Source organism: Lygodium microphyllum, chromosome 26 (assembly GCF_053477565.2).
Source record: "Lygodium microphyllum isolate KBCC chromosome 26, Lygodium_microphyllum_v1.1.10, whole genome shotgun sequence".
In the NCBI taxonomy this organism is placed as follows: domain Eukaryota; kingdom Viridiplantae; phylum Streptophyta; class Polypodiopsida; order Schizaeales; family Lygodiaceae; genus Lygodium; species Lygodium microphyllum.
Genome location: NC_141160.1, coordinates 88,545,922 through 88,685,848, shown reverse-complemented (window position 1 = coordinate 88,685,848; position 139,927 = coordinate 88,545,922). Strand labels below are relative to the sequence as shown.

Genomic DNA, 139,927 nt, shown 5'->3' with positions numbered 1-139,927 from the left:
AGCAAGAGGTGGATTTCTTGCAACAGCCCCTGATCCATGATTCTCATTGCACCTTTGATTTCTTCTAACTATGGCTTCATTGTGCTACAAATTTAATACATTTTCATCTATGGCATAATTATGGCCAATTGATTCAATAGTTATTTCTTGATTTTCATGTATCTCACAATCATTTCATGAGAGTGCCCTATGAGTGGTTGGATTGCTAAATACCTTGGTGTAATCGTGTTTTCTAGCATACTTCATCTGGCGTGATTCACTATGGGAACCTACCCATGTCCCATGATAATGTCAACCTCTACCCCAAAGGTTGAGTATCTCCTCCATTTTGGCCTATAATGCATCATTACTTTATTCTTCCAAGTTCCTCTATGCAATACCTAGAATGAAGCCTTGAAGACACTTTCCCTTATGCATCATAACTTTTTTCTTCCAAGTTCAATGATTAACTTGGATAAAAGAATCATCCATTTGACTTGAACAAGATAAGTGGTAGGATATGGTGAAAGGGATGGAAGCTAGGTTGTGCCCTTGGCACCTACAACACATGTTTGATTGCACTAATTCTCCCTAATTGTCTACATGGATAGTTTAACCAGCTCTTTATATCTTATTATGTACCATGTTCTTTCAATGGATCTTGTTAATGAGTCTTGGTATCAGAAGGTGCCTACTCCATGGACTCATCTTGTGTACTCAATTTAATGTGCTACATAATGCAATGGGATCAAACAAGGACGTTCCCCTTTCAATTTGTTATTTCTTGTGTTCTATTGATATATATTTCTTAATGATGTTGGTTCATTGTAACACACACACATGCATATATGCACGTAGACACACAAGTACATAACTACATCATTTAGCATACTTTTCCAAGTATCAAGGATGGAATTCCTATGCATTGGAGAGAGATGCTATTTTGAGATTGTGGAATCATGTTGTGGCCTGTGACTTGAGCCTTCCAAGGGAGAGCCATTCTAGAGAGACCCTTCAACCTAGAAATTGTACTATGAGGGCACACAAAGAAGTGTTAAAAACTTGATTTCTTTCCTTCTTCTAGATTAGACGAATACATCTAATCCTTCAAGACAAGTACATCTAGTACTTGACTTTGCAAGACAAGTACATCTAGTCTTTGCATTAAGATGTTGGTCCAAATCTTATGTGAATGGCATGAGTAGGATAGCATACTTAAAACTACAACGACATGAGTAGGATAACACACTAAAGTAGTCCATGATATGCACTATGAACTTGGCAGTCTAACACCTTTTGAGTGAACCATCATCAAGGTCATAATTACATTTGCTTATATCATTTTTATCATGTATTCTTCATTATGAGATTACTTTTACAAATGTATCTTACTGTATTTAAGTTAGTTGTGCCGACATATGTTGTATTCATGTAAGCTTTAGGTACGAAAGGGTGTTTCATTCTATCGTTGAAAACCGCGTAATTTTTTAAAGACTTTATGCTCCTTATGTAATCTAACACACTAGTTATAAGCTTTTTCTCATACATTGAAAATTTTCTAAAGGGTGGGAATTGGCCGGTTCCTCCCCACCTTATGGATGCTCCTAATACGGCACATGTTTACATTAACTTGCTATCAATTTGAGATTATTCTTATCTTTGGAACTAGCCCTCAACATGGCTTAGACTGCCCTCATCTCTAAAGAAGTGATAAAGACAAAATTTTGGACATCTAGATAGCTTGCATTTAGATATTGGCATGACTTACCCTTAGGTCTAACAAAGTAGTCCATCTTAGGGAAGATCAAGTTGATTATTTAATACTTTTTTCATGGACCTATTATGATTTATGACAAATATTATCCTTTCTATGTGTATCTATTACTTCAACCATTCTCATGTTGTAATTTAATGTATTATCAATTTATTGTTTTCTAAGTCAAAATTGAAGTTGTCAAATATGTTAATGTGATTGTTATGCATTTTGGGTTGTATCATAAAACATGCACACACACATTTTGCTAAGTTTCATGCTACTATACATGCATATATCATCATAAGTATCATGTCAATGTCACACATGGTTCTTTTATAGGCTCGAATTGCTTCAAATGCAATTGAAATCCACTTAATGAGAACTCAATTAATTACTAGTGGGCATAGAAACTTGTATCACATAAAGGGGCTCATGTATCCCATGATTACCACGTTCACATATGACCAAGAGACAAACTCTAGTTGATAATAGATTGCTTCAGCATTTTGTTCCACACAAATGATAGCTTTCACATGTCACACATAGATGCACCCCAAAAGGCTTTATACCTCTCTTCCTATAGCAAAATGAGGCTTGCAGCCACTAAGTGTGCACGATTTTGAAACATGCAAATGTCCTTTGCACATTTGGAAAGTTTTGGAGATATCAATTGTCAATATATTAATTTGTAGCAATGCAACATGTGACATATAAAATCATTTGAAAAAGTAGTTCCTAAAAATAAATGTACCATCACTCTCACCGTTAACCCACTTAGAATATATCAATTTTAAAACAAGATTCAAGTCATATACATTGGAAGTAATTAATATGAAAAATATAAAAATAGTGAGTTGTTTTAGCTTAATTAATATCAATCTCTTTTCACTATTAATTTTGTGGAAAAAGGACAAACATATAGTATTGCATCACGCTTAACACCAATGATTTGTATGGATTTACTAGCCATGCTAGTTAGTTAACTTTGTGGAGAAAGGAAGTGAAATTTTACATTACTGACTTTGGAATTATAATCTCTAGCCTTAAAAATAGCTAGAAATTTGACACTTAAAAGTATGATTAAGTGACCTTGCTTCCTTGATCAATTGCATTATACTATGACTAATGAAATTAATCATTAGTCTCATTAAAACTAAGTCTAGTGCATCAATTATGGGAAGGAAAGAAGAGCATAATTGACTTAGAAGGATGGTAAAATCACTTTAATGCTTTCACATTAAAAATGTGGGTATGTGCTAAGTCGCATGCATTAATCACTTTCACATCAACATAAAAGATTTGTCTTAGTACTCATTTGCATAGATTGTTTTCTTTTGACAATAACTTTCCTAATGGGCAAACGAGACTTGTTTTTCTAGATTTTTGAGATAATGTTTTACTTTTTTACCCCATAGATCACATTGTTGATAAGATCTAGATTATGGAGATAATGTGCAAATAAAGTGGAGCTTATAATTGATGGTTGGTATACTTTTTCAATGTTGCAACATGTAAATGCCATTACAAAAAAAGGTACAATGTCAAAGACTTTATGTAAGTATATTTGATCTCATGTGAGATTTAAAGCATCACACTAAAGGGGTATCTAATGCTGAAATAGTATTCTAATGTTGGGCACATGAGTATTGAAAACATTTGTATTCCTTGTTTATTAATTTCAAAGTGCATCAAAAAATCTTCACATTTTATTGTTAAGGCTCTCATTTTGAGGATCAGTTGTAGATGACGTTTGAGATTTTACCTAATGTCACTCCTCCTCTTCCTTCTAACATCTCTCTCCTTGTTACACAACACCATACGTAGCCCCTATCAAAGTTGCTACCTTCAATAGGTATGATCTCTCTCATGCCTTGTTGATGCTATTGAACTACTACTACTACTACCACCACCACTACTACTACTTTGCTTCTACTTCTATGCATGCCTTCTTTGTTGCTATTGAACTAGTATTACTATTATTGCAACAGTAGTGGTTGTGGTGGCTACTATTGGTGCTACTAGTGTTGGTTGTAATGAATGAGACTGAGAGAAGAGGAAAAATGAGGAGAAGAGAGAGAAATATAGGAAGAAGAAGAGAGAGAAAGAGTAGGAGAGTAGACAGAAAGACAAAAAAAGAAGAAGAGAGAGGAAAGAAGCCGTGGAAGCTAAAGGAGAAGGTGAAGAGTATGTTCTTGATTATATGTGGATGCGCTAAACTAGGTCTCTTACACCTTTTATACCCCAATCAATGCGACTAGGTATCTAACCCCTAATTCTTGTGCACCTCGCTTATAACACTCTATCCCAACCCCAAAATCCTAAAAAACAAAAGCCATATGTAGGGACTTGTCAGAGTGGCTAGTGAGTAGGGCTACAATAAGAAGATTTGATGGGGAAGGGGTACGTATCCAATGAGAATTGGGACATAAGGCAAGTTATAGCTGACATGCATGCTTTGGGCATGGTCACAAGGAAACAATGCCACCAATTCATTTTAACTAAGGGCATGAAGACTAGGAATAGCATGCTATCTAGCACAAGCCTATTGAGGTAAAGCTAACATAACTTTTGATGGGCTATTCCAAATGGGGCATGCCACATGTCAAAATGGAGCTTATGAGAACACTTTTAGTGCATGTATAAAGTGTATAGCTATAATTAGTGTAGGTACAAAAGTGTTTTAAAACAATCTACATTTTGCAAGCAATGTGGGGTCAAAAGGGGGCATATCCAACTAGTCTTTAGCTCGTTGGGCCTCTCAGAGGTAAGGAAACTCTTCCACGATAGTGGTTGGACACCAAGAGGCTTCTTCCAAGGGTAGGCCTTGCCATTTGATGAGGTATTGCTTGATGGATCAAGATCTCAAGTATTCATCTCACTACCCAATGATTACCTCAAGGATATATTGAATGATGCCTTCTTCATCTATGGAGGTAGCTTTTCCACATAGTCCACTGAGGTGCCAATGAAGAGCTTCAATTGACTAACATGAAACAAACATGCAACACATTGTGAATCTTGGTAGTGGGGGAAAGCTCTAATTATTAAGCCAAGTCACCAAATCTCTTTAAGATCCGATAAGGGCCATAGAAACTATGGCCGAGTTTGCTCTACTGGTACCCTCTTTGAAAGTGGAGTAATGGGACTTAGGCACTTTCAATAGAACCAACTCTCTCTCTTGGGATTCCAAATGCCTTCTTCTCTCATTAGCATAGAGCTTCATGTGATCTTGTGCCTTTTGGAGATTCACTTTGCATAGTTGAAGCAGGGCTGCATGCACTCTAAGTCCTCTTTACTCTAGGGATTGATCTTGTCATTGAATAGGACTATAGGGAGGAAAACCTTATACCTATATAGTGCCTCAAAGAGAGAAACCCCAATGGAGTGAGTGGAGTTGTATGCAAATTCAACCAAGTGGAGCATCATATCCCAACTGTGTTATACATCATGGAAAAAGTGCCTTAGGTAGATCTCAAACCATTCATTTACCCTTTTAGTCTAACCATCAATCTATGGGTGGTTTGCAATGATGGAGCAAGCTTAGTGCCCATAGATGTGAAGACTACTTGCCAAAAGTTGCTCATAAACTTGGCACCCCTATCATGCACACTGACTTGCAGTAACCCATGCAACTTATACACATGCTCCATAAATTGAGTGGCCACTTGAGATGCGATGTGGTTAACTACCACATATATATTGTTCCATCATTTCTTGGTGACAAGCAAGCCAGTAATGAAATCCATAGTTATATGTATCCATTTCCCTTCAAGAATAGACAAGGGGTGCAAGAGATTAGCTAGTCTAATGCGTGTTGTCCATTTTCTGTTGGTATGGGACACAACTAGCCACAAAATCCTTGATATCTCTCCATAGGCCCTTCTAGTGAAAGCTCTTGGCAATCCTATCATATGTTTTGAAAACACCCAAATGACTAATAGTGGGGCAAGAATGCATCTCCTCCATGATCTTCCATGAAGGGAGAAGTGTGGGGGACGAGAATCTTGCCATGGGACCATATGAGGCCATTTTCAAGTTGATATTGGGAGTTTTCGTCCATTACTCCATGCTATAATTTTTAAAATATGTGGCTAAAGTCCTCATTCAACAAGTAGGTCTCTTGAAGCTCCTCAATCCAATCACTATGTAACTCTAAATTGAAAGACACTCTACATGCCCACATCCGTGTTAGTGATTCAGCCACTATATTGTCTTTGCCCCTAGTGTGAGAGATGTTAAAATCATAATTTTGCAAAGTTTCCACCCATCTCCTTTGCTTAGGAGTTAAAGTAGACTAAGTTAGGAAGTACTGGAGAACTAGATGGTCGCTCTTCACTCTAAACCAGCTACCATGTAGGTAATGGTGCCATTTCTTAAAAGCATGAGAGATGGCTAATATCTCTTGGTCATGAACATTCATTTGTATCCCCTTTTCATCAAGCTTACAACTCTCAAAGGCAATCACACCATGCTCTTGCAACAAGATAGCATATTATGAGGATGGGGACTAAGGTAAGTGTTTCCTTCAACTAGTTAAAGCTACAATCAACAATAGCATCCCAGAAAACTGATTCATTCTTTAGGCGATCTATCAAAGGTGTTGCAATGGTGGCATAATGCTTGATGAAAAGTCTATAAAATGAAGAGAGACCAAGGAAACCACATAATGAGGTAGTGTTGGATGATGTGGGCCAGTCCTTAACACATTGTACCTTTTTGGGGTCAATCTATATGCTATTTTCACTAACAATGTACCGTAAGTACTCCACTGATGTTTACATGAAGATGCACTTACTTTCCTTAGCAAATAGCCTATGCTCTCTCAAGGTATCAAACACTCATCTAATAGTGCTCCTCTTGTTATTTGATGTGTAATATTTTATTCACGAGACTTCAAAATGTGGTGGGAGCATTAGTGAATCCAAAAGGAATCACTAAAAAATGACAAATCCCACAATCAGTTCTAAAAGCCATTTTGACCTCATCACTGTCCTGCATACATATCTAATGATAGCCAGAGTACAGAATAATCTTAATGAAATACTGTGCCCCTTTTAACTCATCCAACAAGTCATAAATATGTGGGATAGGATAGTGGTTCTTGACTATGATCTTATTCAAGTCCCTATAGTCAATGCATATGGAAAAGAGCCATCTTTCTTCTTGACTAGCAAGGCGAGGGATGCATGAGGTGAGGAACTCAGTTCAATAAACCCCATCTCGAGTAACTCCTTGACTTGCTTTGCAACTTCTTCACATTCACACTTGGAGAGTCAATAAGGTAACTTGTTCACTAGCTAAGAATGGCTCAAGATTGAGTGGGTGGTCCACTTGCCTCTTAAGAGGAAGGGTTGTGGGCATCTGAAATCAATCATCATACTTCTCTAGTAAGGCTTTCAAAGTTGAATTCTTAGATACTTTGGAAGGCTGATCTAAACTTTTCTTATTCAAGTGCAAGACAAAGATCTGTGATCATTTCTTAAACTTCCTTTTGAGTTCCTTTGTTGTAATTAGCCAAAAATCGGTATTATGATGAACTCCCTCTAAGTGGATGAGTTGTCCATGCATCATAAACTCTATGTAGAGCTAAGAGAAGTCCATAGCAATTTTACCCAAGTGTTTTAGCCAATCACAATCTAAGAGAACATCAATGGGGCCCATGTCTAATGCAATTAGATCAACTAATGCCACATAGTTTTCAACCAAGCATAGGGAGACTTTGGACCATACATGTATGCTTTTTTTTTTCCATCATTTGCTACTTAAACTTTTAGGGAGTGTTGTAATTCCATATTTCAATCGATCATCAATGGCGGATCTATTAACAAAATTGTGTGTGCTACCATTATCCACTAAGATAAATACATACTTTCCATTAATGCTTCCTTGAATGCATAGAGTGTTGGGGCTCCTAGAGCTAGTCCACATGTCCATGGAGATGGAGCAAAGGAAAGTGGTAGCTAAGGGGGGTGTAGTAGGGGTGATCAAACCAAGATCGTGAGATGGGCAACTACTTGGATCAAAGGGAAACCCATCCTCCTAATCATAGAATTGCTCCTAGTCCAAATCCTCTACATACTCTGCATTTTCCACATGTGTAAAGTTATTTGTAGCATGTAAATCATATAATTTCTCCTCCATCAATGTGCCAATCTTCCATTACATACATGCTATGAACTTTGGCCTTTGCTATCTTGTAGAGGCATTTGAGGCATGGCATGTCGTGTACTTATCACCATACTTAAAACATAAGCCTTTTTCTTTCCGTTCCTTCACAACATCTAGGGAAATGAATTTTTAAGCACTTGGACCACATGAGACTGATGTAGTTCGAGGTCTATTTTCAGCATATTTACTCTCACCACCATTAGAGCCAAGTGCTATCCTAAAAGTACCCTATTTTCTTTTGGCATGGAAGGGGTGGTAAGTAGATATTTTGGAACTATTACTAGGCATGGGGTTTCCTTTTAAAACACCCCCATAGGGGATTTGCCTTAGTGGGGTGCGAGGCTTTCCAAAACCTTGTTGAAAATTCTCACTTTTATGGAACTTCCTTGCATATCTTTCAACCAATTCAATTGCATCAAATAAGATAGAAGGCTTTTGAGCCATCACATCAGTAGATAAGCTAGGCTCTAACCGATAAATGTATAGTCAAGTTTATAAATTGATTTGTATACTCCCTCACTGTGAGATTATGTTAGTCAAGCTAATATTATCATCTTGCTAACCACTCTTTTTCCATTGGGGATACAAAGACTTGGACCATATGCATCTTAAAGTCTTTCTAGTTGATAAATTGATGATTCTCATTGTTGATGTAGTGCCACCATTTCTGGGCAAATCCCTCTAGATGGAGAGAGGTGAATAGAATTTTCTGATCATCAGTGATTTTCCATTACACTTGGAATGATCTTGTCATGGAGCTCATTAGGGCCTTGTTTCCCATGATAGCCTTGCTATCCATGTATACCATGTTGTCCATACATATCATGCTATCCATACATGCCATGTTGTTTATTGAACCCATGCTACCCTTGGTAACCATATTGTCCATTATGGTGTTGAGCTAGATAAGTGTCATTGGGGCTCCCAAGGAGGGTGAGGGGCTCCCAAGGAGGGTGAGGGGCTCCCAAGGAGAGTGGGCTACATGGAGGACGGGAGAGCTCAAGAGAGACTTGTCATGACTATGAGAGGGCTCGCCAATCTCAAATGTAGCTCTGAGGATACCATGTGGACCATGAAGCAGGTCCAATGTTGGAGGTTGTTGTGATTCATGCTTGGACTCATTTACCTTATCTTGTGCCAATGTTGTGGCTAACTGGGCTACAAGGCTGGTGAGATGTTCTAAGGTATGTTGAGTCCAAGAGTTGGATAGGACCATTTTCTCGATCAAAAATTTAATTTTTGAGAGCATTTGACAACGATTGGCAGCCATGTCAATGTGCCTTTCCATGTGACAAAGCTCATCCTAACAAAGGGTGTGATTGAGCATACTATAAGGATCTATATCAGTGGGCACCTCCTCTTGTATGTCACCATTATAATATTGTGCCAAGATGAGTTCCTCATTCATTAAGGCCTTGAAGTCTCTAATCTCCCACTGCCTCATCATGGGCCTTGCTTTTGCCTTTCTGTTGTGCCATAGGAGTGCAAACCATAGGATCCACTGTCAATAAATTGATTCAAATCAAAGGGGACAAAGATCTCTTTGAGATGATCTATTAAGCTTTGTGATAAAAATTTATCAGAGAATTCTACAATTGAATCTATGTGCCTATCTTGGAGTGATGTCCACAATGACCTCAACGCACAAAAATGGCCATATCTTTTAGACCGTAGCTCCGATTGGGGAGATTTTTGATTCAAATCAAAGGGAATTTTTCTCTCTTCAAGATGAGTTATAGTATCCTAGATGCAATACAAAATTTACTGCATCAAGATTTCTATGATTATCCTTGAATTCTTCCAACTAAAGTACTGCCAATCTCGGTCCAAATTCACACACTATGAGTGGCTCAAGGGATAAGGAGTAAGCATTATAGTAACCAACATACATAGCATACTGAGCATGATCTCAAGCACATTTAAGAATTAATTTTATTTACAATCACTGTATATGGAAGCCTCGATATCATACATATCACATTAACTACATACATGTTAAGTGCCAACATGGGTGTCTTTATTAATGAAAGTGCCTTATATCGGGGGCATATCATCGGAAATGGGGTGATTATGGAGTGCAATTGTATTTGTATACAAGTATCATGATCCGAATCACCAAGAGGTGGATAAAGTTCCCCATGGCCGAATTGTGCACCCCTGTAGGGTCTTAAGTGGTAAGGGAGGGCCACCTCTCCTTTGGCTTACCACCTTGCTTGGCATCGGTCTTTTTCCTCAGCTAGAGTATATATATTAGAAAAGCTTAATTACTCAACTAGCATGAGATGCATATGGTAAAATAAACATTGGGCCTTTTCATGAAATGCAAGAATTGGACAAGAGTTGGGATGGAGGGCTTACCTTGGTAGTCTAGTGACTCACTGGCTGCCACTTACCCTTTTACAATGGCTTATTACTTTATTGGGATCAATTCAATATAGACATGACAAGAGAAGTGTTATGGTTAGCATTAACCAATTGGGTTGAGTTGCCATTGTGAATTGGAATACAATTGGAAAACAAGCAAGCTACTAATTCAATGTGGATAGCATGCATTCAATGAGGGACTCTACTTACAAGGCAATGTACACCCTTAGATCTCTCCAACAAGATAACTTAGCTCAACAATTAGATCAAAACTAGAGCTTAAGATTTAATCAGCATATCCCTCAATGTTTGAAATAGATGAATGAAGCATGATCCAACAATGGGTTCAAATCCTCCATTAATTTAGCTCGAGGAAGTAAAACACCTTGAATGGGTAAAATCTTCAAGAATTTGATACTTGCTCTGATGGTGGTGGCTCCCGTGCTTGCTCTTCAAGAGTTGAAAGCTTCAAGTGGAGCTTTCGTGGTTGCCCATGAGAAACCTTTGCATGTTAAGCTCCATGTCTTCAATTTGGATGAATCAAGAATGGCTCAAGAAGATCTTGGGGGCTAAGATTGAAGAGGTTTTGGGTGATTTGAGAGCTCAAGTTGAGCTTCAATGGTTGTCCAAAATTGTCCACTAATGTACACTAGGTTTTTCCAAGGTATGAAATCTCAAATGTTGGAGAAGGGAAATCAAGATCCTGAGCAAGATTCCCCAACTAGCTGCTTGAAGGCCAAGAAAGCCAAGGTAGAGGTTGATTACAGCTAAAGAGAGACATGAGAGGAGCAATCCACTCAACATGAAATATGCCAAAAAATGCGAGGGGCTGCCTAGAGGCCACACATCAGCAAATGCACTCAAGTCACTACTCAATGGCAAGCTTAGAATGCATAGAACCCATCTCTTGCTATCTTAGATGACTTGGAGGAGTGGACGTGAAGATCTTGAGGATTTTTGGGCATGGAAGTCATGAGAATTTGCACAAAGAGAGAGAGAGAGAGAGAGAGAGAGAGAGAGAGAGAGAGAGAGAGAGAGAGAGAGAGAGAGAGAGAGAGAGAGAGAGAGAGAGAGAGAGAGAGTATCTGAAGCAAAAATAACTGGGGTTTTGCTCATTCTTTAACTCTTGAGACTCTAAATTTGGCCTATGACCCCTAAAAGTTGCATAGGAAAGAGTGACCTAGTAAATTAACCACTTTACCTCCAGACGTGTCAAAAGCTCTAGCCATAGCTCTTGCTTGTCTTCAAGAAAGCTACCACTAAATTGTAGTACTCCTTGTTGTACCTATACCCGCTACTTGAGTAACTAGGGTTTTTAGATTTGAAAAGGAAGGTAAATTGGGCAAAGGGGAAGGAAGAAAGGACCAATGCCTAATGCTCGAATAGTAGTTGTAATGAATGAAACTTAGAGGAGAGGGAGAATGATCAAAAGAGAGAGAAAGAGGGGAAGAATAAGAGAGAGAAAGATTAGGAAAGGAGGGAGAAATATAGGAAAGGAGGGAGAGAGAGGAAGTAAGCCATGGAAGTTGAAGGTGAAGGTCAAGAGTCAGTTCTTGACTATAGGTGGATGCCCTAAATTGGGTCTCTTACAACTTTATACCCTAGTAAGTGTGACTGGATATCTAACCCCTAGTTCCTATGCACCTCGCTCATTACACTAGTGTTCTTGGTGCTACTATTGCTACTACTTTTCTTCTACTTCTATGCATGCCTTGTTGATGCTATTGAACTATTGCTACTACCACTACTTTTCTTCTACTTCCATACATGCCTTGTTGATGCTATTGAAGCGCTCATGGACCTATTTCAAGATCTCTATTCTTTCCTTTCTTGCATACAATGCTTCTACCCTGCTCTTGTGTTGGTGCCTATGATCATGCCTTCCATGCCTTGGATCTCTATCTACTTAGTTTTCTAAAGCCTCCATGCATTCAATGCTTCTACCATGCTCTTGTGTTGGTGCCTATGATCATGCCTTCCATGTCGTGGATCTCTATCTACTTAGTTTTCCAAAACCTCCATGCATGCAATGCTTCTAGCATGCTCTTGTGTTGGTGCCCTATGCTCATGCCTTCCATGTCATGGATCTCTATCTACTCAGTTTTCTAAAACCTCCATGTGCCTTTTGTCATAAGAGGTTGTTCTTGTTGTCTTGTTATATTTTTATATCTAGTATGGTGGGCTTCTATGTCAAAGTTCCCTACACATGGTGAATGTATACGCTTTATTCCATTCAAATTTTTAACTCAAATATTTAAATGATGTGTAATGCTATTCTCCCCTAGCTATGGAATCTCAGTCTCAAATTACATATGGCTTCTTAATCATCACTCAAAAAATTGCATTTCATGGACTCATCCCTAGACGTAAATATTTCTCCCAAAGTATTTGTTAGGGGAGAGAGAGAGAGAGAGAGAGAGAGAGAGAGAGAGAGAGAGAGAGAAGGCATTATGCAAATATGGATTTTATGTTAGGCATTTAACAACAAGGATTTGACATAGGAAATAGGAGATATATCCGTGTGCTACTTCATAGACCAAGGAAGAAGGAATGGTCTCGTTTGAGGAGGTCTTTGATAGGCAAAGTGGTTAATGTAGTTCGACTAAATTTTTCTTTTATTTGATGTAGAGATGTGAACAAAAGCTCATGTGGCTTTTGATCTTCCCTTTCTATTGTCAAGATTTCTTTATTTCTTGCATTTTAATATGAATGATAGAAAATTCATGAAGTCTTTGCCTTTTTCCACATATATACATATGGAAAAGGCATGAAAAGGATTGAAGATGTACTAACAAAAACATAGAATTAGATAAGAAAATGTGATTTATATGCAAAACAACATGAAAGTCTCTTAACTTTATGTTGTTAAGCTTATATACAACACATAAGAATGTTACTAATATGGGATTTATTTATACGTAAGCCAAGTAGAGCCCATGATGAGTGATTGAACGGTTGGAAGGGAAGCATTGGTGGTGACAGGTTTGTGAACCACTCTTCTTGTTGGAGAAATCCATAGATAAATAACTTATGGGTAAGGACACTTTAGTAGAACTTGAGCTCCATGATGACCCTCTTTATTTTTGGAGGCTATTCAATCTTAAATTTCTGAAGCATGAAAGTGATATTCATCTTTTAAGAACAAATCACATTCAATATGTGAAGGGATGGTAGAGTTTAATTTGGAAACATCAAGGGATTCACTAGGCCAATCAAGCAAAGATATAAGGTAAAGGGGTTGAACCTCATTTATATAGCATTACCTTATAACAAAATAATAGTACTATGACTTTGTAGAAGATGAAATGATACAATTTAGCTGGCAAGCATGAGTTTAATTTCTATGTCCATTCGATGGGTCCAAAATCTAAAGCATACCTAGAATCATAACACTATAACAACAAGTGCCATATAGAGAAGCACAACCCATCATAATTGTGAAGGCATAGCTAGTTTTTTTGTTTCTAATATTATATCTAGTATATAATTGATGACATTGATCAAAGTGATCATGAAGCCTGGTATGAGCAAGGTGATATTTGTACTACCTAACATGGTATTCGATTCCTTAAATCATAATATGTATATATATGTACACACACGCATGCACGCACTATAATAAATCATAGCTTTAGGGAAGAGTATAAAAGACTCGGATGTAGCATGTCTCATTATCTTTTTGCATTAATCAAATCTCCTTCTTGAAGACTCCTATTCTTAGACCTCCCACCAAAGTTAAGGGGTGAGCACCTTGCTCCACCCTTCCAAACAGTGGGTATCTTGCTTCCATATCCATTTTTCTTGTTGTTTTGATTCAGCATATTAATATGAAAATTAGCTATGGTTACCATGATCATGGCTTTTCTATGTTTTCTAAGTATTTCTTGCCTATGAGAAACTGTCTTTCTTGCATTGGTAGTAGAACAAGTCTTTGATTCCATCGGGAAGTCATTTTTAAGCTTTTATGTGGTCATGTGCATGAAAGATTGGTTACAGTAGTTGAGGATCTAGTCTATGTTTGTTCATTTCTTGTAATTGTGACTGCAGGCTCTACTACAATAAATCTCATGACTACTTTAGAACTTCCTACTAAACGAGAACTCAAAGAAATGGTGATCCTGTTGTCATTTTAGTAGGTTGTGACCTTTCATGATTCTATTTTTAGTGGTTCCTAGACAACAGAGGCAATCATAGAGTTTGGAGAAGACTAAAAGTGTGGCTATTTTTCAAGAAACCCTACTTTTCCTTTCTTCTCCAAGCTTCCCTCCCAACTTCCATGGAGTATTTGCATATTATCTCTCTCCCATGACTTTGCTGTTGAAAAGGCTTATCAACATTGATTCTAGACATCATTTGGATTTCATCAATCACCATATTGGTGGGCTATGATGCCATGTGGGGCTACAACCATTCAACACAATTTGCATTGCCTACATAGGTAATTTCTTAGCATCTCCTTCATCTCATGACTTGATTCTCTTGGACGTTGAGGCTTTGAAATGCTCCATAATGCATGCATAGGACATTGCAACACTCTTTTGTCAACATTGATGATCACTATGCTCTTCATGAACCATTGGTTTCATTTCTAGTGCTAGAATACACATGATAGCAGTGAAGGTATTTCATTATCATCATTGGATCTTCAATTTGCTCTCTATTCTTAAGTGCAGTTTCTAATCATTGCCAAGAGCCATAGCAAGCTCTATTTCTTGCCTTTAAAGGCTTTATTTCCCTTCTTCCACCCAAGCCCTCTTGAACCGGTTTAAAATAGGGAAGACATGGTATATTGGATAAATCTTTAAGTATTTTTGCTCTATTGAAGGGGCATTTACTCATGAAGCTTCAAGAAGTGCATTTCAGCCTATCCAACCATTACTGGATAAAGATTGAAGCAATCTTTCACAAGTGGGAACATTATACCTCTCTTGAAGACCATGGACAATAATGCAAGATAAAAATCTCTCATACTCTTGTGGATTTGCTAAGGATTTTAGCATTTCCATGCTTCTAGGAGTGTGACTAAGGTATGGAACACTTAAATCACTAACATTGGTTCATTTCATCAAGATTTGGAGCCTAGTTCTATTATGGATAATAGTGAATAGCATATGGCACTCGAGCACTTAAAAGAACTGGGGCTTTCATCAAAGTAGAGGTCAATCTTGGCAAGGGAGTATCACTACAACAAGCATTGATGATTGGGATTCCTTGGAGAAGGAGGATTGATCATTGGTTTTCCATCAACACTTTTCACCACTCATTAAGAGGTATAATTGAACCTACTCTCTTCAATCTCTCTTTTCATCCATTTGTTTAACTTATCCACTTGCTAAAAGAGGGATTAAGAGGCATCCATCATCAAATTTGACATTAAATAGCATATATGGCCTCTTTTAGGACTGATTGTGGTTATACTTGCATTCATCTCTCCTGTCTACTAATTTTAATGCCCTAAATGGTTCATTGGCATTATTTTTATGCCTAACACTAATCTTGCTCTATTTTTGTGATTCATTGATCACTTAGATTGGAAAATAATCATGATGGTAATTGGGAAATGTTGTAAAGCAATAAGTCATTGGTAAAGGGTAATTTCCTATCCCTTTTCCATTCTATTTCAACCTTTATACCTATCAACCCTTGGATATTATTGAAGAGCACAAAGACTCATTTCAACCCTACATTTCATACATCTTTACTTAGACTTAGCATGTATTTACCATGCATATTCCCGACGAGAAAAAGTGTATGCGAAGCAAGTCGGTAAGCCAAAAGAGAGGTCTCTCCCTTACAAATTATGACCCTAAAGGCATGTGCCATCTGGCCCAAAAAAATTTTACAAACCTTCAGTGAAGATCTAAAGCCCATAAGGTTCATAGGTGTTGAGATAAATTGCTACTAATTTGGGGCTAAATTTGCCACTAAACACCAATAGTTTAAACATAAGATCTGTAGTAAGATAATATGCATGGATAAAGCTTGTGTTTTATGAGTTATTTCTACACATATTTGCCTCTAAAAACTAGATTTTATGTTGTATAATGTAGTGTATTTTAAAATGTTAAGTGATTTCTTTTGTAGCCGATAACTTAAAATATATTGATTCTATAGATCAAATTAGAATAAACTTCCTAGGGTGTTCCTTTCAAAAATGGGATGCCTAATCAAGATCATGTTGATCCCTTTAGGCATAGGTCATCAAATGATTTTTCTCATTATCGAACATTTTTGCATTAGAATTAAAAAAATGATTGAGTACTACAATGAGTGCTTTTTAGAACTTCTGAAGTTGGCATTTGGCTAGTGCATGGGTAGTATACCCTCAAGGGTCTCACATGCAATCTGAGCCTAAAGTAATAATATATCCTACACTGCTTCCTGAAATTCACCTATGAATGATCCAAGGATTTTTGTAATTTGATTGTTGACTTGTAATGGCTATATGTAGTAATAACAAGCTCAATCTATAGTACAATCGTATGTATTAATCCAAGGCTAAATGACAATAGTTTCCTCTTGGGTATTAGTAGATGCTTTGAAATGTGTTTGTTAACATATGATGGATTGTATTTAAAGTATTCTACCAAGAATTTCTTGAAATAAACAAGTGAAACATGGTTGTATCCTAATACAAGGCCCCATTTGGAGACAATAGATTTTATGGCCATTCTCCTTGTGATCTATGGTTAGTGGGTGATGTCATAAGTATTCCTTAAGAAAAGTAGATGCATGGATGTATTACCAACAAGGCCTCGTTTATAACATTGGGTTTTATAAAAGACTACTCATTAGGGATAGGGGCTATACATATTGAAGTAGATAAAAGGAACCAAGAATGATTTATTAACACATAGATAACCTAAACTATTTTTGACATAGATAATGATGTTACTAGACACATTTAAATGGTACTGACCCTAGAAATGGATAGCATACTCATTGACAAATTATACTACCTTAGCATAGTAGACATCTACAAATCTTCAAGAATACTAATATAGATTATTCAAACATCAAGCATGCATGATATTCTTGCCAAGCATACATGATAGTAACACCTATGGTTTGGTTATATTTTGAAAATTCATTTGTGTAATGTGACATATTATCTCTTAAATTATAGGATCCATGAGTGGATGTTTGAAGTATAACACCTAGCAAGTGGAGGCACAAGCATGACTAGTGGAGTGAACTTCACTTGGCCAAAAACTAAATATGGATAGTTCTAAAATAGTCCCTAGTAGTCTGAATATAACACATCTAGTAGCTTGCAATATTTGATTTCCTAAATATGACTGCGTGGGAAACATACCTTTGTACTCTACAAGGCTAGTAGTCTAGGTAACTTGTAGATCTTCAAGGGTAGTAGTCTAGATAATTTGGCCCTTAAAAACGCATGGGACTCTACCAAATCAAGCATACATGATAGTTAATCACCTATGGTTTGGCTACATTTTTGAGAATTACTCTTAACATCTAAGATCCATAAAGTAGATGTTTGAGGCACAACACATGGCAAGGAGGAGGCACAATCATGACTAGTGGAGTCGCATTCACTTATTTGATTAAAAACTATAGCCATCACTAAAATAGTCCCAAATATACTAAATGTAGCATATTTAGTGCAATAGGATTGTAATTGGAAAACATATACTAGAGGAATATTTGGCACTATCCAAAAGCCAATAATAGAGTGAAAATTTGAGTACAGATTATGTGTAAGTAAACATTTGGCTAGATTAAATTTGTAATAGTAATTTCCCTTTTTGTTTATTCCAAAGTAGCAATTGGACTGAATAAATATATAGTCAACAAATGCTTTGGCTATTAGAATAATAACGGACTAAACCTCTTATATTTCTCTCTATGAGTACTTTGATAGGGTATTTAGAATTAACATACCATATTGGCATTTGGCCCACATAACATACTCTTTGAACCTAAAAGCCCAAATGTGCTTAGCATAAGTGCACTCACTGATAATAATAATAGTAATCTTGTTGAGAATTCCCCTAATATGGCCATGATTTGGATATGATGCATTTCTTATTAAATTGCATTTCTTAAGGTGGTTGTTTTAATGATTGCTCCTATGTCAATAAGGACGTGGTATGAATAGTGTGAATGGGTTCAAATTGCCTGATAGCTACATGATGAGGATTGGTAGGAACAAATACATCATGATAGCCTATTGAGTTACAAACTCAATGAGTTTCCCTAGTAAGGTCATGATTTGGGTAAGTGTGCATGCAATATAAAATATTTTCAAATACATCATGATGATCATGATAATCTACTGATTTATAAGCTTAATTATTTAGATAAGTATTTGCAAACTATAATATTTTCCTAACAGGAAATGTAATTGTACTTGATGGTCTATAATAATCTAGACTTCATAAAATAGAAATTTTCTTATAATTCAACTAGCTCTTGTAATAGTTATATCCCCCTTAGACCATGACCTACTTATATGCTCAATAGAAAAATATTCAAGACCCAAGTGAATGGTTTCAACTTGTCTTTAACTATTTGGTACCAATGTTTGTTGATATGAGGAACTGCTTGACCTACAAGATGTAGACTACTAAGAACAAATAAATTGTTATTTGAGGGACTCATTTGACCTACAAGATTTAGACTATTATTTGAAACCCTCTTATATCAAGAAGCATAAATTATATTGCTAGATGATAAAAATCTAGCTAGAATAAAATGATAATTTGATTGCTAGTATAATCTAGCTAGATTCTTATAATTTTAGGTATTTCAATGTAAGCTCCCGACCATAGAACCTTGACTTGCTTTTATGCTTAGAAGTGATAAGATCTCAACTAAATATTCATCAAAAGTGTGGATGGTTTTTAACCTACCTTGAATTGCTAGGATATTTTTTCTTCTATGTTTTAAAGTTTATTCTTTGGGCATACATAAGAAAAAATTGCACCACATTATGTATGAAGTCCTCTTGAAGGGTCGAGCCTATGATAAACTATCTCAATTGAGTCGTCAACAACTAGGTGAATGGTTTTTAAATCTGCCTTGAACTGCTAGTAACTATTTTTTCCCATGTTTTAAGTTTATTCATAGCACCCACAATATGTATGAAGCCCTCTTGAAGAGGATGTACAGCCCCCTTATAATAACCAACCTTAGGTAATGTTAAATTGACTTACTTGATCTGCTCTTGTGATAAGTAGCTAACTAGCTATTTCTGAGTGAGATAATGGAACTCAACAACCACATTACTTCCTATGGTCTAGCCCCATTGAGTTTAGTAAATTGTTTCTTATATAACCTACTATTTTGTAATGTACATATTGTTAAGAAACATAGATCTTAAGCAAGGTTAGCTATGGAGGTCAGAAATCATAAACAAGAAGCATGATGACTAAGACTAGACAAGACTCTTACTCAAGTGAACTAGGTTTTAAGATTAATACAAGGCTTTAAAAAGTCAATCTAGATAGTGAGAAAAGGACCGATGAGGCTTGTCCTTCTGCTCTTGAGTGTCTTCTTCTTCTTCTTCTTCTTCATGGTCTTCTCCTCCTTTGATAGTTACAAGGTAGGCCTTCCGTTATATTTTCTTGGCATGACAAAATTTTTCAATGTGCCCAGTTCTTTTACAAAAGTCACAAACAATGTCTTTCTTTCCTTTGGTACTTGTTGTTAACATAGAGCACATGTTCTTCTTTTGAAGTGCGTGCTTCCTCTTTACCTTTGAGCTTCTTCTCTTCTTCAAGGATTGATGCTTTGATGTCTACTTGCTTCCTCTTTACCTTTGAGCTTCTTCTCTTGGATTGATGCTTTGATGTCTACTAGCTTTGTATTTGGCATATTAATTAGTGTGGTGGAGACATTACCAAATACTGGAGGAAGACTCTTGTGAGATTCTCTAATGCATGTCTTCTTCCATTTCTAAGTTAATCCCTACAAGTTAAGTTAGTAAACTTTCCATATAATTAAAGTGAGTTGCAAGGGAATTCCTTCATATCCAACTTGAAAAACTCAATCAACAATCCATATTTTGAAGATTTTGATGGGGACCAAACAATGTGTCCAACTATTCCTAAGTAGCACAAGATGTATCACACACATCTACATTGTGGATATAGCTATCATAAGCTCAAGCTTGATGATTGCTTGGGCTTTATCATCACTCTTTTTCCATACTACTGCAAGAGCAGCACCTTTGGGCTTCTTCTCCTAGCCACTAGTTATTGACCACATACATTTCTTCATATCAATTTGATCCTTGTTTATCATGTGTGGAAGCCCTCCTTTGAAGTGACAAGAGGGTGGATCATTGCCCATTCTAGAGGTTTGAGCAATAACAAATCTCTGAAAGTAGATCAACACAAGAGTTGAAACCAACTATGTCAAGAGAGACAAGTGGAAGTAGTGTCAAAAGACACTATGCTTTGATGATTAATTTTGAATCCTTTAATATAGCGATATTTCTAGAACCTTAGTTTGCTTTAGCTACTGCTACTAGCCTGTAAAAAACTATTCCTCTATTATCTCTATATGAATCTCCACTAAGACCATTGTTGTGAGTACCAATGGTTGCTAGACTTGAGGTACTCTTGATGGTTGCACCTCTTGCTGATTCCCATTCTATATCCCTCTCTCAACCCTATGGTGTACCCATAACTCATAGTTTGGTCCTAACATGTGTCCCTATGTTCTATATAGTAGTAACAAGGTCCCCTTGGCCTCTTGTATAAATTGTTCCATGTTGTTGGCTAGTCATTGCCCCACTATTTTGGTGGATGACCCTTCCCACCAAACCCTTTGAATTCTCTTTGTGGTGCCATTTTAGATACAATTTGGTTAACAAGTGTCGTCGGTGGTGTCTATTTATATCCTTACATTTGCAATGGTTGGATTGTACCAACATTCTTTGGCTTCATGGGCCAATTTTCTGACAAATGTTACAAGACTTTATATTTTTTGGATCATTCATTACTCCCACATCTAGCAACAATTTCTTAATTTTCTTTTACAACTACTTCCTCTAAGGCTATCTTTTTATCTTTTTCTTTTTCTTTCTTATTATCCATAAAGGATTCTATGTCCTTTTGGGACTTCTTATTATGCCATCTTTGCTTCTTTTCCCCTTATCATCATCTGGATCACTAGACTTTGTATCCAACTTTGATCCTAGAGAGGAATCCTCCTTGTCACTGATGTCTTTTGTATTTGAATCATCATATTTAGAGTCAAAAGAGTCCTTTGCTAGCCTTCTTCTTAGACTTGCTCTTTCCAAGTCTCTTTTTTCTACCCTTTGGGTAGTATCAGCTAGAACATGTATGATAGCATTTCCTTGCAATTCGATGTTAGCCTCCTGTAATAGTTTTGTCTAATCATTTTACAAAGTATGAACTCTATAGATCTAAAGAGTTTTGCCTACAACGTCCAATTTGTTAAGAAAGTTTTTGAATTTATAAACATATTATTGTACCAACATTGACTTTTGCTTCATTTGTTTCAACCTTTTTAACACATCTATGGCTATTTTATCTTTTTTGAACCTACTTAAAAAAGCATTTTAAGTGCATCATGAGTAGCAAAATGAGCCATGCCATATGTATTATACCAACCCATGGCCTTACACTTCAAGGTTGCACCAAATTGCTGAAGTTTGACATGATGCCCATACATATTATTGAAGCCACTAGCAAGCCATCTTGTCTTGAATTGAGTACATGGCAGTCTGGATCTCTCTTCTTCTTCTTCTTAGAATATTTGGAACCCCTAATCTTAGGATTGGCTGGTGGATTTAGGTTCACTATGGGTTGTTTTCTTGTCCTTCTCAATAGAGGTTAGTGATTAAAAGTTAAAGATCTCATAGTTATGGCTACAAAGTTTGCAACAAAACTGCTCTACCCAACACTAGATGCTACAATCTCTCTACCACATGATGAGGAGGAGTAGTTTGAGTTTGGGTGAGAGGATTTGGCTCCTCTTCTTTTGTAAAACTAGCAGGAGAGTGATATACTAAAGCAATTCCTCGTAGAGGTACCCGCATCCTGGCAACCCTCTATATAGATTGTACTTCCTACCTCATCTAAAGTCTTGGATGATCCTGCCTCTCTCGCTTCATCTTGTCATGGCTCCTACTATTGATTACTTACAAATAACTCCTACAATTCTCTAGATTTTCTCCTTGTCAAGTTAATATTTGATGGATAGGAATACATCTCTAACATGCAAACAGAAATACATAACTATGCCTTTGAATTGCATCTTCTTGCTTCAAGAAAATTTTCATTGCATTATGCTTTAAAGGAAATTTAGATTTCTACCACATGAAACAATGTTGTCTTTGTTAGAAACTTAAATGAAAAAAATAAGAAAACATAACTGCATCATCTTGCTTTAGGGATTTACAAGAAAATCAAATTTCCTCCATGAGACGAAGTCAATTTTGATTGAGCTTTAAACCAGAGGTTTAGAGAAACAATGATAGGATCACCAGAGTGTTACAACCCCTAATCTATGTAGAACACACAATAGGGCTACTTTGTTATATGGAGAAATATAGCATACTACTATAGGTATTACAAAAAAATGACACTACTAATTCATGAAACAAAAACACAAAAATAACCTCATAAAATCATGAGAGAACATCACATAATAATTGTCACAACATTATAAAAACAAAGAAGAGAGAAAAGTGCTAAAATATGACACAAAGATGAAGTAGAAACATGGCATAAATTTTCAAGATAGATTTGCATTAGCAAAATCTCATCATACAATAGGGTGTGATTTAGCAAAATGAGACAATGAGAGTGCCTCTTCAGACCATGCCCATTACAACCTCCAATAACTACACGTCACATGGTCTCTGAAGTCTATTCTCATAAAGACACTAAATAGACTAAGGTAAAGACTAAGGATAATACAAGAAAGGTAAATATAATGATCAATGCCATGGCTAACAAGGAGTAGAAATATCAATGAAAGAATATGTCAATGTGCCACATAGGCATGGGCGACGTTCCTCCAAAGAGCAGATAAGTTAGAAAAAGCTCAATTAACCTTGCAGCCACTTAAGGCAATAGCCTCTTTTAGAACCACGCTAGTATCTTTAGGCAAATCCACGGAGTCTCTATTTAGAGTGACTTTTAGTAACTCCATTCATATTGATCACCTATCCTTTGGCCCTTTGTTCCATACACCCTTGTATCCTAATGTAGGCTATCCCTTGATCCCTTAACCCTTCAATACCTTAGCATCCTATCCCATTGCCTACTATTAGCCACTACAATTGAGCTATCCTAAAAATTGAGTCTACCCAAGTAAATTATTCTAACATTACTCTCCCCTTTTGAAAGAGTTTTCTTCCTCAAAAACAAAAATTGGAAACTTCTTCTTGAGTACACTAATGTTTTGCCAAGTAGAATCTTCTTCAGGTCTATCCTTCCACTTGATCAAAACTTGTCTTTGAAAATCCTGATGTGTACAATGCTCAAGGAAATCCAAGATCCATTCTCACTTATGAGGTTGAACCGATATTTTAACAATATCTACAAACACTTCATGGTCCACCAAACCATCATATTTACCGAGTTGCCTTCACAATTGATTAACATGAAAGATTGGATGGACTCTACTTGAGAATGATAGTTCTAATTTGTTCAACTTCATGAACATGTTTACGGATTGCAAATAGGCCACAATACCTTAGACATAACTTAGGAACTGGTCTATACTTCAAACTTTTTGAATGTTCTACAACACATAAGTAGACCTTGTCACCTTATTAAAAAATGACCATATGTCTATATTCATCTACATTTTTTTTTTAGTGATCTGAACAAAAAGAGACTCAAGTTGCATGAAAGCAGAGAAGTCTAAAGAGTATTGAGACTCCCAAGCTTGAAAAGGGAGGTTGCAATGAACAAATAAAAGCAATATAGTCACTCATTCAAAACTAGTTTTGTGTTCTTCTATTGTGTTTTGGGAGCATCAAGTCCTAAATAAGTACTAATTGTGTGATTGCATTATGAATTCATGCTCATACATATATTATTGTTGTAACTAATAGGGTCCTTATTCATCTAGACAAAGCAAAAGGTAACGTGGAGAGAACATCCCAAACCTACAACAACATTGTTTCTCCTAAAGCTATGAGGAACATGTTGGCTTAAAAAAGGTTCAAGAAGGCCAAGGAACAATGTGTTGAAAAGTTCCTACAAAGATCTTGCATAGACAAAGAGGATATCCAAAGCACCCTAGACAAAGTTGGGATCAATAGATAAAGCTACACTCAACTCTTCAAAGTCAGGTAAGAGACATTGAATAAGAAAAGGGTCAAGGGGTCTCTACTTTCAAAGCCATCTTTAGCTCAATAAATAAGACACAATATTAACTAGAGAGTCACGGAAGTCCTTGGTGAGCCATTTCACATCATATGCAACTATATTGGAAAGAAAAGCATGCTAAAGTATGACAATTTGAACAATATATTATTTGACCTAAGGACTTTACAAAGAACTAGGATTAGGTCTTATAGGCTAGAGCATGCCATGGAAAATGGGATTGCTATTGTTGTTATCAAGATGGATGAAACTGATATTGTGAAGGGCAAGAAAATAAATAGAGTTTCTATCTCACCTTAATGAATAGGGCTCTTCAACAAGGTAGTGAGGGGGATGAAGGTATAGAGAGTTTAGCGAACTTCAATGTGCAATTAGAGCAAGACATTTTGTGGTTGGGAGTATTTTAGGTTGACTCTAAATATTTTGACGAGTTGCATTGGGTGTTTCAACGAACTTCTATATTTGAGGTGTAAGGGCTCAACAAGCAAGGGAGAAACTAAGCATTGAAGGGTTTGGACAATATAAAGTGGAGTGGCACATGGCTGTAGATTTAAGACACTAAAGTGCATTTATAATGTGTCAAAAGGTACTAATGCTTAGATTCCTTTCATTTATGACATGGCCCTGGCCAAGGAGTGCAATGCTACTGGTTGGAATAAGGCACTTGATAGGCATATCAAAGATTCAAACTTTCGACCTATTCTAGATGTCCCTTTATTACACATTCAAATGTGCACATAGCGTGCTTTGTGTAGAATAGTTGAGAAAATTGTGTATCTTTACATTGGATTTACAAGAAATTGCAACACTATACAATTAGGGATGATGCTATCAAGGCTATTAAAAAGGTTCTATCAAAAATTGGTCTCCATGGGGATAATATTTTGATTGTTGTAGTAAATCCTCAAAGATCTAAAAGTGGGAATAAGGTTGCTAGAAAACCCTCAATAGGTGGAATTCAAGCCAGAAGGTTTTAAGGATTCCATGGCAAGCTTGAAAAAAAACATTCTACAGAAGGTTCTTTTTGCATCCAATACAACTTGTGGAAATTGCTACACAATGCAGATAAAGACTATGGGGATGATGGAAGAGCAAGAAATAAGAAGGTAAAGTTTGAAAGGCATTGGATATAGTATTCTTGTATTAGAATAAAATATATTGGTCCAAGGAGGATCTCCTATCCTTCAAAAGGTACTCGACAAATACAAGAGCTCAGTGAAAGGTGCTAGGGGAGCTAACAATTTCACACACTATATGGTAAGGAACTTCATAGTCAATTTCTATCCTTTGAACTTACCATTTAGCTCTTAAATAAATCCATCTCTATTCTTATATATAATTATTTTTCACAATCGTAGACCTTGGTTTATGAGGCAATATGAGAGCTTGTCAATTTGGTCAACCCAAGGGATGGAGAAGTCTAATTACCAAGCAAGGACTAGATAATTCAGCCATACAAGACACCGTGGTCATGCACAAAAGGCAAACGACCTACTAGATGTTTTTTAGTGTTTACCAATCACTTTGGTATGGAATGAGGTCAAAAGAAAAAGTACCAAAACTTAGACATAGATCTTACATTACAAAGATCAAAACAAAATAGGCAAAATGCGTACAATAACTTAGCCAAAAATAGGGCTCAAAGAGTAGATAATCAAAGCTTCATTTTGCAAACTCAAAGAGGACGGCTTCATCTTCTTTGCCAACATTTCATGTGCTATGAGAAAGGAATCTTGTTTATCTTACACATGCCTACCTATACCATGTTGGATGAGCTAGATTATGTATTGTTGGGCCAATAAAATGTGTTTGATAAACATTCGTGAGGATGATAATCCCACTACCTTAGTCCAATTTAGTGAGCTCAAATTCAGGTGGACATTTGATGAGGTAGATCTGCATCTCATGACTAACTTTGCATGGTTGAAGATGCAAATTTTATGAGGGGTGAGTAGATCCTCAAAAGCATTAAAGTGGAGGCCAAGGCTCATGAGGGGTAGCAATTGCCTACTAAAAAAGAAAGAGTTTCAATAGTTGAAAGGATTAGCCTAGCCAGCATGGAATGTACGAAGTCTCAGAGCCAAAAGAGGATGGGGGTGGCACAATACCTTTGCGGATGAGATGTTTTCTTGAAAGTGATGAAAATCTTTCTTGGCCAACCATAGTACTTGGTTTTATCTTCTAAGAATGTAACTTTGTATCCAAGTCGTAGCTTTTAGTGATGACTTCCTTATGCGAGTAGGGAGCTTAAGAACATTGGTTACTAGCACCTCCATATCAACAAGATATAAAAAAGATATGGCTCTTTCATAATATATGAGTAAATTCCACCATAAAAAAGTACATATATGTAAAAACAATGTCCTACGATATATTGTAGAGAAGATTGTATTGATTTGAATAAATGATATAAAATATGTTCATGGTTACATATTATAAATTTTCACAATGAGTATTCTAGAAAATGTAAGGCGAGACTTTTGGTGCTCAAGCTATTAACCAAGTTTTATGGAGGCTATACTCTTCTAACAAATATAAATAAAATAATTCTAATCAAAAACTGATTTGAATTGCAAGTGTTTATCCTTGGATATGGATGCCAAGCTTTAAGGAACCTTTACTCTTATCATATGTTGCTATACCATTATGCAAGGACCAAGAAAGGAGCGATTTACATCCTATATACATCAAAGGGTATTACATCATTTGGCTTTTCAACCCTCTCTAATAGTAATGATAGGCTATCTACTATCCTCTACATGCAATGCTTGTGAAGACTCATCTAAGTCATCCTCATCCATTGGAAATGCAAATAACAAAGAATAGCAAAAGAGATTATAGTAGATAACACTTCTTTGAGTGTATTAGGTAATCTCTGTGTGTATTGCCAAGTATTTTATCCAACATCCTACTCAACTTTCTCTTTGTGATTTTGTCAGTTGCAAAGTCATCTTGATGAACATATTTCTATGCTCTATGGTGATTATACTTGAAGTATTCTTTGTATTTCCTATGTACTCACTAGCACTTTCCTACTAGAATGGAAGATGTTCTCAATAGGGAATGACACATTAAACATGCTAGATAAATCAAGAGCACATGAATGAGCATGAGCATTGTAGAGGAATATAAAGAGCTTTTCAACAAGGGTTTCCTCTAGGTCATCCTCAAACTCTACCTTGAAATTCATCTTGTTTTGTATTCCTAATAGAGAAAATAATCAGTAAACTAAAAGAAATTCTCCAAGCTAAATAAACACATTAAACCATGAGGGTCACCACCTTGCAATATAAGGGCTCTACACTTTTGGGAGAGGCCTCTCTCACCTTGCGTGGTGGTAACCCATTTGGGGTTCATCCCACCAAGGGTTACCACCTGACCATATGAGCACACTTTAGCTCTAGGAGGGGCCTCTCTCACTTGGTGGTGACCCATTCTGGGTTCACCCAGCATGAGGGTCACCACCTAGCAATTTAAGGGCTCTCCACCTTTGGGAGGGGCCTCTCTTGCTTTGTGGTGACCCATTGGAGGTTTACCCCATATGAGGGTCACCACCTAGTGAAATGAGAGATCTCTACCTCTAGGAGGGGTCTCGATTGCTTTATGGTGATCTATTTGGGGGTTTACCCCACATGAAGGTGACCTCTAGTGATATGAGGCATCTCTATGTCTGGGAGGTGTCTCTTTTGCTTTGTGATGACCCATTTGGGGTTCACCTCCACATGAGGGTCACCAGAGAGTGATATGAGGTCTCTCCACCTCTAGGAGGCACCTCTCTTGCTTAGCATTGACCCATTCGAGATTTGCAACAAACGGGAATCATCATTGTGTCCACATATAAGGGCTTTAAGAAAACTCCTCAGGATCGCCATCAAGACAAGTTATGGCTTTTAGAAAACTACCCCATGATTTTAGTGATTATACATTTATTAGAAAATAATGATGCCTATCCTAAATTACCATTGATTTCCATTGTTCCTTTTAGGAAACTATGCAAATTCCTTTAAAGATATTCTAGATGCCCAAATTTGCAATTCACTTGGTTTATTTACAAAGAAAAACATGGCACTTGTTCTATCATGGTTGCCCTAACCCCTGGCTGGGTGGGTTCCTTGATCTACCATGTCAAGGGAGCAAGGGTCAGAGAGCAATGATGAACAAGAGAGCCAAGCAAGAGAAGATGTGATAAAGATCAAGAGACTAGGTGTGATCGAGGGAGAGCACAAGAGTAGGAGAGAAAAAAGGGCACCTTGAACCCTAAACCCTTTTTGATTGATCCTCAATTCCTGAATGATATTTGGTAGCACAAGACACACATATCTTGCTTAAGACTGGGAGATACCCTAATGTAAATGCAAGGTACTAGCTAGGTCCCTCCATAGAATTTAGTGTGTGCTCCACCACTAGCATAAGAGAGTAACTATAGAGAATGCCTAATGAAAAAGATGTATCTACTTTGGATTTTTTTAAATTATTTTTTTTGGAAAAGGGGAGGGGGGAGTTTCCCATTTTGCACTTTTAGAATCAGTGAGTGATACCTTAGAAATATTCTAAGCATATACTCTTCTTTATTACATTTCTAGCCTTAGGATCACCCTTGCATTTATGATCCCCCAACATGTATGAGTTCTAAAAATCCTCGATGGTGCCTTGTATTATGTCTTTGAGGGTACCTCATATTATGTCTAGATTAAGCACTCAATGCTTGATCTAGATTAAGTTTGGGAGATACTCTCGCATAAATTTAAGGTACCCCCACTACTACACCCAAACACTCCCTCCCCCTAGCCTTTTATTAAAATGGACTCCCCATTCATGTTGCCATTTTTTCACTCTTGCCTTTGCCTAGTTCTGTATTTTGCATGCACTATGTACCCAACCTTCTATTGAGCCTTGTGATAAGTTGCCATACCCTTCATTGAGCCCTCAAACCATCCATTGAACCTATCCCTAGAAGAGGCATATGCGTGAATCGTCCTAAAAGAAAATCTATGATACTGTGAGTTTGCCCCAAAAGAAGCACATTTGTGATCACAATACCCATTCCTGACCTATTCACCACCAATAATGCCGTGTTTTATTTCTCAAAACTCCCCTCTAAGGCAGCCATTACTAGTAATGCATATGCCTTGCAAGGTTGTGACCTTGGGGATCATCACCAAGTGATTTTGGCCTCAACTTGTCACCAAGGGCCCTCTTTTTCTTGATGGCAATCCTTCCACAAAGAGTTGAGCTCTTTTGATGGTCACCATCAAGTGGTTCACAAGTTAGAAGTGTCATGGACCAACCCCTATTACTTGAATGAAAAACTTGATCAAAGTCCCCAAGCTAAGTTCTTTGATAATTTACTATTTTCATAAACATAATCATATTGGAACTTTGTAAGAACATAGTATTAAATATAAGAACACAACCACACTACTTAAATAACATGGTGAAGAGCTGGCACATGTCTCTTTGTTGTTTCATAATCATGAGGGAAGGTATTGCTCCCCTATATGTGTTTAAATAAGGATGTGTAGTACTTGTACTATTTCATTCATTTTGATATTTAGAGGATAAGCTCTCTTTAAGGATTTGAAAATATATGCTAACCTTATGTGAAGCTCGAATATCTTGGGATCATCCTTAAATTTTGATAGAGTCGAGCTTGTAAACATGACATTAAATTGATTGGTTATCATCCATGTATATTTGTTATGCAATGCTATTAAATATATGTGCTTGGGCTTTAGTCCTATGAAAGTTTATTCCACGCCATGCATAGCATTGAGTAGGTTAAATTTTGACACAAAGGTATTATATATCAATGCATGACTTGAAGTTCATATTGATGCATGAATTGACCTATGGTTTGGCTTTATTTACATGGAAAGTTCTTATATAATCATCTCTTAGTCTTTCTCTTTTTGGTATTATAATTGGTGGTTTGCTAAGAGGAGAGACGATATTTAATGCCTTGGGAAGAGAGTGATACATTGATTCAATGACCCTATCTTTTTCTTTCATTCACTTGGTGAAGGTTTGGAAGTATATGAAGTTGATCCACTTTGAACAAAAGAAGAGAGCTCAAATAAAAGAATCATTATCTAGATTGAGTTGAGTCAACTCTAGTCTTTACTACGTTAGCTTGATAACATTGTTTATATGGGTGTGCTAGGGCTTTCCCTACTTAATACATTTGAGAGTAGATTTTTCGAGTCTAATTTAATGCAAAAAAATGCTCGAGAGGTGTAAAAGATCAATTTTTCATGGAAAATGAAACTGTTGTGGGTCGATGAGATTGAGTTTTCCTAGATAGGGTTCGATGTCATGAATGCAACGCAAAGTCTTAGTTCGTCGAGCAAGGAATAACCAATGGTTGGGTTTTATTTCTATGCAAAGGAACTACATATTCATGCATGAATTGAAGCTTGCCATGGCATGGTACAACACCCCCAACCATAGGGAGGCATCTCCACTACAACAACAGGGTGTGGAATCCCTCACCCCATCACCATGGCATCACATTAATTGAAGCTCACCATGATATAGGACAAACCTCCTCCCCCATCCCTCTCAAAATTTAAGAAATCTCCACTACAACATGGCGTGGCATTTCTCACCTCACCACCATGGAATTGCATCCCTCACCTCAACTTACATTAGGTTCCAACTATGCATCATCTTAAGCTCCCCCTCATGTCAATCTATCCCTCATCTCACCCAACCATAGCATGGCACAATGCTCTCCCTAACTATAGGGGAGCATCTCCATTGTAACATGGCATGACATCCCACACCCCACTGCCATGGCATGGCATCCCTCACCCCAACTTATACTAAGTTCCATCTATGCATCACCTTTAGCTCCCCTTTGTGGAATGGAAGCCCTTATCCCACCCCACCATGACATGGTACACCACTCTATCACTTTCCCTAACCATGGGTTCCTCATCCCAACATAGTGACATGGTGTCCCCTACCACAACTTGCTTTGAGCTCCAACTATGCATCATCTTGAGCTCTCATCTTGTCACTCGAGTTTCTATACGTGCATAGAAAGATTCTATTCTAATATTCAAATCTCATAAGTCTATGGAACATGTCTTGTCACTTGAGTCTTTGCTTATGTGTAAAAAGCAAGATCTTGTAAGTAGCCACAACTCAATATGGACTTTGCATGTTTTTGTCAATCAAGTTTTTGCATGTGGCTACCATAAGAGAAACACCCATCTTGAAGAAAATCATAAGACAAAAGTTAAACTCTACTTTTGTAATATATATATATATATATATATATATATATATATATATATATATATATATATATATATATATATATATATATATATATATATATATATATATAAAACTTTATGAAACATAAAAGAATTTGAATAAGTTAACAAATGTAAAAAGAAGAAGAGAAAAACATGATAGGGTCCAACCTCCTCCATGGCAAAGCCATGATTTGCCATCCTCCATCATGGAATATTAATTTACGTAGCTATTTACATTTGTATCATGTGTCTAATTGGAAGGAAACTACGAACATAAATTAAAATACAAAGTTTTGTATGTAAGGAGGTTTCCTCTACCTTGTTCTATTATTGCAAAAAAAATTGTGTGCCAAATCATGATGTTTTTGACATCATCATCACATCCAAAACATGCGAAAACCTCTAAAACAATTCCAAAAGCTCTCAATTCCCAATTTTGATTCCAAATGAACCGTGTAAGTTGATCCCTACCACATTCTTAGCATTATAAACCTACAAAAAAACCATAAAATGACAAGTAAAGTACATTTTTCATAACAACACTTATTAAGACAAGTTCCAAAACCTCAACCTAGTCAACAATCACGGTAATTATTTAACCAATAATATTTCAAGAGCCATATACAATAGTACTACATGAGCAATAGATAATGTTCTTATTATCATGATTTAAATTGGTATCCAATTTTTTAAACAAAGAAAAACAACTCGTTCAAGTCAAGAGGGTCTTGCCAAAAATTCATGCAATATTTCATGATGGGATGGAGATATATGTATGAGAGAGAGAGAGAGAGAGAGAGAGAGAGAGAGAGAGAGAGAGAGAGAGAGAGAGAGAGAGAGAGAGAGAGAGAGAGAGAGAGAGAGAGAGAGAGAGAGAGAGAGAGAGAGAGAGAGAGAGAGAGAGAGAGAGATGCACACATTGATGGCTACACAATGGTGTCTAATCATGTTTCACTATTGCTCATGATAGATATAATCAAGTTTGCTTGTAATACATTCATATGTTTTTTAAAATGGTGGTTTCATAGTTCAACATTGATGCTTTTCTTTATATTTCAAGGTAAAGAAGAGAACGATTCTCTTAAACTCAAAAAATAAGAAAAATCCATGTCTTGGTGTAGGTATAATAAGTCTTAAGCAAAAGCTTATCATAAGGCTTACCAATTCTTTAAAATATTCAAATAAAAGAAAATTTTAATATGATGAAAATGTTCAAGAGAAGAAATTTTAACAATCACAACAAATCTTGAAATGCCAATGAATTGAAGCTTATTAATACTTTGGTTTTTCAATTTTACAAAGTTAGAAATGACTAAAACTCTAATACTTGATGTACACTAGCTAGCATGTACTATATAGAACGTGCACCTAGTCAATGTTTGCTCCCATCTCCCATGCTAGTTCAACTTCCCATGAAACATGTGCCCCTTACAACATTAATCATGGTAATACTTTTCTTTAAAAAAATGACAAAGGTGTAGTATGCGTATATAATCCTAGTGCAATTCTTTAAAATATTCAAATAAAAGAAAAATTTAATATGATGAAAATGTTCAAGAGAAGAAATTTTAATAATCAACACAAATCTTGAAATGCCAATGAATTGAAGCTTATTAATACTTTGGTTTTTCAATTTTACAAAGTTAGAAATGACTAAAACTCTAATACTTGATGTACACTAGCTAAGATGTATTATATAGTATGTGTGCCTAGTTAATGTTTGCTCCCATCTCCCATGCTAGTTCAACTTCCCATGAAACATGTGCCCCTTACAACGTTAATCATGGTAATACTTTTCTAAAAACAAATGACAAAGGTGTAGTATGCGTATATAATCCTAGTGCAATCGCTATGTAAGGGGATCATGGCAATATAAGGCACTACATTGAATCGGACCCTTGAAGATGCATAAATTAAGAGTCACTATAAAGGCTATGTGATTAATTAAGATACCAAGCATTGCATGCTTAGGCTAGCACTTTGCACCTATATTATAGCTACTTATGCCACATTTTGTGTAGCAAGAGAGGGCAAGAGTGCCCTTAGTCATACACATTCTACACATAGGCTTCGTATCCACATTTTATGGTGCACACACGATATTGTGTTTACCTTTTGTCATGTTTTTCATTTCTACTTTTCCATGATATGTGAAAGGATGCTTTTGTAATGCATTGTTTTGCCATTTGATGATATGGGATCATCCCATTGTTTCTTATCTGAAGGTGCAAGCACCTCAGAGCTACCTGATTGTGGGATTCAATTTGGAGACTTGTCACAATGCATGCACCCACCCAACCAATTAGCATGCCACTTGGTGGTATAAGTTGTTGTTATATGTGACAAAACACTATTATAAGCTTTGTCTTTCTCTAAATAAACTTGCCCTAGTCATTCTTCTTGATCAACAAATATATCAAGAAACTTGCAAAACCATAAATCAACATTGTAGCAACTTCATTTGTCTGGATTGACCATTTGTTATGTTGGATCTCATCCGCTAAATTCTATTTGGTTGCATGGTGGTATATTAAAGTAAGATGCAATTCAACTACATTCTTTCCATGTCTTAAAATGATTTTTATATCTCAAAATGTTGCAAAATCTCAAACATAAACCTTGAGATAGAAATTTATTTGCACCCAACAAATAATAAAACAAAAATTTAGGCCATGAAGAATTTTAGGGGATTTTCAAAATGGAGTAGTGTCGGTCGGCTATAACCTAGCATTTTGGCTATCTACAACAACTAAGACAACATTGAGAGAGAGAGAGAGAGAGAGAGAGAGAGAGAGAGAGAGAGAGAGAGAGAGAGAGAGAGAGAGAGAGAGAGAGAGAGAGAGAGAGAGAGAGAGAGAGAGAGAGAGAGAGAGAGAGAGAGAGAGAGAGAGAGAGAGAGAGAGAGAGAGAGAGAGAGAGAGAGAGAGAGAGAGAGAGAGAGAGAGAGAGAGAGAGAGAGAGAGAGGGGGGGGGGTTGAGGATATGAAGAGTAAATGCCCAAGAAATTGATGTGATAGAAGAATAAACGCCCAAGGAAATTGTTTTAGTTGATGAGCTCAAATTTTTTTATATTTACATAATCTCTAAATTCAAAATTTGCATTATTTAACACATGGCACCCTTCAAAAAATTCTAATAATATATAGTAAAGATAATGCTAATCAGGAAAAACTAAATGTGACTTAATTAAAATTAGAAGCTTGCAATTCATTCTCCTAGACACACACAAGATGTTTTATCTCAACCAATGAAAATTCTATATAAGTTTAAATGATTTTCTTACATAAAATTCCTCAACCCAAGAATCTGTTAATGCTAGTCTATCTATCTTTGGTATTTTTGCTTTCATTTAGTAATATGACAAAGGATAGAAAGGCAAACAAGCATAGAACTCCCCTAGTTGCCCCATTGGAGGAGAACCCAAAGATGGCCAAAAAACTAGTAAGAGCCAATGGAATTGTGAGATGGCTAGATCTTTGGAATGTATAGGACGTGGAATTTCTATCAAGAGATTCAATCACTTGGGTATTTAACCTTCATGAAGGCAATGTTCAATGGTTGAGATGGGAGATGGATAAGAGGAAGTCTAACGGTTGATGTGGGTGATGGATAAGAGTATTTGTCATGGCAACATTTCTAAGTTTTATGTGCAACTAACATGCCACTATGGAAGTGTAGGGGGAGAAAATACTTCTTTAAGATGTCACTAGTTCATGTTCATTTGTAGAAAGTGATGCTCTTCTGACATATATGGTTTCTAAGGATTAAGTGAAGACATGGAGGGGGAGGGTGGCAAGGGTGTGGAGAGCTACCCCATCAGTAAAGTTGAATTTGTTCTTTGGAGGGTAGCAAGGGTTTCGAGAGCTACTCCATCAATGAAGTTGAATTTGGTTTCTTTGGAGGGTGATAATGAACATATCTTCCATGAAGGATAGACATAGGAAAGCAATGCATGTCTCACCACTCTACCCACTTTGCAAGAGAGAGGAGGAAAACATTGATAACTTATTTTGCAAATGTAGAGAAGCTAGAGGGGTGTGGATTGCTACTAAAGACTAGGTTGATCGTAGTATCAACTTGAAGCTTGTCTTAAGGTCGGTTGAATGAAGAGTCTCTCAAAATTTGGAACCTTATAGGGGCTATCATCATTAGTTGGATTTGGTAAAGTGGGAATGAAAGACTTTTTGAAAGGAAGTTCCACCTAATATCCTTGAAAGAGGAATGGCTAAGTTTGAAGGAGACTTGGGTTGTCTTGGGAGGTTTAAAGAGTGAGTATGAGTTTTAAGGCTATATCTAGGAGGCTTAGAAAGGTTTAGAATCTTTGCCTTGGCTTTAGAGGAATGCAAATATTTATATTTGTAGTAGATGATAGCATTATGAAACAATCAAATGCAATAGGCTTCCCATACCTTTAGAAGACAATCAATAGCCTGGGTCAGGCAGGCCAAAAGTAGGAAAAACACAAGTGAATGCCATGAGCCGTTGGGAGGCCCATAAGAAAGACACTCTTTCGTGCGTTGCCATAGCACAACCATCATCGACTGTCGAGTCCGAGGAGAGGAGAACGCAATGGTGAGAGCTGTAATTGGGCACGAGACGCATGTCGCAGCCTTTGTGGACAATCTAATAGAATCAGGGACAATTCTGCAGGTACGCCGCGCATTTCCACGTAGGATCTTCTTTAACGTGGTTCTCCCTGCGTAGGAATCGTAATGAGGATTGCTGCTCAGGAGAATTTGCTTCTTTAGACAGTACATCATCAATGTCTTCTGTAAGGACAGCTGTTGTGCAAAAAGAATGAATCAATCGCCTTTGATAGCTTTCTGCTGATCATTAGTACATCATCAACGTCTTTTGGAAGGGCAGCTGTTGTGCAGAAAGAATGAATTTCAATTGATAGTTTTCTGCCAATCATCCGTCTTGAAAAGTTGAAATGACAAAACTCCTTGTCAAAGTCTAAGCGTTTGAGTTATGCATTTTAAGCTATAGTTTTGTTGAATCAGATTGGGCTCGTAGTGGGAAGATTTGGCACTGGATCTAGCCGAGATGTTGTCTTGGCCCTTATCCCAACCCCGCAAAACGATGGAATTGATGTGGCATTTGTGGAAGGAGATGGCGGAATAGCGAGGGAAACGGATAAAAGAAAGGGGGCCAAAGCAAAAGTTTCCTCTCAACACTTGCGGATTGACATTGATTGGATCGGAGAACATGCTCGTCAAGTAACACCACCCTCTTTTCCTTACATGCTTTGACATCTTTGGTGGATTCAATGTGCAATTCATGTTTAATTTTGACCTCCTTATTTTAGTGCTAAAGTATACTTGCTCATTTCAAACCATGAGATAAATAGGCTCTAAAAATTTATCACGCTGTTCATAAATGTAGACATGCATCTGTTCTGCATGCTGTGAATGTGATCATTCACAATGCTGCCAGCCCTCCACATTGTGCATATAAGAGCTATGAGTACAATCCACAATTCATGATTATTATTTAGGGTTGGGACATTGGAGGGCACAAATAATTGAGCAAAGTTTCCTTCTATCTAGTCATTAAACAAGATATTGACAAGATGGTGAGCAAGCCATGACTGTAAGAAGTTTGGGAGACTAGAATTAATCAACATTATTATTGTTTGAGTAATCAATGCATTGTGATGCCTGTTTTGTCATGCCAAATAGATGTCCTCCAAGGCCCATATGGCATAGAGAGCCCATGAAAATAGGAGACTAGAATAACTCAAGTCAAGGGAAGCCAAAAAATTCTCCTTCGAGCATGGGTATGTCAGAGAAATGTGGAGCAACAGAAGCTAAGTAATGAAGCTGCTGTATATGTAGAGAATTGGATAGGAAAACAAGAACACATGAACTCAGAAATAATTAGCTTGGGAAATGGAATTTTGTATACCAAAGCAGAGTGTGTACACAGACATGTGTTGTGGCAACCAGCAGAGTGCTCCAGACTCCCTCTCTTGAGTAGGATACAGTGTGCATGCATGAGATGATAATGACAAGGAGGAAAGGTGGCCTAAAATAAATAGACACAAACAGGCCAATAATAAAATCAGGTTGGTCAGCCATAAGTGCAGGTCAGCTAGCTGAAAAAGGGCCAACAATACAAAATTGCATAGCACTCAAATAATGTGTGTATACAACCATGATATGTATAAGGCTAACAGTTAAGCTAAAAAAGGGGTCAAATCCCTTTGTTTGTAAGAGGAACAATGTGGGATTGCATGGGGACTATGAAGACAGCTGTGTAGGTAAATGCTCCACAAAATTGGCTTCAAATGTTGGCTGTTAGTTTTAAGATTTGGCAAGCTGAAGTGTTTATTCGCATTTTCGAACACTTTGTAGCAGTTGGTTGATAGACTGTCATTTTTAGGGTTTGGCAGATTGAAGTGTTCATTTGCATTTTGACACTTTGCAGTTGGTTGGAGATTAACATTTGAAGGTGACAAGGTTATTGTAATCTCGTGGATCAGCTATGCCACAAGAAATTGCTGAAATACAACCATTTGTAACCAATTTTGAGCATACATTTGTAATCCAAAGAAATATCGAAAGGAGCGCTAAGCTTTGGGGTCAAGAGGTGTCATGTGTGCTACAAGAGCACTCTAGCTCCAGTTGTGTGCAAAATTTTCTTGCTGAATTTACTGTTAAGTTGAATTAAGTGCTTGCTAAATTGTAGTTTATTGCCCTTTGGGCTTTTGAAGGCCAATTTCAAGGTTCTATGGCTGGGACATCACCGTCTTTCTGAAGGAGGTGAGATTGTGGTTATCTCAAGGAGCAAATGTATGCATTTTGACTCGTTGTAATTCAGTTACAGCAAGGTTTATACTTGCTGAAAACAACGTACAACAAGGGAAAATAATAAATGATGTCATATAACGGTGGTAATATGAGTGAGAAATAGGAATCCCTCTTGCAAGGCACTTAACACATGGTTTTGAGTCATTGAATGTTGAAAATGCTTCAAGACAATGAGCAATGAATGTGATTGGTGAGCATGTAGCTCAAGCATAAGCAACTTCACAAGTATAAGATGCTCAAGAAGCAAATATAATATTCAAGGCACAATTGGCAAGTGCTGTTATGAACTTGCAGCAGCTGATTTTTTGAGAAGAGACAACAAGAGTCCTCTTTGTAGAGGAAGCACTATAAAATTGATTGAACAGTTGAGCGTAATGCAGTATAGCTGATACTCAAATTCATAGAACGTAGGTATAGTGGATTGTGAGATCACATGCTACACAAAATGGATGTATTTTCTAGGGAGCTTGTTTAGAAACAATGTGACTTGGTCATCAGGGGCCTAGGAGCCCTTGTACTTGAGAATTCGGAGAGAGGTCGCCAATACTTAGCAACGTTAACCTTAAGGTTATCCCGGTTAGTGAGAAGTTTTGAAGCTTATGGGCAAGATTTATATGATGAGTCGTATCTCGAGCCATGTAGTGGTCAGTCGAGTGTTCCCACCAATCCAATGCTAGGTCAAAATGCTACAGCTATGAGTGGAATTCAAGTAAAAGACCTTGCATTAGCTCGATAATTGCGGAGGCATTTCTGGCCTTCCATGAGCGGACCACCTCTGGTGGAATAAGGTACGGGGTTGGTTGGGATCCCAACCACTAGACAAGGTTCCACAAGTTTTGCAAGTCAAGAACTTGCCGCATCAGATTTGACCAAGTGGTATAGTTAGATCATTAATATCAGTCTAGTCAATGAATGCATGCTCAGCTTATGAACGAAGAACTCTGAGATGCCTAAGTGTAAGGAAGATAGTAAGAATAGAGAGGGAGGTAGGATGGGTAGGTAGAAAAAGTCGGAGAGGGATTCACAGGTACTTGTGGAGCAGGCATGGGAACTCTCAAACTTTGTGCAATTGTTGGTCGAGACACAGTAGCATAATTAGAAGGCCCACTAGGAATTGCGATGGAGGCAAACTGTGGTACCAATCGGTTGACACCTGGGTAACTAGGGGTAGGGACCCAATGTTGAGAGTAGCCTAAAGGTGTGTAAGATGGAGGTTGAGCCTCCCCCAAAGATGCATGAGCACTACTTGGAAACAAAGATATAGAGATCCTAAAGACTATGCCTATGTTTGAGGAAACCCCCGGTGTGGTGTATATATTGGCAAGTGGTGTATGAAATGGAAAGGTGAATGGTGTGAATGGTAATGGTGATGCAGTGGAAGAAGTGGGTGGGATGGAGGGGTTTTGAAACTGTGCTGTGAATGATGATGAAGATGCGTTAAATTGATTTCTATTTTAAAAGATGGAAATTAAAATGATGACGACGATGGACAATGCATAGAAGAAGAAATGCCATAACTGTTTTGACTTTGAGAAGTAAGATTCAAAGGAGGAAAGGAAGAAGAAGAGTTACCAATCTTTTTCTTATAGTCACCCCTTCGTGTATTGACATTAAAAAATGGATCTTCAATGGGACTTTTACCATGATCAACATATGGCACTCTAGCTTTGTCTTGATCTTTACCATAATGTTGCAAAGGCAGTGAAGTAAAAGAAGAAGGAACAAAAGTAGAAACTTGTGTACCTTGCACCGAATAGTAGGGATGTTTAAAAGCAACAAACATGCTCCGGATCTCTTTCTCTAAGAGGGGGACCCATCCTTGATGGAGTTCTCAACGGCCCTGCAACATCATTAGAATTATGCGCAACATTTGACGAGAAAGAATCAATTATAGCTTCTTTGAGTAGCTTTTGTCCAAAGGCTATTCTTCTCAGCTCTTCACTCTGCTTGGCTCTATGAGCCATGATTAGCTGCAGCTCCTCATCTATGTTAGGATAATAATGTATCTCCAATGCAGTCAAAAGGGTCTCCGATCGTGTTGGAACTTGGCAGAGTTGGCAATCGATCGGAAAGCTTCGCCTTTAGAAACAAGAACTACAGAGGGAAGATGACATCAAACACTTCCACACCTACTCAATCCACCACTAGTTTGTTCTGCACTTTCATCGTGTTCTTCTTGTATCCAGCTTCTCTGTGCGCTTTCCTTTCAGCTGGGCACTCTCACATGGTATTATTTGCCTTGGTGGGAGCTGCAGTTCGTGGAAGAGGAGTCATCTACAGGCTGCATATTTGCTGAGTGGCATCATCAGCCAGCTGAGCGACCATTCCCATTAGTTGTTCGACATCCAAGGCTGACTACCTGCATTTTCATCAGGGCAGCATGTATCTCAGCTGTCGAGCAGTTCAGCCTGTTTCTAGCTGTGTTTTCTTTCCCAGCCATCAGTTGTACCTGTGTTTTGCAGATTTCCACCCTCATTCAGTTGTGTTTTGACTTTTCAGCTTGGGATACTGCCCTATTGATCAGCTGAACATCAGATTTCTGCCGTACAGCAGCCAGGTAGGTCTCACAAGCTGATGTTGGTGGGAGAATTTCAAGGACCAGGAGTTTGCGGTTCAGTTTTTATTGGCAGATGAATGCATGTGCGAGGTGGATATTAAGTGTTGAAACTAGTATTCGCGGCAAATATTCACACAGAGCATGGATTTTGGGAAATAAAAGCCTTTGGCTAAGGGTTGTAAGGGTGGGGCAGGAAAAGGAGAGAGAGAGAGAGACGCAAAGCACCATGTGTTTTTTTCTTTTCTTGGGGAAAGAAAGCTGCTGCAGTCATTGGAAAGGAAGAAGAGAGTTGGAAAGAGTCTCTATTGTACTCTACGAGATTGCTGCTGGGGGAAAGGTCATCAGAGATTGAAAGTACAGCTGTCCCGGTTATTCTGTTGGATTGGTAGAGAGAGTGAGAGCAGGTGTGGAAAAGAGATGGCTGCAGGAAGCCTTGATTTTGTTATTGTTTCTGATAATAGTGTGTGTGTGTGGGGGGTGGGTGGGTGGAGAGAGAGAGAGAGAGAGAGAGAGAGAGAGAGAGAGAGAGAGAGAGAGAGAGAGAGATCAGTAGGTATTTACGAAAAAAAGAAGAAGAAGAGATCAGTAGGTAAAGTGGGATTTCTTTGTTTGCAAGCGTGGAAGAAAAAGACTTGATGCGAAGAAGAAGATAGTTCCATGACAGGGTCGGAGCAGCTGTGATTATTTTTCTTGATGAGTTTGCTGGTTTGATACAGGATATTACATGTGACATATCCTAGGTTGTGGTGGACTAATGGACTCAACTCTCTTGCTGAAAATGAACTATTTATGCTGAGAATGATATATAATCTTTTTCTCAGCAGTGATAGGGTTACAAGTCTTTTGGTTACTGTTTTGGAATGGTTTGGTGAATGAACAGCTTGTTGGAATATGTATTGTGTACTGCAGGAATACGAGTTTGAATATGTAGGAGCTGACAGTTTGGTGTAGGACCTGAGATCCTGTAGTTCCTGAAAACCTGCTGATCCTGCAAACCTGCAGTTCTTGGATTCCTGCAATCTTGAAATCCTCAAAACCTGTAGTTTTGTGCTGCCTGCAATGCTGTAATCCTAAGAACCTGAATCTGTAATGTTGAAACCTGAACTATTGGAAGGCTGAACATGAATTTGTTTCGAGACCAGGTCATGCAGGAATGCTTCTGGTCTGTTTGCTGTGTTGACTTGGGTGGCTTGTTAGGTGAGAGATTTTTGGTTTTCATCTTGTGGAGTTGGATTCTTGGGTTCATGGCGGTTAACTGAATTTACCTACCATAGTTTGGTGTCCCCGCTGAGGATTCTTGGTTTGTTTTGGACAGCTAAGATATTGTATTTGGTTTGGAGCTTGTCCAAATACGGGCTCAAGCCATGGTTTTCTTCAAGTATTACCCATTTGCAGGTACAAATGCTGAAGATATTGATGAGTTTTTAAATAGGCTGGACTGGAGTGCTTTCCATCTTAAGAAAGACAAAGATGTAGACAAGTTATGAATGTTGGATATGTTATTGGAATTCCCTATGTGGATGTAGTGAGTGGTCAAAGTGATGTAACTACACTTGAGGATGCTTATGCATGGAAGGGACCAGTCAATGGGGATCAAGCGGACAGAATGCCTTGAGGTATAGTGGTAGTTAAGTTTGTGTGGATGATTTTGCTTTGCAAGGTGAGGAGCACCTTGAAGAGACTCCAGTTGATGGTTATGAGTTTGAGATTATGCAAGAAGGCAGCCATGATGGTTCTAAGTTGCATGAGGCTTACATTGGTGATGGTGATGATGATGGTGTTGTAAGTGGTGAATTATGTGATAGTGAGTAGAGACACAACCTAGTAGATCTATTTAGTACTAATGCAGCTTCTGTCATGTGTCACGAGGACCTGAAATTTTGATGCTTAGCTTAGCATTTGATTAAAAGTTAATCAAATGTGCAAATGTGACTTGCACATGTGAGGTGTAGGTCAGTTTTTTCACAATCTGTGACCTAGGACCTTGAGATATGAATTGGTACCAAAGGCAAAAGTTGTAATAAGTTATATTGGATAGGTACCAGGTGGTATTTGGTGTTAGAATTGAGTCTAGGACATTTATTTAGCCATCAATGTTAGTTTGGTGACACTAGGGAATTGGCATTAATTAATTAAGTAATGCCAATTCCAAGGCTAGTGAGTGTCCAAGATTACTTGGGTGATAAATTGGCCTAGCCAATTTAATTGTTAGCTAGTCAAATGAATTTTTTGAGCATGAAATAATTATTAAATTAATTTTCAGAATCAATATTCTAAAAATTAATTTAATAAAGTTGAAAAAAGCTAAAAAATGGATAAGGAAGGTTGCCACTTGGCAGCAAAACTTGCCCATGCAAGTGGGGAGAAGGCTCTGGGAGGCTGAAAGAGGCATTTCAACCTTGTGCAAGCTGAGAGAGAGAGAGAGAGAGAGAGAGAGAGAGAGAGAGAGAGAGAGAGAGAGAGAGAGGATGACACCTTCCTTTGGGCCAACACTTCATTAGCCAATCTTTGGCTGATGACACCTTTATGATTTTGCAGGCGGACAGGGACAACATTCGCAAGGCATTAGAGGTTTGGACGCTTTTTGGTCAAGCCTCTGGGCTTCGCATCAATGCCTTTAAGTCCGCCATTCTCAGTTGCACGGAGCTTGATTTACAGTCATTAGGCTGGCAAGGCCAGGTGGTTTCCCGTGGCTCTATTGTCAGGCATCTTGGATACCCAGTGGGGGTGGATGTACGGCCAAAGGACCTGCTGGACTGGATTTCACAAAAACCGGCGGCAAAGTTTATGTATTGGAAGTCGCAAGCGTGGCCCTCCATGTCCGCCTCAAAGTGGCTCAGTCAATTATGCTCCCAATGCTATCGTACTTCCTGCCATTGTTGCCATGGACGCCTACTACTTTGATGCCTCTCACTCATCCCATCCGTTTCATGCTATGGAAGAAGGATTCTCTGCAGGCAGGCATTTCTTGGATTTCATGGTCACATACATGTACCCCTAAGCGCATGGGTGGTGGAGCTCTTTTGGATGCAGAACATCATATGCTAGCTCTCCGTTGGTCCCTTTTTCGGGCCATGTGTGTGGATCATTACCCGTGGACCATCATAGCCCGTTATTTTCTTGAGGACAGTGGGCTCCGCCATGGTAACACCCGGCTTCGGGCCTCCTGGTGGCATGTCCTTAATGCTGACTCCCGTTTTTCCAGCTCCTCTTCCCCTTTGTTACTGCACTTGGTCGACTCTTGGAAAGTGGTGCTCAAAAAGGCCCGTTGGCACCCGGTAGGGGACCGCTTGCAGACTAACTCCTTTCAGCTGGAATTGTTGGCAGTATCGAGACTACTTTCATGGGAAGATAAACATCAACTCAGACTGCGATTTAACCGCATGGCCCGTTTAGGTGTGACGTCGGTTGCGGATGCTACCCTTGCCACGCGCAACGTCCTCGTATCCTTTCGGACTGCTAGGCGACTTTTCAAGATCTCGCGCGGATACCGTGATTTATGGGGAAAGCTTTCGGCGGAGCTTCAGGGCAGGCAACCCTTTCCTGCCCTGGCTGTGGATCGCCCTTGGCAGGACTGGGACCTTGCAGGCCGGTTGAGTTTGGAAAAGGCCTCTACTAATCAGGTCTATCATCTTCTTATTCGGGATCGCTAATGGTTGGGTGACAAAGCTAATACTGTTTGGGGATTGCGGAAATCGCTGACATGGTGGCAGACAACGCTGATGGAGGGCTGGCTGAATAAGGCACCTTTCAAATGCAAGGTCTTTCTTTGGCGGGTAATGATTGGTGGTCTTCCTCTTGTCTCGGCCCTTGCCAAGCGTCGCATCTCCAATGGCAATTGCTTCTTCTGTACCACTACGGCGGAGTCGGCTCGACATCGTTTTCTTTCTTGCCCGCTCGCCAAGAATATCTGGTTACTCTTGTCGCACATTTGGCGCACTGTGGTGGGCTCCTCGCTAACTCCTTTCGACTGGGTTTTTGTGCGCCCGAAGTATCCCACACCGCCACAGTTGCATATGAAGATATTATTTCACTTTTTCAGATACTGGGGATGTTGGCACATTTGGACCACGCGCAATGCTTTTCTCTTTGATTCGGCCTCTAATGTACCGCGCCATGTTGCCAGGCTTAAAGGCCTCTTGCACTGGCAGTTAGATCTTATCCGACACGCCGACTTGCTCCCTCGGGAGGATTTGCTTCCTTGGCATATGGCAATTGCCTCTGGGTAGTTGCCATGATTCGTGTAACTTTTTAGTGCATTACTACTGGGATTTTCCCCACGTTGGCCTAGGGCCCTCGTGCCTCTTGTAATCAGAAAGAGAGAGTGCGAGCGAGAGAACTTTTTTACTTGATGGCTTAGTGTCATCAACTATCTTGTAATCAAGTAATCTTGTATTTTTCGTAATTAATACAATTACCTTTTACGAAAAAAAAAAGAGAGAGAGAGGATGTTGCCATTGTTGCTGCAAATGTTGATAGTGTCAGAGTGAAGCAATGCGGAAGTGAATGACCAAGACAAAGAGTGAAGAGAGAGAAAATAGAGAGAAAGAGACAGTGAAATGCAAAATTTGCAATGAAGAATCCAGAGAGAATGTCTGCATATGTCTCCACCTCCAAGATCTCAGCCTTCGTTTGCCCCAAGGGCAGCCTCCATGGCCTGCAGTTTGAAAAGTGGGAACACACTGTGGAGGACTGCTGAAATTAGGGCCAATAAATAGGCCAGCAGGAAATAAGTGAAAAAGAGCAGGTTGGCTGCATTAAATGGAGCCGATTGATAGGAGTGCTGTCCGAGCAGCCTGTCCGACCAATCTACCATGTGTCACCTGCTCCTATCTGACCTGCCATGTGTTATTTGCACCTGCTGCGCCTGCCACATGTCATTTGCACTGACTGCTCCTGTTGCTCCTGCTTGTCTAGGGAATGACTAGCTATCCAACTCTAACACTCCCTCTCAGATCCTGGACATGGTAGAAGGCTAAGGGATTTAGAGTGTTGTCGGAGTAAAGCCCTGGGGAAGCGCCTTGGTAAACAAACCTGCAAGATTGTCCTCCATCTTGCGATAGACTAGGAAAATGGTCTCATCTAGTGGATCTCAATATACTTCGTCCAAGCATGAAACACAGGATTCTTGGCCAAGGCAATGCGACTCTCATTGTCGCACTGAAAAACAATAAGACAGCCAAGCTTGCGAAGCCACATTGACTCACAGGTAGTAGAAGATACCACTTGATACTCTGTCTCAATCGAAGATAGGGCAATTGTGGTTGCTTTTTGCTGCTCCATGAAACAACACTAGCACCTAAGGTAAAGCAATAACCTGTCGTGGACCTCCGATGATCCACATCATGAGCCCAATCGGAATAAGTCCACTGTAAGTACCAAGTTTGTAGCACTTGTACCGGCGGGATAATAGATCCCAAGATCAAGAGTCCCCTGTAGAAACTGCAAAGTCCTTTGAGCAGCCTGCCAATGCACCATCTTGGGTTCACTCATGATCCCGACCAACACACCTACAGCATAGCATAAGTCAACACGAGTGTTAAGAAGCCAGATCAAGGAGCCAACCAACTGCCTATAATGGGTAACATCCGCCAAAGGAGAATCGGAATGAGCTGTAGCCTTCCAATTCGGGTCCATAGGAGTTGTAAGAGACTTGCATCCCTCCATCTCACACGTAGTCAAGAGCTCTTGTACATACTGTTGCTGGGAAATAAAGATCCCCCTTGGAGTCTGATTGATCTCATGACCGAGAAAGAAGTCAAGAAGTCCCATATCCATCATGCCTTCGTCTGCTCAACCATTTGAGTATGGTTATCTGTCGCAATCAAGTCATCCACATAAAGGACAAACAACACATGACTGCTACCTAAGGTGTGTATATACAGTTGGGGATCGGCTTTGGAACGCCGATACCCCAATCTCTCCTGGAGAAACGAGTCAACCTTCTCATTTCAAGCACGGGGAGCTTGCTTAAGGCCAGAGAGGGTCTTTTTCAACTTGTACACCTTACCATTAGAAGAACCGAAACCTGGATGCTGCTCAACATAGATCTCCTCCTTCAACTCCCCATTCAAGAAGGTAGACGTCACATCCAGCTGATAGACCAGCCATTTTCTATGGCTAGCCAAGGCAAGAACTACGCAAATACTAGCCATCTAGCAACAAGGTGGGTCTTTTGCTTGTCCAACGTGCCATCAGTGTGGTACTTGGTCTTAAAGACCCATTTGACTCCAATGATCTTCTTATGAGGAGGCTTCGGCAAAAGATTTCAAGTGCCATTCCTCGACTCCAGCTCCTGCTCCATCGCTTTCCGCCAATGATCATGCTGTAAAGCCTCCTTCACGGAGGTGGGCTCCCGATTCTGCATGACATGAGTCGTCAAATAGTAGTTAGTGTAAACAAGCTTGGTGTGGTGTGCTTGGTTTCTTCGAGAACGCCGCAGGCTATCTTGCGGATGCCACTCCTCAGGGATCCCCTTAATCCTTGCATCACGAAGAGTGTCACAAGCCCAACGAGGAGGACGGATCTTGCCTCATCGCACCCCATGGGCTAAAGTTTCTGGAAGGTCCACTGACGGTGGGGGAGCAATTGGTGAATCTGGTGGCTGAGAACTAAGCTCCTCATGTGAAGAAGAGTCCTCAAGAGGCACAGCCTCTAGAGAAACAGTTGCTGGCACACCTACCTATCACTGGGATCTCCAAGAATAGGGTGTTCCTCACCCCCTCTCTGAGACTGAAACTTCCACAAACCGAACATCACAGCTCGTGGCCTGCTTAACAGGATCATACAATGGGTAGCCTTGAGACTGCGAACTATAGCCTACAAACGCTTGTCTTTTGGAAGCCGCTTCAAATTTGTCACGTTGTGTCTTCGGGATGTGAACATAGGCATCACACCCAAAAATCCTGAAATAAGAAACATTTGGCTTTGACCCAAAGTATGCCTTATATGGAGTCATACCAACAATAATGAAAGTAGGGGATTGATTAAGGATGTGGACTGTAGTAGCCACAACGTCAGTCCATAGACATTGAGGTGTTTGACGATGCTCCATTATGGTATGGGCCATCTCGATCACACTGCGATTCCTTCACTCCAAGATGCCATTCTCTTAAGGGGTGTTTGTATTGGCAAACTCTTGGTGAATACCACAATCTTTACAAAAACGAGAAAGCTTATTAGAAACAAATTCTCTGCCTTTATCTGATCGTAAGGGCTTCAGTTTCTAGCCTAATCGGTTCTTCTCAAAGAGCAACCAATCCTTAAAGTTGGAGAAAGCCTTCGACTTTAGCTTCAAGAAATAAGCCCATGTCATCCTGCTATAATCATCCACAATTAACATGAAGTACAAGCTCCCTCGAAGGGACTCTATCCTCATCGGTCCACAAAGATCAGTAAAAACAAGCTCCAAGGGTACGGAAGACCGCCTTGAAGCCTTGCTGGGAATAGCATCACGAGTCTGCTTCCCATGGATGCAAGATACACAAGGCTACTGGCTCACCACAATATCTGGCAAACCTCGAATAAGCTGTCCCTTTGACGTCTTTTGAAGGTAATCATAATTGAGATGGTCAAATCGAGTATGCCAAAGCTCGGACTGAGTTTGTGAGGCAAGAAGAAGAGAAGTCAAGGCAAAAGAAGACCACAACTTGTAGACTCTATTCTCCTCATAACTTGAAGAAAGAACCTGTCTCGATCCATGATCAAGAATCCAAAAAGAATCCATATCAAATTCGACCAAAAGGCTGAGTGCACAAATCTTGTGCACCGAAAGGAGATGGTATCCCATGTTGAGCTAAAATATGCATTACTTGCTGATTAGCCTCTTAAACATCCCCAAAACACACAAAAAATGCTCTTTTAGAGTAAAACCCTAAAACGGGGAGCGATTTGAGAGAGTTCAGTGGAAACCCTAATTTTTGGGGCGCCCTTCCACATCTATAAATAGACAGGCTGCCCCCATTCAATGATGATCCTTGTTTGCAGGTTACACCAGCCCACACACCCTCTGCTGCTGTTGGCGCCCAGTTTCTAGCCTGCAGCCCGCCTCCATTTGCTGTCCAGCCATCATCGACTGCAGCCACATTATCTTCAGCCTGTCCATTGCTGTAGGCGACAGCTCTCAGTTGCTGGCGACTGCTCCAGATTGCTGTTCAGCTTGTTGTCCATCATCTCCAGGGTCAGCCAGCTTGCGTTTTCAGCATTGTAGGCCCTGATATTCTCAGACACTGTTTTAGCCTGCTGTTTACAGCAGATTGTGCACAGTTTCCAGCCTTTGATCGGTGGTACACTGCTGCGTTTACCAGTTTCCAGCCTCCAGACTGCTGTGTTTTGGTGACCAGCCTATTGCCATTCACTATTCAGCACTCCTACACCCCGGCTGGTGGTCACAGACTTGGGATTCGTCTTCGGTGGATGTCACACTCCGACATTGCTTTGCCCTTGAGCACACTGTACACTCTTACATTCATTTACAACATTCATTTACTTCAGAGTTGTGTTCTCTCTCTCCCTTCTTTTGTTTGTGTTTGAGTTTTTGTGTTTAAGTTTTGAGTTTTGCGTTTAGGGTTTGAGTTTTGAGTTTTGCGTTCAAGGTTTGAGTTTTGCCCTTTGTGTCTGTGTCTATCTCTTTGTGTTTCTGTCATGATCGTACACTCTTTGTGTCCTCAGTGCAAACCCTAGCAGTTTCCTTCACATCCCAAGGCTGGCACATAAAGTACCTCAGATGTATGAGCATCACCTCGTCCATCTGGAATAAGATGTATGTCTCCTCGTCCTTGTATAGGAATAGATGAATTGTTACCAATGAGAATTTGGCCATGCGAAGGCTGCAAATGAGCAACACTTGTTGAAGAACGAGTCATGTGCCAGGAGGCACCACTGTCAACAATCCACTCCTAAGTGTATGGGGCTACCAATGCAGCATCAGAAGCCGTCAGGGTTGTATCCTTAACCACCTTTAAGTGGAGGAAAGCAGTTGATGAGGGAGCAGCCCACTGCTTCATAATCCTTTGAAGATTTCTCATTCTTCTCCTTGTTGGGGCAAGCCTTCTTCTAGTGACTTGTTTTGCCACAAATGTGACAAGTAGACTCCTTTTCTTTGTCCTTCTTGGATTTGTCCTGCTCCTCCTTCTTCTTTTAGTCCTTCCCCTTCTTCTAAGAGGACTGACCAACCAAGGCCTTAGATTTAGAAGCATTGGTCCCTTTCAATTCCTCCTCTTGGTCCAAGACCATAGGAACCAACTCTTCCCACCAAAGAGTCTCAGACCGCCTCAGAGCAATCAAGGTAGAATAAAAACCATTGAAACGGGGCGGTAACTATGAAAGAAGAGTTATCGCCATGCCTTTAGAAGTGATCATCTTCCCTGTGTTTTGTACTTGCATCTGAAGCTGCCTTAGCTTGTTTATATGCTCCTGCATGGAAGATGACTTGTTGACACTCATGGTCTGCATCTGCACTTTCAAAGAAACTTGCTTTATGACGATAATCAAATTGTACATCTGATCAAGCTCCAACCATATCTTGTGGGTCATCGTCAAATGCTCAATATGAGAGATAATAGCTGTAGTACATGAGAGAAATAAAAACGAGCGAATGCGAGCATTGAGTCCCAACGTGCCTGAGCCTTTGCCAACTCCACCTTATCATTAGAAGAGAGTTTGGACTCGTCTCGTGAAGAAGGACGATGAATAGCCTCCGTAACAAGCTCCGCCAAAAGAGAAGAGAAAGAGAGAGAGATATTGAAACACAGAAAATCTATAGTGAAGAATGCTGTATAAGGATGCAGAAATATACATGGGTGCAGATAGAATGTCTATGTATGTCCCCACCTCAAAGATCTCAGTTCAGTCAGCCCCAAGGGCAGCCTCCATGGTCTGCAATTTGAAATCTGGGAACACAACTGTGGAGGACTGCTGAAATTCAGGCCAATAAATAGGCCAGCAGGAAATAATGAAAAAGACCAGGTTGGCTGCATTAAATTTAGCCGTCTGACAGTAGTATTGTCCAACCAGGCTGCCGCGTGTGACCTGCTCCTGTCCGACCGGCCACATGACATCTGCACTTGCTGTGCTTGCCATGTGTCATCTGCACACAGTGATTGCTCCTACTGCTCTTGCCTGTCCAGGGAATGACCAGCTGTCCAGCTCTAACAGAGAGGCCATTTCCAACTCGCAAAGACCCTTGAAGAGGTGGCGACTTGCCCAAGAGGGGCTAAAGTAGTAGGTGATAGCTTGGGAAGCTTCTTGGCAACTGGCGACAGTATTTTGGGCTGGAGATAGCCCATTTTGGGCTCCCAAGCAGTAGGCACCAGCAGCAATGATGCCCTTGGGAGCAGGGTAGCAATTGATTTGAAGAGGTTCTCGCTATGCTTTGAAGTTTCTCTCTTAGCAGCATTGTCTCTCATCCCCCAGCCTTTTCTCATCCTTCCTCAGCAATTTCCAGCATATTTAGCCATTGGAGGTAAAGATTTTCATGAATCTCTACTGTAAACTCTAATTTACAACAATAATTAGGGTTTGACATCTAGCTCAGGAAGCATGCTTAGAAATTAAAGGCTTAGAGTCTTGAATTTAAGTCATTGAAATTGGAGCAATTTCAGGAGATTTAAGTGGCCTTTCAGCCAACAACATTTTGGGGCTGGATTTGTCAGCCAAGGAGCACATTTGAAGACCAATCCCTGAGCAAACCAATGGGCAAATTGGTTTGAAGGGTTTGCTGGTTGTTTATGACAGCAAGAGGCACTTGGATCAGTAGAGGGGATTAAAGGATCTTAGTGTACTCCATCCATTTGCAATAAATGATGAAGAAATATTGTGAGGGGCACCAATTTTGGGGCCAATGGGCTGTCCACAATTGTCCAAGATTGAGTGGTAAATTATGCATTTCAACTTATGTGCTTTAATTGCTTGCTGTAATTATTAATTAATCAATTTATTACCACCATATCTGAGAAGGCTGGCTGGCTTTATGGTTCCATTACTAGGATACCATCAATTCACATGACTTGGTGGGTCCGAGGCACTTGATTGAAGGTCAAAAGTTTTGCTCTAGTGCTGATATTGTGTTCAGCTGAGCATTTACAGCAAGAATGTCTTCTTGTAGTGAGATGGGATCGACTAGTGATGATGCATCTCATTCTGAAAATGCACATAATGAAGGGGAAAATGCAATGCCTAATCTTGGAACATGCTTACAAGATGGACAATAAGGAGAACATGTGCTTTTTGACCAAGAAGCGAGTCCTTCATGGCCACCTGATGCGGGTGACCAACAAGAAGGTATGATGACTAGTTTAAGGCTTCACTGAAGGCAGCAGAGGTGATATTTTTGCTCATTGGCCAAAGATCCAAAGCTTAAGAGATTTTTTGAATTCTCCTAAAAAGGACAGCAAGAGCAAGAAAAAGATGTCATCTTCAAAAGGCATTGGGGTAGCAAGAAGCTCCCAAAGGACAGTCATCGTAGCCAAAAGAGGCACCGAAGATTGGTGATGAGCAAAAGTAATTGGTACCAATGGGATTGGATATGCAAATGCAAGGCCATCTTGGTAGTACCTGCAACCAACCTTCCTTTTGTGGAGGGGTGGTAATAAATTGATTATAACTTAATCACAACAAGCAATAATTGATGAAATGCTAAAACACAAACATTTACCAATCAATCTTGGACATTGGGTACCTTATTGGCATCAAAATTGGCGTCCCTTTCGGTATTTCTTTATCTTTAATTGCAATCTAATTCAAATACGATGGGATTCCTTCAATCTCCTTTGTAATCCAAAAGCCCCTTGCTGTCAATAATGATTAGCAAGTGTTCAAATTGATTTGCCCCTTGATTTGCTCAGGAAATTGGTCTTCATCGACTCCTTGGGAAATGAAATTTGCCCCAAATTCAAATGTTGGCTGGTCCCTTACTTGAATTTTACTGAGAATTAATTCTCAGCCTTAAAAATACAAGTCTTGAGACTTCAATCTCTTGGCATGCTTCTTGAGGTTGCTATCAAACCCTAATCTCTGCTATAAATTAGGGTTTATAGTAGAGAAAAATACAATTTCTCAGCCTCTAAGGATTAGAATGCTGAAATCTTTGGAGCAAGGTTGGGAAATAGCTGGAGAGTGAGAGAGAATGCTGAATAGAGAGAAAATTCAGAATGAGAAAATGGAAGAAATCGGCTCTTGCTTTCTCTAGACAACCATGAAAGTTGTCTCCATTGATGGAACACACAGAATATGATGTTTGTTTGGCTGAAACAGCCCTCAAATTGCCATCACCTATTGATGTAGTCTCTTCACGGCATGTCACTAGCTCTCGGAGGGTCTCTTGTTGGCTAGAAACGGGCATGTTAACTGTTGTAGCAGCTATAGCAACCTTCTCTTTGTCTCTCTTAGCTTGCACAAGGCTAGAATGACTCTCTCTTTCTCTCCCTCGGCCAAAAAAACGTATTTTCAACTTGCATAGGCAAGTTTTGCCGAGTAATAGCTTTCCAAATTCATTTTTCAGTATTATTTGCATTACTAAATTAATTTTCAGCTTTAAAATTTTGAAAATTAATTTAATCATTATTTGAGAGCCAAGAAAATTAGTATGACCAGCTAACCATTAAATTGGCTAGGCCAATTCATCTCCCAAGTGTTTCTAAGTCTTCTTTAGCTCTCGGATTGGCATTCCTTGTAACCAACCTACCCTCCTTGGATAGGGTGGTAAATAACTTGATTAAGCACTACTTACTGCAATTAACAAATTCACAAAACTGAAATGTACACTTTACTATATAATCTTGGACATTGGACACTGTGTTGGCCTCAAAACTGGCGCCCCTTTCAGTATTTATTTAACTTAATTGAAGAAGAAGTTGATGTACAATGGGATTCTTCCAATCCCTTTTGGTATTCCAACTTCCCTTGTTGTCCTAAATGGCCAACAAGTTCTCAATCTAATTTGCCCCTTGATTTAGGCAATCAATTGGCCTTCATCCGCTTTAATGGAGATGGAAAATGCCCCAAATTCATTGATTTTCTTGTCCTTCCACTTGAATTTAACTAAAAATACCTTCAACCTTGTTGAATCCAAGTCTTGGAGCTTCCAATTTCTGGCACGCTTTCACTGCTAAACCCTAATTTTTTGCTGCAGATTAGGATTTATAGCAGAGAGATCTGAAATTTCTCAGTCTTTGGTGATCTCGATGCTGTAATCTTTGGAGCAAGGCTATAAAAAGGCTAGGAGATAAGAGAGAATTCTGAGGAGAGAGAAAATTCAAACTTTCTTTGCGAAGAAATGAAAAAAGTCTGTCATTTACTACTGCTGCTCTATCTCAACAGCTTGTAGATGCAAAGAACTAAAGAAAATCGGTCATTTATTGTTGCTGCCCTATCTCAACAGCCTGTAGATGCTGTCAGCTGCTGTTGATTGGTCTTTTCCTGCCCTTGGCTACCTCTCAGAAGGTCCTCCAATGGTTGCAAATTAGACCTGCAGTATCTCCTTCCTCTCTTGCAGACCGAATACACTAAACTGCCTCTCTCGAGCCTCTAAAGACGTTTTTTAGTCTTGCATGGGCATCGTTGACAAGTGGCAACCTTTTCAAATGGTTTTTTCAGCATTATCCATAATTAAATATTAAATTTCAGTCTTAAAATACTGAAAATTAATCCAATAATTATTTGAGTGACCTGAAAAAATAATCTAAGCGACGAATAATTAAATTGGCTAGACAACTTCCATTCCCGAATGTGTTTGTGCCATCTTTGACCATCGGATTGGCGTTAGGTACCATTAAACGTCACTTCTCTAATGTCACCAACTGACACTTATGGCCAAATGAATGACCTAGGCTAACAGCTAGCACCAGATACCACTAAGTACCTATGCGGCATAACTTATAACAACTTTTTCCTTTGACATCCTGTGATTTTCTCGAGTCTTGGGTTGGTAAATTTACTCTAACCCCAGTTACACCTCACATATGCAATATTTACTTAACTATGTGATCCAAAATTAATCCACAAGTTAAGTGAAGTTTAAAAAAGACATGTCCTCATGACATTGCCTACTATGAAATGCCAAATTCCTAGTGTCACCAGCTGACACTTATGGCCAATAAAATATCTTAGTTTAATTTTTGGCCCCAGATACCATATAGTATCTATGGAACATTACTTAAGATAACTTTTGCCTTTGACATTCATTAATTTCCTTAGGTTCTTGGCCTGCAAATATAATTAATCTTAGCTGCACTTCACATGTGCAGCACATACCTAAATATTTGAGTAAAAAGTGATTCAAATGTTAAGCAAATCAAAAAAAATTTCAGATCTCGTGACATTCCTCCCCCTACATCGAGCATAAATTAATGCAAATATATAGTTTCAGTGGTACAAATAATAAACTATAGCTCCATTTGTGTGGTGTAGGAGCACTCTAGCTTCAATTGTGTGTGGAATTTTCTTGTTGAATTTACTGTTAAGCTGAATTAAGTGTTTGCTAAAATGTGGTTTATTGCCCTTTGGGTTTCCAAAGGCCAGTTTCAGCTTCCTAGGACAACTATGGGGAATGATGTGATATGGACCATTATTTGCAGACTCAATGATTCATTTTGGTAAGAAAGAAGATAAAGATTGATCATATGGTACGATTATTTTTGTAGTATGTGTTTAAGTATCATGGCATGTTGTAGTTGATCATCAGTGATTGAGACCCTCCGATGATTAGTTTATTTTATAAAGGGTCTATTTGAAAACATGAGTACCATGTTAGGATTTTCTGCATCCTTCCATCCGCAAACAGATGGTTAGTTAGAAGAAAATTCTATCATGCTTGATCTTTTGAGATGCTATGTTTCTACCACGCTTGATCTTTGAGATGTTGTGTTTCTAAGCACAAGTCACAGTGGGGGCAATATTTGCCTTTGGTAGAGTTTGCATACGATAACATAGTACCATAGTTGTCAAGTACGAAAGGTACGATACGGTACAGTACGATAAAATATGGTACTAAATGGAATCTTATGATTTTGTAAGGTACGGTACGATATTAGTACGAAAAAAAATTTAAGATGATTTTTTAAAATAACAAAAAACCATAAATCATTAAATGATAGAATATATGTTTTAAGTGGAAATAGCCATTTCATTACAAAATAAGATAAATATATGAGGGTGACCATCGCGGTCACATGGGCTACACAAAACATGCGATACAACTATAGTCCAGTGTGTCATAGTGGCATCATGCATATGGATACAATGATAGTAAATACAAAAAAGAGAGAGACCTATGAATCTATGATGAGGTATCACTATCATCATCATCATCAGAACCATTTGAGTGCTCATCAAGAGAGTCTAAAGATGTCTCCTCAACATCGGATGATGACACACTCATACTCATCCTCACTGATGAGATTACCATCATCATCAAATGATGGCTCCCTAGGTGGCGGCTGTGTAGGCAAGGGGGGGATGTCATCATGAGGCATCTTTACCTGACAGCTGGGAATCTTTGGTTGTGTCACTTAGCAACAACCCTGCTTTGACTTTTGATGGTTTTAGAGGGTCAATCCTTAATGAAGAAATCAGAAGAAAGTCTAGTGGTGAAGGCAGTGGCTCAGCTTACCATGTAAGAGCTGCGCAGGTCCAAAAAGAGGGGTAATGCAGTCAGTAAAGGGAAAAGCAAAAGCAAAAGCAACGGCAAACAACAGGATGTCACATGCTATTAGTGTGGGCGTAAAGGGCAGAAAAAGCCCGATTGCCGATACTTCAAGAAAGAGCAACAAAGAAAGAAACAACAAGGTAAGAAAAAGAAGGATGATAAGAAAGATGATGATAGCTCTTCCTCAAAAGAAGTTGCAAAGGCAAATGTTGCATCTAGTGTGGTCATTGAAGAGCTTCTTGACATTGAAGAGATACTTGTTGTAGCCTCATGTAATGATGCAGATATTATGGCAGCAGTAGGTGATATGCACATCACCAAAAAGGAGATAATTGATGCCTTACTTTTAGCTCATGATGGGCTGTCACAATCATGGATAGTGGACAGGGGTGCCTCTTTTCATGTTATCCCCTCTTTGGAGTCATTTTCTGAATACACTGCAGGTTGCCTAGGCAAGTTTTACTTGGGTAATAACTATGCATGTGAGATAGAGGGTGTTGGCACCATTCACTTGGCTCTTGAAAATGGCCAAGAGCTGATTTTGCAGGATGTCAAATTTGTACTTGGCATAAAGAAAAGTCTACTATCAGTTGGGTAGTTTGATGCTAAAGAGTATTTTACTACCTTTGGTGGTGGATCTTGGAAGGTCCATAAGGGCTCTATGCTGATTGTTAAAGGTAGCAAAAAGGGGACTTTATATTACTTGCATTGTAAAGCATTACCTGGCTGTGGCTGAAGTCCATTCACAGATGGAGCTTTGGCACAAAAGACTTGGTCATATGAGCCAGAAAGGCCTTCAGGTTCTCTCCTCTTTAGGGAGATTTGATGTAAAGGCTCTGGTCTTGAATTTTATAATGATTTCTTATATGGAAAACAAGTGAAGTCTCCTTATTGCTCTGGTGTCGTTAAGAAGTCTAATGCTCTTGACTTAGTACACTCTGATGTGTGGACTATGCCTGCTAATTTGTATGGGGGTGCACGGTACTTTGTTACTTTCATTGACGATTTCAGTAGAAAATCATGGATGTATGTACTTAAGAGCAAAAAGGAAGTGTTGGATGCTTTTAAAAAGTTTCATGCTTTTGTTACCACACAAAAAGGACTTAAGTTAAAAGCCATAAGAACAAATAATGGGGGTGAGTATGTGTCAAATGAATTTAACAAGTTTTGTGAGATGCATGGCATTAAGAGGGGGTTGACAACCCCTTATACTCCTGCATCAAATGGCGTGGCTGAAAGATTTAATCGCACACTTTGTGAGAGGGTCAGATGCATGCTGTCCACAGCTACTCTCTCACAACAATTTTGGGGAGAGGCTCTTAAAATTGTAGTTCATGTATGCAATCGCTCTCCCAATCTTGCATTGGAAAATGGCATTCTTGAAGAGGTTTGGTCTAGCAAACTTGCTTCATATGACCATTTGCGTGTCTTTGGTTGTGATGCCTTTGTGTATGTACCTGTAGAACAGAGGACCAAACTAGACATGAAATCCATCAAGGGCATTTTCATGGGATATGGAGATGAGGGAGATATGGGTTATAGAGTTAGGCTTCCTTAGGGTAGGAAGATAGTACGCAGCCGACGTAATATTTAATGAGGCAAAGTTGCTGAAAAATGCTACACGTGGTGATCTTGATAAAAAGAAGGTCAAATTTCAGCATGAACAGCTAGCCATTCAGTAGCTATTAGCTGAAATTTTTGTTCCTTTTAATGCTGAAAATGAGCAGCAACCTATTGTGCTACAGCCAGAAGATCATGGACAGCACGTAGATGCACAGGATGAAATAGGACAGCAAGAAGAACATGCTGCGTACTATCTTCCTCAGGGTAGGAAGATAGTACGCAGCCGACGTAATATTTAATGAGGCAAAGTTGCTGAAAATTGCTACACGCGGTGATCTTGATAAAAAGAAGGTCAAATTTCAGCATGAACAGCTAGCCATTCAGTAGCTATTAGCTGAAATTTCTGTTCCTTTTAATGCTGAAAATGAGCAGCAACCTATTGTGCTACAGCCAGACGATCATGGACAGCACGTAGATGCACAGGATGAAATAGGACAGCAAGAAGAACATGCTGAAAACAGATTACAGCAGCAAGAAAATACTGAAAATCAGCCACCTGGTGATGGTGTGCACATTCCTCAGCATGTAGACCCACTGCCTGATAATATAGATCATTGGGTAAGAAGGTCTACACGTGTTAGGAGAGACAGCCACAAAGGTTTCAGTCATCTTTGGATTGCATTTTGTTGACTGATGAGGGTGAGCCTCTAACATTTAAAGAGGCATAGTCATGTGAAAACAAGAGAAAGTGGGAGCTTGGTATGCAAGAAGAGATGAGGTTTCTATATGCAAATAACACATGGGAGCTTGTACCTTTGCCCAAGGATAGGAAAGCTATTCCTAATAAATGGGTTTAGAAAGTGAAATGTATTGATGGGAAGCCCAAGTACAAGGCACAAGTGGTTGCTAAGGGCTATACACAGAAGGAAGGCATAGACTTCCAAGATGTCTTTTCACCAGTGGTGAAGATGACTATGCTCTGTGTTTTGTTTGCTCTCATTGCATCCTTGGATTTAGAGTTGGATCAGATGGATGTGAAGACTACTTTTCTTCATAGTGACTTGGATGAAGAGCTGTACATGAAGCAGCCAGAAGAATTTGCTATTCCAGGAAAAGAGCATTTGGTTTGTAAGCTGAAACGCAGCTTATATGGGCTGAAACAAGCCCCTAGACATGGGTACAAAAAATTTGATACCTTTATGCTTAGCCATGGATTTAAACACAGTCATGCAGATCACTGCTTATACACTAAAAGGGCTGATGATGGAAGCCTTATTGTGCTGGTTTTATATGTGGATGATATGCTGATTGCAGGACAGTATAAGAGTATTTTGAATACTCTTAAAAGGCAGCTGAGTTCAGCCTTCTCCATGAAAGATTTGGGGGCAACTGAACACATTTTGGGCATGTGCATTAAAAGAGACAGAGGGCAGCGTTTATTGTTTCTCTCACAGGACAAGTACATCAGCAAAGTACTTGACAGGTTTAATATGGTTGATGCTAAGCCGCTTGGTGTGCCTTTACCGCCACATACAAAGCTTAGCAAAGCTGATTGCCCCAAGGATGATACAATTGCTAGTGCCATGAAGTGTATACCTTATGCATTAGCTTGTGGGTCTTTGATGCATGCCATGGTTGCAACTCGCCTCGACATTGCTCATGCAGTGGGAGTTGTTAGTAGATTCATGTCTAACCCTGGTAAGCCACATTGGGAAGTAGTGAAATGTATCTTCAGATACTTGAAAGGTACACAAGAAAAGTGTATATGCTATGGAAAGGGTACACTAGAGTTGTAGGGATTTTGTGATTCGGACATGGCAAGAGATCTTGACACTAGGAAATCTACAAGTGGGTATGTTTTTACTTTGATTGGTGGGGCTGTCTCTTGGTGTTCAAGATTGCAGAAAATTGTGGCACTAAGTACTATAGAAGCTGAATATATTTCAGCCATAGAAGCTTCTAAGGAAGCTATTTAGCTTGGCCATCTAGTTAAGGATTTTAGTCTTTCTTCACGTACTCCAGTGCTTGGTTGTGATAGCCAGAGTGCAGTATATTTGGCTAAGAATGCCATGTTCCATGCACGTACCAAACACATTGATGTTCGGTATCACTTCATTCGACAGGTCTTGGATGATAGTCTTGCCACACTGACTAAGGTCAAAACCCAAGATAACTCTATAGATGTTGTCACTAAGTGTCTTGCAAAGGCTCAGCATGAGCATTGCATTCGTTTAGTGGGAGTTGGTTAGCTTAAAGGTACCACTTCGGACCTTTAAGTGGGAGGTTGTTGGGTGTAAAGTCCCTTCGTCTCCGTGTATATAGTCATATGGGTGTGAACACACACATATAAATACATTCTTTTATTCTTTGTGTACCATTACGATCCGGTACACCTATCTCTGCGTTCACTCTCTATAACTCTCAGCTCTGCAGGTCGTGCCTTGCTCTCGCACTCCATTGCGCACTCTCTCCCCTTCAACTAGAGCCCTGTCTTATATATGTCTGCAAGCCACTTGAACCACCCCTCCTCGATGTTGGAGGGCATCAAATGATCATTTCCTTGCTACCACCTATGTGAACTCCTTGCCCACGAGCATGCTGACTGCGAGTGTCACGAGTATATACTGCTATAAGCTCTCTATAGAGCTCTACAAAAATCATCTCCTTCTCATCGACCTCTTGATGTACACTCAGAAGAGTGTCGCCCGTCAACTTGAATGTGTCAACATTCACCTACACAATGTAGTGATGCAGGTAAGATTGTAAATGCTAAAGCCTAAATTGTAAAGTATAAACTTCAAAGTTCAAAGTTTAAAACAACAAATTTTAAATTTTATGGTTAAGTGTTTAAACTTTACCTACTTTGGACTACCCATGCTCATCATAATCCTCATTATGCATAAGTTAGTACGGTAATAGACTAGCTGCTCTAATTGTCGTGTGCTAAGCCGATTGTGAATCTTTGTGTGAATGAGAGAATGGCACTCTAGTTTCTCTCACATGCACCTGAAGAGCAATCTTGGGCAAGGACACTCCTGGCTAAGGGTTGAAGGGTCTCCAATGCGTATCCAAAGTTTTGCCACCAAAATAAAGGCTTCACAAGTGAATCTCTCCTCCAACAAGTGGGAGAAGCAAAAGCCACATATCCTCTCTGATCTGCATAGCATCCTAGCTCCTCCAACACTACATTGTGGTCATCTACAAGGACCGCACGAGTCAAATAAGCAAGCTGGTCCGAACGGAACTCTCTATCATCCATGACTGTCAACGACTTGTAGGCCGGATGTACCAATGTGGGCAAACCATGGATGGGCTTATGGATCCATGTCCATCTTCTCTCTGCTATCTCTTAAACATGTGCATGTTGTGTTTCTATGATCACTGTATCAGCACGTGTCTCCATCAATGCCGCTCTAAAGAAGTGAACGAGAAGGCCCATAGTGGATCCTGTGCAATCACTCATACGTAACACTCTATAAAAGGGAGTCACGACAATGACAACGGTACGAATTTTTTGCCAAAACTACGCATTAAGGCACAAGCACTGAATGGCTTTGGCCTCCTCTTTCTCATGCTCATCCCACTCATTTCATAGAGTGGACACCACTGTCTGGCACAAGGTGCGGACCACACCTCATAAAGGCGCTCTAGTAATAACCACATGTAAGCAAAGTAAGTTGAAGAAAGCTTCTTGAACTCCAGTGTGCTATGCTCATGATACATTGCAAGCACATTTATCTTTACCGTGAAGAAGGTGACATTTGATGTAGCTTGGGGACCATCCTCTTCACCTACTTGGGCTTCCCAATGTCCTCCATGAGCAAGTCCAAACAATGACTTGCACATGGAGTCCACACAATCGTGGGAAACTCAGCCTCACGTAAACGGCCCATGCGCTGACAATTCGATGCATTGTCGATAACAACTTGCACCACATTCGAGGGGCCTACCTACAACCACAATTTACAAATTACAAGTAAGTATACTAACAATACTTGAAGGTTAGAGAGAGAAAGAGAGAGTTGAGCCTTGCAAGTTTCAACTTTCAAGATTCAAGAATGAAGAGAGATGGGGGTTGGGGCCTCGGGGGGAAAGAGAGAAGCGAGATAGATATTAGAGAGAAATTAGAATAGGGAGATAGATAGTTATGCATAAATCAATTATCATAATGAAAGAAAGTGAAACAAATTTAAAAGGCAATGTATACCTCAATGATAGCTGGTCGAATGTGGCAGTAGATGAATGCGCCTATTGTTTTCTCCCCCCTCTTGCTGGTATCTACGGCCCGCAAAAAGTAAGTGCCGAGTGGACATGAGACAAGTATGTTGATGATGACCCGTTTCTTACGATCACTCCATCTGTTGGTGAGAATGGAGCAACCATATTTTATCCATGCGGCCCGAATAGGATCAAGGGCTCTATCAATCCTCTTCTTCTCTTTATCAATCTTTTTTGTCCTCATGTCATTGTATGTGACACCAATCCATCCTTCGCATGGACCCACATTGACAATGGCTTTTACCATCATCTTCCATTGCTCTTGCTTTAGGATATTGATTTCAAGATTGCACTCAATCACTATGCGTGCAATTTCAATGTCCGCAAGTAGTTACCTTTCTCTAAGAAAGGCAACAGATCCACTCACATGATCGGGAGCTTGAGAGAGAGAGGATTGTCTCTCCGGCACTGCATATTGCCTTTTACCAGAGCCGGATGCGGATGTGGAGCCCCCACCACCAATGGTAGAGGCCTCTCTCTCCCGCATTGGTTGAAGATACGCCCACATTCGATACTTCGTCGTTAGTAGGCATAGGAGTTAGTGCCGATAAGCCACTTCCTTCTCCTCTCGTGGATCCTCCTCTCATCTTGGCGAGAATCTTCTTCGTGATGTTTTGAGGGATCTCCTTGTATGGAGCAACTTGCCCCCCCATCTTGGATAGATGTTGGAGAAGCTGAGTTGCACCACTTGTATAGTGCTTCCTACAATACTTGCATGTCAATTGTGGGAGTTAGACTTCTTTGTGTCCCTCTCCACATGGATCACATGCAAATTGAAGGCCTCTTGCTTCTCACGAGTCATGGTGCTGATGACGAATAAAGAGGCCCAGGGGAGAGTGAGAGAGAGAGAGAGGGAGAGAGAGATGCTCCAGTCTCGACTCTTGAAACTTGAAAGTTGAAAGAGAGGGAAAGGCTCGAGAGTCGGGGTAAAGTTGAAAGAGCAAGAGTGAGAGAGGGGATGGGAGATGAGAATGGCAAATGCTTTGATACGGTGTGGGATAGAGGGGATGGGAGATGAGAATGACAAATCACAAGTCCATTCAAGATCCAAGAGAGGAAGATGAGAATGGTAAATGCTTGCTGAATTGGTGTGAAAGCATGGAGGAGAGGAGCACCTTTTGTAGATGAGAGAAGGGTCAAAGTTTAAACAGTCAAAGAGGGGTCAATAGTCAAAGAGGGCTGCCAACTGGATGGAATCCAAGGAGGGCTGGGGACGGGGAGAAGCGCATAGCTGGAAAATGGGGTGAGATGAGGTATCAAAGGCTTCCCCCCCCCCGAAAAAAAAAAAGTGCCATATAGGGAGGCTGAACGCACCCTATTAAAGGTGACAAAACATGGGACTTGGGAGGACGCGTAGATGCGGTGGCCAAAAACAGTCCATTTAATTGTACGAATTTGTATGGATACGTACTGTACCGTACGGTACGAACAACACCGTATGCCGTACGGAGACAACTATGCACAATAAAGTTGTGGAGGGAAACAAGAAAGTATCTCCTATTTTTCACACAAAGGAGAAGAACTTTGAGGTATATCGGTATGCGGAAAACATGGATGCAACCTATGCAAAGTTTAAGTATGCTCTTCAAAGGTCCCAAGAGAAGCAAAAGAAGGCGGCTGATTGCCATAGACGTGCTTTGCAGTTTGTAGTGGGCAATTATATGTTGTGTTTTGAAAAGGCAAGGCCCAAAATATGAAAGGTAGAAAGAGGTTATATCCAAAGCTGAGTATGAGATATTATGGGCCCTTCTAGGTGTTGGAGAGGATCAACAATGTTGTTTATAGACTAAAATTGCCTCTAGACTAGCTGATACACAATACCTTTCATATGATTTAGTTGAGGCCTTTTCATGATGATGTGCTTGAGGATATATATGTTGAAATTCAGCCAGAGGTTGAGGAGCTTGATGAGATATTGGTACCCAAGTGGATTTTGACACATAAAGAGAGAAAGGTCAGAGGTAAAGTTTCTAGAAAGTATTTCGTGAAATTTCAAAATTATTCACCAATGGATCCCAAGTGGGTGACTTGGCAAACCATCCTTAGTTGTTGTAACTTGAGGCTTTTTAGTTAGAGCTGTACCCTCAGATTTCATAGTACATCGGGTATCTACATAGGTAGTGCTCCTTTGTCTTTGGCTCAAGCTGACAAAGCTAGCAAATCCTATTCTTTGGGGGGGAGGGAGTCTACACCATATCTAGTTGTCTCGATCTAGTGCTGGTGTGAGAATGTACGGAGCTACCCAATGGTGCATTGTATACCATGAGACAAATGTGCATCCATGTATCTTGAGCGGACAATAAAGCCATCAAGGGATATGTGTAGAAGATGCTTCCAATAGAAAGCCATCTTTGTCCCTAGATGGTTAGTAGATATCACCCATGTCTTGGTTGTGTGTATTTGAATAATGTCCATCTTGATGATGCGGTTCAGCTCCTCTTGGTTGAGTCAGTTGAGCTTCAAGTGGGGGCAATCCAAGCTGAATTGTAGTGGTGTGTGGAGAGAGAGAGAGAGAGAGAGAGAGAGAGAGTAAGCCTAGACAATTTCCAACTAGCAGGACACCCTCAAGGAGCTAGCGACTTGCCTAGAAGGGGCTATAGTAGTAGGCAACAGCTTGGAAAGGCTGCTTGGCAGTTGGCGACAACATTTTGGATTGGAGACAACCCATATTGGGCTTTCAGGTAGCAGGCGATAGCAACAAATGCCCTTGGGAACATGGCAACAATTGATTTGAAGAGATTCTTGCGATGAAACTCTGAAATTGCTATAACACTTATCGTGTTCTGGTGTAAACGCTCCTTTATCCATAGGCAAATTTTACCTTCAAGTTGGAGAAGGGTTTTTCCCCTATGTCAACAACTGTCAATGGGTGTGGTACTTAGTACTTTAGGGATTGTACTCTCATATCATTCTCACAAAGTGGATGCAGCCTTCCAACACTCCTCTTTTGCTATTCACTTATTCATTGCGAGTGTATGCGCGTGCGTGCATGTGTACTGCTGAATCCTAACTTAACAGTGGTATTAGAGCCATATCTCCACTTAATTGCCGCTCCCCTTGCCATAGTTGCAATTGAGCCTCGAGCTCGGTTGCTCTCCGTCTTGTGGGTTGTTGCTGTATAAACTTCAGCCTTGCTCGTTACATGGAGACATGACATCGCCTGTGCCAAGCCTTTGTAGAATCAATCATTGCCTCCTCGCCCTGTCATGTGCGCAGGGTGTATGTCAGAACTAGCCATTACATCCTATTTTGTACGTCGATAGTTTGTCTAAGTTGTGCCAAGTTCAACTATCCTGCCCTGCATATTGGTAGCTTGCATAAGTTGTGTTAGGTTGAAACAGACCCACCAATTTTGTGCACTACTTGTGGGGTTCAAATGTGGCTTGCCGGGTTTGATTCAACCTGTCGTCTTTGCCTCGACCACTTTGACTCAACGCACAGTTCTTCCGCATGCCATTTGACCTGTGTACACCCTGACAGCTCGTGCTGCTAGGTTTTGCACTGAGGAAACACAGTGTACGACCGCGACAAAAACACAAAGAGACAAACACAGACATAGAAAGCAAAACTCAAACCCTAAACGCAAAACTCAAAACTCAAACACAAACAGAAGAAGGGAAAGAAGAACACAACTTTGAAGTGAATGAATATTGCAAATGAACGTAAGAGTGTACAGATACTCAAGGGCAAAGCAGTGTGTTGGAGAGTGACGTCCACCAGAGATGGATCCAAAGTCTGTGACCACTAGTCGAATTGTGAAGAGAGAGGAATTTGCAAAACGCTGATACCAGGGGTTGCTGGAGACAGAGGCGACAGTTGTAGAAGGGTGTGGTGATATCACGCGGCTCCTGATGAGTGCAAACACAAGCAAGAAGATGCCTCTAGATGGAGGAGCAGCAGCTACATTGTCGCCAAGTTGATGGAGGCCCAAACACAGGCAGTGGGAGGGTGTGGAGATTGACGCCTGGCTGATGAAGATCAAACGCAAGCACCAGATGATGGTGGAGAGGCTGGCAATGGCAGTTGGAGGCCAAATGCAGCCTGGAGGAAGGAGATGCTAGACAATGGGCGACAGCTGGAAGAAGGCGCCAGGGCAATGCAAGGCTGGAGGGGCTTCCACGTGTGAGTTGATTGATGGCTGCAATCTGCAAAAACGAGATAGACTAAATGGAGGGCAACATACCTATTTATAGAAAGTTTGGGTCCTCCCAAGTGGGGTTGTGCTTATGGGACACAGACACTCTCTAGGAACACATTTCTGTTCAAAGAACAAGTTTGATTTATTAATTAAGTACGTTTTGGGGCTGTTTAAGTAAAGCTAATGCATTTTTAGCTCAACACTACCACTACACTTTGCTTATTTGCAAAAGGAGATGCCGAGGCATACGCATTTGATATGTTGGTGTCATTGTTATTGCAAGAAGAGCAATCATGGGTGAATCACTCTAACATAAGTATGAAAAATCAAGCATTTGGAGCTAGCAATAGGAACAAAGGGAAGTCATGGCAGCCCTGAAACTCAAAAGGGTAAAGGTAGTAGATGGGAAAACTATCATGCTTGAAAAGGTCTTGTATATGCCTGGCATAAAGAAAAATTTGCTTTTAGTTTTAGCTATTGTATATGCTGGTTTTGTGGTTAAATTCCATATGGATTGATACAGTGTCTATGATTGTAGTGATGGGGATGTCCTAATTGTCATTGGTACATTGTACAATGGCCTCTATCAGCTTGATTTATATGAGAGGAGCATCAGAGGATGCATTATAGGTTGATGCCACCATTATGGATGACACTGAGCTATGGCATACTCAGTTTGGTCATCTTAATTATGGCAGTTTGCTTTGTTTGAGAATAAAAAATATGGTGCTTGATCTCCCTCTGTTGAAAGCATCTACTCATAATGTATGTAAGAGTTGTGTACTTGGCAAAATGTATCGTGCTTCGTTTTCCAAAGGTGGATCTATGCATATTGATAAAAAATTACAGCTTGTTGATAATGATGTTTGTGGACCCATGTATGTTAAATCCATTGAAGGATACTTGTACTTTGTTACCTTTATTGATGTTATGCCTTGTCATTGTTGGGCATTGCTTTGAAGTTTTAGGCACAAATCGAAAGTGTTTGCATGCTTTAAAACCTTCTTGGCCTTGGTTGAAAATGGCACTACAAGTTGATTACATTCCGTACATATTGAGGGGGGGAATACATGTCATGAGAGTAACTCTTTTCTGGCTGAAAGGGGCATTACACATTTATGTACTATGTCTTACACATCTCAACAAAATGGTGTGGCTGAAGAAAGAATCGCACTTTGATGGAAATGACACATTGTATGCATACACAATAAGTTGCCTACAAAGTTTTGGCTTGATGCTATTATGCGTGTAGTATGTGTGTTGAATTGTAGCTCCACTAAAGTATTGGCTGAATGTACGCCTAATGAAGCTTGGAATGGCGAGAAACTAGTGGTGTCACACATTTGTGTCTTTGGTTGTTTGGCATATACGCCATAGCCACGAAGACAAATTGCAAGACAAGGCTGCCAAATGCATTTTTATCGGTTATAGTATAGAAAGTAAAGGGTATCGCTTGTACCAACTCTCGACGAACAAGATTTTTGTTTGTAGAGATGTGGTACTTGCTGAACATGCTGGTCATTCCTTCATGGACTATGAAAATCAGCCCAATGTGGGGCCTATGGACATGGTTGATGGTTTGTTGCCATTGTTTCAGCAATGTGCAGCTGATTTTGGTTAATTTCAGCAACCTATTGAGGGTTTACAGCAGCAAACACATGTTGAACAGCAGCCTGATTTTCACCCTATTGATCAAGGCACTGCTCATGATGAAGTGGGCGATGAGATGGCTGCTATTTGGGAAGCTAAAATAGTCCCTAACAGCACATGACAGGACAACAAACAGTCCATTCCATTTTTTTGTAAAACTGGAGTAGCCACTCGCCATGCATTGGGTAACTTGGTTATGCATGCACTTGTAGCTACTGTATGTAATGAGAGACTTGTCTCTTTACATACTTGTACTAAGCATGTTGAGATGCATTATCATTATGTTAGAGAGAGGCTCCATGCAGGGGAGATTGGCTTGGTTTATGTCCCTACACAAGACAACTTGGCAAATGTGTTTACAAAAGCTTTCTCTAGAGAGAAGCTTAAAGCCGTTTGCAAGGCTCTAGGCTTGATACCATTTTGGGATTGATTTGTATATTCCCTGTATACATTCATATCATTCACTGGAGGGGGTTTTGTTATACTTATTGTGTTCCTTCAAAGTTCTAGTGTGAACACTCCTTGATCCACGAGATTTTTTTACCTTCTAGTTGGAGAAGGGTTTTTCCTCTGTGTGAACACCTGTCAGTGGGTGTGGTACTTAGTACCTTAGGGATTGTACTTTCATATCATTCCCACACAGTGGATGTGACATTTCAAAACTCTCTCCTCTTGTTGTTTACTTGTTCATTGAGAGAGAGAGAGTGTGTGTGTGTGCATGTGTGTTACTGAATCCTAATCTAACAATTTCTCTCTCATCCCTAACCTATTCTCATCCTTCCTTAGCAATTTTCTTTCAGCCATTAGAGGTAGAGATTTTCATGAATCTCTATTGTAAACTCTAATTTACATCAGAAATTAGGGTTTGATAGCCATCTCCAAAAGCATGCTTAGAAATTAAAGGCCTAGAGACTTGCATTTCAATCACTGAAATTGGGGCAATTTCAAGAGATTCAAGTGGCCATGCAGCAAGCAAACATTTGGTGCTGAATTTGTTAAACAAGGAGCACATTTGAAGGCCAATCCCCGAGCAAAACAAGAGCAAATTGGTTTGAAGGCTTGCTTGCCATTTATGACAGCAAGAGGCACTTGGATCAGCAGAGGAGATTAAAGGATCTTAGTGCACTCCATCCATTTGCAATAAATGATAAAGAAATACCGTGAGTGACACAAGTTTGGGGGCCAACAGGCTGTCCATTGTCCAAGATTAATTGGTAAATTGTGCATTTCAGTCTATGTGCTTTAATTGCTTTCTATGATCATTGATTAATTAGGTTATGACCACCCTCTCCAAGGAGGAAGGCTGGTTTCACATGTTTTACTCTCAGGTTGCTGTTGTGAAGCAGTGGAATGGAGTAGAATTCTAGACATGATACTGTGGTGATGCTTGTGGCTCGTACTCTTCTCTGTCCAATCGAAGTGCAAACTAAGGTTTCTTTTTATGATGGGGATATTGAAAATTTTGGCAGTTGGATATGTTGCAACGAGTAGGACATGCATTTGGATGTATTTGTGAACCTTGTAGAGAGGGGGTTTCGTAGATAATATGCAAGCTCTTGTTATACTGAGATCAGATTTTGCTTCATGTTGTTTTGTGTCCAGAAGGGATGATTTCAGTTGTTTTATTTTTGACCCTGGTGGTAAAATGAAAATTGTTTATGCAGATGTTGCTATATGGTTTCCATTCGATCCCCAGATTTCTGTTGTGGTTTTATTTTTGACCCTGGTGGGAAAATGAAGATTGTCTATGCGGATGTTGCCACTATATGGTTTCCATTTGATCCAGGTGGGGAGAAAATTGTTCATACATCTTGGAGATCGTTATACAATGCCGTTTGACTGAGGAGGTGGCTACAAATGTCTGCTCACACTTTGGCTACCTTGTTGTATTGGCTACAATCTATGCCTGGGATGGCCACAGATCCAATGTACCAAGAGATTTCACATCACTGATACAGACCTCATGAGAGTCTTGGAGGACACAAGAACATGCACAAAGTATGTGTATTCCACGCTTGGATCCACCTTGTACACGTGACACAACAAAAGCCATACAAGCATATAAACAAGCATAAGGAGATGGATATCATGCTCATTCCCAACTATATAGCCAATATGGGCTCATCCTCGAGCCTGGGAACTAGCAACAAGTATGCCAAACCTCTACCACAAGAGCTGGTGTACCATATCACCAGCCACACCAATACGAATGTGTAGGAAGAGCCATGTAGGGTAGAACCTAGCCACCCAAACCCTAGTGTGTCTCGAATGCTTTCACACTATAAGATCCTTTAGTTAACAATGACTGCTTGGGTTCATTGACTGTTTGGTAAGTTGTCAATGGCCAATGTTGTGAGTGCCATCCATGATGTCCAAGGATGTGCGCTTCCCCCCTTATGAATGATTGATATGCTTAGCGATGTTCCCAATGATGAAGTAAAAAAAGCAATTCTTAAGGAAGCATATAGACTCCCATGTATCCTTTGCCGTTAAGTAGTTCTTCCATTTGACCAACAATAGAGGATTATATTAAGAAATGCTAGATCAAACATCATGGAACAGATAATGTACAACAACATGATGAGCATGATTGTAGAAAGCTGAATAAAAGATGAGTTTCTGAGAATGTGAATGATACAATGAAGGGCCTAAAACTTGTGTCTCAAGGACCAGGGTAGTGTGGTGAGTGAAGAATGGTGGAGTGTATCATACTCATGATGGATCCCAAAATGTAGCAGCAGCAATCCACTGATGAGGATGATGTTGTGGGTAGCAGTGGAGGGAGTGGAGCAGTCCTTGGGGCAGTAGGATGTCGGTGATGACTCCAGGCAGAAAAACACAATGTTTGCTGGCTGAGATGGCAGCTTCACAGTAAGCAGGGGATGAAGACAATCATGATGTTGGTAGGCAGCCCATTACAGCAGCAAAACGCAGCCTGGTGTATGGAAAACATAGGCAAGAGATCACTTTGATGATGATGACCAGCTGGGCAGCAGTAGATAAGGGCTGACAATGATCTCCTCAAGTTGGCGATATTTCCTAGGAGTAGGGTGGCAGTATCCAGTACTCCATGACAGGCACAGCAGCACCTCCTCCAGCTGGGTGGTAGCTCCTCTAGAGGTGTAGGAAGCAGCGTAGAGGAAGAATGACTGGTGCATGGATGAATGAAGATGAGATTGCATGCCCACAACATACTCTTTATAGAGGATTTTTTGGCATTTTTCCTGCTGTTCAAAAGTAAAGCCTTCGATTTTTGAAAATGCTTTTGATTTCTATTTGGGCTGTTTTAAGGAGTCTAAATCAGTCATTAATGTATGTGACTTCGAGATTAATGCATGCCTTACCTTAAGTGGCTCAACACTCCCTTTCAGGCCCAAAAGTGGTCCTAAGATGGAGAGAGAGCCATTACTCCACCCTCTTTTTACCCCCAAAAGGTCCCACCCAAAAGAAGTCAAGACATCAGACCAAGGATGTCTTGATGGACTGCCCAAGGTTCTACCATGATACAGAGACAATGGGCATATTCTTTCGAGTAGCTCAATTTAATAGGTCTCATGCTCTCTAAACTTTTTTTTGAGGCAATAAATGAACAGTAAGACTGCAAGATTATCACCCATAAAGCATTATTGTGTGGCAAGGGTGTTTGTATAAAGGTATATGATAAGGTAGATGATGGTAAGTTGCCATGGAACTGCATAATGGTAATTGTTGTGCATACATGGATCCAAGTCAACCACACTTTGACAAGGTAAAAGGGAAGTATGTTTACACAATGGAAGACTTTTCATCTTGGTGGGTGCCTACTCTCATAGGTTTTGATGCCTTCTAAGGGCCCTATTTCACTTGCCCAAGTGCCCTTTTACAAATATGATACTCAAGATGCGATGGAAGATGATGCAAATGCATGATGGTATCAATACAATGACCATAATGTGGAAGGCACCATGAAAATGAAACCTCCTGCTCTCACCAATGAAAGGTGGAAGAAAGTAAGCACTACCTCTATCTCATTGTGTTGATGTCAAAAAGGGGAGGAGAAGCATCGGATGAAGAGAACAAGCACTTAGTGTTTGCCAAGTACATTGCTATCCACGAACTACACCAGAGTGACACCTCTCTCTCAACATCAACTTCCATCTCTCTCCTTGGCTTGTTCTCTCTCCTCGATGTATTCTTCTTCTTTCGTCTTCTATCACTTCAACAAGAGCAACTCTCTCTCATTATCAAAACCATTATCTTAAAAATAAACTTCTGAATGATTACTTATGCACATTATGTCCCTTGATGCTTGATTATGGTGTACAATGGCCATGGAGTGGTAGCTCACTGGGCCCCAATCACCAACATACATCCAAAAGTTTATGCCAAAACCCTTTACATTATTTTGAGCATGAGTTCCAAAGTTCTTTGAGCATGAGTTCCAAACAAGAACTTCTTCTCATACCCACCATCTGCAACATGTGCTTCCATGTTCATCCCTTTTTGCTAGTAGTGTCCCATAACACTCTATTTGAGATGAAAATGAACCTAGTAGGTGTGAACCATTGCGGTATTGTGATTGGATGGTGGTCTTGTGCATGTTATTGAATCTTGCACTAGAGAGTAAATTGATTCTTTGATACCAATGAAATGTTCCCCTAGGATCCAACTTGCACACATGACACAACACAAATTGTACCTACAACATAGAAACCATAAGCAAATGGACAAGACTCACCTACTGGTCATAGATCCAAACAGGCTCACCCCTGAGCCTAGGGCCAGCAGTGTTCTGGACCACACTCATGTCCCAAGGGTTGTCATCCCATATAATCAACCCAGAGTATCCCAGTGTACAGTTGCAATGGCCATTGGGCCTAGAGTTCAGGTGTAGTGATCATGCGACGTGCACAAATGGGCCTCGAGTCATATTTATAGGTCTCAGTTGCCCTAACCTTATAGTGCCCTTGGTGCATTTGTACCAAATCACTCGTGACTCAAGGCTATGACCAATGCTGTTAGCACCCCTGCAAGATGTCCAAGGATGTGTAACAGTTCAGCACTCATATGTAGCTGCACTTTGATTTTCAGCCTGCTGCCCTGCTGTCGCCTGCCCTCTATTGTCATTTATCCCCTTCCAAACTGGTGTGTGGAACAGTTCCCTTCCTTTATGCTGCTGGGAGAGTGGTTTACATCAGATTTCTGCATCGAGATTGGTGGTCTTTGGTATTCATTATCAGAGGATGACACTCTAATGCTCCCCCTCAGCTCACTCCTAAGAGAAAGAGTGGCTGTTGGACAGCCTCCACTCATAGAGCACTCAATTGCTTATTCATCATTCATGTTAGTATTCATGCTTCATTGATCGTTGTCTTCTTTTGTGCTTTGTCTATTTCTGTGTTCATGCACTCTGTGTAATTCCTCTGCAAACCCTAGTAAAATCTTACATGGGATACTAGCCTTCGACCTGAGTGAGGCCTGTAATGTTGCTGGTCCCAAGCTCGGGGAGTTTGCCCGTTTTGCCCTGTGGCTGGGAGGCGAGTTTGATATCTGGCCTTTATGTTTCATTCCATGTGTCTCCTGTGGATCCAAGGAGGGTGTTTCAGAGTATATGTCATATGACCCAGGGGTGGTAGTGCACACTTGATTGCTGTCAAGATTGGGCCTGCCCGGCCTGGGTATAAAACATGTTCATTTTGCAGGGCCTTGAAGATGAATTTAGGTTCCCTACCTGTACTTATAGGCATCAAGATGTATGATTGTTGCAAGTGCATCTGGTGCATGCTTGTGGGAGATTATTTGTGAAGGTAGGACTATCTTTGTGACTCTCATAGAGTCCAATTATTTCTTGACGTTTGTATGTTGGAACTTTGATAATTTACTTGACGTTTGAGCAGGTATCTAAAATGCTTGTTGGTGGGATCAGTGTGATGGGAATTTACATACTTACAAATGACAATGCATTTAAGAACTCTCTGCCAATACTGTGGTATGTGATACTGAGGGTGATAATATGATGTTTTGAACATGAAGTTTCAGATTCAGTGTAACCATTTCCTTTTCATTTGTCTTTTGAAGGCAGACATCAAAGGTGGTGGCAACATTGGCATGCTCAAAGGAACACAGAGACTCTTTGTTACTGCACTTTGCTTATAGCCCTACAAGGTAGATTGTGGTTTTAAGTAAATTAGGGCACCTGAAATTTGAGTATGCTGATCATCTGTCATCCATGTGACCCAAAATATTTCCACAATTGTTGTGTTGAATCAAAGCAGTATATTTGTTGTCATTTAAACTTGGACTCAAATCTATGAAGCTGTATAATGAGCCATGCAAGAGATCTGAGTTTTTGATGGCTTCATTGAATGTATCATGACTTTGCATTGGGAAATTTTGTGTTAGTTCTCGTCAACAAACGACATTCAAACTGGCAGCTTTATAATTTTGTTATTGTAGAGTGTCTTGCAAGAGCTGCTCCTTTGAGTCCAGTTTTGGATCAACCTCATTACATCCATGTGAATGGAAGTCAGGGAAGCTTCCGTCCTTCCATAACTTTGGGTGCTTGTACAATTTTGACCTCAGGCAAGTGAAGAATGCTTATGTCAGTTCTTCTTGGTTTCTGGTTTTGTTTTTTATTTTTTGAAGTAATTGACAGTAGTGGTCTAATGTCTGAGAAGAGTACCAGTTCTTGCAAACAAGCTTCCAAAAAAACGATTATTGGATGTTCTTTTTTCTGCAATGTCTATGGAATCCTCTCGATTAGGATCTGCCTTAGCAGCTGTGGATGGAATCCTTGTAAGGTTTTGCAAGCCACTTTCACTCAGATTCTGTTCAAGGAACCAGACACCATTTTGTCTTAATGTTTGATTTCACAGGTTACACAAGATTGTCAAGATAAAGTGCTTACTGGTGACACCAACCATGAAGTAGAGCTATTTTTACCATTGGGTTGTGGGGAAGGTAGGAAGCGATGATTTAAAGCAAAACTCATTATACAGTGCTTGTTGATACCTTCCTGAAATAGGCAGTCTCAGATTTTTAGAAGTTAAGAAAAGACAAAATAGAAATATGGTTGAAGTGGTGAAAAATTGAGTCAATAGAGGCATTAATCATGGTTTTCATGCTGTCTCTTTGAAGATGGAAGCAGTGGTGAAGTTATGGGTCTTGCTATCATGACTGGTTCTGTACGAGCACTTGCAAATTGCTTTTCTCATGATCCTTTGCAACGCATTATTACAGAGTTGAAGGCAAGACTGCTGTGCATATAGATGAGTTCTGGTTTATATCTTTCCTGTTTATTAGATACATGGGATACAACTACATGTTTTTATGGATATGGACACAGGAAGATATAGTGAAAAGCTTGAAGAGCAGGCTTGAAATACTTTATGATGATGTTGATCTGCCTGCGCAAGATGTGGGTTCAAATGGTGAAAAGTTGCAAGATAGTAATAACATCAAATTGTTGCATCCTCTTCAACAAATGTGAGCTCTTCTAATGCTTTCTGTTTCATCAATCTTAAAGTGAAGAATTAAGCGAAAGTTTTGACACCTTGATTGCTCTCATAGCTCACTTTTTAACAGATGAAGTAATGCTTGACTTTCTTAGTTTTTCCTTTTTTCTGATGCTGTTCTGGATTTGGAATTTGCAGCTTATGGAATCATATTAGCACCAAGTGCTACCTTATTAATCTAAATATTCATATGTGGAAAAGCTAGAAACATTTTTATGCAGTAGTGTCTAATTATCACTTTGAGCATCTATAATGCTTTTGCAAGTTACATATTAAGGTAGCAGAATCTTGTGCTCAGAAGAATGCAGTAGACAATGGGGAATCGTTTCACAAAAAAAAAAAGCAATCCAGCATGTGATGTTTGAGTGCACATGAAAAAATAAAAATATTTTGTCAAACTTATGGGATTAAGCTGCTTCCTTCTCTGTTTGAAGGCAGTGCAATCCTTCTTATTATGTGTCTACTCTGATTTATTCTAGCACTGGACACCTTTCCCTTGCTGGCTAGTGGTCAATTAGGCCCTTCTTGTGGAAGCCTGGTGCATTGCTTTCTATTGGTTCCTTTTGGCTTCTTGCATAGCATAACTGCACTATCTTGTTCAAATTTTCTTATTCCACGGCTTGGATGAGACCTGAGACTCCTGGTCCAAGGTAGGCAGACCATCATTTGGCATAGAGGGTGGCTCGGGCATGATTGATTGAAGATTCTGAGTATCAAAGTGGGGCCCTATTGAGCAAGCTAGTGGTCAGGGGGTTCACTGTATGGAATAGATTTCAAGCTTTTTAAGAGGGTAAGCAGAGATCTCAGCTGTCATCTTGGCGGAGATTAGAGACCATCTTTGATATGAATCTTGTCACTGCCCTGTGGCACCCTGTTCCAACTGAGTTGCCTCTTGAGATGTTTGAGACTTCATGAGGAGTTTCTCTTTCAGAGCCCCCAGGTATTGGTGGATTTCCTATGATTTAATGCCGTGGGGGGGGACATCAGCTGGGAGAGCACGTGAGCAGCTTTAGCTGTGAGGATACACTAGGGTTTTTGGAGAGAATCGAGAGAATGCACAAACATGACTAACACAATGAACTCAGACAGGAATGCAAAAAAGAATGAATGCTGAAACAAATAATGAAAGAGTGAGGAAGAGATCGAACTGTAGGCTCGAGGAGTGGAAGCTTTCTAAAAGCCACTGTCTCGCATGGGAGTCAGTTGAGGGAGAGTGTTTCCCTTCATGAATGGATCACAAGCGCAGCAAACCACCAATCTCCAATGCCGATGCTGATGCTGAGGGTGACGATGTGGCAGTCAGGAAACCAGAACACACAGGACAGCAGGGTACTCCAGGGGCTGTTGCTGATGTTCTGGGGGGCTGGCAGGGCTTTATGGTGCCCTGGTGCTGCTGTTTGGAGCAAGTAGCAGCAGCAGAAAATGCAGGCAGCAGGTGCTTCGGGCCATTGTGGCTGCAGCAGAGGGTGCTGGCCCCCAAAACATGGCAGGAAGAGGTCCTGGAGCAGTAGGCAATGATGTGGAAGATGTCGTGGAGCTGGAGAAGAAGCTAGGAGATGCAAAGGACACATAGAGAATGGCAGGTGGGGCCTGAAATGCAAGGTGTGGAGATATGGAAGCAGTTGTGGAGAGGTTAGAGGTGATGAGAAAGAGGGTGACAGGTGGTGAAGAGCTTGGGAAAATGGGATGAGGGATGAAGGGATGAAAGTGGTAGTACACATGGAGACCCATGTTATAGAACTTTCTGAGCTTCCTTAGGTCAGTCTGAGTTACTTGTTGGCATGCAGAGGACACTGTCCTTGCTTAAATGACAGCAAGATCAACACAAGATTTCAGAGACAAATATTTCACTGATGAAATGTTTTATCCTTGGAAGAGTGAAACTCTAAAGGATCGGTGAACAGCTCTAAGGATCCAAAATATAAACATCATAGAGTTTCAAGTGTTTCAGCCAACCGTTTTAGTGAGGTGTTGAGATTTCAGTCATTTCAGGTGTTTCACGTATCACAGTGACCCTGCATGACGGGTTGACTTGGGTTTTGACAATAGGGTGGAGAGTGCCCCCATTCGAAAGGGCAGTGTCAGATGGGAGCCTTGCCAGGAATGACGGGATATTTTTTGCATGCAGAGGATGTGGTCTTTGATGTGTGGCTCTGGGCTTGGAAAGCTGTTGTCGTAAGATTGATAAACTATGGTGTCATAACGATTGTGTGCCACTTTGTAGGATACCTTGACAGTTATGGAGTGAATTTTGAGTGACACAATCCTCTCATTGGTGTGTCTCACTTGAGGTGCTGTGTGTTTTCTCCAAGTACCCCTTGTAAAATTTTCAAAGGTGTAGGAGGACAGAAGGTTGACTGTGGACGGGAAGTGACACAGGCAGCCTTTTGCAGACTTTCCATGAAGGAGGATTAGAGTGGTTGATTTGGAAGGGAAGACCTCATCAAGAGTGATCCTGTTCTCATCAAGTTGGGGTAGCATCAGTGGCCTTTGTAGATGTGGGTGGGTTGAGCTCTGAATGAGGTTGATCGGATCCTACAAGCAGTTCATTTTGTACTTAATGATGGAAGATGCTGCATGGACATATGTTATCTTCTTGAGATCTCATAGCTCATTTGGGCCTCATTAAACCAAGCCTATTTCTTTATTGCATTTTTTTTTTTTGAAAACATCACAGAATAACATAGATCAAACCATGTCAAGGACATGTGAACTACTGGCATAGAATGTTAGCAATCTTTTGATTGCAATACCATTTGATGGCTACATTTTTGTGAGTGTGCAGTTCGGAAGCAAGGTCATTGAGAGAGATTAAGAAGGCTGGAAACAACAGCTCCTGCATGTGTGGACAGGCCATGTCAGTGAGGGCACGCGACTAATGAACAAGGAGAGGAGAATATAGGCAATGATGAGGAGATGAAGACGAGGAAGAAGGGTTGATGATCACAATGTGTGAGAGGAGGCACCAAAGGCAGCCACCTTCATAAGTGGTGGGAGGGGATTTGATGACCTGCTGTCCATATGGGCTGACCTACTGTGGACTGTCCTGAATGTGTCAACTGCTGTCATTATACATGCCAAATTGACTGATCTGCTGGGAAAAGTGCTGCCTTGCTCCACACATGTTGAAATGTGACTAAATGTTGAGAGAAAAGGGCTGGAAATACTGCTCGAATGCAGGGAAACCAGCACATGACATGATTGCAATGCTAGAGCTCGGTTGTCTCTGCTAGACTCTGATGGAACTCTGAAGTAGGAGATGACAACTGAATTACAATGGATACTAACACCCCCTCTTGGATCTTGGAAGTGGCAGAAGGCCAAGAAGATGCATGTGCTAAAGTATTGAAGGCAGTGGAAGGGCCGTTGTGAAGAGGTCCACAACATTCTCCTGTTAGTTATTACTCCCCAAGAAAAGAGAACTCTATTAATAGTGTCTCGGAGTAAAAGACCTGAGGCAAAATACACAAGGAAGAAACTAAGTTCATCGCAACTACAATAGCTACTAGCAGTCTAGTCAGCTCATGAGTGAGTTTGGGCATGTGATTTAATGGGCTGGGTATTATATATATTTTAGGCATTTTTTATTTGTCATTATCATGGCGATTTTGGGATTTATGACTGGCTGACCTGATGCGTTGATGGCATTATTTATTGCCTATATATTTGGGCTCCCTCCTCTTTAGTTTGTGTCATTCATCACTTGCAGATTCTAGTGTAGACCCTGTTGGAGAGAGGGAGCTGGTGCCAATGCCCACGCAGCCAAAGATTCATAGTTGTATGTGACTGTCTCATGTTTGGTATATGGATTCTATTTCTTAAGCATATCTCGGAGTTCTCCCTTTGTAGTGTTATTTTGTTTTATCTTTTCTCTTGTGTTGTGCAGTCTATTACAGCAGCCTTCTATGCGTCATCGCTGTACCCACTTCTAACATGGTATCAAATGTCTGTGTTTAGGCTCTGGGTGCTGTTTCTGCCATGGACAGTCTGCCCTGACAGTTTTCTGGTGTTGATGAGCCTTCTTCTGTCTGCTGCAACATGGGCGACCAATTTCTGGGTATTTTCTGCTTGTTTTCAACCTTCAATCTTCTGCATTTTCATGCTGCAGGCCGCATTTTGATATTCTGCAATATTGTAATGCTGCATGACTGCATTTAATGCTCTTGCTGCCTTTCAGCCTTTTGTGCTCTTGCAGGCTGGGCGACCATATTTCCAGCCTCTGCCAGTGTTTGTTGGATGTAATCGTTTTGATTTTCCCGGATTTTGCAGACGTTTTGTGATCGACACCTCTTGCCACTGCATGCAAACTCCTGCCAGTGCAGTCTATGTTGTGTTTGGCTATACTCTCTCTCTCTCTCTCTCTCTCTCTCTCTATTCTTTATCTTGTCTTTTTATCCTCTCTAGATGGCTCCTCCCTACTGCTGTTCTACTAATGACAAATTTCACGGTGATTACTTAACATGGAATGTTGTTATGAAAGCATATTTTGTGTGGAAGTGATTGTGGTACGTGGTTTCTGGAGCTATTGAGGGCCCTTAGCCTCCCACCCCTCTTCCAGATGATTGGGACCAGGGTAATCATGAGAAAGTTGTGCTTGCATGGGATTTTGATGATGCCCGTGTATATTGTGTTCTTCTTTGATACATCTCTAAAGAGGTTCTACTGATAGTCACCTCTTGTAGGATAGCTTCAGTAGTATGGGAGAAGCTTTAGTTGTCGTACGAGGCTCCCTTGACCATCCGTGCAATTATCCTCTATGGCCAGCTCTAGTAGGATACTATTGAGTCATTTTTGCTTCATGTTACATAGGTTCAGGATTAGCTTTAGCACATGTAGTCCGTGCTTCCAAAGGCTCATCTTGTGGGGATTGTGTTCTACAAGATCCCTCCGGAGTTCCATGGAGTTTTGAATGCTTTATGAGCCCAGACGTCATCAATGCTAGTGAGCTGTACCCGTATGTCCTCGATGTTGCTTGAGCATGAGGCATCTTTGCGGTTATAGGGGAGACTTCCATCTCAATATGGTGTCTCCAATGAGGCATTTGCAACTTCAGAGATGGATGATAGGAAAAAGTTGTTGAAGGCCCAGTGTTATCATTGTGGTAAGAAGGGATATGTGGGCAAGGATTGTAAAGAGTTAGTGGCTTTGAGAAAGAAGAAGAAGAAGAAGAAGAAGCATGATATGGAATTCTCTGTGGAGTCATACTCCTTTGACTCTAACTCCGATCCTCCAGTCAAGGCACAAAAGGGATTATTTTCTTCAAATCGAGGGAGGGTCTTGGTTGCCCCTCTTGTTGCTTTCTAGTACAAGTGATGTGGTCATCCCTCACGATTCTCTAGTGCTAGAGAGGGAGAGTGAGAGGGTGGTGAGGTGGGGTAGGTGAGCCTTATCTATACAAGTATGCAAATGCACAGGATCTAGAGAGGGCTTCTTGATGTATCAATTGAAGTTTGGCAAGTTTTGAAATCCTAGAGCTGGGATTGACATCCAGGTTCATGATGGGCTGTTACTTGATAGAGAGCAGGATTGGCTCCTAGTCTGAGCTCATATTAGGGGACACTTTGGTGGTTTGGCCAAAGGCAGGGACTTCAAGTTCATGTATGCTTAGTGGCATTGGTGACTGGATGGTCATGTATACTAATGCGAGGCATTGTTGACAAACACAGAGAGCTGCTATAATTCTTCTCTATTTTTAGGTACTGGTATGAGACATCAACATCAAGTCATGGCACCTTGGTGGTGGCTCAATCATCCATTGCTTCAGTATCCATGGTCCTATTTTGGTGGTGGTTGTTGTATGGACAATGACGAGTCATTTTCATTGTATTGTATGAGGTCACCCATTATCTGAGAGAGGGTATAAGTAATCTAGTCAGTTCATGGGCGAGCCTAGGTGTGTGGTTTAGTGGATTGGGTATTATAGATATTTGTGATTTTGGCATTTATGGCTGCCCGACTAGCATTTATTCTTGGCCGACCTGATGCATTGATGGCATTATTTATTGCCTATATATTTAGCTCCCTCCTCTTTAGTTTGTATCATTTATCACTTATAGATTCCAGTGCAAACCTTGTTGGAGAGAGAGATTGAGTGCTAGTACTGATGCAACTAGTGACTCGTTGTATGCGATTGTCTCATGTTTGGTATATGTATTCCATTTCTTGAGCGTATCTCCGAGTTCTCCCTTTGGAGTGTTTTTTTGTTTCTTCTGTTTTCTCTTTTCTCTTGTGTTGTGTAGTCTATTATAGCAGTCTTCTATGCTTCTATCGGTGAACAACCAATTTGGTGGGCTATAATGGCAAACCGTCTAAGGGGCAGCGTGGAAGAATGTTCCTGAGTCCCATGTTTGCAAGAAGGCTTCTCTTTTCTTTATCATCCTCTTGGAGTTGCTTTGCATGCTCTCCCATTTCCCTTGGAAAGTGTGGACGATCTCTATCCAAATGCTTGCCAGAGACTTTGTTGTGGATACATCCTAAAGGTCAATAACATGGTTGCATCTTGTGATCTAGATGGATCAGGCTACAATATTGGCAATCAGCGCCCATCTATGATAGTGTCCATGTGTCCATTGTGCTTGCAAGTAGTTTGGAGTGGGGGTCCTACTCAAGTGTTGTCCAATGATGAGAAAAGAAAAGCTCCCCTAAATGTCCTCATAGCCACATGCCAAGGGCATAGATTATGAAGACTTTTGCTCCTATATCCCGTATGAGTACGGTGAGATATGTAATTGCTATGGCTGCAAATTATGGTTGGAAGGTACATCAGTTGGACATTAAGATAACATTCTTGAATGGGGATTTGCATGCAGATGTTTGTGTCACAACCTCTAGGGTTTGTGGTTAAGGGAAAAGAGCACATGGTATGCAGTATGCAAGCTAAACAAAGCTCTTTATGGTCTCGAACAGGCTCCTCATGCGTGGTACTCTAAAATTGATGCATATTTGGCCAGCAAAGGGTTCAAAAATAGTCCAATTGCTCCCACTCTACGTATGATGGTAAAGAGATGTTTGATGTTGCAATTTATAGCTAGGTTGTTGGTTGTCTTATTTATCTTTGCAACGTACTCCTTGAAATTTAGTATATAGTATCTTTGGTAAGCAGGTATATGCATAGCTTACTGACTATGCATTGGCAAGTTGTTAAGTGGGCGTCCAAGATAGGAGTTGGCCTTGTCTCAAACAATGGATTCTATATCTTCTCCTAAGGGTGATACACTCTCCCATCTTATGGTCTCACATATCTTGAAGTAGCCTCAATTGCCAAATTAGTTGTAGACTTGCATCCACTAGTACTAGTAAATGAAACCCTAGAGCCTTAGTGAATGTCTCCAAAAAAATATGATTAACAATCACATTGTGTACAAACTCTCATTTAGCTAATGAGAATCTTGTTTCTAAGTCTCATCTCAATCCCATGTGGTTTCCTCAGTTTCTTATGTAGCATTCATTGATTTTACATATCAAACTTGTTTTCTATAAAAAGTATTGAACATTTTGCATAATGATTTTTCTTTTCTTAGCCCACCACCGCATCTTGTGGTTCTAAAGTAGAATTGTAATTCAGATTGGGCTAGTGATGCAGACACTATATGTAGTCTACTAGTGGGCATTGTTTCTTTCTGGGCCGTTCATGCATTTCATGGCTAAGCAAGAAATGGCCTGCAGTGGCTACCTCGTCTTGTGGGGTTGAGTATAGGGCAGCCTTCACGGCAACAATGGAATGTGTATGGTTGTGCAGATTGTTGGCTGATCTACATTTACCATTGGAGGGTCCTAGGCCCATTCTTTCTGACAGTCAGAGTGCTATTGCAATGGCACAAAATCCTGTGTTTCATACTCGCATGAAACATATTGAGGTGCATTACCATTATGTCAGAGAAAGATGCTATGCAAGAGAGATCAACTTGATGTATGTTTCTACATAGGAAAATATTGCAGACATTTTCACCAAGGAACTATCTCGTGAGAAGTTTGAGGCTTTTTGCAAGTCCTTAAACTTGCTATCCTTTGGTGATTGATCATTCTTGTACTTTTCCACATTGGCACTATAGGGGGTGTTAGAATTTGCCAATTCTATGGGTAGTGCCCAATGTCTTAGTCTTAGTTCTTTTTCAATTCTTAGTGTGAACACAACTAAAGTTATAAGTTGTGTCACCACTCTTAGAGTTAAGAGTTAGAGTTATTTAACTCTAGTTGAGTTAGAGCCAGGTCTATCTTAGACCTATCTTGTACCTTTCATTCTCATTCTTTCAGTTCAGCAAGTATACTCTACTCTTTTGCTTCATCACACTCTCATTGTCTCTCTTTTCTCTCCTCTATAGCTGGTTGTCATTTTTCAATATTCTCAAACTTGAGGAGGAGGATAATAAGGTCTTGGTTTCTAGATCGAGCCAAAGCAATGGACTCCTAGAAAGTGAAGATGTTGTTAAGATGCTATGCTCTTAGACAAAACTTATTTGGGTGGGGTGTATATTATCTAGCATCAAAGGGGCCAATGTGAGATTGATCGCCTTCACTAGGAGCTTATAAGTAGTTCCCAAGAGAATGATTGTTCTCCACTATATCTTTAGGTTGTCTCTCCTTTGGGAATGAGGTGAATCAACTCCTCAGAGAGTCTCTCTACCATGAACCTTGATGTCATAATCTTCTAAAAAGCTGAAACAATGCCTATGCTGATAAGATCCGAGTAGGTCAAAAAGGACTTTTCTAGTCCATCTTCTCTTGGACAATTGCTGAAGGGCAGTGCCAGAAGTGCCTTCCCCAGCTCCTTTGTAAAATGGGCCATCAAATATATGCTCATCTTGCCAGTAGCCACCTCCTTGGTGCTCTACCATACTCTCTCTCTATCCCTCTCATAGCTCGGGGCCTAGTGGTGGATCTAGCAAAGTTGTGTAGTACTATGTAGCCACCCACCTTGCCTCCAAAGGGCCCTATGCAATGGATCCATCAGCTCACTTGAGTCTTTGAATAGCTTGTTTTAGTGCATTGGCCCTATTGTGCGGAAAAGTCTCTATTAAACCTATCACCAGACCGAGTCTAGAAGGAAGCTCTCATGTGAAACCTATATATTAAATTGGCTTCCTTCATGGTATCTATCTTTGCTGTGACAATGTGCATCCTCTCAACAGTCCATCTGCACTTGGTCCTCTCTCCTCCTCCCTTTGTAGGGCAGCTAATGATGCTCTAGTAGACTATGTTTCTCTAGAAGGCCCTCTCTCCTCCTCATGCCACCTCCTTGAAGAAGCTGATCTCTTTTAAGCTCCTATCCAAGTCACTATTTGCTTGTTCAATTGAGAAGGGTATGGATCTCCAATTCTATATAACTATCTCTCTAAGATCATCCTCGTCGAATAGGTGCTCTAGAATCTTGACATTGAAGTGGGACCCTCATACTCAAAGAGAAGTAACTGAATTAGTAAGTGGTTTGAGGATTGTGCTACTCATGATATCTATTAGGCCGACCTTGTTGCGGGCCTAGTCATCCACATAAAATTGGTTGATCCTAGAGAAAATCCAGGCTCCTACTACCCTCTCTTCTTGGAAAATTGGAGCGAGTCTGTGGATGTACGAAACTCTGAAAGAACCATGGATCTCGGCCTTGGATCTGAAATAAGAGCTCCTTCAAAGTAGCTTGCTTTCCTCCTCTAATAGTTTGTGTGCACCTACCTCTTCTATCCTCTAAAGCTTGTACCATATTAAAGTCACCTCCTACTATCCAAAGTTTAACTTGTGGTAGAGATTGATTGAGGATATTCTAGAACTATCTCGCCTCACTGGCGTGGTACATTCCTTGAGAGTATACTCATGGGGTGCATGTTAGTTTGTCAGATTTGTGTAGCTATGTAGCACACGCTTGTCTCTGCTGCCTCCTAGCATATACCCTCTCATATGTTCTCTTTGCTACCTTTGCTATGGGGTGTAATGGGGGGAAGTCCTCAAAGTATTAGTTTGAGTCCTTTGCCTCTTGCTTGCTCTCTTTGGTCTCCTAAGCTTCCCCCACTTGCTAGCTGTTGGGTACCTAAGATGAGTTCAACTTTGGAATCTTTGCGTGCTATGCAAGGAGTCTGGGAGATGGTAGTGTGTCTATGGCCTGCTGCATCTCCTCGGGGGCTACTAGTGTCACTGTCTCTATGGACTGTATCATATCTGTCTGTGGTGCTACTACAATCAGGGGCATCTTTGGCTCCTGAGTAACCAAAGGGGTGTCTATGGTAGTTGTAGGATGCTGAGGTAGCACTGCATAAGCTAGTGGTATGGGGTTCTTGACCACTCTCCATCGTTCCGGTTTTGGGTCTCTTTGCTCATGCCCTTGTTCCTCACTTGCACGCTTACGCTGTTGCTAGTGCTGTCTGTCTAGCATTATGCCATCTCTGGCGCTCTGCGTCACTCCTTCATGGTCTGGGTTTACCATGTCTCTCACCCATGAAGGGGGTTTGTTGCCGTCGTGTCTTAGGGCATTCTATTGCATAATGTCCAATCATCGTGCAAGCGAATCGATGGTCAGGAGTCTTGTGTATGTGACCGTTTGGATGAGGAAACCCTCGTGGATGGAGGGGATCTTGATGGTCCAAGGAAGGAAATGTATTGACTTGGCTATGATGACTTGGATAGATGGATATTTGTGTGGCTCTTTCTAAGATAGTGTTAGCAAAAGTTCTATCCTTGTGTATGACATGGCTGAAGGTGTAGTCCAAACCCTCGATCTATATGTGGAAGAAAGCCATTGAGGATTAGACATCGAGTGAAACTAGCCTTTCTCCTTGGATTGGGTGGTAAGCAATCTGATTAAGCACTAATTACAACAAGCATAAAATTCACGTAAATTGAAAATGCTTACTTTACCACTTTAATCTTGGACATTGGATACCCTCTTGCCTCCAAAATTGGCGCCCCTTGTTGTATTTCTTTATCTTATATTGCAAATGGAAGGAGTACAACTGAGATCCTTTGATCTTCTTTGCTAATCCAAGTGTCTCTTGCTGTCAAAACTGATGAGCAAGCCTCCAAATCAATTTGCTCTTGGTTTGCTTGGGGATTGGCCTTTACCTACTCCTTGAAAGACAAATTTAGTCCCAAATCTAATATTGCTTGGCTGGCCTCTTGAACTTCCTTGAAAATCCTCAATATCAGTTGCTAGAATTTAAGTCCTAGGCCCTCAATTTTGAGCATGCATCTCGAGGCGGTTGTCAAAACCCTAATTTTTGCCGTAAATTAGGGTTTATAGTAGAGATTAATTGAAGTCTCTTCCTTTGATGGCTCAAACTATTGAAAAATGTTGAGATAACTTGAGAGATGACTGGGGGATGAGAGAGAGTGTTATAGAGAGAGAAATTTCAAAGTTTCATCGCGAGAAACACTGAAAAGCTATTGTTGCCTTGCTCAAATAGCCATGGAAGCTATTAGCTATAGCTTACGACCACTAGAGAGAGTGCTGCCCCCTCTTGTATGCTGTTAGTTGCACCAGAAGGGCCTTGGGTTGCTGTCACCTATTCCTGGAGGGCTTCAAACTGTTGTCACATGCTGTAGGACTGATCCTGGTGGCTGCAAATCACATTAGTAGCCTTTTCTTACTCTCTAACAGCCTCCTTTTCTCTCACAATGACTGGAATAGATTTTCACCAGCCGCTAAAAACGTTTTTTCCACTTACATGGGCAAGTTTTGCTAAGTGGCAGCCTTCTAATTCCATTTTCTAGCATTATCCAACTTATTAAATTAATTTTCAGAACCTAGTGCTTAGAAAATTAATCCCACCAGCTAATAATTAAATTAGTTAGGCCAATTTGTCTTCCAAGTATCCTTGAGCACTTATTGATCCTTAGTCTGCCATTAGTTAATTAATTAATACCCAGTCTCTAATGCCACTACTAATATTAGTGGCCAATAAATTGGTCTAGGCCCAAATTTGATACTAAATACCACCTAGTATCTATCAGAGATAACTTATTACAACTTTTGCCTTTGACACCTACTGCATCCTTGCGGTCCTTGGCCAGTTACCATGAAATAACTAGCATGTGCATCACATGTGCTAAACAACCTTGCACATTTGATTAATATCTTAATCAAATGCTATCTGCAAGATTAGAGCATCTCAAATTCTCACGTCCCGACCCATGACATTGAGTAGGCTAGTGACAAGCGGTACCTCCATCTCCTTGGGTGAGATGAATTGTAGCCTAAAGCACCCCTTTTCCAAGAGTATGACTTGTGTGACCTTGGTTGGGGTGTCAGGAAGAGCTAACAGGATGGAGTTCTTAAGAATGAAAATGGGGGCAATCTCCAATCATTTTGTGGGCCAAAGATGATGCCTTAAGGGCCATCACTTTGTCCTTGAGATCCAACTCTATCTAGGGGGAAGTGATTTGGTGGGAAGGCATCGCCTATGTATGTAGGGAGCTACACTGGAGCCCCCTAGTAGTGGTGGAGGATTGGCTGCAATCTCGGGCAACACTCCATGTGTTTGTGATATGGGTGCTTCTTGGCTGATTGGAGTGGAGCTTTGTTGTGGTAATACTTGCGGGGGTTGTGCGGGACTAGGGGCAATGGAAGTTGCATAGGTGAGGAATCACACAAAGGCAGCAAGGCTAGAGGAGGAGATTAAAGATTCATTCATGGTGAGAGGTTGGACAGAAGGGGGCGACTAATTGGAGGGAGTGGGTGGGTGACATAGTATCTCGAAACAATGTTCTGGGGGCCCTTAAATGGAACAGCGGTTTCGGACCGAAACGAGAATGGGAAAATGCCGTTTTGGCACCTTACTGCGGACAGGCAAACCAGTTTTTAGTTTCACCCTTGTCTTCTGCTCAAGTGTCTTCTCTTACTCAAGCACATTACTTTCTACAGCTCTCAATACTACTACCACTACCACCACCTCCTCATCCTTCCTTTCTTCCTTCTTTCCTTCTCCTTCTAGGTTCTTCTCCTTTCTTCTTTTTATCTGAGTTCTCCTTCTTCCACCCTTTTTCTTCTTTATCATCATCATCTCCTTCTCCTTCTCCTTCTCCTTCTCCTCCTCCTCCTCCTCTTTCTTCAATCTTCTTTTATTTCTTAATTTCTTTGCGAATTTCTATTTGGTATTAACTTATCATGGCATCGGATCTGTTTTGAAGGCACATCAATTCAATCAAGGGATACAAGGGTCCTTAGAGTCTAATGAGGAGATAGTGTATGGATTCTCAAAATCTGGACGAGTTATGACTTGTGGACTCTAGACACTAGACTCATGATACCTCAGGAGTCAAGAGTCGAGAGTTAGTTTAGCATTGAAGTTGCTAGTTACGAGTCACCAGTGGCATTACACATGTTACATGCATATGATGATATCATGATTGTTCATTGAAGTTGATAGTTATTACTCAGTGCTTACTTGTACTCAGTGCCGATGATTGAACTTTGGACAACTTTGGACAGATTACTCACATCACACAGTCACATGTATCTTGATTTTACTTACTATGCATCTTGGTTCCACTATTCTTGATATCAGTCTTTAGATGATTCATGACTCATAAATTATAATTTATTTTGTTATTTAAAGCTTTAAAAACTGTCTTAACTGTGTTAAATTGTCTTAACCATTGAGTCTTCACTCGTGACACATGTAATGAATCATGTTTTCGATCATATGACATGAAGACTTAAAAGTTTTATATAAAATTTGGATACATTTTGTTGTAGGATTGTCCATGTAATAACATATTTATTTTAGTGTACAATCCGAAATGCCATTTTTCCATTTTCAAAATTTGGCTGAAACTCTGAAACTCAAACTCTGAAACTCCGATTTTTCTCGTTTTCCTTTCCGCTGTTTTTGAAACTCCCCCGTAGTACTATGGTGGGTGGGCTAGGGAGGGGTGCAATAATGGTGAACAGCTAGGTGGAAAGGGAAATGGACAGGTGATTGGCGGTATTGTTGAGCACATTGGTGGGGGGGCAAAAGAGGATAGGGCTAAATTTGTCTTGCAAGGAGTAGGGTGAAGGCCAATCCCCCAAGCAAATCAAGGGGAAAATTGGATTGAAGGCTTGCTATTGCTGGTCATTCATCACAGCAAGTAGCACTTGGATTAGTTGAGGAGATTGGTGAATCTCAGTTGTACTCCATGCATCGATACTAGAAGATAAAAAATTACCAAAAAGGGCGTTAGTTTTGGGGCCAACAGGCTGTCCATTGTCCAAGATTTAAGTGGTAAAGTGTGCATTTCAGTTTATGTGAATTGTTTACTTGCTATAACTATTATTAGATCAGGTTATTACCGCCCTATGCGAGGAGGAAGGATGGTTTCATCCACCTATCTTGGGGGAGGTTCTCTTTGCAATTAGCTTTTATAGTGGGGGAGTGGTTCGCCTTTATTGAGCTACCAGCTCAAGTACAAAGAGGAGTTTGAGGCATCAGGGGGGGATAGAGCCATAATGGGGAGCATTAGGGAGGTGGTACCCTTGGAGTGGAGGATAACACATAGTTGTAGACATAAATTAGGCTTGAAAAGATTATGCAGTAGTAGCCATTAGTTGAGAGAGTATTTTTACTTTCTGAGTAGAGGTGGATGGCAAACCTCAATGAGAGGATGTAGGTTATTCGGAGTTCAAAGGACGCTCTCATTAGAGGATTAGACTTGTGGCTCATCGTGATAGGACTTGGTACTTAGACCAAGACCTGTAGAATCGTATGATATATGGATGGAGATATTAAACATATAGGAGGAGGGTGCTTTAGAGGCTACGATGAGATCCTTGGAAGTGGGTATGGATAGATCCATTTGCAAACACCTTAAGATGTGCCCTTCTTTGGATATACCACTAGGTTGGGGAGGAGGATATAGATGAGCGGGCTGAGAGTGGTGCTAGCTGTAGCTCAGCATTGGGCTGTCTAGGGCATATCACAACCTTGGAAAACTTAGGAAGAGAATAGAGGACAGTTTTAGACCAAAAAAGATTTTGCTCTTGCTTAGGTTACTAGCACACAGGAAGTGAAGCGGTTTGTACATGGCTTGGCTATGGTAGAGACCCTATCCCTTGTGCTAGATGTAGGGAGCATGAGGAAGACACAAAGGCATTGCATATGGGATTGCCCGAGGGCTTAGGAGGTTTGGAGGAGAGGTCTTAGTATGGTATTTCATGGCATTGCAAACTCTATGATTATTATGTGGAAGACGGTTGCTTAGGCCAGAATACAGATTGAGCTTGTGGATATGAGGATGCAAAGGGGTGCCATGCCTATCTCATCTCAGGGCATAGCTTGTGAGCAGGATTGTCATGCCACCTTTTTCACAAACAATGTTGATTCAAGGGCATTGTCACAGATGGGAGCTCATAGCTAGCAACCTTGCTTGGCAGATATGGCAAGCCATATGTAGCTATACTATTGAATTTCTGGATGTATCTATTGCAGAGACTCTCTCTAGGATTTGGACACAGATTATTCACTCTTTCCGTGGTAGATGGGAGAGGATATGGTCAGTTCAGAGACTTTGAGGAGGTAGAGATCCTTTTCTTAGGACATGGGATCCTGGCAGTTTCTTCGTTAACTAGACCCACATGGTCTGGTATTATAGACCTCCTGATGGGTTATTCATTCAAGGCTTGTAATAGACTTCCTCTTGTTACATAGTTTTTGATATGGAAGTCCCTTACAAGGTTGCCTTGTACTCTGCATTTATGATGTCTTGCATTTTATTTTTGATGACAGCCATTGTGTCTGTATTCAATTTGACAGCGGGTTAGCCTTTTTCCTGTAATTGGCTGCCCTTTATGGCAGCAGGTTGGGTAGTTCTTGGGATGTGTGCCTATCTTTGGCAGCCCTGCAGCATTGCACCACATTCATTCTAGCCATTGCCTTCTTCATCATCATCAGTCTCCTCATTATTGCGTATTCTTGCTGCAGCAGTTTGGTGCCCTTATTGATGTGGTCATCATCCATACATGCAGGGGCTTGTGTCTTATATGCAGCTATTGATCAGATCAGTTTTGTTTCTTCTCCTTTTATGTGTTCATTCTTCTCTCTCCCCTCTCTTTGTATTCTTTGCTTCTGATTTGCCTACTTACTGGTTTCCCATGTGATCCCTCCCCTATAACTCTTTTCTTTCTACTAAATATATCTTTGGAGGGGTTTCTTATTTGAGGTTAATAGTCATGCGGGCTTTCGAATGGAAATGAAATGTTTTAAATGCTTTAAAGTATTCAGGATATTACAAGGTGGGATGCGGCTGCATTATATTAACAGAGTATCCCTTAATATCCAATTTCACGTGATCTCTCTCACTTACTATCAATCAATAATATCCAATCTATGTAGTCTATTTGCATCTGTGCACTCTACCTTCACACTCAACTATTTTGTTTCCATTGACATCTCTGTGTGTCTATCCATCCTACCTTCACAGTTTAAGCTATCTGCTTTCCTTTGACATCTCTGTGTGTCTATCTGTGCCTCTCTAGTCTACCTCCATAGACATCAAACCCCCATTTCTATTGACATCCCCATGTGTCTATTTGTGCCTCTCGAATTGACCTCCATAGACTCAAGTACCTTGATACCATTAATATCTTTGTGTCTATTTATGATATTTATATTCCTTACACTATGCATATCATGGTGAATGGGATGATTGTGGCTGTTGGGGCTACACAGACATTGGGACGACCATGCATGGTTATATGCTAAGCACATTGAGCCTGTACACACGTACAACGTGTGATGTGGGACTACATTAACTTCTGTGCGTGTAGTTACTAGTGTCGCAACATCAAATAACTTGTGTGCTTGTACATATGTGTGCATGTGCAAGCATGGACACATGCACTTTGGATGTGCCCCTTCAATTTAAAACAATACATGTGTGTGTGCTGATATTGTGAGATATGTACGTATGTGTGAGAAAAGTGGAAGAGAGTGTGGTAATTGACACATTAAGTGATTTGGAACTTTCTATTTAAAAATATCTCAAAAACACATAACACAGTTTCTGTCAGCTGTCCCTTACAAGGGGATGGGGCAGGGGACAGCTGGGACATCGTGAGGATTGACTGTCAGTAGTAAACATGTGCCAAAGAGCACAATCTGTTGACTGCAGGAACAGCACAAACAGGCTTTCACAGATGGCAGTATTTGTATTCACCCTCTTCTTTCAGTACTAAAGAACTCAAGTGCAACACACACAAGTAGTAACAGAACCCTTCTGATTGAAAGTCTTGAACTAATTAAGGCGTTAGATTGTGTGGTCTCAAAGGGGGAACATGGCTTCATTCAACTTAAATCTAGGGTTGAAATTTTTCTACTAATTTGTGGTAGATTGGCTTTGCACATGAAATTGATGCATTCAGTGTTTACTACTTTTTTGATTACATTTATCTTCCAAAGTTCCATTTGGCTGATGTAGATGCTGACGCAGTTCCAATTATTTGAACATGTAGCAATGGTGCTGTAAGATTTCAAAGTAAGCTTCCAAATCGCATATTTGCTCCATGGAAAGGAGGAGTTTTTGTTTGCGATTATATGCAAGAGGGGGAAAGTCTGCAGGTTGGCTGCAACATAAATTGATTGCACTAATGTAATTAGCTGCTTATTGCAGAGAATCACTTTTTGCTCTATGTGTACTAGCTGCTTTGAAAGGCTTGAAAGCACTATTTTTGGATTTTTCTCTGTATGGTGTGAATTTAAAAAGCAGGCATACATAGGACACATAAAGACAAAGAGTGCTTTAAAGCAGCGAGCATTAACAAAACCCATGATAATTCTTGGCTAGAAACACTCCATAACGAAAGATATCACTGCCTCATCTGATATCCGAAATGTTATTATCATGGATCTCATTGTTTGTACCACATGCGACACTGTTCTGATCCATCTTCCCAAAACACTCCTTATTCCTGTGTGGTTGCTCCCCATACCCTTGCCATCAGCCTGTCCCCTCTCTTTTTGTCTCTTGTCTTGTGTACTAGAGCCATGCGCTTGTTTTCTTCCCCTTGTTGCTCCTTGTCACGTGTTCCCTCTTGTTGCCTCTACTTTTGTTAGCAATATGGCCATGTCTTGTTTGTCAACCTCTTCACACTCATTCTACCCATTATGATGGTGGTGGGGTGATCACCAAAGCCTTTAGAACAAGGTCATTTTGGGGGTGATAATATGATATCTACAGTGCCTAAAGAGAATGTTTTCATTTAGCCCTGTAGCTTGGAGGAGTTGACTTAGGCATCTTTAGAGCCAAAGACTTGGGTTGTCTACTAGTTACATGACATTCCATCGTGATTATCTAGGGACTTGCACAACAGAGGGGGAATTCGCCACTGTTTTAAACAAGTTGAAACCACATGCTTGTGCTATTGGCACCATATGCCTACCGAAGGTTGACAATGATATATGCCTCATTTTGAGGTTGCAAGTGTTCTAGTTTGGGCTTTTATCTTCTTTCTATATATGAACTTTCTCATCTGGGCACAATGGTCTTGTTCAGCAGCACAAGGGTTATAATTAGTGGTGAAGTTGTTGGTCTCTTTGATAGGTATATAGGAGGGTTGTAAAACTGGCCCTTGCTGCAGCTGGGTTGGTAGTTGAATTGGATTTACTGTGGAATGCTTGCTATGGACATTTGATTGATGACATACTAGAAACCTGCATTTGGTTAAGGAGTTAGCAGACATTGGGACATGTTGATCAACACATTCCTCAAGTTGCCTTTTCATAAAGAGCTTTCCTAAAGTGGCTCAGCGAGCTACAACCCCTTTGGAATCAGGCAAGTTTGTCTTTGTTCATGTTGATTGTTGACTACTTGAGGTTCATAATTAGAACTCAAAAGCTAAAAGTTTTGCAAGTGAGGGACCATGATGGAGTCTCTCAGTGGGTTTGGACTAGTACGGCTGATGGTTGTGAGTTTTTCTTGCCACGCTCTTGACTAGTATTGTTGCAAACACGATGCTCAAAGGTAGTTCGCCAATGCTCACAGGGCTTCATTGAATGTCTTAGTAGAGTAGAAGAGCTAGATGTCATGGAGTTTGCTTGATGGGTGCTTTAGCACAAAGTGGACATTTAGTCAAGGTGGTTTTTGTTGAGGTTCACATTCACGATGGATTTCTTATGGTGGCAGTCCATGTATAACTTCATTTAAGGCTCATTTTGGTTGAAAGATTGCTCATTTTTAGGGTCTAAATACTAATTCTAAATGACACTGCTTTAGTGTGTACTCCTAGTTGATCCAAGGATCCAAGCTAGATGATCTAGAGGCAAGACATGTTCTCAAGAGAGATTTTGTCACTTAGAGGAAGGACTCTCTCCAACCTATTTTATTATCATGAGATGGTGCCTCCTCTCAGATAGTGCTTTAGAAGAGGTACAACCACTTACGCGTTACCCCTTAGACCTAAGTCCTTGCTTTTAGCTCTTACTTTACTAAGCCTCACCATGTTCATCAGTTGCTTCGTGCTACTGTCCTGTATCTTATCCTTGGTGCACTTGATGTGTGAGAGTCCAAATGATGAGACTTTTCAAAAAAGGTCCATTGCATGTTTGACCTAGAATTTTAAGCATATCTCTAGACTCTCAGTAGCAAATTGTACATGTCCAAGGTTTGATCACCCTCACCCTTGAATGTTGTCTTACTGACCCATTTGAGACTAATAACCTTCCTCTTGGAGGTCCCCTTGGAAGACGAGGAACCAGCTCCCAATATTGATTCCTCTTGTTAAAATCTACATTAACTTGTATGGCATGCTGTAATCTATCTTGCAATCAGCCAAAAGTTTGAGAATTGGGTGGTTTTGTACACGTGTCATGTGTCAGAAACAGTTTTTGTAAAGTTAAGAAACGGCAAGAAACAAGTTTTGCACAATGGGGTACATGTGTAAAAGTTCATGTGTCTAGAATCTAAATAAATGTCATTCAATTATATTTCATATTGGAAACTAATCCATATTACAAGGACAAAGAAGTGATAAATGACTTGATTATTTTATGTACTTGTGGAAAGTCTTATTGTTTTCCCTTTGAAAGAAGGTCAAGTTTCTAAAAAATGTGTTTCTTACATAAGAAAAGTTTGAAAACGTTTCATTTGGAATGGGTTTTCTGTCACACTACTATCTTGTGCTAGAGCCTACTTGACCTGGCCATTTTTGCTTGTTGTCTTTATGTGCATTTGTGCTCTACTTCCATTCACATGCTGACATCTTCTCCCTAGCCTTATCAATAAAAAAGACCGGTTCTAATTCAAATTTTGATACAAAGGCTAAATGTGAGACTTGAAAATGTACGTTGAAAATTTTCATTGTCTAAGGCTAAATAAACTTTTAAATTAAGACCAAAGTTTGAGAGCCACTTAAAAATTAATGTTTGGGCAGCCATTTGGAAGTTTGGACAATCCCAAATTCCTTTAATTAAGGCAAAAGCTTGGGTTGGCTTTTTAGAAAGGAGATCTTGCCATTTTCACTCTTCATCTCTCTCATTTGCTGCATCAAAGGTTGGACCGTTGGAGAACCCATGGCTGGCTGCTGGAGGATTGATGTGAACCTGAAGGGGAAAATCATTTTTGGGCAACCAGATAAGAGGAGTCACATCATGCTGGCTGTGAGCAGCCATTCTTCCATTTGGAACAGCTCTCAGCCTTCTTTCTGATCATGGATTTGCTGTCTACAGCAGCTGGGCAAAGTTTTGGTGACAGAATTGGCTGGAACAGCATCATGCATGCTTTGGGCAGCAACATGTGCAGTGTAAAAAGTGGATGCAAGAGCAGTGCTGATTCCTGAATCTATCTTTTTCTTTCTCTTCCATTGATCTACAAATTGCTGATCAATGCATAAACTACGGTTTTCTGATCAGGGTTGAATTAGGGTTTCAGAAAACAAGGCAGATTAGGGCTGATTCAAGCTGTGTGGACTATTGCATGTAATTCACAGCAGTTAAAGGCAATGCATGCCAATTTATTGAGACAAGCAATTGCCATTGAGGTCATGGATAGCAGGGATTTGCATGCATCCACATGTTAGAGAGCTATTGGGACAGTTTGGTCTTGCACAATTGCCACGGTTGGTGATAACAACTTAGGGCAAAGTGCCAAGAGGCAAAGCTGGACTGTTGGAGGAGTTGACACTGCAAGATCATTGGCTGATTGAGATCTGGTTTGCCACAACAGGGATTGGACTTTATAGTAGTCAGGATTTCTTGGTGTGGCTAATTATATTATTCAGAAGAAAATATTTAAAGTTTAAGTGCTTAATAGTCTGGCTGGAGCTAACTTCCAAACCAATTAGATATATGTATAAGGCCTTTAACACATTAGGGTTGCCATCTCATAAAGTGGAAAACATGCCATGGTAGCTCTATGTTTGAAGGAACAGTTGTGGAAGCTCCTGTTGATGCTGTGAGCCTCTTTAAAGCTGCTTGTAGTGGCTTGTAAGGGAGTGGATGATGGACAACCAGATCTCCGCAAGAGTGGCTCATACATAATGGCTCTTCATCGATGTCGATTGATAGTGGGCCTTCCAAATGTGCCACCTTGTGAGGCTCTCGATAAGCTACCACAACTGTGATTGTGAAGAAGTGGGCTTCAAACACTTGTCAATTGGACGAAGCCTCCAATGCTCACCACTGCACGTGAACCAGCCTCAATGGTGAAGATTGTGCCATGCACCTTCTTTTGAGTGGAGGTTTGGTTTGGTTTGCCCTTTCCTTGTTGCCCTTTCTGAGAATGAGCAAGAAGAGCCCCCTTTGAAGAGGAATTCATATGAAACTGATCAAACAACCGTGCGTAACGCAAACAGCTGACACTCAAATTCATAGAATGTAGGCGTGGTAGGCTTTGAAGTTATTCCTTCCACAAAATTGAAGTATTTCTTGGGGAGTTTATTTAGGAACAATGTGACTGGATCGTCAGAGGACTTGGGAGTCTCCGTAGTGGAGAATTCAGCGAGGAGACGCCGATACTCAGCCAACTTGACTTTCAAGTCATTCCGGTTAGTGATTTTGAAAAGCTGAAGCTCATGGTCAAGATTAATACAACGGGTTCTATCTCGAGCCGCATAGCGGTCAGTCAAGTGTGCCCATCGCTCTGACGCTAAGTCAAAATACTGAAGCTGAGAATGGAACTCTGGCAATAAGCCCTGCATCAGCTCGACAATAGCGGAGGCATTTCTAGCCTTCCATGAGAGGATGACCTCATATGGAACAAATGCGGGATCGGGTTGGGATTCTAACCACTGCACAAGATCCCATAGGTTTTGTGAGTCAAGGACATGTCTCATCAAATTTGACCATGTTGACTCGTTAAAACGAGTCTTGTCATCAAATGCATTCTTGGCAGAGAGGTACTTGACTTTTTCTTATAATCCCCGCGACGTGTTAACATACAAGAATTGGTCCTTAAGAGGACCTTTTCCATAATCAACAGACTGGACTCTTTCTTCCACATGATCTCTACCAGTATATTGCAAAATAGAAGAGATAAAAGAAGAAGGCACAAAAGACGAATCAAAAGTACCTTGCACCGGAGAGGACGGAAGAGTCTGAAAAAATGGAAAATACTCCGGATCTTGCTCTCCAAGAGGAGGGCCCATCCGTGATGGAGGTCTCCACAGCCCTGCAACATCATCAGACTTATGTGCAACATCTGAAGAGTGAAAATCATACATACCTTCATTCAGAAGCTTTTCTTGAAGGGCAATCCTTCGGTTGAGCTCCTCAATCTTCTTTCGTTGATAGGCTATGATCAGTTTATATTCTTCAGAGGTCAGCTTGCCTATCTTTTCTTCCATGTACTCAGATGCGTCTTCCACCATGTCGGAACTTTGTGGAGCAAGCTGATCGGCCCACTCTCGCTCGGTTCTCGGCATAGGCTGTTCTGGAGATAGAATTGATGTTGATGTGTTCGAAGTCATTTGAACCTACTGTTGTTCTTGCTTCTTACGAAGAGCTCTCAGATCAAAGGCCTAGGTTTCTCAGAGAGTACGAGGCTCTGATACCATGTAAAGAAAATACCCTAACACAGAAGCATAAACAGAAACCGTACGACAAAGCACAGACTGATAAAGGAACAGAGTTAGGGTTAGGGTAACTCAGAGACAATGAACACAGTGAATAAATGTAATGATATGACTACTAATAATACGATGCTCATGCAGCAAACACACTATGCAGTGAATGAATACTGTACCTCGAACTCCTGTATGTCTAGGATTAAGGCAGGGGTAATGAGCTGGAGAGTGTGTCGTACTTCGAATGGATCCCGAATAGTAGCAAGGCAGCCTTCGGATATCGAACACCAGCAAACGCAACAGTGAGAAGTTGGATATGATAGAGACAGCAGTGAACAGAGAGAAAGACTAAAAAACGGAGCCTGTAGGAGAGAGAAAGACTAAAAACGTAGGTAGGATAGCCTGCAGGAGAGAGAAAGGCTAAAAATAGAGCATGTAGGAGAGAGAAAGACTGAAAACGCAGGTAGGACAGCTTGCCAAAGAGAGAAAGACTAAAAACGGAGCTTGCAGGCGAGAGAAAGATTGAAAACGCAGGCAGGACAGCCGGTAGGAGAGAGAAAGACTGCAGCGATCTGCAGACAGGAGAGTTGGAGCCTACAAACACAACAGTTTGTTGCCGTGGCAGGTTGTACGACAGCAGTGCAGATGAACAACAGTCAGTCGCCAGGCAGAAACAACAGCAATCAGCTTGTGGAGGGCTGGAAACAGGCGCCAGACTGTAGGGAATAGTGATGGACAACAAGGGTTGAGATGTCCTCCGTGACCAAGGTGTGGGCAGCAAGCTGGTAACACTTGAAACCTGTAAAAACGAGATTGTGAAAGAGTGGAAAGCTGGCTGCCAATTTATAGAAAATTAGGGTTCTAGATTCTCTCCCACTTAACTTTCTCGATCCGCTCCCCGTTTAGGGTTTTGGGTAAAACAAGCCTAAAATAAGCATGTTTTGGGGCTGTTTAAGTGGCTAAGTGCATTTCTTAGCATAAAATCTACAAGGAAGTGACAACAATTTTGGAACCCATGAGGGCAGGCGACTACATGTGGGGCTCCAATTGATGATGCGATTAGTCAATCAGCCATTCATAGTAGAGCAGCATTAAATTTCAGCCAATTTTGGCAATGAATCTCTCTCTCTCTCTCTCTCTCTCTCTAACTAGCCTTCCTTCTCGAATAGGGTGGTAAATAACGTGATTAATCATTAATTACAACAAGCATAAAATTCACGTAAATTAAAAATGCACACTTTACCACTTTAATCTTGGACATTGGATATCTTGTTGGCCCCAGAATTAGCGCTCCTTGCAGTATTTCTTTATCTTATATTGCAAATAGGAGTACAATTGAGATCCTCTGATCTCCTCCACTAATCCAAGTTCTCTTGTTGTCAAAACTGACTAGGAAGTCTCCAAACCAATTTGCCCCTTGGTTTGCTTGGGGATTGGCCTTCACCTTGCTCCTTGAAAAACAAACTTAGCCCCAAATCTGATATTGGCTAGCTAGCCTCTTAAAACTCCTTGAAATTTCTCAATTTTAGCTATTGGAATTCAAGTCCTAGGCCCTCAATTTTTGAGGACGCATCTCGAGGCAGCTATCAAAATCCTAATTTCTACCCTAAATTAGGGTTTATTGCAGAGATTGACTGAAATCTCTTCCTCTGATGGCTCAAATTGCTGAAAAATGTTGAGATAACTTGAGAGATAGTTGGGGGATGAGAGAGAATGCTATAGAGAGAAATTTCAGAGTTTCATCATGAGAAATGTTGAAAAGCTAATGCTGCCTTGCTCAAATAGCCATGGAAGTTGTCACCTACAACTTAGGACGACCAGAAAGATTGATACCCTATCCTATATGCTATCATTTGCACGAGGAGAACCTTGGGCTCCTGTCACCTGCTCCTGGAGGGCTCCAACATGTTGTAGGACTAATCCCTGGTGGCTGCAAATTACATCAGCAGCCTCTCCTTGCTCTCTAATAGCCTCCTTTTTTCTCACAATGGTTGGAATAGACTTCCACCAGGCCGCAAGAATGTTTCTACCACTAGCACGGGCAAGTTTTGCCAAATGGCAGCCTTCTAATCCCATTTTTCAGCATTATCCAGCTTATTAAATTAATTTTCAGAATATATAATCTGAAGATTAATTTAATAATTATTCTAGAGCTAAAAAATTAATTTCTCCAGCTAATAATCAAATTGGCTAAGTCAATTTGTCTTCTAAATATCCTTGAGCATTTATTAGCCCTTAGATTGGCATTAATTAGTTAATTAATGCCTAGTCTCTAATGTCACCACCAACATTAGTGGCCAATAAATTGGTCTGGACCAAAATTTGACACCAAGTATCACATAGTACCATCAGGCATAACTTATTAGAACTTTTGCCTTTGGCATCAATTGATATCTCGGGATCCTAGGTTGGACCTCACATGTGCAAGTTACATTAGCACATCTGATTAACTTTTAATCAAATGCTAAGCAAAGCAATAAAATTTCACGTCCTTGTGACAGACCTCTCTCTTGAAATCCCTACAATTGATCTCGATTGCACTGCATTGTGCTAGAACAAAAGCATATTGCAGTGGAATTTCCATAAGGCATCATAGTCACAACATTAGCCAGTGTTGTCCAACCATGCCACATGCCCCAAACCTTGCTGAAAATTTCCAGCGAGCATACACATCAGATAATATTGAGAATTAGCCTAGAATTGTTGCTAGAAATCCATTGGATGCATCCATAACTCATGTTTCTCAACTATTCTGACTTCACAACCATAGTAAAGCATATTCTCAAGATAAACCATGACTGAAACTCTCAATGCCATTTACTTACATACTGCTATCCATGGAATCGGCTGTAAACCATTGAAAACAGAGCATAATTTGATCACAAACTGATCACCTGCTGATCTGAGAACTGATCACAAACTGATGCAAAACTGATCCCAAAAGTGACCATAAATGGTTCTTAAACTGATAAAAAATTGAGTTGAAACTTATCAGAATTTTGATTTTAAAATTGAGGCAAAAGCTCATGCCCAATTGATAATGAATTGATCACAAATTGATGCAAAAGTATAGGCTCAAAGCCGCACTAACAACCATATGCATCTACATACATCTCACAATGACTAGTACATCGAGTAGTGATCTCATGGCAAACATACTGTCAGCACAGTATCTTGGATGCATGCTGAATACATTCACTACATATGAGAGCTATCCACAACTAGTGGAGTGGAAGTGCTACCTCCCCCTTGAGCATCAGGCAATGCTCGAGACCCTTGCTTTGCTGAATCTCATTGAGCCCGAGTTGAAGGCATCTCGGTAAAGTTGTAATAATTGAGAATGGTCTGCCCAGTCATTCTCTTCCATCCACTTTGCATCTATTGTTGAAACAATGCTGAAGCTTCACCAAGAAGTATACGGAAACTTGACCTATAACTTTACTTGCCTTGAAACCTCCACTAGGTTGTATTTCTTTCTTCCCCTTAAGTATTGTGATGCTTTATACTTTCATATTGTTGCGATTTCATCTTAACTAATATGCAATATTTGTCAGACAGAATCATAGGAGATTGTGCGTGTCTCCAACACTAGTGTTCTTGGCTGTCTTCTTTGCTGCTGAGAAACAATTAGAATTATGAACAAGCAACCACCTATCAATGTGCATGTCTATCACATATTTAACATGGGATTCTCTCGTTGGGGAGCAAAGTTTACAAAGTCAGCATGCATCCACAAAATGTCGAAAGTTGCTTTGACTCAACTTACAATATCCTTAAATGAAGAACTAGAGGTTGTAGGTAACATGCACCACAGTTAGTTTCAGCATGCAGTAGTGGAAGTCCATAATCATGTTGTTTATTTTACCTTTTTTCCCAAGACTTCGTGACTTTTCAGATTGAGAGGCATCATGCTTGCTTGTTCCCATCTCACTATTTGAAGACGTTCTTGTTGTAATGCTCAGCTGAATACAATTTCAGCACTAGAGCAAAGCTTCTAACTTTCAATCAGGTACCTCGGGTCCACCAAGTCAAGGAAATTGATAGTATCCTGGCAATGGAACCTTATTAGAACGAGCATTCCTCCTTGGATAGGGTGGTAAATAATTTGATTGGGCACTAATTACAGCAATCATAAAATTCATGTAAACTGAGAATGCCACTTTATCACTTTAATCTTGGACATTGGACACCCTCTTGGTCCAAAAATTGGTACCCCTTGCCGTATTTCTTTATCTTATATTGCAAATGGAAGGTATACAATTGAGACCTCGATCTTCTTTGATAATCCAAGTGCCTCTTGCTGTCCAAATTGACGAGCAAGTCTCCAAATTGATTTGCCCCTTGGTTTGCTTGGGGATTGGCCTTCACCCGGCACCTTGAAAGACTAATTCAGCCCCAAATTTGATATTGACGGGTTGGCCTTTTGAATCTCCTTGAAATTTCCCAATTTCAATTGTTGGAATTCAAGTCCTAGGCCCTCAATTTTAAGCACACATTTTGAGGTGGCTGTCAACCCTAAATTCTACTGTAAATGAGGGTTTACAGTAGAGATTGATTGAAATCTCTTCCTTTGATGTTGTAAATTCCTAGAAAATGCAGTGATAACTTGAGAGATAGCCGAGGGATAATAGAGAATGTTGTAGAGAGAGAAATTTTAGAGTTTCATCGCGAGAAATATTAAAAAAGTATTACTTTCTTAAACAGCCATGGAAGTTGTTAGCTATAGCTTAGGACCGCTAGAAAGACTGTTGTCTCCTTTTGTATGTTATCAGCTGCACTAGAAGGATCTTGGGTTGTTGTCACTTGCTCTTGGAGGGCTCCAAATTGCTGTCACATGTTGTAGGACTAAATCCTGGTGGCTACAAATGGCATTAACAGCTTGCCCTTACTCTCCTTCTCTCTCACAATGGCTAAATAGACTTCCACTAGTTCCTAAAAACGTTTTTTTCACTTGCATGGGCAAGTTTTGCCAAGTGACAGCCTTCTAATCCCATTTTCTAACATTATTCAACTTATTAAATTTTTAGAATATTAATTTTGAAAATTGATTTAATAATTATTCTAATGCTCAATAAATTAATTTCACTAGTGAATAATTAATTTGGTTAGGCCAATTTGTCTTACAAGTATCCACGAGCATTTATTAGCCCTTAGATTGGCATTAATTAAATAATTATGCCTAGCCTCTAATGTCCCCACCAACATTAGTGGCCAATAAATTGGTTTGGGCCAAAATCTGACACCGGATACCACCTAGTACCTATTAGGCATAACTTATTACAACTTTTGCCTTTGTCACCAACTAATATCTCGGGGTTCTAGGTCCCACACTGTGAAATAATTGACTTGCACCTAACATGTGTAAGTCACATTAGCAAATTTGATTAACATTTAATCAAGTGCTAAGGAAAGCAATAACATTTCACGTCCTTGTCACACACACATACACACACACTCTCTCTCTTTCTCTCTCTCTCAACCAATTTACAGTTTGCCTCAATAGATCTCAGTCAAATTCAGTCCCAAGAGGGTGCAATTAAAGAATTTTTGATGATAAACCCTAAATTATAGTAGAAACTAGGGTGCATCAGCCACCCAAGGAAGAGTGCTTAGAATTTAGGGCCTAGTACTTGAAATTTGGGGATTTTAGAGAATTTCAAGAGGCCACCCAGCCAACGTTAAGTTTGGGGTAGAATTTATCTTCAAAAGGAGAAAATTGAAGGCTAATCCCCAAGCAAACCAAAGGGGCAAATTTTTTTGAAGGCTTGTTGGTTGATATGGATAGCAAGATGTATTGAAGATTGAAATAGGTTAGGCTGGATCTCAGTGTACTTTCAACCTTGAGCAATACAAGTTAAAGACACACTGCAAAGGGTGTTAGTTTTGGGGCCAAATGGGTGTCCAATGTCCAAGATTATTGGTAACATTTGTATTTCAGTTTATGTGAATTTTATGCTTGCTATAGCTAGTGCTTAATCAGCTTACTTACCACCCTTGCCAAGAAGGAAGGTTGGTTACAGAGGGTGGCTGCATTTTGACTGGCAGCTGCTGCATATTTAGACAAATTTTGTTGCTAGGTGGTACCTTGCTGCATTTTGTCATCCTCAGCCTCGACTCTGCTGCATTTTGATATCCAGCCTGCTGGGCTGCTGTCTTCAGCTCTTTGCATCATATTTCTTCTAGGACATAGGTTGTTTGCCGCACTTGGTATCAGTTCACAAAGAATGACACTCTTTCTTAACCAACTTCTGTGAGAGACTGTGGTTGTTGGACAGCCTTTGCTTGTTGAGCACCTTTCATTTGTATTGCTTCCTTTTGTCATTCATTTCATTGCTACATTCATTCCTCAGTTTCTTCTTCGCCATTTGTGTTCTTGTATGAGTTTCATGTGTGTTAGCCATGTTTGTATACTTTGTTTTCTCTACAAACCCTAGTGTATCTTCACAGGCATCACATCACAAAGTTCATTCTCACTAATGAAGCTCTCTTAGAATGTGTTTGCCAGCTATTCGTGGGAGTGTTGCAGTTCAGACTATGATGGGCCTCACAGCTGATCATGTTTGCTGGTGCTGCTTTCTTTATCCCTTGCGACTGTTGTGGCAGTGGGAGGTTGTTATCAGCAGATTTCAGACATGCCCAGATTGTGGCAGCATTCCTGATGCGATCGGCAAGGATCCCAATGTGATGGATGCGGTATACATGCAGTGTGAGGTAGAGAACTGCTGTTTTTTCTGTGGCAGCAGCAGTGACATCATCTACACGTTGCTTTTGTGAGGTTTTCATGCCCTTCAGCACCCTTTGTCTCCCTGCCACCTTCCAGCTTCTCCAACAGTTTTCAGCCTCCTAGACCTTTCCCATTGCTATGACTGTAGCAGCAGATCTGTGTTTTAGGAGCATCAGGCGTCATCCTAAGTAGTGTGTTATTTTCCTGGTGGAACCTTGTGTGTTTTATTATCTTCTTTAATGATGGGATTAAGCATTAACAGATGATGCACATTTCTTCTGGCGTTTCAAAAAAGGTTGTGTGAAGAGTTTCTTGTGTTTGTGAAGTCCCTTGATGAAACAGGATAGAGATCGTTGATTGCAAGAGGCTTATACTGGCTTATGGTGCCAAGTTTCATAATATAATAACACTTGCTGTATTTTTTGCAGGATGTTAGCAGTCGTTGCATGGAGTTACTTGGAATGGACAAACCTTTGGTTCAATCTGAAGTTTTGGAGCTTGAGGCTTTGAGTCCAGGTATGACAGACAGGTCCTTTTGGGAGGCCATTAGAAATAATTCAGATGCACAGATCAGTTCGTTTCAAGGATCTGATGATGGGCAGGCTAACAAAAATTCTCGTGTAAAAGCCGTTTGGAGCACAACTGCCCTTGCGTCTCTTTTAGTACTTCTCTTGGCATGTTTGGTGGGATACTTTGTCAGCAAGAATGCTCTAAAATGATGCACGAAGAGTCCTTTTGGGATGCTACTAGAAATTATTCAGAAGCACAGGTCAGTTCACTTCAACAACCGTCTGATTGGCAGGTTAACAATAATTTTCACGCAAAGTGTTCTGGATCATAGCTGTTCTTCGGCCCTTTTAGTACTTCTCTTGGCATACTTGGTTGGATACTTTGTCGGCAAGAACTCTGGAAGGGTCTAAATCATGTGCAGAGTGAACTAAAAGAACCAAATGAAGGCATGCAAACTAGCATGTTTCAGGAATCCTTTAGAGTGGAAAATCTTGCTCATCTAGGATGTGTGTGTCTGTAAAAGGTGTACAACATGCAAGACTTTTCCATGCTCAATGGTCTGTTGTTGACTCTTGAGTGGAAGTGGTGCCAGTTCCAGTCAATTGAGCTCTTTTGAGGACACTGCATACCAATCAAGTTTGCCAGTGCCAAAAACAGAGTGCTCAGTTTTCAAATATTGAGTGCTCAGTTTGGAGATTACATGACGATGGCATCGGCTTGTTGCTACTAGTATTGGAACAAAAGTGTGCACATTTCAGACTTTTCTTCTTGTCAACTTCCCATGTCAGTGTCCTAAAATTAGATCGGGTTGAAGATTATCCATATCGTAGTGTTGCACTCCATGGTATGAAAGCCTTTGGTCACTTATATGTGATGGGCACATTCAAAACACAATTACAGATCAAGGACATATTCATCCTGTAGTGTTGCTTTCTCTTAAAAGTCTTATAGAGAGCAAGGTGTCTCAAAACGAGCCCACTCTTGACTTAACATTTGGGCTTTAGTGTGGATACATCGCTGCTCCTTTTCTTTTTGAATTGGTTAGCATGTTGCTAGTGCATGAAAGAAAGTAGAACACAAGTAGAACATTGTTTTAAAGGTGCTTTCACACACACAAGTCAAATAGATTACCTTACACATGAGCAAGCACTCAATTTCTAATGTCTATCCCCTTGCAAGGGAGTTGGTAACTACTAAGTAAGAAAGTACGCGTTTATTTGCTTAGCTATCTTCTCAAATTTATGCAAGAGATACAGCCTAAGAGCAATCATTCTAGGTTCACTTTAAAATAGATGTTTGCTCTGAAGGGCAGTTTGCAAGCCATTTCCATAACCCAAACTTGGAAAAATCTGCGGTTTTGAGATAAGTGATTAGGGTTTCAACTTCTATCATGGACATCATACATCTTTATGAACTAGATTTTTAATTGGGATCATACCTTGTAAAAGAATATGAGTTTATGATCTTTATTTAGAAATGGAGTTCATGTGTTTTACATTGACCAATCTTAATGTGCCTTTTTTAGTCATATAGTTCCATGTCTTGTCTCATTTTAAGGAGTTAGAAATTGTTGGTCCCTTACATTCCAATAAGACCTCTTCATAGACATGGCAAGTTCTAGTTTAAATATTCATATTGAACAACTCAATGAGCATTTGTTCATACTTCGTCCACACAAATGACCTTTGCTCTTATGCACATGAAACTTTGGGATATTAACATTAAGGGGTACAAAAAAAGTACCTTAGTTTGGAAAGAGAGAGAGATCAACTAACGAGTCATATATGTCAAATTTTTGTTGAAGGCATTTCAAAGCAAGTTTGGAATGAGTTAAACAATGTGGGCTAAAAGCAAAGAACCAAGAATTGAACTTAACAACTAAGTTCGTTGGAGTCTAAAAACTTCATTGAGCAAAGTATATAAACAAAATGAGGAGCATCATGAACCAACTAGATCGCATAAATGTAATAGTTTCAAAATAAGACACTTTTGATTATGCTCATAGAAAGCTTACCTAATGAAAATGAGTCAACTAAGGACATGTTGAGGAATATGAAAGTAGCTACACTTCATCATTGTGTCTTATTCCTTATTACTCAAAGAGAAAGAAGATGCTACAACAATCATGGATTATTTCTTGTCTAGACAATGGGTAGGCTTCTCATGTCTCAAGGTGCTTGTTGTTGAGGCTTAGTGCATGGTGACACTCATTGCAAGTGGAGTATGTAAGTAGTTTTCTGTTGTAAGTCTAATTTGTAGGACTTAGGAAGCTTTGGAGAAGAGCCATTGAGCCTAATTCAAGAGAAAAATATGAAAAGCTTGCTTGGTGTAATAGGGTTAAGCTCAATCAAAACCTCCACTTGATCTTGACTAGGAGTAGAATAAAGTGTGTCCAAGGAGTTTCTTAAGTTCGTTGTTGTTTCTTTTGTTTTTGAATCACCATATGCATGGAGTGCTTGAAGGATCGAAAGAAAGAGGGTGATGCAACTCATATTAGTGAAAGTAAAATAAAGGATTACAACATTGTAAAAGTACATCAAGGCATAGAAGCTAACAAGCACACACCCTTGAAGTGCCACCAAAATATTACAGACAATACTAGATTTTCCATCCACTAATGCTCTCTTCTTAGTATTTTCTTTCAAAAAGACCCTAACTCATAGATTTTTCATATGTACTTTAGCACCATTACTCTCAATAGGTTCATGCCTTTCATAATTTCCTCATCAAGGGGTCCTCTATCTTTGAACAAGATCGACTTGAGGAAGGTATGGTTCCCAAGACCAAATCCCTTCCACCAGTTGTGAATAGTCTGTTACACCTACTTAACTTAGGCACACTCAGAGAATGTATGAACTATTGTTTATTCATTCTTTTACACATTACACGCAACGGTGAGAGGTCTTTAGGTGATAGTGTTCACATAAAGGGTTTTTGTAATCAAAGGCCTCATCTAGGAAATGGGGATTTTACAGGACTAAAGAGATTTACTAGCAGGGACATGAAGACATACTTTATGCTTAGTGATGTAAGCCAATTGGGTTTGACTTCCTATAATACTTCCATGTTCCGATAGTCTTGTGTTGGTTGAGCCCATGCCTATGCACATGTCATCGGTGTTCTTCAAAGCCCATACACTTGGATCCTAGATGCCTAGCCAAGATTTCACACCTATTTGAGATATCCTAATATTCGTCCTTATCGGCACAAAGAGAGGGTTAAAGGCAAAGTACGAGCATTGCCCCCATTGCACCAACTCAAGTCTAGGTAATAATGTTAACAATATACATTGTGATTACTTGATATCCTAGGATCCTCATGGATACTTAAGAGTCAAGTAGTTAGATGAGAAATATAGGTGTTTAGGAGAAAATTCCAATAGAAATGTCTCTCTTGTGATGGTACCTAGTCCATGCTTAGAACTTCTTAATCAATTGGGTAATTTGTATTGTGATAGTGAAATGATTTATTTAGAAATTTCGTTGTAAATCAAGGATAACTTTTGCCTTTGAAGGAGACCCTTATGCGATAAAGAGAAAAGCTCAAGGAAATTGAGATAATTTGAGATGATGGTTACATATTATCCTAGTTATCTTGTAAGTAATATCTAGTTAAGAGAGATCGATCCCTCTCAAACTCATGGATACTTAAGAGTCAAGTAGTTAGACGAGAAATATAGGTGTTTAGGAGAAAATTCCAATAGAAATGTCTCTCTTGTGATGGTACCTAGTCATGCTTAGAACTTCTTAATCAATTGGGTAATTTGTATTGTGATAGTGAAATGATTTATTTAGAAATTTTGTTGTAAATCAAGGATAACTTTTGCCTTTGAAGGAGACCCTTATGCGATAAAGAGAAAAGCTCAAGGAAATAAAGATAATTTGAGATGATGGTTACATATTATCCTAGTTATCTTGTAAGTAATATCTAGTTAAGAGAGATCGATCCCTCTCAAACTAGTAAGGGTTAGGAAAATATTAACTATTTTTGCTAGAGAATTGTCTAGCAAGGTATCTTAATGGAATTGAAACAAAAAGATAATTGCTTTGGCCCTTCTAAAAATGAAATATTTGATGAGACGGAACTTAAATTATGTGGAACCTATGGTTGTAAGCTTAGAGCTTAGATGAGCACTCATGCACAAGTGTATTTTATTATAGTACTTGTTGCATTGAAAAAATTATTTACACTATTTGTGGACTCTAAGAAATAATTTACCCAATAGAGTTACTTCTTGGATGCATTTACTAGACCTCCTCTAAGATTAGTTGCACTAGCTCTTCACCAAGGAAGCTACATTTACTACTTTGGATAGTAGAACCAACACCAAATGAGAGAGGTCTCTTGGTAGAGATTTGTTATTTAGCTAGGAGGCGTGAAGGAGCCAAGAGGACTTTGGCCATAATCCCTTGGAAATTCTAGGATTAGCGTGCTCCCTAACAAGCTCAGGTGGATCTTCCAAAAGGTCTTAATGCTAACTAAGAGCAAACTCGGTGGGGTTATTTTGGCCTTCGAATGGAATGATAGTATGGCTTGGAACCATTATTGTAATAATAATAAATAAAATAATTTTAAATAAATAAATAAATATTTTTCGAAAGGATTGCTTTCCCTTGTATTCATATCTATGCTTAACTAATGTGATGGAATACCATTTGATGGGCTAATTAATGAAGATGGTTTACTATGTCAAACTAAAATGTGTTAGGTTAATGAAAAAACTAAAACTACTCCTTGAGGGAAGGAGGTGGTTAGATTCCCAATAGATCTTTCCTATGGTAGGGTGATATCAATTAGCTGAGAGCTTCTACCGAAGAAAGTACAAAATAAGAAGCTAGATTACAACAAGCTAGGAAGGGCTGAATATTAGTTGTCCTAGTGTGCCATCTTAGATTCCAACTAGTGCCGTTTTAGGGGGCCAGAGTCGAGACTATACCTTGTGGGTAGTAGAGGGGTTGACATGTATTATTTTCCCTTCTTTTCCACTTTCACTAAATCAATTGCAACAATGGCTAAACTGCCACCTCAAATTGATACTAGATAATGTTCTTAGGGGATCGTAGGATTATTTTAGGCCCCATTTTAGGTCGATCCTTGTGGGGTTGAGGTGGAGCTTCTTCCTCTATGAGGTAGACTCAAGTAGTTCAAGGGTACGAATGTTCGGTTATTCCCAGGAGTTCGAAATGGTAGTTACCTTGATTACCTTTTGATGGACTACCAAATATATGTGCCATCGCAATTCATTAGATATGCAATTTATAATTGATATCACATTAAAATAAAGATTTAGGTATGAATCTAGATATTATTTGCAAATTGTTAAAACTCCATAGGAATCAATTGATAAGAAATTATGTATGATTCATTTTGCCACTAATTCATGATGAAGGTTGGAATCATTTTCTTATATTTTAAGTCATGTTTGCATCGACCATACACTTCCTAGATTTTGGATGGAGGGATTAATTTATGTACAACTTAGATTGACTTTATGATCTTTCTCCATTGTATCATGAAAGGTGATGAATGGGAAGGACATGTATTGCTTCAAAATGCTAATCCCTACATTCGAACCAACCTTAAATGGATAGAGTCAAGGAGGATCACCCAACAAAGGATCCTATGCCTTCATAAAAAGAGTGCAACGGCAACAAAAATTTGATGCAAGAAAGAAGGCTAAGGTTAATACAATCGGCACCTTTGTTGTGTCAAACCAAAGCAATGGCACTCAAAGCTATTTCCACTGTAATGATCCAGGCCACTATAAAACATAATGACCCAAACTAAACCAACCTCCTCGACAAGGACAATTATGTGGCCAAAGTAGAGGTGCAATAGGAAAAGGAAAAGAAATGGATGCTGTAGCAACTCTCATAGGAGAGGAAGTAGAAGAATCCTCAATGGAAGTAGAAATGGAAAGATGATCCACGCTACTTTTGATAAGAAGGGACCAAACTACAAGTTCTCATTGATTCAAACACCATTGAACTATCAAGACGAACACTTATAAATTTTGATAGATTGTAGAAGTATTCATTTCTTTATCTATCCAAAATGTGCACACAAACTCGGCATAGAGGCTACACTAGCATCTAAAATTTTGGTAGAGTTAGCAAATGGAAAGAAAGTTGTATCATCACAACAAAATAGGAATGTAGAGGTTGGTCTAGGCAATAAGACTATTAGTGTAAGGTTTCGTGTCATGAACTTGGGCACTTATGAATGCTTGTTAGGAATGGACTAGCTAATTCCCAACAATGCTTACATCCATTGTGAAAGAGGCAAATTCTTATTTTGAAACCTAGAAGGAAATCAAGTGAAAACTCAATGCAAAATTGGTAATAGTTAGCTAAAGCTTCATGAATAGTGCAAGGGCTAAGTAAAGGATTGCATGAATACTTGATTAAACTCAATAAAATTAGTCAAGGACAATGAATCAAAAGAGTAATTTTTGTGGATGAAAGAGTATATAGACATTTTCTTAGAAGATTTAATTAAACTTAAGAGGATAGTAGTCCCTCTTAGTAGCTGCATTAAGAGGCTTGAAATTAACACATACTCTCCACTTTCCATTCTTCTTTGGTCTGATTACAATGGGAGACACCCACTCTACATCATCAATAGGATAGATAAATTCAACATCAAGCAACTTTTGAATTTCATCTTTAAGTACATTTTCTTGAATTGTACCAAGTCTTCTGAGTTTTTGAGCCACTGGTTTACACCCTTCTTTCAATTTGATATGGTGCATAATGCTATTAGTACCCCTCAGTTGGTGATAGTTTGTAGCAAACAATTTCGAGTATTTCTGAAAAATGGCTGAATATTCATCTCTTTCATCATTAGTCAAGTCATTTTCCAAGATATTCATAAGCTTAAGCAGTCCAACATTCATTTCAGGTTGCTGATCACATGTTTCATGCATGAAGTCTGTAATTTTTGCAATAATATTTACAACTTTATCCTCTCTTTTTGAACCATGGATTGACAACCCAAAGAGGTCAACATACCTAGAGAGTAGGCTAGCTTCCCATTCTCTATCTTCCTCATTAAGGCTGGAATTTTCTGAATCACTACTTTCATCACGTCCAATATCACTTTCATGTCCATTTTGAATGACAGACCCTGTTTTCATGTCAAAGATCACCCTCTTATGAGTTGGCTTCTCTAGATAAAGTTCCAATTGACCTCTATACCAATCTTGTCTAAATCTCATACCAATCAACCACAGTCATCCAAAAATAAGAGGATATGTCCCAAGTTTTGTAGGAATAACATGGAAATCCAAACATGCTCTTTGGCCTCCAATGTTGATTTCCAAGTTCTCAATGACTCCCAAGCATTTCACTTTTGAGCTATTTGCCATTTTAACCTTAAACAATGACTTCCCTATCATTTTAAGATGCATTTGCAACATTGGTTCTTCAGTGATTACACAAACTTGCGCACCACCATCAACATAAACTTGAACAATTTTCCTTCCATGTATCCATGCGTCGATGACAAGTATAATGTCTTTCACATCTGATAGGTATACCACTCCAACATGCCCAGTTTGGGTTTTTCCTTTCCTAATGCTAACCAAATCATGCCATTGCCTCCTCAAAGATGAGTTCATCTACAGTAGCTGACCATATGTAACATCAGCCTTTTTACCTTTTAAATCCTCAAGCAGGTTGTAAGGAACTTGATTGACTCCGAAAGCAAAGTCTCCCATTTGAATCTTCCTTAGTTGTCTGGCTTCCCTGCTAGTTTCTGGATCATCTACAACCTATTTCCCTTTTTAATCCTTGCTTCCCTTTGAGTTTTAGTTTCAGTATCCCTCTCTCTGACTCTCTTATTAGCTAGAACTTCTGCATTTTCCCCATCATCAGACATGTTGGTTTCAATCAAATTCATACCCAATGTGCCTTCATTAGGTCTTCTTTCCAACTATTGCCTAGCTGGTTCAAGTGGCCTTTGTTCTTGTTGACGTCTAGCGTCTTGCCTAGCATTCCCTTGTGGCACGGGATACATCTCCCCTCCTGTTCTTCTTGGATAAGGGCAATCAGGAGCAATATGACCTCTCTCCCTGAAATTAAAGCATTCAAAGTTTTCCCATCTATTTCTTGGAGGTCCTCTAAATCTGGGTTGCATTTGAGGCTACCTTGCCTGCAATAGGCTCATATTCAAATTCATATTTGCCAATTGTTTCTACAGTTTACTAATCACATCATCATCAGCTTTCCTATGGCCTTGTTGAGTTCCATTCTCCGCTCTTTCAAATGCCCCATGAATATTCATAGCTTACTGTCCTGCATTTCCTGCAGCAGTGTCAACTTGATTAGGCCATAAAAATGCATGCACAACAATATCTCTTGATCGATTCGACCTCAATTGTATTTTCCTTTGCTTTTCTTGGCTATTTTGACTGCATCTTCATACATATCATGGTCTTTGATCAAAATCTTTTCTCTAATTTCAGGTTTGAGCAATGAAACAAACTTGTCCTTTTTCAAGAACATCATGGGAGGTTGCTCCATACTCTGTGCAATTTCTATCTATTTTGCTTCAAATCTCACAGCAAATTTAGACACTTTCTCATTTTCTCCCTAAAACATCATTTCCAAAGATTTCCATAAACTCTCAGTAGTTTGCTTAGTTGCAAACCTTGTAAGGAACTCATTTTTAACTTCATTCCAATTTTCCCTTGTCTCTTCATTCAATAAGCTCCACCATAATCTTGTAGATCCTTCAAGCAACATGCCAACCATTCGAAGCTTATCTGCATTAGTGTCCCTTCGATCTTGGTAGGCCATCCACTACAATCTCTTGATAAATTGATTAGCATCCTCATTTTCAATACCAAAGAAGGGTTCATATCCAAAAGCTGCCATGCTTCAGTTTGTGTACAGGTTGGTTTCCAAACCTTACACTTCCCAACTGATAAGATCCACAAGAGATTTTCAATACGGGAGATCCTCGGCAAGGGCACCAATCTATGGTAGGTGAATTGGGTAGTCGGCCTCTAACAACCCCCAAGACAACACCACACGATAAAGATCGAGGATCTCACCTCAACAAAACCCACGAGATGGCACCACTGAACACATGATAAAAAATTCTTGATCACTCACTCCTCACTGAGACATCAACTCAACAACTTGAGCAATTTAAACCTTAAAGCTCAGAATTACCATTTTTAGAGAGAATCTGATGCTGAAACAACCATGGTAGAGACTCTGACAACATGAGCTTTTAGATTCACACAATTTCTATTTTTAGGGATGGCAACCCCATGCAGATTTCTTCAAGCAGTACAAAATTAGTTGTAGACCCTGTTTGTTCTTTCTTCAGAGCACACATAAATACAAACCAAATACATAGGTACTCAAAGCTTTATACGGCCAACTTTCATGCCAACTCAGCTGTTATAAGCATTTCAATGCTATGGACATTCCATTACTGTATCAAAATAGAGTTTACACTAATATAGCACAATGGATAATCATGATGACTTTGATGAGAAATCAAGTTGGTGACATAGATGCTGCTGAATTCACATGTTTCCTCATAGAGCATAGAAATTGCCCCATGGATCATTACACAAAATAGTTCATAACATTTCTAACCAAACCTCAGATCACCAAGCTTCAAAAAGGAAAGTTGTAGCTCTCTTTCCAATATATAATTGTTTAGAACAACTCAGAGTCAAATTCCTTGATCTACTACCCTCCTAAAACAGCTCTGCACAGTCTACAGTCCTGAATTCCTGCATGCTCTATACAACAAACACAACTTCTCTATTCCAAAAGCACAATCTTGCATTGATGAAGAGTCACAGGAGCTTTGAACTTTAAAAACTTTGATCCATTATTTCTTGGTTGCAAATCCTTTCAAATTTTAAGTAACTTGAGTCTGTGCATTCAACACCTGACCATAATACATATTCCCTACTACATACCCAGTTTCAAATGTAGAGATCCTTCACTTCCATTCTTCTCTGCTGATAGGAAGCCTCACTCAACAACTAACATGCATCACTCTCAAGAGGATGAAGAACATCCCTCTACTGTCTTATCCTCATATCCATACATAAAAAACTGATCTGTAAACTCTCTGCCCCACGCAGAAGTAGAAGAAAACAAGACAAAAAGAAGACTCTTATTACCATCATCTGAAAATTGAGAACTCGCATCAGCCCATTGACTTCAGCAGCCCTGCCATCTTGCTCCACAACTTCAATAACTTCAGCTTTACGGTTTCTTTCTTCTAACAATTTGTTCTTCTTCTTCTTCTGAGCTTCAGATTTCTCCCTTGTTTAGCCTGCAAGATTCTTCTTCTTCCTCCCTCCCTCCCTCTCTCTCTCTCTCTCTCTCTCTCTCTCTCTCTCTCTCTCTCTCTCTCTCTCTCTCTCTCTCTCTCTCTCTCTCTCTCTCTCTCTCTCTCTCTCTCTCTCTCTCTCTCTCACGTTGATTGTCTTGTGTCGAGCACTTCTCTTCTCTTCTTTTTTCCTTTAAAAAAAACTCCTCACGTTTTTATTTTTTTCCCTATTTTTCCAAGTTGCCCCTTGCTTCCCCTTAATTGCTAGATGGCAAACATGCCCCTTGCCACGTAAAATTCCACTCAAGGACTCAAAATCGGAAACGAGAACACATTTTCTTCTCTTCCTACATGAAGCGCGTCTCAAAACTGAAACATCACAACCACGTGTTGAACATGCATGGTACCACTTGGGATTTCCATCTATAAACCCGACTCCCGCTACGGGTAAGCCTTAGAAAGACAAAAAAATGATTTTTGCATGTGTTACTCCACTTGACTTCACGTAGCATCATGACCCCGGTCGCTCATTTTCACTCACCAACACAGGCCTTTGGGGCTTGCAGTATGATGTTATGAGTCGTCTAATTAATGCGTGCTCTTTTGAGATTTCACCATCAGCGATCAACTCCTTTGAGACCTTGGGGGATGTGACGGTCATGAACTCGTATTCTTCCCAAGTGTAGAATAAAGAACGAACCTCAATGGCAAGGGGTTCATCAAGCAAGCCGAGGTCAAGTCTTTCATAGCTCCTAGCGAATGTGGTAAAGGTGTTATCCAAGAGCTTGATGCAGGTCACCAAGTCATCTCCCGTATTTGCAGCAAGATCCTTAGCGATCGTTAGGAAGGAACGTCGCTTGTAGGAAGACCTAAGACCTGCTGGCGGTTGTGGTGGAATTGGGCTAGACAGTGATGGTTCTAATGTCAGCGAACTTGACAATGGTGTGTCTAAGTGTAGTGTTGTAGTCTGATCCATGAGTCCAGTGCTGCTTTGGGGTAGTGAGGGTGGCTCCAGTGACACAGATGGTGAGTAGCGTTCTTCTTGCGCAGCCACTAGGGTGCTAAGCTCTCCAAGCTTAGATGATTCTCAGGCATCACACGATTGTTTGGGTCAATAGATTGGGTGGGTTTTTTTACCATAACTATCGCGAGTTCTGTAGTCTTTGCTGCACAGGTTTGCTGGGTGTTCACTACCTAAGGAAGAGTGTGGCTTCCTGGAGATGGGTTTGCAAGTGATGGTCATGGTTGGACTATGCTTCTAGGATCTCTCTTCTTGGGCACCCATATCAAAGTGTTGCCTTCGTAGTATCTTTGGGCTTGTAACATATCTTTGGGGATCCATTGTGGCTTGATCGTGCGCCCATGTCGATAGCATCGGATCGGTTGCTTAGGGTTTGAATGACAGGTGTTAGCCTTGCAAGACTGTGTTTGCTGGCAATGAGTAGGTTGCTTTTAGTGCTTTGGCACCCACTTAAGCGTGGGCTCGATATCTTTGGGGATGGCCTTAGTTGGCGGTGGTTTTGTAGTCTAGGTGGGTCGTGATGACTCACGACCCCCTTCCCTAGGCTCGGTCCTATGTAGCTCTATCGATGGCTGTAAGAAAGCAATCAACCATGGAATGAAATCTAACTGAAATTGAAAATTAACTAAGCTACAACAAAGAATTAACAAATCTATTGCACCAAGACATCCTCATCATGTATTAATGGTTGGGAATTCAAGAATACATGACGGCCATGGCTGAGTGCTTCAAAGGCTAAGAAGAAGCTAACTCCAAGAAAATGGTAAAGCCAAGATTATTGAATGATCAAAAGATGTCTTGCCTTTGGCCTCTAGTCCCTTTTTATTCTAACCCTCTTCCAAACTTAAGGGCTGTTCACACATGTACACATAGGCTAGGGCTAAATTTACAAAGGCTGGAATTAATCCAAGGTGCAAATATTAATGTTGTATTTTCCCTTCATGACAAACCATCCCGTCCTGAAGATGGTTTTGTCCTCAAAACCAATAAGTAATGGACTAAATCCAATTCAAGGATGATAGTAATCATACCCATTCATCTTCCAAATGATAAGAAAGCACTGTCCATGAAAAGAAGACCTTTTTGCATGCCAAACTGTGAGAAAACTGGCTGCTGTCCAAACAGGGCTGATTCACTAAAACTGCCATAACTTTTGATATATTGGTCCAAATGAGGCGTATGAGGTGTAGAAACGAAGTATACACTCCCAAGCATCACCCCATAACATCAGAATCAAATTTTGATGAAGTCAGGACAGTTTTATTGTCTGCAAAAATTTCATACAGCAAGCTGTCTCTGCACAGTCACTGCATATTGCATCATATATCATCCTGTAATAACCAAGGGAAGTTACTGACATAAGTGGATGGTTGCCAAGAAGACTCTTCAATGGGAAAATTCTTCCACTTAATGAGATACTCAATGAGAGTACGATTTCTGAGAACTTTCTCTCTCTTTCCAATAATGCTTTTAGGTTCATATATGATCAGTCCTGCCTCATCCAATGGTGGTAACTCTTCCAATACTTGTACATCGGGCCCAACATACTTCTTCAGCTGTGAAATATGGAATACATCATGTATTCTAGTGGAAGATGGTAGCTGAAGTTTATAAGCAAGCTCTCCAATTTTGTCCAAAATCAAGTATGGCCCATAAAACCTATGAGCAAGCTTGTTGTTCCCACCCTTTAATGAAGCATAATGCGTCTTGGGCACTTTGAGAAATACCCAATCTCCAACCTTGAAGTCTAAATGTCTTCTTTTCTCATCAGCATAGACCTTCATTACGTCTTGTGCTTTCCTTATGCTGTCCTTGCATTGCCTCATGAGCAACTCCATTCTTTCCAACTCTTCCTTTGCTTGTGGGTTGATGTCTTCATAGAATAAAACTGATGGAAGTTGGACTTTATACCCATAAAGAGCTTCAAACGGAGACATCCCAATGCTCATGTGATGCGTGTTATTATAGCAAAATTCAGCAAGGTGGATCCAACGATCCCATGAAGCTTGTGTGTCATGACAATAATGCCTAAGGTACACTTCCACCCAATGATTGACTCTCTCCGTTTGCCCATCAGTCTGAGGGTGATATGCCGTGCTAGGAGTGAGGAAAGTACCCATAGAGGAGAATAGACTTTTCCAGAAGTTGCCCATAAACTTCGAATCACGGTCTGATACTATTCTCATAGGCATACCATGTAGTTTGAACACACCTTCCATAAATTGCTCGGCGACTTGCCTTGCTGAATATTGGACTTTAGTTGGGATAAAGTGGGCTGATTTGGTCAATCTATCAACTACCACATAGATACTATTCCATCCATGACTGGTAGTAGGCAATCCCGTTATGAAATCCATGGAAATATCTGTCCATTTGCCCGTAGGTATGGGTAAAGGCTGAAGTAAGCCGGCTGGTAATAGAGTGGAATCCTTATTTTACTGACACTCCAAGCACTGAGATACATACTCTTTAACATCTTTCCATAGACCTTTCCAATAGAAGCTTTGATGAACTTTATCAAACGTCTTGAAAAGGCCCAAGTGACCAGTCATTGGCGATGAATGCATCTCTTGAAGCACCTTCAGCTTGAATTTACTGCTGGGAATCAAGTACACTTTACCCTTAAACCATAAGAGGCCATTATGCACTTTAAAATTAGGAAATTCAGCATCACACCCTTGCTGTAATTTCTGTAAAATATGGGCAGCATACTCATCAAGCACATATTCCTCTTGAATGTCTTCAATCCAATCCTTATAGATGGTAGACACAGTAGATAGACTGCATGCCCACATTCTTGATAACGCATCAACCACCACATTATCCTTGCCAGCCATGTATGATATTTCAAAATCATATGATTGCAAAGTGGCCAACCATCTCTTTTGCTTGGGAGAAAGATTGGGCTGCGAGAGAAAATATCTCAAGACCCTATGATCGCTTTTGACTTTGAAGTGTGTCCCATAGAGGTAGTGGTGCCATTTCTTGATTGCATGTAAAATAGCAAGCATCTCCTGCTCATAAACATGCACCTCTCTCTCTTTGTCATCAAATTTTTTGCTCTCAAATGCAATGACACCATGCTCCTGTACCAAAACTGCTCCCAAACCTCTACCACTGGCATCTGCATAAATGGTAAAAGTCTTGGAGAAGTCAGGGAAAACTAGTATGGGTGCTGAAACAAGCAATTGCTTCAGCTCATTAAAGCTCTTGTCAGCGATCTCATCCCAAAAGAAGGCCTCCTTTTTCAGCCGATCGGTAAGAGGAGCTGCAACATGAGCATAGTTCTTCATAAACTGTCGGTAAAAGGATGACAAACCAAGGAAACCTCTTAATGAAGTGGCATTGGTTGGTGTAGGCCATTCTTTGACGCACTGAACCTTCTTAGGATCCACTTTGATTCCATCTTCTCCCACTATATGACCCAAGTACTCAACTTCCTTTGTCATAAAAGAGCATTTAGTGGCCTTGGCAAACAGTTTGTGTATCCTCAATATGTCAAAGACCTCTTTTACATGCTGCAAATGGTCTTCTTTATTCTTGCTATAGATCAAAATGTCATCAAAGAATACCAAAACTGTTTTAAAGAGCAATGGCTGAAGTATCTTATTCATGAGAGACTGAAATTTGGCTGGAGCATTTGATAACCCAAAAGGCATAACCATAAACTGATAAAGACCCCTCTCCGTCCTGAAGGCTGTTTTGAATTCATCCCCTTCCTTCATGCGTATTTGATGATATCCCGATCTCAAGTCAATTTTGGAGAACACCTTGGCATCCTTCAATTCATCTAAGAGATCATCTATTCTAGGTATTGGATACCTATTCTTGATAGTGACCTTGTTGAGATCGCGGTAATCAATGCACATTCGAAAGGAGCCATCTTTCTTCTTCACAAGAAGGACTGGAGAAGCAAAAGGTGATTGGCTTGCCTTAATGAGACCCATTTCCAAAAGCTCTTTGACTTGGCGTTCTACCTCTTCTCTTTCCACTTTGGAGAGGCGATATGGTGGTTTGTTGATGGGCTTTGTATTGGGCAGCAAGTCAATGGGATGATCCACTTCTCTTTTGGGAGGAAAAGAGGTAGGTGGCTGAAAAATGTCATCATATTCTTTCAGCAATTTACAAAGACATGGGTCCATGTTGTTGGTAGGAGAAAAGGGCTGATCCTCTTCAATCTTGGAAAGAAGAATGGTGAACATACATGCCTTTGCATTTATCTCTTTCTTAACCTTCTTGGGGCTGATCATCTCCATTCTTTTCTTTTCAACTCCATGTAGTGTTACTTGTTGTCCACACCATTTAAACTCCATTTCCATGTTGTTGAGATCCATGGTAAATCTGCCCAAAGATTTCAGCCAGTTGCAGCCAAGTATTATATCAATGGGACCCATTTCTAATGCAATTAGGCTCACCGATGTAGTGCACAATGGGGAAAGGGTGATAGGTACATTTGGACAGCATTGATTGCTCTTCTCAAAATTTCCATTTGCCACTTGGATTTTGAGTGATGTAGCATTTCATGCGTATTCAATTTCAGCCCATTGAGTGACTTATCATTAATGAAGCTATGTGTACTTCCCGTATCTATGAGTATATGAGCGGTCCTTCCCTTGATTTGACCTTTAAGGCGTAGGGTATTATCCCCTCTTGAACCACTCCATGCATCACTTGATATGGCACATAGCGATGGATGTAAATCAGTCCATGAATCATCCAAATAATGACCACCCGGGTTGAAAGGAAACCCATCCATCGGATCATAGAACTCATCATGGACATTCTCTTCATTTTCATACGCCTCTTCTTGAGTTGTTGTGACATCAAGCTGAGCCAAGCTTCCTTCAATAGATTCAACATCGGAATCATCCTCGATGATCATGCTAATCTTCATATTTTTGGCCTTGCATTTGGTCTTATGATCGGGTGACCATTTCTCTCCACATTTGTAGCATAGTCCTTTAGCATACATATCTTTGAGCTTGTCATTTGATACATGTTTGCCTTGAGTTGGGGCTGAAGTTTTGGCACTTATATCAGTTCTCTTTCCATCAAATCTATTTTCAGCATTAGGTCTGAAATTACTGCTTTGTCTTGACCCAAAAACAGTAGGAAAAGTGGGTATCTTGCTGTAGGTATTGCTGAAAGTATTTGATGGCTTCCCAATATGCTGAAAATCAGTTTTAGCATGCCCATAATGGCTTGATGTCCTTGGGAACTGCGTAGGCTGAAAAGAATGCCCTATTTTTGGCTGAAAACCCTTGTATTTCTGCCCATAACGTTCAGCCAATTGAATGGCAGCTTGTAGGGATGTAGGATTCATGGCTCCAACTTCGGAAGAAAGAATAGGTTCCAAACCAAATATGTATTTATTCAACTTGGCACTATCGGAGACCCCATGAACATACATTGAAAGGTTCAAAAATTGATTTGAGTACTCTCTAACTGAGAGACCACGTTGCTCAAGTGCATACCACTTTTTCTCTAACCGCTCTTTTTCAATAGGGGAAACAAAGACTTCAATCATAGCATTTTTCAATGCATCCCAAGACAAGAAGTCATGTCCCATCCTTGCCATATATCTCCACCAAGTGTGAGCATAGCCTTCTAGATGAAGGGCTGCAAATTTTACTTTGGCATTCTCGGGCCTTGGGTAAAAGGAAAAATACATCTCTAACTTGTCAAACCACTCCTCCAACTCCGTGGGTGAAGGGTTCTCTCCCTTGAAGTTTGAGATAATTATTTTCTCCTTGTACTCTCTCTCATATTGAGGAGGTTGTCCATTATGGTGCTGCTGCCCACTATGGTGTTGTGGCCCAAAAGAATTGCCAAAAGGTCCTTGCCTAGGATATTCATTATTTCCATGCCCTTGTGCATAAGGAGTTTGCTGTCCATAATGCATACCATGACTTTGTGGGTGGAAATAATGTCCTTGAGGCTGAAAGTATGTGTTACTCACATTGGGAGATTGTCCATGGTTCCCTTGAGGTTGTCCATGCATAGGTGAGTTGAAAGGTGGTTGCTGCCCATTATTTTGCTGATTCCAACCATGACTTGACATGGGACTTGGCCTATTAGGCTGCACTTGAATAGAGAAATTATGTTGTGGCTGTCCAAAAGCATTTGGGGCTGAATTCACATGTCCATGTGGCTGCCCATAAGAGTTTGGGGCTGAATTAACTTGCCCTTGCTCATAGCCACCAACATTTTCTCCCTTTCCTGTTGATATTCCTTCGATTCTTCATTGATAGTATCCAAAACAGGGTCTCTCTTCTTATTCCTAGCCATGGGTTGATTTCTGTCCTGAATTTCCTGCAGTAGAAAATTTGATTATCTTCACTTCTAGAGATCCAAATTACGAGGTCTTTGGCTCTATTCGAAGCTTGAAGAGTCCTCTATCCATCCCATATATGTTCCAAACTTTAATGCTGAACCATAGTGTCTTTACCATAGGATGCATACATTTTACTGTAGCCATATGTCTTCATACATTTGCCAATATCTCAAGAACTCACTGCCCATAAACTCATGCTGTAGGCTGATTTCAAGTGCCTTTGAGATTTGTACCTGCACCTAAATTTGAAAAATGCGTGGGATTCGAGACCCGAGGGGTTTGCAAAGTTCCCTCTCAAGCTGGGTTGCGCTCCCCTTCAGGGTCCTCATCGATAGGGGAGGGTCACCTCTCTTTTGTCCTACCAACTCGCCCGGCATCCACTTTTCCTCGTGGGCATGTACATGGCAAGTGAATTCTAGCTCTAAAAATCAGTATGATATGCATGGAATAGGAAAGAAATACAATTGCCTTTCATTTGCCCTTTCATGGTATGCAAGATTGGAATTGAAAAGGCTGAAATGTAAATGAGAAATGGAGAGGTATTTACCTCAGTAGTGACTCACTGCTTACAAAGCTTTTCTCACTTACCAATTGGGTAATGATTTTCTTATGATCAAGAGGCAAAATAGGCAATCAATTTCATGTCAGGGTTAGGCAATAAAGATTGAGTAATGAAGCTCAAGAAATTACTGATTTCAGTGAATGAAAGTAGATGGGTAATGCTCATTCATTATGGAAGAGTTTGAGACATTTAGAGATGGCCATTTCAGTAAATTGAAAAGGTTTAGCAAAGACAATGACTGACATAACCTATAGGCTTCATGTAATGCATTAAGCTATGAATGAAAGCTTCATTAATCCTCTTATTTCTCTTCAACAATTGGAAATGAGATCAGCAATTGGATGTAAAGAGAAATTAAGAGTGATTAGAGTACCTCATTTAATTGATTGGAGAAGAGCATTGTTGATGGAATGACCTTCAATCCATAATGCTTGACATAGGTGAGTTGAGCTTGATAATCCTTCTAAAATCAGTCCAAGAGATCTTCAATATTCAAGAATAATCCCTTCCTTGATAAGCTTCAGCTTCATTAATCCCATGAAAGCTCCATGACTCCATGAATGCTCCAAATGAGGGTTGATGAAGACCGATTACCTTCTCTACTTGAAGTAGATTGCAATAGGTAATAGAGAGGGCTTCAATGTGTCCAAGAGATCCCGAAATTTGAGAGGGAATGCCAAAATTTAATGGCATAAAAGCTTCATGCTGTCCATTGAACACCTAGACCTCCATTGGCTTCAATCTCCTTCAATGTCGGTCCAATGTTGATGGATTCTTGAGGGGAAATGGTTGAGGAAGCTTCAGAGATGCTTTGCCCACAAAAGCCCCATGATTTGCTTTAAAAATTTCAGGAATCTTTGATGCTGTCCCAAACTGCCATAGCTAGGGTTTTGAAGAAGAGGGAAAACTCCAAAATAGTAAGAATCTTGAAGAAACTTGTGAGAGATCTCTTACCCAAGGTTAGAAAGATCATTAGCAATGCTTAAGAGACATCCTATCTCTGAAATTTTTCCACGCAGTAAGGGAGTATGTGCAGGCGACGCAAACAGCGTGAGTACATACTCATGTACCAGAAATCCACGATGATGCTAAGTAGCTATATTAGCTACTCCACTTGAAGCTCTTGAAGCAGGGAAGAAGGTCATGCAATCCATTCTCATGATAGGAGTGAGAAAGAGAAGATCTGATCTTGTCTTGGCCATGGATTCTTGTAGATAGCTTGAAGGAAAAGAGAAGAAACCCTTTGTTTCATGAAAAGTAACTCTAACTTTTCCTTCCTCTAAATCCTGTAACCATTAGTTTGTCCACTTACCCAAATTTTGGCTCAAATCTTGATCACGTCCTGCTATTTTGGCTGGAGCCCTCCATTTCTTCCATTAGTAATGCCAAGAATCACCATCTTCATCCCTGTTTGTAGCAGACCTTCACATGTAACTCCGGTTTGAAGCCTTCATGTCCTGTCAAGTCCTGTCACTCAAATTCCTAACTATGGTTTGCTCTCTCTAGCCTAGGAAACTGAATCTAGTACTTGAAAATGACTTCTGCAAGGATCTAAGCTACAGCTCTGATACCAATGTAAGAAAGCAATCAACCATGGAATGAAATCTAACTGAAATTGAAAATTAACTAAGCTACAACAAAGAATTAACAAATCTATTGCACCAAGACATCCTCATCATGTATTAATGGTTGGGAATTCAAGAATACATGAGGGCCATAGCTGAGTGCTTCAAAGGCTAAGAAGAAGCTAACTCCAAGAAAATGGTAAAGCCAAGATTATTGAATGATCAAAAGATGTCTTGCCTTTGGCCTCTAGTCCCTTTTTATTCTAACCCTCTTCCAAACTTAAGGGCTGTTCACACATGTACACATAGGCTAGGGCTAAATTTACAAAGGCTGGAATTAATCCAAGGTGCAAATATTAATGTTGTATTTTCCCTTCATGACAATGGCACAACAGGCTTGGGTGGAGCCTTGCTGCCCTTGCTAAAAGTTGTCATGATTCAATTGTTGTCAATGGTAAGGTGAATATGCTACAGATCGTAATCTATGGTGCATTGTGCTTGCTTCTTGAAAGTGCGTCCTAACAATGATTCTTGACCTGCATCCTTTGTATTTGGCAATACATAGAAGATGATTGATAGGCTCTCCGACTCGATAGAGACTGCGATGTTGCATTTTCCCAAAAGTGTGTAGGGTTGGCCTACATAAGGGGTGAGCTTAGCATTAGTGGGCTACAACTGCGGTTTGCCAATTTGGGTCCAATGGTCATGGGTCAAGACATTAAAATCAGCTCCCTCATCGATCAATGCGTTGATGGTGCATGTGTGCTTAGCAGTGACCATCATGCTTAGGTAAGCTGGTGCTACTAGTTCCTCATCCTCATTGTCCATCTCAGTGATAGTGACTACTCGTACGTGGACAAGGGGTGTTGGCATTGGGGGCTCATACAATGGGTGTGTGGGGGGAAAATACCTCTTCTATGTGGCTGCCATTGAAGAAGCCTATGCCCTCACCCTCTTGGGTTTCGAGTTCTACGTTGCCAGTTCGGTTGATGGTTCGAACCTTAAAAGGTCCTAGCCCCTGAAACTTCAATTTTTGCTTATGTCCTTTGACTGAGTACATCATTACTAAGTCACCCTGTTCGAAGTTGAACAGCTTTTGCATCTTGCCTTCTCACATATTAGCGCATGGGTGGCTAGAAGCCAGGTTTTCGATAAGTGTTTGAGTTCAATCAAGTGTTCTGACCATGCCGCCTTCCCATCCCATCTTTCTTGAAGGGCTATCTTGAGGCTTGGTACAAAGAATTCCAAGGGGAGGGCTACCTCTGTACCATATGTCAATCTAAAGGGGGTCTGTCCTACAGTCATCTTGTAAGCCGTGCGGTAGGCCCACAAGGCCGCCATCAACTTGTTATCCCAATCACTGTATGAAGTAGAGATGACTTTGGTCAGGACATTTACTAAGATTTTATTTGTGGATTTAGCTTGACCATTTTCTTGGGGGTAATAAGGCAAGGATTTCCAATGGATGATTAGGAAGAAGGACAAGAGGTGAGCTATCACTTTGTTGATGAAGTATGTGCCTTGGTCACTAACTAGTTCGATGGGGCAGCCAAATCATGAGATCACTTGCTCCCATAGGAACTTAGCAGTAGTCTGAGCATCATTCTTTCTCGTAGCTCATGCTTCTGCCCATTTTGTCAGATAATCGGTAGTCACAATGATGTATTTGGCTTGTGAATACTGTGCTGCAGGACTAATGAGTCCGATGAAGTCAACCCCCCATTTCTCAAATGGTTGTCATGGGATAATTGGGGTTAGCTCCATGCGATCCTTATGAATCAAAACTTTAGTTCTTTGGCACTCATCACAATGCTTCACAAATCGTGCCGTATCTTGGAAGGGGGTGGGCCACTACAGTTGGAACTGCAACACTTTGTGAGTTGTCGCGTCTCCGCTGAAATGTCCTCCTACAATTCTGTTGTGTGCCTCTGTCAGCACGTCATGCATCTCGTGCTCACACACACATCTGTGCAATAACCCTTCTTGCCCCAGCCTGTAAAGTTGGCTAGCTATCAACTAATAGGGTTGGATTTTTAGGATGAGCCGCCTCAGTCAAGTTTTTTCTATTGGTCATTCTGGTAGTTTGTGTTCAAGTACTTGAACTACGTCATCTACCTAATATGCCGTCAAGTCAGCTCTAAACAAATCTTTTTCACGGGATAAGCGGAATAGATGTGCATTTGGCAGTTCATCCACAATGTCTCATCCAGACGCTTCTCCCATGGGGATATGAGATAGATGGTCAACCATATAATGTTGCTTCACTTTACGTACCACCATGGAAAAATCGAACTTCAAAAGCAGAAGATGTCATCTAGCAATGTGTCCTATAGCACATGGCCTATTAACAAGATACAACAAGGTTTGATGGTCAACAAAGAAAGTAAAAGGCGTAGCTAGAAGATAATATCCAAATTTCTTTATGACAAACACCATGGCCAAGCCCTCTCTCTCTCTATCGTTGAATAATTCATTTCAGTCTCAGCGAGTTGTCTGCTAGCAAAGCTCACTAGGTAGTCCGGGTTGTATTTACTAGGCTGGCACAACAGAGTTCCTACAAAGAATTTCGAAGCATCGATGTGCACATAAAACGTGAGTGTCCAATCTGGGGCTCGTAGTATCGGTACTGCGGTTAGAGCCTTTTTAAGCTCCTCATACGCGCGTTGGCATTCCTTGGTCCATTCGAATATGATCAACAGTTTATATAGAGGTCTAGCAATCAATGCATAGTTCAACATAATTCGTCAATAATACCCTGTGTGTCCCAAGAAGCACTGAATACCCTTGAAATCAGTTGGGGTGGATGGTCAACAATGCCCTTGACCTTTGAGAAATCTGGTGGCAATGCCATTCTTTGACACCATGTGTCCTAGCATACATCCATGCTTCACTCAAAACTAGCACTTCAAGGGTTCAAGGAGAGACGGTATAGTCGACATCATTCAAAGACCATTCGGAGCATGTCTAAGTGTTCTCGTGAAGTAGAGTAAACACACAAGTTATCTACGAAGATCTCTAGGTTCTTCCTCAACATGTCTTTAAATATCGTACACATCAGTCGTTGGAAGGTGGCTGATGCGTTAGTCAACCCAAAAGGCATGACTATGTAGGCAAAGATAACCCATGCGGTTTTATGCCTATTGTTAGGATGCACTTGCACCTGATTGTATCCATAGAAGCCATCTAGGAAACTGTAGGTCTCTTTGCTAGCCACTCTCTCGAGCATATGCTCGGTGTACAACAATGGGTAGTTATCTCTCTTTGTAGATGCGTTTACCTTCTTGTAATTGACACACACTCTAATCTTTCCATTCTTCCTTAATACAATGACTATGGGGGAAACCTAGTCCATGTGTTCAATTTTGTAGATGAATCCTACTCTCATTAGCTTGTCGATTTCTTCCTTGACAGCATGGGTGTGCTTTGGATTCATGGGATATGGTCGCTACTTGACCGGTGTTGCGTCGAGGGTCATGGGTATGTTGTGAGTCACCACACTCGAGTGCACCCCCTTGAGCTCTTCTAGGGACCAAGCAAAGATGTCTATATGCTCCTGCAAGAGAGTAATGAGACTTGCTTCATCTTGCTTAGCCAAGTCATTGGCTATAAAGACAGGTCATGGGGTCTCCCCTTCCCTAGCTAAATTGACCTCTTTGGACTTGGGGGATCCCTCGATTGGTTCGCTTGCTTGCCTCGTTTGACTTCAAGGCATGGGATATACTTGGTAAGGGCCCCATAGGATCCCCTAGTCTGTCTGCCTCCCTTCAGCATGGTGGAGATGGCATCTAGGTCGATTGGCATAGTCTTCCAAGTGTCCATCTCTACTCTTACAACTTCTATTCCATTGCCTAAGAAGATAAGACCGTTGCCCCAGTCTTCTACGACTCTCGCATTGCGCATCTAGGGTCGGCCTAGGAGGATGTCGTAGTCCACTCCCTTCATGACTATAAACTCAACTGAGAATTGGATTCCTACAATCTTCATTGGCCAATTTTTCAACACTCCACATGGTTTCACATTCATTCCGTTAGCCAGAGTGACGTTGAACCTAGCAACCTAGCAGGATGTCGTAGTCCACTCCCTTCATGACTATAAGGTCAACTAACAATTGGATTCCTACAATCTTCACTAGCCAATTTTTCAACACTCCACACGGTTTCAACTTCTTTCTGTTAGCTAGAGTGATGTTGAACCTAGCAATCTCGATCAGTGGGTTACCCCAAGTTTTGAGTACTGCATGGCTTAGCACACTCACTCCTGCCCATGTGTCTACAATTCCCTTTCTTGTGGCATCCCCCAGAGCTAGGACTGGCAATATTGCATGCTTTTCTGTGCCTTCCCAGAAAGCATTGATATGCAAAGATTTAGGTATGGAGTACAACGTCAGACTCGATATTTGAGTTTCTGCGTCGTGCTCAAGAAAGTTTGTGATAATTGGCTCATTTGGTTCTTCAACCCACTGATTCAACTCTAGCCATAGCGTTGGATGATGCCTAAGTAGGTTGCCTAAGCTTAGAGTTACAAGGGTGGTCACTAGTGTATTGAGGAGGTTGCTAGTCACTTGCCTCTCTCCTAAGTTTGCGGTTCTTGGCCAATGGTCTTGACTGTTTTGCTAGCTTGAAGCATTTATCCCTTGTCTAGGTGGCCCACCTTGTGGTGCCATCGCCTCCCTTGATCTTGGTCGTGGTAGAGAGATTGGCGTGCTTATGCTTGAGTGATCATCAATCTCATCTTCTAGTATGGGTTCAGTATCTCTTAGGTGCTCTTGGGCCTCCTTCACCCACTCTTTTACCTTCTTGATGGCTTTGAGTTGGCACTTTGGGTTGGCGTACTCTCTAACCTTAGCACTTCCTTTTTCAACTGTCCGTGCGGCCAACGTTTCTTCCTTTGCATCAATGACTTTCCCTCCAACTGGCAGTGTTGTGGCACTTTCGGTTTTGAGGGTGATCTTAGCGTCTAGTCTTTTCTTCCTTTATCTCCGCCTCTTCTTTCCAACCGAGGTTGCGTCAAGGTTGCTAGGCCCTAGCAATGATATGCCGGCCTGCTTCATCTATGCACGGGTCATGACATACAGTGGGATAGGTGTGGCCTCCCCATCGAGTGTTTCAACCCCGAATAACCCCAATGGAACCAATGGCTCGTTTGCTGAACTAGAGGATGGTCTTCACCTAGGAAAATCGACAAAGAGGTGAGTGATTCCACACTCAGCACATCTCAGATCTGCTTTATCTCTATTTTCTTGCTCCCTCTCGAGCAATGTGAAGAAATATGTCATCGGTGACCACAAGTCCAACACACAATTGGCTCTTGGGTTTGCCCTCCTAGGCCTCTGCCTCTCCCTCTACCTAATGCCATCATTGGTACTGGTTGGTAGTCCATAATGACTGCGTTGCCTTTCTCATCGTACGATATGTATGGGTTTACATAAGGCTCGTCATTGCTAGGCTTGTCTACATAGTGGATTGGAGTATCACTCGGTGAGTGGGTTACGTAGGGTCCGGATGGCCTAGGGATACCTGATGAATTTATTTCCATCCCAGGGATGGGCGGCTTAGCATCATTAGGTTCCGGGAGAGCCAATGGGGCTCTCCTTCCAAAGAAGTTTGGTGGCCTGTTCACAAGGTAGGGTTGACCATAAGGCTACGAGTACGAGAGTCTCTAAGGTAGTCTACAATGCATGGCATCATGGCAGAACCTACCACAATTAGTGCAAGGTCGTGACCTAGGGTCCTGACACTTCGCTAGTAAGTGGTTCTTGCCACAATGTATGCATTGGACATGTGGACGTGTTAGTCATCTCATCATCTCTTGCAGTTTGGTGATGTCCATCCTAACCTTCACTAGCTCCTGTCCCGAGTCAGTGCCTTTTCCTTTGTCCCCTGCGCATTTGGGCCTGCTCTCTCACTTGGCATTGAGGCCCTCTCGAAACTCCTGGTACTGGACTCTTCTCAATTCGAGCACATTGAGCTTCTTTTCTTGAGTTGGTCATCCACTCTAATAGCTTTCTCAAAGACCCTTGCCAGTGCATCTCACTGCAAGCTCAAGTTGCCGGCCAAGGCTTTGTAGAGCTCTTCACTTTGTATTCCACTGATGAATTCCGTGGATACTGCTCTTTCGATTGGTCTCTCGCCCATTGGGATTTTCTTGAAGAGGCTCCTAACCTGGATCATGTAATCTCGAATATCCTCTTTCTCTCTTTGCTTAACATTTATGAGTTGCAATAGCAAGTTGTTAGAGTACCCAGGTTCGAAAAATCTCTTGATGAAGAGATTTTTCAAGCTATTGAAATCTACACGCTCTGCATCATTCAAACTTGTGTACCAAGTCTAGCCTTTGTCACCTAAGCACAGTCCAAAAGCTTGGGATCATTGAGCAGGATCGGTGAGGCCGTTGGCCTTGTATACCTACTCAAACTGTTCCACAAAGTTGTACAGATTGTCGTTTGCTTGGTATTTATCCAATTGCTTTTCCACCACATGGATTTTTTATTGGCTCTTAGAGCCTTGGTTAACTCCTAACCATACTAGTAGTGATATTGCTAATGTTTTCATGCTTTGCTCTATTGCCGTGTTATCTAGCAGTCGCTTCGTCAGAAGCTCGCCCAATGTGAGGTCTCCCTCCAGTGCTCTCTCACTATCAGGCGGATTTCTTCCTACTAGGGCTAGCATTCTGTGGATCTCTTGCATTTCCAAACTCTAGAGTAAACTCCTAGTTTGTTGTTCCTGGTTGTACGCAGATAGGCCTCGTAGAGCCTTGCGAGCCGAGCCAGCTTCCTCTCTTCCTCGAGGTCTGCTATGACATCCTCTATAGGTCTACTGCGGTGTTCTAGCCAGGTTTGAACATCATACTTGTACACTAACTATTGGACGGCCTTCGAAAAATCGCCTAGGTCCAGCTCTTCGTTGCTTCTATGGCTTGAGCTACCCTCTTCCATGTCCAAAGCTTGATAAGGCCAGGTAGATCAAGTGGTCGATCAAGTTGATAAGGCCAGGTAGATCCACTTCCACGATAGTGCATGTCCTTGTTGTGTCCGGCTATTTGGCTTTGTTCTTCGCTTGGGCCTACATTTGGGGATTCGATCACTCATTTATGTCTTTGTAGTCTCCTCCTACTGGTCCTTTAAGTTAATACGGCTGAGTGTGTTTCTTGTTATTGAAGACAGTCCTCAATCTGTGTACACTCAGTGCTGGGTGCTTTATTGTGCACGATGCAAATTCAGGTTCTTTATCTTGTTGATGCACTCATGTAAAAGAAATCATTGTGGGGTGTGCAAACAAAACAAAACAGTCTTACAGCTGTGGCTATCCCCTTGGCTTGTCTATGATCTAGTATGGCTCTAAGCACGGTCTCTGGTCGCTCCTAAGGATTGTCCGGGGTCTATGCTGCTTCCTCTATGCTCTATCAAGACTGGGTTACCACATAAAGGTCGATTTCTAGCTCTAAGTTAGGTCCCTTGGCCAAGATGCTAGGGCTGCTTCTAGACTATATAATTGTGGTTTTCTTCGATTCTTAGCTTCGTAAGCCGGGTGTCGGGTCTGTAGGGGTGTTCGGGAATGTGTTCTAATAGGTCCTAACCTGGGGGGTGGTCCTATTCCTAGTTTCCCTGTCTTCTGTCCAATTGGTCCAATTTCCAAAATCACACGGTCCGATTCTGGTGGTCCAATTGTGGGAGTCATACAGTTTGATTTCCAGAATCGGTCCGTCCAACTGTGGAAGTTGGATGGTCTGATCGGATCGGGCTAGTCCAACTCAGAGTTTGGTCCAATTATTAATTGGGTGTTTGATTGAGTGGTGATCCAACTAGACAAATGAGCTATCCAACTAGGGAAGGTCGTCCGATTGGACTATTGGTTTGATCGAACCAAAGGGATTAGTATCCGACTGTCAAAGTGTGCCCGACTGGATGGTTTGGTGGCTTGATTCCTAGGGTCAAATGGTCCTATTCTGCCAGTCAAATGGTCTGACTGTCCAATTCTGGGCATTGGCCCAAAACATGGTGGTTTGGGAACCTAACGGTGCATCGTGATGATTTTTGGCTGATTTCTCCTAGCATTCATCACGGCCCCCTGTCATACCTTCCAAATCACATCAATGGCACATAGAGAAGGTCCTTACGTACCTAGATCAATTGAAAACACTAGGATCAAGGCGCATGATCTCCTCTGTGATCACCATGTCTCTCTCTCTCTCTCTCTCTCTCTCTCTCTCTCTCTCTCTCTCTCTCTCTCTCTCTCTCTCTCTCTCTCTCTCTCTCTCTCTCTCTCTCTCTCTCTCTCTCTCTCTCTCTCAAGCTCTCTCTTTCACTCTGAGTATGTAGAATTAAGCTCCTTCCCCCTATCCTTGGGGTTTTAGGGTCCTGCCTTACTCAATCCTTACCTCCCAACTCACCCTCCTTAGTCATTAGGCATGGAAGCCTATATTTTTCCTTGTTTCAGCCTGTTGTACAGTAGTAGAGACCCTATTGTGTGCTCACCCTATTTTGCTCCTATCCTACCTAAAGGCAAACAAAAATTATACGATAATATTCCTACTTCTTTAGCCTACTCATCTACACATCAAAAACCCAAAATACTTGCATTGACAATTGAAATGCCTAAATCTCCTATCTACCTAAGCTCCAGCTCGGGGATGAAACCCTTACTTTGATGCTCAATTTGAAGCGACAAGCGATACACATCTGTAGATGTATGCCTGATCCAAAGAGACATCGGAGACACTATAGTGACCTTTCTTCAAAGCTCATTAATGTCACTATTACTTTAGTCTTCATTTCAAAATAGCTACATCTTCACTTTTTCGAGCTATAAATAACTTCCACTCTTCTCTTTCCAAGATTAGAAAAATTTTCCAAGCTAAACATTCATTCCAACGAACACTCGCAAAAACAAACAAAAGACAAATAGCAGACATACAAAAGCTCAACAAAACACTACAAAATATCAATTGAATACCATAAAAACTATATAGCTCACCAAACAGACATACCAAGAACTTAACAGTAACATCCCAACTCAACCAAAAACCAATATGACCTTCTCAAATACATTCAACCGATCCCAAAATACTTCAAAAATCATCAATTCCATCACAAAATCAATCAATTCCATCACAAATCATCATTCGTCACCTTTAAATTAACAAAAGACAACAAAAAATCCAATCATATTAGTCCTTAACATAAACTCTTTGTATTTTGTATATACCTTGACATAGTATATCAATGACTATAGACAACCAATACATGAGTTTTTGGTCTTTTATATTCCATTCTTTTCATGCCTTTAATTTTTCTACAGTTAGAGAATCACTTAGATCTAACTCCTTTTATTCATGTGAAACAAACTCATATAGGCCTTTCCTAATAAGGAAATTTGGCATACAAAACTTCCATGATAGGTAGTTATTCTAATGTAACTTATCCATAATAGAATTTCCACTATTCTCAACTATTATGGCAAAACTAAGTACGAAATAGCAAGTAAGTCTTATGTGAGCTTTTAAAAGGATTTCATTTCAATAAACCAGGTAGTCCCTTTCTCTGATTGCTCAATAATACATACAAACTTTACTCTCCTAGTTTTCAAGTGGATATGTCTCACATGAAATCAGAGCCTAAACAAAGTTAGTGGATATGAACCTAGGCTTTGTTTGATTTTATCTCATTAAGTAATGAAGGCATATTATACTCCTTGAAAAATGATCCAAGGACTTGGTTCTTTTCAAGTATTCTTCAACTACCTAATAACTAATGAGGTATATCAAGCCATGTGTACCTCAACTTGCAGATCAAGCAACTATCATTTTTTATTCTTTATTGCTATAATCACCTTTAAGGTGATCATGAATCTCGAACACTATAAAGCACATGGCCTATAACTAAGGAATAGATAATATCAACAATTTTAGGGCTCACTTGTGGATCCTAAGAAATTGGATTGCTTGAGTTGGGATTCAATAAGAATATTTGCAGATAGACCTTGTCTTTTCTTCTTGACAAACACTTCAAAACTTACAACTTTTGAACTTTATAACTTATGCATCTGAGAGTGATCAATACAACCAAAGTATATCCTAAAACTACTACTACAATCTTATCAAGCTAAAATGAGGCTCAAAACAGCCTCAAATCTAACAATACATTAAATCTCATAGTAGTCTAAGATATTTTCTTTACCCTACTTCTGATGCCTCCACAAGCACTGTCTAAGTGAAAGCATAGGAGAATGGGAGAGCTTCTTACCCATTGCTTGCTTGCTCGAAACCTTGTTTCTTCTCCTTCACTTCAATCTCTAAAATAAATCTCTATTAGTTGTGTAGCTCTAATATAATATCACAAATTTTGAGATGGGGAGATTTACTTGAATTGCTACACCAAATACACACAATACATCCAAGGATAAGCTTACTTAAGAACACAAGAACATATGGAGGCCATAATGTTTTCTTTTTAATTTTTATTTCTCTTCCTCACACTATACAATGTTCACAAAGTATAGATAAGGTACAACTTAAAGAAAAGTGGCCTACTAATTCAAACACTACATAATTGACTATAGTAATCGAGATGTTATAACTATTCTAGCTATAAGTAGATGTAACCAACCAAATATAATATAAGTGATCAGTTAATGGCCATGTGAAAATCATAATGACAACCGATGTACTAAATGTAAACATGTAGAACCATCTAATCAAGTGGTCCATCATCAATATGCACATATGTTGAGCTTTCCTTCTGAACAAGTCATCAGCTCCCAATGAGATCATTAGAACAAAGCTAGACACTACATCTTTAGTAATAGAAGCTCTCTTCAAGATAGTGATATTCCTTTAGAAACTATGGAAGCTCCCACAAGTGCCCTCCAAGCAGATCTAGCAGTAGAGGTAGATACATGCTGGTGGTACATCCAAATATGCACTTCGCTAAGCCTACATGAGATAACAATAGATATCATCCCACCTTTTGACTACGATCTTAACTATCCTACACTTGGACTTTGTCATTTAGAACTAAACCAAGGAATTAGGATATACATTGTGAGAGTGGATACTAAGAGGTCCTAGATGAACCCCGTGCAATAATTAGGCACAACGATGGCACTCTACCAGACACACTTCTTGCATTTCTTCTAAGATGAATCCATGGCATGCCCATCATGTATGGATACACACCTCTTGCATAGCATTTGATGTGCCATTGGTCAAATTCATACTTCATCACATTAGCTATGAATAGAAATAGGACGATATGAGGATATCATGCTAGAGGATTAGATCTTCTAGTTATATGGAATAAAGGTAGAGTTAGAGGATCAAAGTGAGATACCATTAAAGTTTTTAGGCGGGTACACAAAGTTATGGAGTATGAGAACCAAAGGTGCCTAGGATTGTTCTTACTTGGAGCTACAATACCATAGTCTCTTTTCAGCATATCTAGATCCACCTAGATAAAGAGTGTCCATAGAGTCCTTCACATCACTAAAACGACCAAGGCTTTTTCTCCATCAATGTCCATAGCTTTAACTCTTGTGAGATTATACTCACGTCGAGCTAATGTAGAATGAGTCACATCCCTATGTTAAGAAATATGTCCTTGATCCCAAGGTGACAACCCAACCATCCTTACCATTGACAAATACAATCCATTATTACCTACCCATAGGAGATGCCCACCGAGACATCTTAATCCCCTTATGCTAAAGGAGCTGTTGTAGCACCCTATGAGGGGATCTTGGGATGAGCAAAGACTAGATCAAATTTTTTCTTTTAGCTTTCAATTTTTTCTAGATTTAGTTCTTACTTCTAGTTCTATCTATTTGAGTATCCTATTTTTCTTCTAGACTCACTTGTTTAGAAATACTTTGATTAGACTATTTGATCAAACATCACTATAGTTGTATTATATGCTTAGGTCTCATAATCCACTTTAACCTTTTGCAAACCCCTCTGTGTGTGTGTCCTTCATGAAAGAAGGGGATTGAGTGTATGGGATGGGGTTGAAGGTAAGAGTCACTCACTCACTCACTCATGAGAGAGAGAGAGAGAGAGAGAGAGAGAGAGAGAGAGAGAGAGAGAGAGAGAGAGAGAGAGAGAGAGAGAGAGAGAGAGAGAGAGAGAGTCCAAGTGGGAGAGTGACCAACAAGCAACCTTTGACCTTACGAAACAATGTATGAGCTATGCTCAAAGTGGCAAACTTCACCAAACCCTTCAAGATCTCAACAAATGCCTCAAATTATGACATTGAGAAAGTGTTGATGCAATATGGCCACCTAGTGACCTATTAATCTAAGAAATTCATAGACGCAAAAAAAGTTGAAGAATATCATCTTACATGAAGTGCGTGATGGAAAACTAGGGAGATACAAGAGCCAAAGCAAGACCCTAGAGACCTTTAAGGAGAGTTTTTTTGGCCAAACATGAAGAAGGAGATTATTAACTATGTGAAGACATGCTCAACTTGCCAACTAGTAAAAGCTCTGCGAACAAAGGAGCTGGCTTGCTTCAACCCATGCCAAATACCAAGCCGCCCATGGAATGACATAAGCATGGACTTCATTGTGGAACTCCTAGAATCCCATGGATATCCTGTCATCTTTATATCAGTGGACTATTTTTCCAAGCAAGCATACTTCATTCCTACCAAACCACCATTGAATGTGAAAGAGGTGGGCCACCTTTTTCTCACTCATGTCTTCAAGTTACATGGATTCCCCTTAGCCATTGTATCAAATCGAGATGGTCACTTCATGAGCAACATGAAGGAACTCTTCAAGACTTTGGAAACACGACTTAGGTTTTCCTCATCCTTCCACTTATAGACAGTTGGACAAACAAAGAGAATGAACCAAGGAATCAAAGACTATCTCAAAAGCTATACTCGAGTGGACCAAATAGATTAGGCCATGTACCTTGATGTGCTCAAGTTCCACCACAACAATTTAATCTATTGAGCAAAAAGTTACACCTCCTTCGAGTTAGCCACGGGAAAAGGGTTTATCATCTCGTTGGCCTTAGCCTTCGAAGTTGCCAAAGCAAAAGATTACGATGCAAAAGATTTCTTAAAGAAATGGAGAGAGAGAAATGCAACAACCAAACAATCTAGAAAAAAGTAAAATCACCATGACTGAACAAGCCGACAAGAAGCCCAAATCATTGCTCTTCACTAAGAGAGACATGGCCCTCTTGAACCCTAAGCATATGTCCCTACCCAAAACATGAATCCAAAGTAAAAATCATCAATACTATGGACCATACTGAATCAGCCAAGTTCTAAATGAGGTCACCTACAAGTTGGACTTGTTGGAGAGCATCTGTGTGTGTAATGTCTTCCATGCACGCCTTCTCTACTCAAATATAGAATGGGGGTGACACATTCCACTACTTCATTTCAACATGGCCCTCTTCATCTCCAAGCATATGTCCCCATCCAAAACATGAGCCTAAAGTTAAATCATCGATATTATGGACCATACTAAATCACCCAAGTTCTAAATGAGGTCACCTATAAGTTGGACTTGCCAGAGAGCATCTGTGTGTATAATGTCTTCCATGCATGCCTTTTGCGCAAGTTCTACTCAAATGTACAATGGGAGCAACACATTCCACTATTTCATTTCAACGGCCCCTTCAAAGTAGAGACAATCCTTCATCATCAAGAGTACAAGGGTTAACCCAAGTACCTCACCAAGTGAAAAGGGCACTCTCTCAAAGAAGCCACTTGGATTTCGAAAGCAAAGACTCGTGAAGAACGTGGCAAGCATGCCTTCGCTATGAGGCTCAAGGAGAATCCCAACAATAATTCCAATGTATCTTGAGCCCTTACTTAGCTTGTAATATAACTTTGAAGCATCCACACCTCAAATGTAGTTGAGTCAAGGGTGGATGGAAACACCAATCAATAAAGAAAATAGTCTAGATGGACAGACATTTGCTAGCTTGATAGCAAAAGTTATGTTA

General features: G+C 40.3%; 1 protein-coding gene across 7 annotated transcripts; it reads left to right on the top strand.

Moving 5' to 3' along the window:
- The first annotated feature begins 36,271 nt into the window (after positions 1-36,271).
- On the top strand, positions 36,272-107,566 carry LOC148013512 (oxidoreductase, zinc-binding dehydrogenase family protein). 7 transcript variants are annotated; one of them, XR_015688956.1, is made up of 12 exons: positions 36,274-36,515; positions 36,869-37,084; positions 74,383-74,474; positions 74,564-74,650; positions 74,942-75,067; positions 75,163-75,280; positions 75,361-75,445; positions 75,623-75,732; positions 75,831-75,970; positions 79,957-80,056; positions 93,410-93,546; positions 106,106-106,244. XR_015688956.1 is itself a non-coding variant. In XM_087668601.1 (11 exons), exons 1-11 carry the CDS (start codon positions 36,435-36,437, stop codon positions 80,401-80,403), a joined length of 1,290 nt encoding a protein of 429 aa, XP_087524727.1. In that variant the 5' UTR covers positions 36,272-36,434; the 3' UTR covers positions 80,404-80,447. The 7 variants fall into 7 exon arrangements, 5 of the variants coding, with proteins under 5 accessions (XP_087524727.1, XP_087524726.1, XP_087524728.1 ...); XR_015688955.1 differs by having other exon boundaries at positions 93,410-93,515; positions 106,106-106,241; XM_087668601.1 differs by lacking the exons at positions 93,410-93,546; positions 106,106-106,244 and adding an exon at positions 80,269-80,447 and having other exon boundaries at positions 36,272-36,515.
- Positions 107,567-139,927: the final 32,361 nt, after the last annotated feature.

Excerpts from the sequence above, each read along its gene's own strand:
- LOC148013512 (XM_087668599.1), top strand. The coding sequence starts at position 36,435 with ATGGTGAGAGCTGTAATTGGGCACGAGACGCATGTCGCAGCCTTTGTG. Across the intron at positions 74,651-74,941 it reads TTTGCTTATAGCCCTACAAG|AGTGTCTTGCAAGAGCTGCT; the intron begins GTAGATTGTGGT and ends TTGTTATTGTAG. Across the intron at positions 75,446-75,622 it reads ACCATTGGGTTGTGGGGAAG|ATGGAAGCAGTGGTGAAGTT; the intron begins GTAGGAAGCGAT and ends GTCTCTTTGAAG.